Raw genomic sequence first — 121,896 nt, forward strand, 5'->3', positions numbered from 1 at the left:
GCAGCAGCAGCAAACTTGCAGTTGGTCCTAAAATAAAATCTATCCCCTTTACCACAGCACTTAAAAGCTGTATCTGGAACTTCCCTGGTGGTCCAGTGGTTAAGATACGAGTTTGATCCCTAGTCTGGGAAGATTCCACATGCTGTGGAGCATCTAAGTCTACATGCCCCAACTACTGAGCCGAAGCTGTAGAGCCCATGTACCAAAACTACCGAAGCCCATGCACCTAGAGACCTGCTCCACAACGAGAGAAGCCTGTGCACAGCAAGGAAGAGTAGCCCCCACTCCCTGCAACTAGAGGAAGCCTGCAAGCAGCAACAAAGACCAAGCACAACCAAAAGTGAATTTTTAAAAATTCCATATATATGTTAATACACAGTATTTGCATTTCTCTTTCTGACTTACTTCACTCTGTATCAGTTCAGTTCAGTTCAGTCGCTCAGTTGTGTCCAACTCTTTGCAACCCCATGAATCACAGCACGCCAGTCCTCCCTGTCCATCACCAACTCCCGGAGTTCACTCAAACTCATGTCTGAGTTGGTGATGCCATCCAGCCATCTCATCCTCTGTCATCCCCTTCTCCTCCTGCCCTCAATCTTTCCCAGCATCAGGGTCTTTTCCAGTGAGTCAACTCTTCGCATGAAGTGGCCAAAGTATTGGAGCTTCAGCTTTAGCATCAGTCTTTCCAATGAACACCCAGGACTGAACTCCTTTAGAATGGACTGGTTGGACCTCCTTGCAGTCCAAGGGACTCTCAAGAGTCTTCTCCAACACCACAGTTCAAAAGCATCAATTCTTCGGCGATCAGCTTTCTTCACAGTCCAACTCTCACATCCATACATGACCACTGGAAAAACCATAGCCTTGACTAGATGTACCTTTGTTGGCAAAGTAATGTCTCTACTTTTTAATAATAGGCTCCAATTTCATCCACCTCACCAATATGCAAGGCAGCAAAATGTGGCTCAGCTGGTAAAAAATCTGCCTGCAATATGGGAGACCTGGATTCAGTCCCTGGGTTGGGAAGATCCTCTGGAGAAGGGAAAGGCTACCCACTCCAGTATTCTGGCCTGGAGAATTCCATGGACTGTATAGTCCATGGGATGGCAAAGAGTCGGATACAACTGTGTGACTTTCGCTTTCACTTCACTTTCAAAAGAGACACAGATGTAAAGAACAGACTTTTGGACTCTGTGGGAGAAGGCGAGGGTAGGATGATTTGAGAGAACAGCATCAGAACATGTATATTACCATACGTAAAACAGATGACCAGTTCAAGTTCAATGCATGAAGCAGGAAACTGAAAGCCAGTGCACTGGGACAGCCCAGAGAGATAGGGTGGGGTGGGAGGTGGGAAGGGGTTCAGGATGGGGGAACACACATATACCTGTGGCTGATTCGTGTCGATGTACGGCAAAAACCATCAAAATACTATAAAGCAATTATTCTCCAATTAAAATAAATTTTAAAAAACCCTGTATTTGTTCTAACTTCCAAGGATACTCTCTTCCTTGCTAACTCTGCCCTGTTTACACTGCCCTGCTTTCAGAACCTTTGCATAGGTTGCTTCTCTGCCTAGAATGTTCTTCCCCAGCTCAGCAAAGACTGCTCCTTTCCTTTGTCAGCTTAGCCTTCCCAACCCCTCTAGATAAAAATTCCTTTTCAGATTTGTGCTCATTCTGCTCCCTTTCCCTTGTCCCCTCTGGGATATAAGTGAACTGAGGGCAGAGAAGGCATCCATCTTGCTCACTGCCACAGTTCAACCAAGCCCAGAACCCGGCATGTAGCAGATGTCTGCTGTGCTTTTTAAAAAGTTATTTATTGATGGCTACACTGGATGTTTGTTACTGCACACGGGCTTTCTCTAGTTGCAGCGAGCAGGGGCTACTCTCTAGCTGCAGTGCACAAATTTCTCATTGAGGGGACTTCTCGTTGCAACCCAGGATTGATCTCCTTTAGAATGGACTGGTTGGATCTCCTTGCAGTACAAGGGACTCTCAAGAGTCTTCTCCAACACCATAGTTCAAAAGCATCAATTCTTCAGCGCTCAGCTTTCTTCACAGTCCAACTCTCACATCTATACATGACCACGGGAAAAACCATGGCCTTGACTAGATGGACTTGGTTGGCAAAGTAATGTCTCTGCTTTTTAATATGCTATCTAGGTTGGTCGTAACTTTCTTTCCAAGGAGTAAGCCTCTTTTAACTTCATGGCTGCAATCAGCATCTGCAGTGATTTTGGAGCCCCCCAAAATAAAGTCTGACACTGTTTCCACTGTTTTTCCATCTATTTCCCATGAAGTGATGGGACCAGATGCCATGATCTTTGTTTTCTGAATGTTGAGCTTCAAGCTAACATTTTCACTCACTGGCTTCATTGCTCCACCGCATGTGGGATCTTCCTAGACCGGGGATTGAACCATTGTCCTCTGCACTGGCTGGCAGGCTCCCAATCATTGAATCACCAGGGAAGTTCCTCTACTATGCTTTCTTCTCCAGCCCTCCCTTCTGGGTCTGCAGACTAGCCCCGAACCAGTCATGGCACCCCTGAGCCCTGCCAGCCCCTTCTCCAGACAGTTGTTTCCTTACCTCCTCCCCTCCATCCACTCTATTTCTGTTCTCAGGCCCTACTGCCCTGGCTCTACACCTCTGTCCAGCAGGCTTCAATCAGTGTCTTCCAGAACAGTACACGCCTGGTTTGTGTGAAACTCCCAGGTGGGTGGGCTCTCCTGCTCTCCCCACTTCCCCATCACTCTGAGCTGTTGAGGTCCCAGCATCCCTAAGTAGGGACACTAGGAGACACACCTTGGACAGCAAGGAGATCCAACAAGCCCATCCTAAAGGAAATTAGTCCTGAATATTCATTGGAAGGACTGATGCTGAAGTTGAAGCTCCAATACTTTGGCCACCTGACGTGAAGAACTGACTCATTTGAAAAGACCCTGATATTGGGAAAGATTGAGGGCAAGAGAAGGACGACAGATGGTTGGATGGCATCACTGATTCAAGGGACATGAGTCTGAGCAAACTCCAGGAGATAGTGAAGGACATGGAAGCCTTGTGTGCTGCAGTCCATGGAGTCGCAGAGTTGGACACAATTGAATGACGGAACAACAGCATGGGAAACCAACATCACCTTTTCCCATCAGAGTGGGTCTCCAAGTCATACGTCTACAGCAGCCAGGCAGGTACCAACCCCATGAAGTTGGTGGGAGGAACAGGACCAGGGTAGTGGAACTGACACCATCTGGGGCCGGGTGGGACTGTGGCTGACTGGAGAGTGCAGGCCCCACTCAAAGGCAAGACCTATTCAGCTTCAGCTGATTGTTGCCCAATGCTGCCAGCTCTGATTTCCTTTCTCCAGAGAATCCTAAACCCTAGACCTGGATTTTATATGAATTTTCTCAGTTTGTGAATGTTAACAACTGACTCAATTTAAAAAAAAATTATGGAGCAAATAAAACATGGATCACTGGTGTGCAACCTCTGGGAAAGGTGAAGTCACTTTTCCATCTTAGAGGCAGCCCTGTAATTGCCCATATGGGCCTCTCCCCTGCAGAATCCCATTCAGAACTAGCCCAGAGTTCCCAAATCGCCCTTCCTCTCTCCCCAGTCAAAATCCCCATTTTCCTCAGTGTAGCGAAGTCCAGCTAAGTCAGAAAGCAATCTGATTAAAATCATTTCTCCCCCCAGCCCAAACTCAGTAAACACTCTGAGGATTACCTGTATTTCAATTTACCTTTTATTATATTTATTTATTTAGGCTGTGCTGAGTCTTCGCTGCAGCTCGCAGACTTCTCCAGTTGCAACGCAACAGGCTCAGAAGTTGCAGTGCTTGGGCTTAGTTGTGGTAATGTGGGATCTTAGTTCTCCGACCAGGGATCGAACCCAGGCCCCCTGTACCAGGAGTGCAGAATCCCAACCACTGGACCACCAGGGAAGTCTCCTATTATTTTCAGTTAATGGAAGTTAAGGCAATGAGTCCAAGTGTGTAACTATGGGCCTGTTTGGATAGATGCTAAGCATTAGGCCAAGATTTCAGATGCATGAAACTCCTTCAGTCACGTGAGAAGTTACTGTCATTATCTTTTACAGAAGGAAAAAAAAACGAGGCTTAGAGACATTAAGCCACTTGTCCAAAGTCCTTCACCCTGTGGTGAAGTAGGCTTGCCCAACACTGAGGTTTGCACACTTGGAACACACAATTCAGCATTACTTTCCTAGGTGATACCATATGACCTCTGTGCAACAGTGGTCCTGGGCACAACTCCAAAGGGGCATTTCCAAGATGCGTGTGTCCCTCTCAGCACCTAAGATGGCTCATGGGCTCAGCCTTCTTTTAAGATAATCCCTTCCCTTCCCCACCGCATGCCAAGACCAAATTTTCCAGAAGGCAAAAGCAGAGGGGCCTTCAGATATCAACAGGACATAGTTGGTACCCAGTGCTGGGCATGAAGAAAGGATGCTGGCTTTTCTAGGCAATTCTCAGTTCTGTTAGGAAAACAGTGAGAAGGACGAATGTAAAAGGTCCTGAAGAATCACCCCGATAACAAACCAAGGATACTTTCCAACTAAGGCCTCATGTCATGTGTCCCAGAGACCCCACAGCCCCAAAGTACCAAAAAAACCTCTCAGATCAGTTTCTGTTATTCTCTTTATTCTCTTTATTCCATTAATAGATTAATTACAGATTTCAACTTTCAATGCAACAAGTGGGTAAGTTAGAATATTCACAGCATCTTGCTAGGGCACCATGCCAAAGAAACAGAGTATCTGGGTACCTGCTCTGTGCTGGGGATATAGAAAAACAGGTAAAAGTACAACCACAATTTTTACTTTCTTCTTTTTAAATAAAGGGGTTTTTCATTCCTCTTTTCAAACTGTGAATTGTCCTTAACTCCTTTTGTCAATATTCACTTCAGCTTTCAAAACTTCCTTCCTTTTTCTGGAACTAATGTGCTGTTCTGAAAGAAAATGGAGAGAAACACAAAATTACTGACGGTTCCAACTCACTGTTACAGCTCCTAACTTGGTGACAACAGAGAAGCCAAGGTACTCTCCCACTATGAGATCCCATTTGTAAGGGAATAACCATTCCTCTATTAGTCCTATTTATGTCCCATCTCATTTCAGGAAAAATGAAAGAAAGACAGCTCAAACCAAAGCTGATGACAAATTTGATAAACAATGAAACACACCTGATGATACCTAAGTAAGCATGATATGTGAAAACACAAGATGAGGTAATTAATTCCAGGCACACCTCTCACAGTGTAAGGCCAAAAGGACAGTGTACATTTCAACTAGATGAAGGGTTTAAAAAACGCTCCTCTTCAACTTTCCAGACTCTGGGTCCGCCAAACAACACATGGCCCTCATGTAGCTTGGACGATGACATCCCGACCTTTTGGTACAGAAATCTGCACCATACTCCTGCCATGTAGTCATGTTCTTGTCAATGATCAGACTGGATATCTAAACTTCACAGAAAAAAATTAAATCTAAATCTCACTAAATCTCTTTAGCCTCCCCAAGACTTCAAGAAGTGACAGGGAAACCCAAGAACGAAAGCGATAATTCAGATAGATACTGTGCAACCAGAGGGTGACAGCGCACAGGAGGTGATCTGGACGGGTCGGGTGAGCAGAGGCGAGGGGCTCACACACATGCTCTTCTCATAGGCAGCTGTCCCCAGTGGTGAGGGCTGATGTGATGACAAGGAGGTCTTGCAGAATGGCATGCTCCAAACCCAGTAACCAACAGCCCCAAGGGGTTGGTTACTTGGTTTGGAATATTCCATGCACAGGTGCAGAACTCATCCTGAGTGCCCCTAATTCTGTGCCAACATTTAGAGGTTCCCAGGTACATCAAAATGTGTGTGTCCCAGGAATTCCCTGGTGGTACAGTGGTTAGGACTTCTCACTTTCACTACAGGGGGCATGGGTTCAATCCCTGGTGAGGGAACTAAGATCCCACAAGCCACATGGTTCAGCCAAAAAAAAAAAAAATGTGTGCTCTGAAATATTTATGCAGAGAGGACAGTATAATTATGAAATAAGAACAGGTGAAAGGGTGGTGACCCACAAGCCTCCACTGTGGCTAAGAAGCTAGCCCTCTGTTATGCCTGATCAAATCGAAACCTGTCCTCAGATCAAAAACGCTTGGCTACCAGGGACTCTCCAATAAAAGATGAGGGCCTGACAATAGGAAGTCCCAGATGTCCAAATGATCAAGCGACTTTCCTTTTCCTCAGGCAGTACAGTTTAGGGGTAGTAGGGTGGGGGACTGACTATCTAAAAATCAAGAAAAACAAACCTAATCCAGTTAGTCTGAAAGAATTAAAGAGCTCAATATGCAGCAGAAAGGACTAGTTCTGAAAGCAAATCTCAGACAGAGCAACTATAATTCAGGACAAAACCAAATGGGTAACGTTGAGGAATGGGGCGGGAGGGGTGGGGAGGAACAGACCACAAAGGGACATGGATGGAAGCTTGCTGGAGGGTGGAAATAAGTTTGTACCTTGGTTGAGATAGTGTTTACTACAAGACTGTCTACGTTTTTCAAGATTCACAGGATTATACACTAAAAAGGGTGAATTTTACTGTATATGAATTAATACTGGAAAAAAAATCAAAACATGGGGTTGCTTTCTATGTTGCGAATGAGATGGTTCAACGTCTGTTCACACATCAGTGCAAAGGCTCTACATTCTATGCTCTTGTGAATTTCTCCTGTTTCCAGAGGAGTGAAAATTAGATGGCTCTATTGCTTTGGCAGGGAAAGCCATCTCCATGGCAAAGGACAAGGGGGAACATGACCTGAAAACTCAAATACCTCCCCTCTCTTTGTTGTTCTAGTTCAGGGGTCAACACATTGTGCCCTAGGGGCCAAATAAAGCCCACCACCCGGTTCTGTAAATAACGACTCATTGGAACATGGCCATGCTGGTTTGTTTACGTGGACTGGGCTGTCCTCACATTATGGTGGCAGAGTTCAGTAGTTGTAACAGAGACCACATGGCCTACAAAGCCTAAACTACTACCTGGCTCTTTCTAGAAAACTTCCGCCAATCCCTGGACTGCAGGAGCTGATCAGTGAAGCATCAGACATTCTTCCCTCCTTTCACCTTGCTTCCTCTTCCATCCTCATCTGAGGACTTGACAAGATGGAGTATGGGTGGTACCTCACTGGGCATTTTGGTCACACAGGGAGCACCCCTGAACCATATCCTGAGCTCTAGGAACTTGAGTTTGGATGCTGGCTTTGACCTGTGGCCATCAGTCTTCATAATTTAGTGTCTTACCAAACCCCACTGTTTGGCCCAACCAGAGGATAATACTATAAAAAGGCCTAGAACGGTGACCAGGTGTGCCGGGATTTTCCACGGGACTAGCATTTAATGAATTTAGATGTCCTGAATGGGGGTGGGAGGGGTCCCCTTTAAGAAGTCCTAAAGTTAAATCAGTCTTTTCCTAAACTCTGCTTTCCTATGAACACAGAGAGGGACTGCATCTATGAAGCACCTGTGGGACACAAGCGAGGAGGAAGCCTTACAGTCAAAGCCAGGTCCAGGCTGCTCCACTGCCAAGTTACCACCAGCCAGGCTAACTCAGGGGGCTTTGGCTTTTGCCCTGGTCCAGGAAGTGGGGAAACGGCCTCAGAATTCTGCTCTGGGGTAGGGAGGGATGGGGAGGAAGAAGTGCGCTGAAAATAGGTAAGTAACTGACATGCATGGGCGTGGGCAAGATGGAGAAGGGGCCCTGCGCCTGGGCTGAGTGCCCCTCGTCTTTACCGTAGTGTCCTATATTTTGCCAATCTACTGCTCTGCTCTGCAGCGATCCTGCCAAAGGAAAGAGGGTTCAGAGTCAAGAAAGGACAGCAAGAAGAGAAGTAAGCTGAGGAAAGAAAAGGCAAACAACCAACCAAGAGCTTCTGTTAATGTCACCACTTTCCCCAGGGGCAGAGCCTGATTCCAGAACTCATGGAAGACAGCAACAGACAGCTGTAACTTTCTATATAGGATGGAGGGGGCATGAGAACCATGGTCTTCCTCCCCAGAAAATGTACTCGATTTTATCTGTATTAGGAACTCCTGCTGAGTGGAATTGAAATCAAATGGTTTCCACTCCCGTCTCCCCTCAATCTTGTTCATCTTGTGTAAGCAACTTCCAGAAAAAAGAGAGCTCAGCAGAGGATAGTCTTTTGGCTCCCAGGGCCTAGACAGGCTGCTCTGAGAGAACAGGGCTCTGCTAAGAGCAAACAGCTGAGCCTCTGGTGCTCTCAGACACAGCATAGAGCTGCCAAGTTAAGGCTACTGGAGGGGCTGAGAAATGAGCCAGCTACCACTGCTTGTGCTCTGGGAAGCCCCAGTGGAATGCAGGCAACCCCAGGAGAGGCAGGAGCACCCTGGGCTGCTATCCCCCGGGAGGCCTGCAGAACACTCACAATGGATACCCGGGCAGGAAGGAGACACGTGGCTCTCCCACCCACATAGTCTCTGAGAAAGCTGCTCTGTTCATCTGCCCAACTTAACCAGCAGCTGCACTGAGGGTACATTGAGGGTACTAAGTTACATTCTTCTAGCAAGAGTCCTGGAGAGGAGAACGCAGAGCACGTCTGAAAATGTTAATTTCCAAAGGTGAAAGCAATTCTGACCTTTTCTTATTGACCTTTATGTGGCTGAAATCACCCAAGTTCTAATAAAGTCAAATCAATGAGAAACACCAATGTGACATTTAAATTTACTTCTAATACAGGTTTGAAAGTCAAGCTGCCAGCCAGTTGCCATCACGTCGGGCCCTGACCCTTTGTATGAACCAAAGTTGTCTGGTTCTCGAGGACATGATGTGGGCCCCTGAGCGGTGCTCCCTACCAGGGGCCTCTGCCCAATGCTGTTTCTTGGGGGGAAGAGCATGGACCTCATGCTTAGGAGGAAAGGCTCCGGGAGGCTGTTGGGGTTACAGAGGAGTCCCTCTCTGGGAGAAGCGTGGAGAAGGATTCTCTGTGGCAGCAGAGGAGAAAATGGTTACACAGCCAGCATTTTAACTGCAATCTTCTGCCACCTGTCCTGATCTACTTTAATCTTCACGAAGCAATTTTCTTCTCTCATTCTAATGTGTCAGGGCGTAAACTGTTGTGGTTTTAATATATTTAAAGCTTATCATCACAACTCGTTTCTGATTTAAAAGGCTTCTGTTTCAGGCTGGATTGAGGTGGCCCCTCAGGATATGAATCTTTCACCACGTACTGTTGGTTCAAACTCCTGGGTGGCCAGAGCTGACAAAAATATTTCTAAACCACTCTGGGCCCCTGACTTGCCCCCAACCTTACCTCTTGATTGCCTGCTGCGCCAGCATCCGATTGCCAGCCAGAAACGTCACACTGCCTAAGATGGCCAGGTACTTCAGGGTCTGGAACATGTTGAGCTGTGTCCAGTAGACATACATGAGCCCCAGCATAGCTACAAGGACAGGCGTCATGAGAACCAATTGAATCGAACAGTGACATTGCCCAGGGCAGAAGGCAATCAGAAGCCAGTAACTGCGGAGCCCGAAAAGGTTTGTATTTATAGACCAGCTGGTTTTATTCCTTTCCTCTGATGCCAGAAAATACCTAACTCAACATACTTGCTTCTCAGTCTTGGCTACCAAGAAATTCGGAGGTAAGAACCAGATCTCAGTGATCTGGTTCCATGTTTTTGCATCTCTGTTCTTAAATGACGGTTTTGTATTTGTTTTTTAAAATTGCTGTCAGGTTATATTGGGTTGGCCCAAAAGTTTGTTCGGATTTTTCTATACCATCATCTAGAAAACCTCCAATGAACCTTTTGGCCAACCTAATAATTTGGGATTCAGCTGATTTTTCAAATTCTGAATGAAAGCCCTCAGGATTAAAGAAATAAATCCTTTGCCTTTTTACTAAAAGTAAGAAATAGAAAAAAAAAAAATTAAGGCTGATTTGCCATTGAGACTAGGAAGGAAGCAAGGAGGGCAGGAGAAGGATTTAGTCCAAAGGGCTCAGGTCCAGAGACTTCCCTGGTGGTCCAGTGGTTAAGACGTCACCTCCCAATGCAGGTGGAGCGGGTTCGATTCCTGATTCAGGAGCTAGGATCCCACATGGCTCATGGCCGAAAGACCAGTACATAAACAACGCAAGCAGTGTTGTAACACATTCAGTAAAGACTTTTAAAATGGTCTATATTAAAAAAAAAAAACAAACATTACAAAAAAACCCCAGCTCAGGTCTGGGCACTGAGAACCCTGGGTTCTGACCCAGCCTCTGCCCTTCACAGCCATTTAATTTGTCTGAGCCGAAATTCTCTCACCCATCAAACCAGGATCATAACTCTTGCCCTGGTCACCCCCATCAGGGTTGTGATGAGTCAAATGAGGGAATGTGCACAAAAAGCACTCTGGCACAAAAAGTCATGGCTCTAAACAAATTTATATTCAGGTTTTGTTCTCCCTGACCCAGGAGGGCTATCACTCAAATTCAGTAACCGGGCTGGAGAGAAAGGTCATCCTGTCAATTTTGCCCAGAAGGATGACGGATGAACTACAGCAGGGGTTCTTAGCCATTTCTGAGGTCACGGACCATTGTTAGAATTTTGATCAAAGAGACAGACTCTCTCTTTCCCCAGGAAAACAGAGACACACCTTTGCCTAGAGTTTCAAGGGGTTCATCTGTGGACCCCTATGGAATCTGAACATTACAGAAATTTAGAGGAGGGCGCCTACAAAAGTCAAAGGAACCAGAAAAGAATACTGAGGTCTTGGTGAAATGCAGGGGCCACCAATCCAATAGTGTCAAAAAAGTTCTGAAATGCTTAACTAATCTGTGAATTTACTGTCTTGTAATGTTTAGGTCCTAAGTTCTCCAGAGGACAATGCAGGACGGCATGTTTGATTATGGAAGGGATTGTTTTCTATTACTGTCCGGACACAGCCACCAGCAAATGTGAAGATCGATATGGTGGGGGAAAATAACCTTTGGAAACTGCATTAATGCTCTCCATCCAGGAAGACGGCTCAACGTAAAGATGCGATAAATGAGTAATCTCTGGAAATGAACAGAGCTATTAACTGAGGGTAAAATGGTCTGCCAATGGCAGCCTCGTACAATGAAACCCGATATAATGACAGCTGTTCTAAGCTGATGGGCCAAACAGGTTTATCATCATATTAACTGTCATAAAAGGCCAGGAGGAAGAGGGAAATGTTATGCTATTAAGTCATTATAGTTAATAGGTTGTGGGTCTACTTAACAGGGCTTTTGCGTGGGCAGGAGAAATGTCAAAGGAGGTTAAATGGAATCAGCAGCTTGGGGCACTTACCAGCATGTCCCAGGTGAAAGACAATCGTGCTGGGAGCAAAAGTGAAGTTGGAGACATTGGCACCAATCCGGATCCACTGAAAGATGGGGAGAAATAAAGAACACATTAGAATTTGAAAGGGAGGCAACCCACGCTGTGACATGCTAATCCAAAAAACAGCCCTAAGGGCTTCAAAATTCATACATACTTGAAGAACAGGGAATTTCTCCAAGTGACAACCACCTTATTGTGAGTCCTAAGGAAAAATCGTTCCCTTTTTTCTTTAGAAAGGCATTCCAACACCTGTTCACAAATGTACTTGAAAATCATTTTTAATGACAGCAAACTTTTCTATTTTAAAACAGGCGAAGCCATGAAACTGAAAGGTCCAAAACTGTATTGATGATGAAGTAACTGGCACCCCTGCTAATGTCTCTAAGTTTTGGTACGATAAACCCACTGGCATCTGGGAGGAGGTGCGCTCACTATGGGTTCTTTGCCTTTTGAAATTCTGATTACTCAAAATAACAGGTGCCTAGGATTGGTTTCTGAAAGTTTGTGGCATGCCTTTCAGATTTTGAACGAGCAATAATTCTTTTATTAAAATCAGAGGATTAGGAACATCAACAATTTTCCAAAAGGAAGATCTAATGAGTTTTCCATATGGTTCTCAAAATTCTCTGAACTTGGAGGATCTACATCTATGTTTATAGTTTTTAAAGAGACAAGAGGAAAAAGACAGTCAAAAAAAAAATTCAAATAGCATGTTAAAATGGTAAAAATGTCCTTCCTCTATACTCCCTAAAAGGCCTTCTCCTTAGAGGTGACCAACACCAAGAGTTAACGCCTTTTTAAGGTTTTTAAACATACAAGATGACACTAAACACCCTAACCTACCACTTGCCTTCTTCACTCAATAGGACATGTTTAACAACCTTGTTATATCAGCTGACAAGTACATAAACTTATCCATTGTTTTAATGAGCTGCGTATTATTCCATTGTGTGGATGTACCATAATTTATTTAACACTTGCTTTTATGAGGACTTTAGGTTGTTTACAGTTTTGTGCTGTGTTGAAATGCACAGCCTCTGTCCTCATTTTTTCTACAGCTATCAGCATCAGGTCTTGCTTTTTTCACACTTGGCTTCATCTGAACATTTGTATGGAGCATCCATGTCCATATTTTGACCATTTGTAATGGCTACCAGGTACTTTATCATGCCCCTTGTTAAGGGATCTTTGGCAGGTCCCCTATAGTAGGTAATTTTATTTATTCTAAAATTTTTGGACCATCAGTTCAGGTCACAGCTGCTGGACCCCTTTGGAGCTGTGCTGAGGCCAGAGCACAAAGTATCCTTTGGAACGGCTATATCTGTGGAGTCTGGCGCCAGACACATGCTACCCATGCTAATTACAGCAACTCACCAGAGCAAAGAGCAGGAGCAGGGGCGAGAGGATCAGGGCGGTGAATGTATTGGACACCACTGTGGGGGGCCTCTTCTCAGGCTCACGGAACAGGTGCTGCCAAAAGAAGACACACCAGGAATATTCTACCATGTGTTCTTCCCAGCGGGGGCTGCCATGTTTACTAGGAGCCAAAACCCCAATGACAGTCAGGAGGAGGAAATGCCTCCCAGAGGCTGAGACTTCCTGGCCATGAGCACCCAGTTAGCCTTCTCCCTCTTCCCAACACTGGCTTCTGCTCCCACTGGTCTCCTTCCAGGGACATTACACCAGTCCCAGCTCACGACTGCCCAAGTCTCTTTTCCCCTCCAAAACGCACTGCCATTTAGAGGCTAGAGGATGAAATCTATCAAGCGGCATCTGCCTGGTAACAAAGATGGTATCCAAGCATCTGGATGACTGGGGTGACACATCCCAGGCAGGATGCTGGATTTCACAATGTTTCTGGGTTCCCAGGGTGGTGTCATCATATTTTGCTAACTGACTTAAGTTAGCTAACTGGTGTATTAACAATTTTAAATTTTGAAAGTTTCTTGCTTGCCAATGTCCAGTCAACCCAGCTCCATGACAAGGCAGCTCTATGTGAGACTCCTATTCCCAAATTTTTAACTTCAGCTCCTCTTTGCTGTCACCGCCACGAAGGGACTTCTAACATGGCCTGTGGCAGCTGCTGCTGCCTTACCCCACCCTACAAAATCAGTCAGCACCCTTTGTCATCATGGTTATACCTTCCAGTGTTTAACTGCATTCTACATTCTTAAATGATGCTACAGCAACATCAGGAGGCATTTTAAAAAGAATCCTACTACTCTACCTTTTGGGCCCTTGGCCTTTTTCTAACAGTGGAGTAAGAGTCAGTAGTCTGCTTGGAACACTTCAACATTATTTCAGATGTGAGTTTCCCTGTTACTGCAGTATAATAATTTCTGAGGACTCCAAAACAGTCCACAGAGTGGATCCACTCAGTTTCCTTAACCAGATCTCTAACTGTTTAACAATTATTGTGTTCATTTTGTACACTGCTTTAGAAACTTTTCAAAGCTATTCTTTCCTTGTCTGGGAACTATTCTGAGCCTCACAACAGTCCCATGGACTGGATTGGGCAGGGATTTCTAATATTTATGTGTGCAAGGAAGGTGAATCCCGGGAAAGAGGAAGGGCTGGCCTAAGGGATGAAGGCCCTATGCTCCAGTTGAGTTGCCCACCTGTGGGCCCCATCGGCCCTGGTCTATGCAGGAACACAGAGGAGCAAAGCCAGACCCATCTGTGCTGTGGCATCAAGCAGTGATCTGAGGGCTGAACCTCCTGCATGTTTAGGAAAAACAGACTCAGGTTCTGATTTTGTCTCTAGTTATCTGCTTTTTGGGAACTGGCCGGCAGGCAATCTGAGCCTGTTTTTTTAAGCTCCAGGATGGGGCTGATATTTGCCCTGCCTGATCCACAGGGTGGCAAAGACCAAGCTACAAGATATCATATAAAAAGGTTAAAAAGGGGACCACAGCCTGTGTCTGGGGCTCTGCTGCCCTCTCTCATGTGTCCATTTCTCCTCTGTGTTTAGCGAAGAAGCCCTTTGGGATGTACCTGAATTTCCTGTTTGGGGGTGAAAATGTTCTTGGACAGGACAGTTGACGGAACATCATCCTCAGGGAACCTGATGACCACATCAGCCTAAAACAATAAAAGCAGCAATGAAAGGTCCAGGGGCAGAGAAGGAGGTGAAACTCATCAGCAGGACAGTATCTCCCAACTCCCATCCAGGACTGTGACTGAAAGGAGCTCCAAGCAGTCCAATCACTTCTGAGCCATTAGCCAACAAATTGAGGCAGTAAAAATTTCAAGAACAAAATAAGTATTTGTTGAAAATGCTTTTTAGAGCAAGAGTTCCAATTTTCTACTGGTCTGGTGAGCCCCACAGAGCTGCTTAATACAAAAATCCCAATTGGCACCCAGGCTGTTACAGTAGCAATCAGGAACTGTTCCTGGGGAAGTATAATTTAGTCTCAGACAAAGAAAAAAAAGAAAAAGAAATGAAAACGTGCTCTCATACAAAATGCAGCCCAAAATGTGAGAAGAAAAGGAGCTTTGAATACAACGTAAGAAAATGCAGCTGCCCCTTTGTCTTGCACAGGGAGCCACCCACCATTCAAGGCCTGGAATCTCGCCTCTGCTACCTTTCCCACCTCACCGCCTCCTGCTCTTGACCAGATTCAGGTGCTCCAGCAAAGCGGACCCACTCATATCTCACTGAAAGCACCTCAAACTTTCCTTGAGGCTGTCCCCCAGTGATCATCTGACAGCCCCTCGGATATAATCTTGAAAAATCCCTGCAATTCTTCAACCCTTGGCTCAAATGTCATGTCTTTTAAGGAGCCTCCTCTCATCCCACCAGCCCAAAGTGAGTTATGCAAGTGAAATGCAATGCACTATGCAAACTATGAAAACACCATGCAGATGAAGGGTATTAGTTTATCCTGGTTATCCTAGATCTAGAATATCCTGCAATTCATTAGTCCACACCATAATGAATTGGAACTGGATTTCAAATTTCAGGCCCCTCCCCACCCTACCCTGCAAGGGCACACTGTACCTCAAAAGCTAGAGCCTTTCTCTCTTATATGTGTGTCCCCTGCAGTGTTTTGCCTGTAATATGAAAACCTTCTTCAAGTACAACAACTTTTAAAGAAATGTGCTAGAACCCATTAGGGCAAATCTATATACTTCATTCATTCGCTCAATCACTGTTTATGAAGCCCCTATGACATGCCAGCCAGGCCATGTGCACGCCCCTAAGACTACTAATGGGACCAGCATGATGTGTACTTATTTATGGCCTTCTGGGTGGTGTGGGAGAGGCCTGGGTAGAGAGCCCACGCCCTGCAGAGGGGCCATCTTTGTCTGACTGCGGCATAGCCACTTTTGTCTGGGTGAAGATACAAGGAGGCACATACCACATCCCACAGGATTGGGTTCTTCAAAGTTGCATCTCCGATGATCAAGTAGAGCGTGTAGGTGCCAGATGCAGAGTCAAATTCGAGCTTTCTCTCAGAGGTGTCCAGTTCAAACTTATACACATTCTTGCTGTCTGGCTCTGCGACAAACACCACTTCCTGACCAGTCTTCTGGTTGTGGAGTCGGACAAATGTCTGGATGGAATAATAATGCAACTTTTCATCTGATGATTTCAAAATTCCCTCCAGGCCCAAATCCCTGAGGCAGTAGGCTGTCAGCTCTTCTGTCCCAGTGGGCGTTCTGGGGTCAGCCAGGCCTGTCTGAGAAAGCAGGAGGAACGGCCATCCCACCCCGCTTATAGCTCCAAGATCAGAGAGTACTTTTTGCAAGTACAAGAAATTTAACTTAGGGGTCCAGCCAAATCTCAACGACTCGTAGGCCGAATGCCCAGTTTGTGAATGATTTAAGCCCTCTGCTGAGGCTGTAATTTCCTCTTCCTGCCAGCCTTTTGCTGCCCAATTAACTTCTTCACTAGAGGGTGAAAAGAAGGGAAATGAGGTGAAGCTGTAAGAAGCTCATTTTCAATTTCCTAGTGCCTCCAGCTAAAGATTTAGGAGAGGAGGCATGGGGATGGATAGCAAGGCAGAGTTCTCATCATGCAGGGCAGCCCAGTGTCAGAGAGAACCCAGGCTTGAAGACAGTCAGATCTGATTTCACTACTTAAGAGCTGAGCAAGTTATTTAACCTCCTTGAGCCTTGGTTTCTTCATCTTTAAGACAGATTTAACTTCTACACGTGTTGTATCCATATGAAGAGTCACAACAAAGTGCGTAACGCATTTAACATAGGACCTGCTATACACTATCTAGTCAACAAACATTTATCAATATGATAATACAAGTCTAATCACGTTATCCCCCCAATGGCATAAGAAACTAGGGTTTCTGCACATAAGATGCAGCAAAACTTAATATTCACTCAGCTTTGCTTTCAGAAGTTTCCAAATAAAGAATTCAACAAAGCCGGTAGACTGGTTCCACTTTACAGATCATAAGGCATGGAGGATTAAATGAGTTGCCGTGGTCACAGAGGTAGTGCTGGATCCATAGGAAAAAAATCTAAATCTCATTCGTTACTCTACACCTGGGCAACAGACAACAACCATCAAAGTATTTAAGGAAAGAGACCCAGAGTTGTGTAGCCTCCTGGCTCCTGCAATTGTGGCCAAGAATGGGATTTAGGAGCCTGGATGCATGATCTTCCTCCTGTCACAGCCAAGCACAGGCAAGCAGCCAGGCTCACCTGCAAAATGCCATCTCTACCTAGGAGGTCTGTAAGCCAGGCTTTCTAGGATCTTGGATGAGACAAGTCTTCAGTTAAAAGTTTTACTTCCTCACTAGCTCTTCCTGCACTAATCCTAATCCCACCAATTTTGTCTTGTATAATAATGACTTCTCTTCATTTTCCTTCTTCTCTTGGGCTTTCATTGGCAAATGTCATTTTGAGAAGGACCTGGGAGATGCTACAGCGTTGAAGCAATAGTCATGGCTAAGTGGGGCTCATCCAGCTCTCTGGAAACTGGGGGTGGAGGGGAGAGAAGCTGAGAAGGGTAGGGACAGTGGTGCCAGGGGCAACCACTCTGGGCCTGGGCATGAGTGCAGCAGCTGCAGCAACGAGAAACAGAAAGCAAAAAGGTTTCCAAGTAAATCCACTCACCTCCATGGTCTCTTTTGATGCTGCCTCTCTGCGTGGATTTAAGTCTGTTAGCTCCAACTAAAGGACTACTACAAAGTACCTAAGCCAAGGCCACTAGGGTCCAGCTTCTTTCCTATTTTTCCACACTCAAAGTATTTCTGGGATTTCCCTTTACAATACAACCGTGGATGAGGCAGTGCACCAAATAGCTATTCTCAATCAAGTGTGAAGACAAGAGGCAGGAAAGGAGGGAGTCTGAGAGGACAAAAGCCATATCGGATTCTCCGGGAAAAAGATACGGTTTGAGAATCTTTTCAATAATAATCATTATTTTACATATGGAAGACAAAAATGAAGCCTATTGCTTTCCTCATACCTAGTAGGCACAAGTTAAAAAGTGCTGTTTTTGGACTTCCTGTTGGTCTAGTGGTTAAGACTCTGAACTTCCAACTTGGGGGGCTCCAAAAAAAAAAAAAAGTGCTAGTCTTCGAATTCTTACAAAATAGAAAATCTGCTTTGGCCAGAGCAAAACATACTTTGGGTACACTGCCAAAGTTTTCCTTTTTTCAAAATTATTTCAATATATGTTTTTATTATAGTCAGAAAGAAAAAAGCTTCAATGAAATGCTAATCTGCCTTAAATATATCTTTCCTACACCAGCTAATCTCTCTAAAAGAAAAGTGCATTCCAGGTTCAGGGTTACAAGCAGTATGAAAGGGGCAGAGTGTCACAGGGGAGAACCTGATGGACTGTGAGGGTTCAGAGTGAAGACCTGAAAGCAGGAATTCAGAATTTTCTCGACTCGGTGTTAAATACCATGTCCACACAACTATCATGTACAGCAAGGTTTCAGGCCAAGAGAACTGTCTGGGCTTTTTCCTGACCTGGTGAGGGGTGAGTTCAGCGCCAGTGTTCACATCTACCAGCTGGAAGAATAAGGCAAAGTTCTGGTGGCTGTCCGCAATGAATGTGCCCTTGGCTTTGGCTGGGAAGGTCACCCTGAAAGAGACATTTATAATGGTAAGTCTTCAGAGAGGATCTGCAGATCTCTGAGAACAGAGGGAAGGAGACCAACTTAGCTTCACTGCCTAACCCTCTCTCTCCCAACTCTGTCTCTCAGTTGTACACTTCTGTGGTCGATAGAGTGGAGAACTGTCTATGGCCTGAGGACAAACGGGACTGATAAAGCTAAGATGGAGAAAAGCACAGAATCAACTTCCATCAGGGTCCAGGGAAAACACTAGGTATAAGTCTCCAGGCTTTCACTTCAAGGATCTAAGGATTCAACCAAGCCAGGCACCAGAGAGACTCACACGCCCTGCTGGAGGCTGCTGGGTGAACTGGAAAGCTGGGCTAGCAGAACCACAAAGATTAAAAACAAAAATTAACAGGATGGACATTAGCAGCGTATGTGAGCATGGTTGGGAGACCAGGAGGTGGGAGATGCAAAAGAATGAGGGCTACTGACAGCTTTTTCTTTTTTTAATGCGGCATTTTTTTTTCCTTTCACACTGTTTCAATTTATTTTTCTGCCTGAAATTGAACTTTAAAAAGTCATTTTCTCCAAAGGCAGGAGTGATGAGAAAACTTTTTTCTCAGCTATCCCCTGGGATTTTAGGTTAGGATGGCTGGGGGATAAAAAAACAATCCAAATGGTTATAGAGCTCACAACTGGCCATTTTTCCTGCTTATTTACTTATGAGTAATACCAACTCTTCATCTATATAGAGCATTAAACTCTGGAAAGCACTCTTACAGACACCATTTCAGTGGGTTCTCAACAGTGCTCTCATTTCTAATGTCACTATAAAAATATCCAAGTCAGAGACAGAAAGCCTAGCCCTTTCACATGCCTTAAAAGGAGTGAATGCCTGGCTTCTAGTCTCTGGCTAACATCCCATTTTCAAAATGACCTTGAGGGTCCCCCTCCTTTTTGTGGTATCTACAGCCACCCCAGTTGAGTAAACTTGGGGTTTGAACTCTACCCAGAGGTCTAGATGGGCCTTCTACCAAGGATCTGGAAGAGGAATAAGAAGTGGGCTTCATCCGATGTTCCGGACCAACTCTGATCAATTACTAATGGTGACCTAGAAGTGTGTGCTAAAAAAGATGCTGAGTTCCACAATCACCAATGCCGTGACTGATCAGTGATCTCCATGGACTGGAGGAAAGGAATCCCAGCCCTGGCGCTGGGTACCTTCCATCTCATCTCTAAGGACCTATGAGACATACAACTGATTTCAGACCCACTGTGCACCACAGAGTGTGGCCATGAGGACCCTAAAAGCAAGTTCAAGACTGTGAGGAAAAACAGATAACACCAGAAAATAAATTAATACACTGCTTCCTCCATCAGTAGTTTTTTTTAAAATTATCATCTGAACTAAATAGTGTGCTTAGGAATAAGTCTGCTGCAGACTTACATTCTGAGGTGAGCTCCTTCCCAAATTGTGGACTGTTAATAGTTTGTTAAGGGACTGATTGCCAATATAGACAAACCCCAAGTTTGTCTGGATGCCAAGCAGCACCCCTGGTGCAATCCCAGAAGAATAACAGCCTCTTTAACTTGGAGTACAAGCTGGGTCACTGCTGACACGGAAAAGACGGCTAGAGGGCTTCAGGGTCTTGGCGTGGTCCTCCCAGCTCAAGCCTGGGTTCTCCCTGGACCAGGAGGCATCCCACCTACCGCGTTGTTTTGGGGGCGATGCTCTGATCCTTATCCACAGTGGAGAGATCGACATTTGTGATGCCAACTTCAGTGGAAATCTTGACTCTGAGCTAAGGTGAAACACAGAAGAAAATCGCCAAGTCAACTGGGGAATATGCCAGTAATCAACATACATATCCAGCGTTTTCTCTTACTGGTGAGTCAAGGCATGAAAAAAATCCTAGGACAGGAAGCTCCAATAATTTTAGTAAAACTGACCCAGCTAGGTAGTATTTCCATCTCTTCAATCCTAATTTTAGTAAAACTGACCCAGCTAGGTAGTATTTCCATCTCTTCAATCCAGAGGCCTAAAAGTAACTCCCTGATTCTTATCCCATCTTCCGTTCTTTGGCTTTGGATGAATGGTATATATTAAAAAAGAAATGAAAAGAAACAAAGTAGATCTTTCACAGGTACTTTAAAAAAAAATAAGGGGGTAAAAAGTCCTTAAGTAGTAACCTTCAAATAATTTAAATTAACAAGTACTCAATTCTGAGCCACTGAGATTTGGAATTTGTTACAAGCATAACCAATCCCTCTCCACTCTTTCAGTGTTTAAATTCTATACATTCCTTATAAACATTTTCACAAAAAGGAGCTAGCCAATGCTATTAAACAAGAAATTCTTTTAATTTCCAAAAGAGAAAACATGCTAAAAGTCTACTCAGGGGAACTTTTTTATTTAAAATTTTTATTTAAAATCAAAGTTAGAATGTGCAAATTATGCAATCCCAAAGCACTTCTAATCTGTAAACGTATCTGTGAGGCTTTCAAATACTTGAAAAACTTCAATGTAATGCTTAAAGTAATCCTTGCCAAATCCACTGGTTTACAGCCTAAGTCGGGATGAAGGAACAGAGAGAGAAGTCTGGGCAAATAACTGAAGCAAAGCTTTGGTATTTTTCTCAAACACACTATGAAGGTGTGACAGCTTCAAATCAAGGGCAAAGAAGAAAAATTAAAAAGGGATAAAGATAGCTATCAAGTAATTCTTTTTAACAGCCTCTCTCCTGCCTCCATAATAACTATTTTGTGACAATAACCTCAATTATCAGGTTGAATGGGGGGTGTTCTGTTTTGCTTAAAAAGAAAAAAAAGAAAACCCTAATAAAAGATTTATTACCAAAGGCCATAAGGATATTATTATCTCCTACTTTTGACTACAAAGCCACCTATTGGCAGAACTATATTTAGCATCATAGTTTGTCACTGAATCTAGGCAACAGGGTGAATTATGGTAGGGGGAGGGAAACCGCTGGACTTCAAGTTGAATAAACCACCAAGGAGAGAGCTAGAATCCTCTACTTTGGCTCTTGGGTGCTCTGCTGAGCAAACAGCTTCACAATTCATACAGGGCTCGGAACCAGAGCCAACTTTGCTATTACAAAGCTCAATCCAGAGAGGCACTGACAGCACTTCCATTTGGAGAAAACCTGGAGTGGAAGGTTCAAACAAAGTAGTCAACGAGCTTTGATGAGCAAGACACCCCATTGAGATCACTTCCCCACAACCCCCAAGAGCATCTGGAGCACCCAGGGACAGACAGAGACAACGAGATGCACTGCCTGTCCTAGAGGGAAGCATATATAGGCATACAGACAAAGCTCAATTACAACAGAGCAGGCTGCTGTTTTGGTGTAGGGAGGGACAAAGTGCTACAGAAGCACAGCAGGAGGATCAGTGACCCAAGTCGGCAGGCCTTGGATGGGGAGGGAAACAGGTAGCAGGAGGGCTTAGGCAGGCCTCCAGTTTAGGGAAAGGTAGGACCTGAGCAACCACTCCATGCTATAAAGATAATCTGTTTTCACAGGTAATTACTTTGCAATCTTCATCAACATTAACTAGATAATTCCCTCTTCACTTCTCACTCTCTTACGGACTCATTTAATCTGTAAATGTGCTTTTAAAATCATCATCCCACCTAAATGTCCATAAACAGGAGACTAGTTAAATAAATAATGGGATATTCACGTACACTTTGAATTACTCTGGAGCAATTAAAAAGAACACGGTAGGTATCTATGGACAGAATACACAGCCACTGATTGGCAGAATTATATTTAACATCACCTGTCACTGAGTTCTGGCCACTGGGTGAATTATGGCAGGGAAACGTGGGGGTGGGGAGTACTGGGAGGCCATGAAGCTGAAGAGACCCTAAGGGGTAAGCTGGGAGCCTCTACTTTGTAACAAAGAATATAACTGTTTATAGAATGATTGCTTTTGTGTAAATAAGAAAGAATGTGCATACATTCAATGATATGGGCATTCTTCTTTTTCAAAGTAAATACAGTTAACTGTTACTAAAGGAGAGGGACTGGATCAAAGGGATGAGAGAAGGCTTTTCTATTTCATTACATACTTTCTTACACTTTGAATTTTTAAACTACATGCATGTTCCACTATTCTTTTTTTAAATAGGGCTTACCTGAGCAATGACACTGTGTGACAAATACTTTCTTCTTTATAAACAGTTTTGTGTTAAAAAGTACCACCAAATAAATATAATTTAAGAAAACAATCGCTCTCCCTTTCAAAGAGATGGATAAACACAAACAGATGTTTAAAGATTTGTATAAGGTTCCTCAATGTATCCTAACTATAGTGATAAGGAAGCTATCAACTTGTGGGTTTTTACTCGGAATCCTGACTATAAGCTTTCAATAATAACATGGTCTAAGGCCTGCTAATCAAGATTCAACTGTGTGTTCGTTCGGAAGACTTAAAAGCATTCACAACACAGACATGGAATAATGAAAGGGCAAACTGCAGTGAACTCCAGTCCTTCTGGGTTTGCTCTCAGCCCTAATTTTAAAAGGCCCCCCAAATTACAGCTTCCTGTGTTGCACAGAAACCACAGGGCTGCTCTTAAATAGGGAACAATTTAAAACAAGTCCTTCTGCCCCTAAAGTCTTACTGCAAATGGGTCTCTGGAAACATTTAAAAGAAAAGCTTTTTTTATGCTACTCTTTTAGAGCAAACTGAGAAATAAAAATCACTGTAACTTTTTTCAAAGTCCTGTTGTAAAGAGTTCAGAGGAGGATCCCTGTCGGTTAGCTGCTCCTTCTCCTTCCTTCAAACTAACACTGCAGGATTCGTTTTTTTATAATAGGAAAGGGACTTGTTTAGCCACTTTAAATGCCACTAAGCCTGTTTTACAGTGAATCAACCAGTCCTTCCTTTGCCTGTGCTGCACGCCACATACACCTCAAAAAGTTTTAACGCCAGGAAATGCAGTCTTTCTGCTAAGAGTAATAGCCTCCCTGTTTAGCTCATTACTGTCAAAAATAATGGTGCATTAGGGGCAATTAATGCTAATGACAGCTTCTAAAACCCATGCTTCCCCTGACAGCAAGTCCAATGTCCATGAGTGCTATTACAGGCCTTCCACACCAAACCACTGTTAATGCACTCTGACCAATGTTAAGCATCTCTAAGGAGAGTAAACAGGACCTGCTGACCCGCTCTGAAGTTCTAAGTGTGACTACTACTGAAATTACAAAGTAAAGTTGCATATGTGACAGAGGTCAGAGCATGCATGCGCGCATGTGCACACACACACGCATAAAGCTTAATAAAATGAAGAGGAAGAGAGATTTGTAACACTTACTCCATCACTGAGAAGAAAAAGGACAGCAGTGGCCTCAATGGGAGCTTATTATCACTGCACAAGTAACAGAGCTATAAGGCATTTCTGCTATTCTGTACTTATTTAATTTTTCCAGCAACCACAGAAATACTTGCACAAACACCAAATTTGATGTTACAAAAAGTCAAGCTGTTACAACAATCAAGACAGCATAGTACTGGTATAAGGTTAAAAGTATAGATTAATGGAATAGAACCGCAAGTCTAGAAATTAACTTTATATTTACAGTCAATTGGTTTTTGACAAGGGTGCCAAGACAAATCAATAGAGAAAGAACAGTCTTTTCAACAAATGGTGCTGCAACAACTGCTCATCTACATGTAAAAGAAGGATGCTGGATCCCTACCTCACACCACATAGAAAAATTAATTCAAAATGGATCAGAAACTTAAATGTAAGAGCTAAAATTATAAAATTCTTATAAGAAAACACAGGAGTAAATCTTCATGATCTTGGATAATGCAACAGTTGATTAGATATGGCACTTAAGTCAGTGTTTTTCTCAGTGAAAAAACAATTAAAAATATTGGGACTATTGAAATTAAAACCTTTTGTGCATCAGAAGACAACATTAAGAAAGGGAAAAGACAACCTACAGATGGTGAGAAGATATCTGCGAATCATATGTCTGACAAAGAACTTGTATTAAGAATAAACACAGAACTCATTAACTCAGGAATATAAAAAGACAGTGGAGTAAGAAAAGGATATGAGGAAGGAAGAAATAAAACCACACATTTTTAATGGGGAAAAGATCTGAATAGACATTTCTCCAAAAAAGATATACAAATAACCAATTAGCACATAAAAAGATATTCAACATCATTAGATACCAGAAAAATGCAAATCAAATCACAAGATACCACTTCAAACCCACCCAGGAGGGTCAAAATGAAAAAAACAGAAAACAAATAACAAGAGTTGGTAAGGATGCAGAGAAATTGGAATGTTTATACATTGTTGGTGGGAATGTAAAGTGGTGCAGCTTCCTTGAGAAACAGTGTCAGTTCCTCAAGAAGTTAAATGTACAATTATCACATGACTCAGTACTTCTATTTCTAGGCATAAACCTAGAAGAATTGAAAACAGGTGTTCAAACAAAAACCTGTACATGAATGTTAACAGCAGCATCATTTATAATATCCAAAATGTGGAAACATCCCCACACGTCCATCAACTGATGAACGGATTAAAAAATGCAGTATATCCACACAAGGGACTAGTCAATTATTTAGCGATAAAAAGGAATGTAGCATGTATCGATACAGGTATCGATACATGCTACAACATGAATGAACCTTAAAAATATTATGCTAAGTTAAAAACACAAAAAGCAAGATATTGTATTATTCCAGTTATATGAAATGTCCCAGATAGGCAAACCATAGAGATACAAACTAGATCAGTAACTGCCAGGACAGAGAGGAGGATATATTCTTACAGAACAAGGATTGTCTACAAACAGACACAGGGTTGCTTTTTGGGGTGATAAAAATGCTGTGGAATTAGATGGTAGTGATGGCCACACAACTCTAGATATTCTAAAGATGCTGAATTACGACAGAGAATGAGATGGCTGGATGGCATCACCAACTCGATGGACATGAGTTTGAGTGATCTCCGGGAGTTGGTGTTGGACAGGGAGGCCTGGCGTGCTGTGATTTATGGGGTTGCAAAGAGTCGGACACGACTGAGTGACTGAACTGAACTGAACTGAAAGGGTAATTTTCTGGTATATCCTCAATAAAACTTGTTTGAAAGAAAAAAGAAAGCTTCTTTGTACAGAATAAAAGGCTCACCCCTAAAAGATGAATTACCACAGTTCTAAGGACCTTGGAATGCAGGAAAACATCTTTAATCTTCAGACCACTCCATCCTTTTCTTCTCTTAAGTGGGCTGAGATGGAAGCTAAGCACTGAAAAAACAAGAGTTGGTCTCTGCCCATAGGGAGCACCCAGCTCAATGAAAAAGCAATACTTACAAGCAAACAATGGTAATACAATGCAGTAAAAACAATTATGGACACAGTATAAAATATTGTAGCAACAAAAATAAGCCAAGTAGACTGAAGCCCTAAATATAAGGGGAAAATAACTTAAAAACTCTTGGAAGAAAATACAAGAGAATACTTTTTGGATTTTGGAGCAATGTAGAATTTTTTAAAGACACAAAAAAAAACAAACAATCTAGGGGGAAAAAAAAGACTTTTAAATTAGGCTTCATTGAAATTAATTTCTGGGCATCAAAAGATGCCATAAAAGATGTATACCCTATGATCCCACAACTTCACTCCAGATAAATAAAATGTGCACGAAAAAATGTACTATGATGTTCACAGCAGCACTGTCTGTACCAGTGAAAGTCTAAGCATCCAACAACAGAAAATGAATTAATAAATCTAATACATTCATAAAAGGAAGACAATTTTATGAAAATTATTTATATTTATGCATATAGCTCTGTTTGACATGCATAAATATGGCTAATTGTCATAAAACTGAGTGAAAACAAGCAAATTGCAAAAGGATGTATATAATGAAGCATATAAATTTGGGGAAGATGCAAATCAATGCACTACACTGTTTAAAAATACTTATGCAGCAGAAATGTAAAAACTGGCGTTGGAATATACACTTCAAATGTGGGGAAAGAGGAAAGAAACAGTGAATATACAGAGAGCTTAAGTTCAATCTATAGGGTTTTATTTCTTACCAAAATAAAACAAAATGAAGGAGAGGGGTTTCCCTGGTGGTCCAGTGGTAAACAATCCTCCTGCCAATGCAGGAAACACAGGTTCGATCCCTGCTCCAGGAAGATCCCACATGCCAGGGAGCAACCAAGCTGTGCGCTACAGCTACTGAGCCTGTGCTCTCGAGCCCAGAAGCTACAACTAGTGAGCCCATGTGCTGCAACTACTGAGACCCATGTGCCCTAGAGCCCGTGCCCCACAACAAGAGAAGCCACTGCAACGAGAAGCTTGTCTACAACAACTCAACAGTATCTCCACTCTCCACAACTAGAGAAAGCCTATGCGCAGCAATAAAGACCCAGCATGGTCCAAAATAAAATAAAACAAAGGAGAAAACACAGCAAAATGTTTGGGTTTGAGGGAGACAAATAGCTGGTGGGTATATAACAATGATACTATTCTCTGTTGTTCTCTGTATTTTTGAAATAGTCTAAACTGAAAAAATAAAATTCTAAGGGAGCACTGAAGGAGCAACATTTGAATTAGATCTTACAGGATGAGTACTTCAGCAAGGGATGGGAAGAATATTCCCCATGGAGGAAACAACATATGCCCAAAGGCATGTGCACGTAGAGTACAGATGAGGACCAGTATGCAGTCAAGAGCAGCTGGAGCTGAGTGGATGAGGATGCAACCACAATGAAGGATGCCCATGTGCCTTGCGTGGAGGGCCTTCAAAAGCCACACTGAGGAGTCTAGACCTTACTCATACACAATAGGGAACCAAAGAAATGTTTAACCACAGGAACACTGTGATTTTTATCATTCTAGTGGTGTTTATGGCGCTTATGAAGTGGAAGGGGCAGAGATGGAAGACAATGAAACTTGCTGGCAACTACCTACTTATTTACTTGGGATCTATCAAAGTGGGACCAAAAAACAAAGGAATCACGGAAAAGCCATTTAAAGGTGGACTCAACGGGACTTGGTGACTGACTGAAGTGAGAAGTGGAAAGGAAGAGAGAGATTAAAAATGGCTGTGATGCATGGGTATGGCACTTAAATTGGGGATGTCAGTATCAAGACTGTACAGGTAGAAGGAAGAGGTTTCAGGCAAAAAAAAAAAGTTTGCCTTTCAATGAGTTCAGCTGCAAATAACAAAAATAAGGCCCCTTACAGAAGGAAACTAAAAGTGAAAGAATCTGAATTTTAAAGGTTCAAGGCACACACTACAATAATTTCTATCCAAATCTGTGTTAGTGAATGGACTAGGATCAGATGTCTTCTGGCTAAAAGGTCAGACAAGAGGTAGAGAAAAGGCAGACAGATCAGAGTTCCAGAAAACATCCTCCTTTCTGCCAAACTTTCAATCTAAATGTTGAATCTATGTTAAGTAATGGCCCACTTTTGAAAAGGTCAAATTTTCTAGCTGTGTGTCCTTTCATTAAAGAAAAGTGACACAAGGCCAACCTGAGGAGCTCTCCAAAGGCCGAATCTGGGATAAAATGAGATAAAAAATAAATGATGACAGTAATGGATTATAAAATATAGAGTTAACTCTTACAGCCAAAATCGTCAGGGTATCTACAGTTTCAAAATATCACTTCAGCAGACACTTAATTACAAAGCAGAAAAAACAGCAACTTTACAATAGAGAAACCTAGCAGATGCCACCTTAACCAGGAGATCAAGGTTAACATCACCAGCAATGAGACATACCAACAGCATATACTTCCTAACAGGACACACTGAGAAGAAACATTGCTTTTAGAGTATTTTTGCATGACCTGAATTTAATTATGAGGAAACAGCAGACAAACCCTGTACAAACTAACTGGCCAGTACTTTTCAAAAGTGTCAAGGTCACAAAAGACAAAATACCCTAATTGGAGGAGGGTAAAGGGTCATGGTTTTTCCAGTGGTCATGTATGGATATGAGAGTTGGACTGTGAAGAAAGCTGATCGCCGAAGAATTGATGCTTTTGAACTGTGGAGCTGGAGAAGACTCTTGAGAGTCCCTTGGACTCCAAGGAGATCCAACCAGTCCATTCTAAAGGAGATCAATCCTGGGTGTTCATTGGAAGGACTGATGCTAAAACTGAAACTCCAATACTTTGGCCACCTCATGCGACAAGTTGACTCACTGGAAAAGACTCTGATGCTGGGAAGGATTGGGGGAGGGAGGAGACAGGGATGACAGAGAATGAGATGGCTGGATGGCATCACCGACTCGATGGACATGAGTTTGAGTGAACTCCAGGAGTTGGTGATGGACAGGGAGGCCTGGCGTGCTGTGATTCATGGGGTCGCAAACAGTCGGACACGACTGAGCGACTGAACTGAACTGAAATGAAGTGAAAGGGTCATGGCAACTGAAGGAATATGTGATCACAGATTGAATCTGGGACCAGAAAAGGGACATTAGTAAGATACCTAGTGGAATCTGAATTAAGTCTATACAGATCAGTTAATAGTATTGTATCGAGTGTTAATTTTGACATATTGAAATTATATTAGTTATATAAGGTACACATTTGGGGCAGTTGGATAAGGGGTATACGGGAATTCTTCATACCATTTTTGCAATTTAAGATTGAAATGATTTCAAAATGAAAAAGTTTAATTAACAAAGAAAAGTCAGTGGAAAATGACATTTGAATAGTGAAGAAAACAGCTGTTGCAAATAGCATAGATGTAACTATTGAAAAGGCACTGTAACACCTCAAGTTCCCCTGACGCAATAGAATGTGGGACAATGTGGCCAAGAAGATGCAACAAAGACAGTGGCAGAAACATGAAGAAATGACAGCTCTAAGGACAAAGTAATATTATGAATAGGCTGGCAACTAGCGCTGCACACAGGTCTCAGCCTCTAAGCTAGCTCAATATTCACCAAGGCACGTAACTAAACCAGCATTGTGGAGGGGATTCACCCAAGCACAGACAGGCTAGAGGTTTTGGACAAATTACTTTACCCCTCTGAGCCTCATCAGTGAAAAGAAAAGGACTCCATGCATCTGTTAAGACTAATACAAGGAAAAGTAAGAATAATACAAGCAAAAGCACAGAGAACTGTACTGTGTACATCACATGCTTTTGTGCTGATAACCCTAAGCCAGAATAAGAAAGGTTAAACCATATCTCATAGTTCAAGAAAGTAGGAAAATGTGTAATTCATCTTCAGTAAACTTTTATCCAAAAAGATTAAAATGAAAGCCACAGTGCCTGGAGGGGCAAACGACAATTAGCTGAGAAAACCACTAATGTGAAATAACTCATTCTCACAAAGCTTCAGATAAATGAGGCAGAGCTTTCCACCCTTAAAACCACTTGGATCTTCAACACAACTCGAGACAGCTAAACATCTGAAACACAGTTCATTAGGAAGGATTACCGATTTTCTTTTGTACTTCACCCAGACAGCCTCGCTATGCTGCTACAGGTCACTTGATGCTTTTGGTCCCCTTAATTAGCAACAAGCCCATTTCTAAATCTATCAAGACCAACCGCAGAAAACATCTTAAGAATATTCATATCTCAGGGGAATTAGGGATGATTTTAATTTTTTCTACTTCCTAAATTTTATGTTAAGAGAGTAATGCTAAGTTACAACGCAAAATGAATAACTGACAAATCCAACTGCCTGTGATCAAGTTCTTGGCTGAGTCTGTCGAACAGCATAGTTCAAACCTACCTCTCTCTTAACATATTCATTTTAACTGGGTCATAAGTGAGGTCAACACATGTAAATGGTTAATGCCATATGCCTGTATGGTCATTTCCTTGGGTATATTAACATGGCAATGGGGATGACAAGAAAGCACTTACCTCTACAGTATTTGCAATGTAACGGTTGTCACCTTCAACTTTGACAGAGAAGTCATAATAACCACTGGAAAATTTGACGTTCATGAAGTTTAGCTCAAAAACATCCCTGTTAAGAATGACAGTGGGGTCAGCAACAACTCACATAGAAAAATCACAAATGGACACAACAAACGGGCTGCAAAGTGCAGCATTCCAGGGATGCACCATTTTTTCATTTTTCCACTTCCCACCCATCTGGGGCCACCTCCTGCTCAATCACATATTATTATGAGGGGCAAACTTCAAAACCACCTAAAATGACCTTCTCTTTCAAGCCTCCAAAGTCTTCTTTTTCTATTCCCTACCCACCCCTCCTCCCAGCTCCTAAAAATCCAGCCTTCTTTGAGTAAGTCTTCCACAATTAAATGCAAAATAGTTAAGTCTATAGTAGGATACCAATTACATTTTTTTTTTAAAGTGGAAATGTTCAAAGAGGTTGGCATAGGGTAGTATAATTGTAGGTAATTTTCTGTATTATTTCTACTCTTCTGTGCTTTTTGAATTTCCTAAAAAGGGCATATCTTACTTTAACTTACTAATTCAAAACTTAAAAGTTTCCTATAAAAACCCTTAATTTTTTTTAATTACTTAACAATAACACCCAGCCACTGAAGATAAGACTATGGAAGTATATTAAGTCTATGAGGGAAATATTCCTGACACACTGTTATTAATAAAGCATAATCCTAAATGTAGGTAACTTTGGTTTTATGGTCTGGGTTATATCAGCTGCAGGCTAACTTTCTAAAACAAGTATGTCGGCACTCTGCAGAGATGTCCTCAGGACCTACCCGACGGGGGTGAACGATGTCTTCTGGAGGACTGTAGCTCTGGAAGCAACAGATTTCGCATGTTCTAGTTTAACAGTGGCCTGAGTCAAAGGCTGGGACAGAACGTTGGTGACCTGCAACTGGAAATACATTTCAAAATTATCTGTAGCCACAGAAGCTGAAGGAGTGCATATTTTTGCTTCTAGGAGTAGGAGCTTTATCCACAGGGATCGAGCTCTGCTGGGGGAGAACCATTTCATTTCAGGAACCATCTCTGACCTACGGCCTACTATCTCTGGGGGATCAAACAGAGGAAAACACAATTAGTTCGGAATGACATAGATTATAGAATGTTAGGGGTGGGGGAGATCTTAAAGATGATTTTACCCAATGATCTCATTTTTCAGGTAAGGAAACCAAAGTCTAGGAAAAGACAATGACTAGCTTCAGATCACACAGTTAACATTTCCTTCTGATCCCCTGATCTCCCCACTCTACAGCTCTACTATAGTACTTAAAAAAAAAAAAATTATTAGCCAGAAAAATACTTTATGACAGTATGGACAATGAGAAAACCGAAGAAATACGGATAATGTTAACAACAGTCATTTGTTGAAAGTCGACTATTTGCCAGATACCAGGCTAAGCGCCTGTATCTATCCTACCACCAATCGTCTGAGACAGCTGGTATAATCTTCATCTTATAGATGAAGAAACCAAGGCCACAAGAGGATATGGGGCAACTGAAGGCCACACGGCTGAGGACCAAAACCCCAGGCTATCTAGCTTCAAAAGCCAGTAGTGTTTCTGCTTTGCTTTCTTAGCTCCCCTGATTCATGGTAAACTCTATTACCCAGGTGAGTTCCCACCCCAGTCTTTGCTGAGGGGACATGACATATAAGTAAGGGAACAAGAGGCAACTCTGGAGTCTGGGGCACTTCTCCTGGAGAGTATCTGAAGGGCCCTGCAAAGCACAAGAACTGATGGGACAGGTGGACAGTCCTATGTGAACTCGTGTATTTAGATATAAACAAGATGCTAATTTCCTATGCAGATTTTAGCTTCTCACTGGTTTCCAAACAATAGCAACAAATGCCTCACTGGAATGGAAAACTCTTCAGTTCAGTTCAGTTCAGTTGCTCAGTCGTGTCCAACTCTGCGACCCCATGAATCACAGCACGCCAGGCCTCCCTGTCCATCACCAACTCCCGGAGTTCACTCAAACTCATGTCCATCGAGTCGGTGATGCCATCCAGCCATCTCACTCTCTTAAGAGTGTGCATTTTGCTCTGTTCAGACAGTTAACACACACAACTGTCCTTGCTTATTGCTGAGGGGATGGAGTGCTATGTTATGAAGAAGTGGAAAGATACACTGTCGGCTCCAAGGAATAAGAGACCTGACATTGATCTTAACAATGTTAAAGAAAGCCATCTTAAAATAATGGATTTAGAAAGTCCGGGTATAGGAAAATATATTTTAGAAGTAAGACTTCTCTATATATCCGGACTTATGAATCCATAAATGCAGTTTTCTAGCACTTCATTGAAAGCTGTACTACTTCAAATACGCCAAAAAAAAAAAAAAAAGATCCTGTGACTAGCTCACCAAGTGGTCATCCCCATTTGCTCTTCATTTAAGAGATCTGTCCCCATGGGGGTTATCATTGGCTATGTAGATTTCTAGAAGCCTAACACTGGAAATGGCAATCAGAGCAGCACACTGGGGACACGGAAATCATACCCGCAGGACAGCCTGTTCCTGAGTGTAGGAAGGAGAGCCCTCGGGCACCACCACGACAGGCACATGGTAGCGATTCTTAGAAAGCGCAGCGGCCGCAGAGGCCACACTGAAGGCTTCAGAGAGTGACTCAAAGTTCTTCTTGCTGAAGATGGCATTCATGAGCTGGATGACCTGATCCTGCAAGAAAAGGCGAACACAGCTTGAGATCTTCCTCAGTCAGGCAGGGGGGACAGCCACCCCTCCCTCTACACCTGGGCTCAGTCATTCCTTCTCTGTTTCCGGGTGTTCACAGGAGAAGTCTTTCGGCCACTAACCAATTTGGTAGGGGTGGGGGAAGCAAATATTCTGCATTTAAGAGTAAAACTTGAATTTGGTTGGTTTTTTGCATCTTCTAGTACAAACTGAAAGGGATGCATTTCTTTGTCAACCATTTATGAATGCTTGCTGTACAAATGCAAGGAACTTCTAGACAACTACTGAGATATAAAAGTTACTATACCTATTACAGTACCCTTTTGTTCCATGTCTGTGTGTGCCAGGCACTGTGACAGGTGTACTAACTCAGATCACGACAAAGAGCCTGAAAAGACTGCTCTCAATCCTTTCCAAATAAGGAAACTGAGGCTGCTGCTGCTGCCGCCAAGTCGCTCCAGTCATGTCCGACTCTGTGCGACCCCATAGATGGCAGCCCACCAGGCTCCCCGGTCCCTGGGATTCTCCAGGCAAGAACACTGGAGGCTAAAGGAAGCTAATTAACTCTTACAAGTTAAGACAGGAAGAAAAAGAGAAGAAGAAGGACCAAACTTCACATGTAGGTCTGTCTGTCTCCGAAGTCCTTTCATAATAAAATATGTCCTTTCCTATTTCCCCTCACCTCCCAGCTTAGCATCCCTCCTACCCAGCCCGCCTCCACACAGGATGCTGGGACTAAGTTGGTGTTTACAAGACCAAACTGCACAGCCAAAACGTACATTAGAAAGAAACTAAAATAACTCTCCATTAAGAACTAAAGGGCTGCTTAGAGAAGAGGACTGAAAGCAATTTTTAAAAAAAGTAGAACCTAAAAGGCATTATTAAAATTCTAGAGGTTGTTTGCTTAAGAGGAAACATTTTCCATTTCAATCAGCTTTGTTTTTTAAAATCTACCATCTAACAAAAGAGCTCCCCTTGTTCCCAACAGTGTTATTCACAGTCGACATGAAATAATTTTCTTTAATTGTACCAATTACATTTTCCATCACTAAGCTGTTGACATGTTAAAATGGGGGACTGTTCACCAGAATGGTTATATCAAAAGCAGTGACAGCAAAATTATCCCAGCCAAATACCTGGTTGGTAGAAGCCTGGGAATAAAGCAAGAGAAAGTTTAAGTTGTTTTATGCAGAATATTGCCAATTCATCAACTGTACTGTGTACAGGAAAATCTCTAAATGATCTGTACCATAAGACCCATGCTCTTGCACTTTCACCCATAATGGAAATTTAATAAGAGTGTGGTGTCTCTAGACCTCTAAAAACTTAGGATGAAGGGGAAGACAACATAAAAATGTTAACACATGAATAAATTATTAGATCATAGCCTCCAGAGAAAATAAAAAATTAACTCAAATTACTCGAGAAAGGTAATTATTTACTGTTTAGTTGAAACTTGGCACACAACTCACAATGCATTCCTAACACACAAAAGAAGTGGAAGTTCTAACTGGGGACCCAAATCTTTCCTCCTCAAATTAAAACAGCAGCAGCTTGTATTTGAAGTCCTTGAGATCAAGGGTTGGTCACCTTCTTACAAACAAGGGGTATTAAGAGGGTCCCACTCTCAAGACTTCCCACACACATTTCAACTACAGGTTCTTTCAGGTTAACAAGCTCCTCTTGAAAAAAGAAAGAAAAGAATTAACTCTTGGTGGATGTCTGGTAGACACACATGCCTCTCAGTGAACTATGTCAATCAGCACAGATTAGCTCTGACTAAGCCACCGCCGAGGGTTGGAGGAAGAACAGGCAAATTTGATGTATAGTGTGCTTCTCAAGAGAAACAGGATGTGCACGGGCCACCAACATGGAAAGAATTCATGAGATAAGCAGTTAGGAGCATTAGAGAGGAAAGGGAGGTGGACAGAGAATAATGCACTTGGCCTTTGCGCCACTATCTCATGATAAAACCATATTCCATTTAAAACAAGTGTAGCAATTTGCTTTCATGCCTGTCCCACTGACAACCAGTTTCTCAAGAACAGGCTTCACATTTTTCTTTCTCATTTCCATGCCGAACCCAAGATAGCCCAAATAGCTAACCAAATAGCCCTCTCTGAAAAGCTATCGTTAGGAGATAATGTCAAGAACGCCTTTGAGTTTCACATCAGAGAACTGTGATGTAGGCAGGCACCTCCTTTATGGATGGCTCCGTTCCCACATGGTCCATAAGCTTGTAGGTGGCAGCCACAAACAATGCTGTCGTTTCCAGTCCTTCTTCAAACTGGAGATACACACCTCCCAATTCATCCAGGCGAGCAACAAGGTCCTGTCATGACAAAAACAGAAGCTGGTTGGAAGTCACGGATAAAACATAGGTGAGACGTACAAACCCCAGTGCAGACAGGGTTTTGGGAAATGTCAGTCTGCAGACCACTTCAGTCATTCAGTGCTTTCTTAACAAAGGTGCTTAGGCGGAAAGTGAAGTACAGCATATAGGCATCTGAAGTGAACAGTATCTTCTGCGGCTCTGAGAGTGCTCCTTCCCTGACCCCTTCAACTTACGCCCAAGCCCAGGAGTCAGGGGACTGCAAGGCACCAACTGCTCTGGGCAGAAGGCCGGTGGGCCAGGCTATAATGTAGCCGGGAAGCATTGTGACATGGATGGATTCGATGGCCATCCGTTTGGATACAACCTCTAGAGCTAAGCCTTTCTCCTCCTTAATCAATGCTCTAAAGGATGGAGAGAGACATACTGCTCTCCTGGGGAACATGATGAGGCAGTTAACGTGACTGTGGGGCAACCCAGTGACAACACTGTCAGACTGCCTGTCATCGCTGGCTATGTGGTCCATGAGAGCAGGCTCTGAGCAGCGGGAGGGCCTGGGCAAAGGATGGAAGAAGAGCAAAAACCACAGTGACCACTTGCCGAGTGTCAATTCTGTACCAGGCACTTTAGAACTCCACTTGTTCCTAACTACCACCGTGTAGGGAAATTGAGGCTCAGTCGTTAATAATTTGCCCGAGATTACAAAGTAGTAAGTAGAAAAAAAAATTGAATTTCAGGTTTGTTATGTTCTAAAATCTGTGGACTATGAGACCATACTTACAAAAGTAGGATGAAGTAGTTTGTTGTCTCATTGATGGTGTAACTATACTTGCCTAACCCATATTCCCTATGAAATACTGCTCTGACACAAAGAACAGAAGTGTGCCGTGGTTATGAAAAGAAAGGTAACTGGCCATAACAAATGAATGATTCATGCTTCTCTGCAAGACTCTTCTAACGAGTTTCAAACACAGGAACTGGGAGATTCACTTAGCAAAATAAATTTGTACCTCAATCTCCTCCACGATGCTTCTCAGGTCAGCCTGCTGGGACAGGTAGGAGGCCGTCTGCAGAGCCTGGACTGTTCTGGAATGTAAAGAGTAGAACCCCAATGAGTGGCAAATCTCTGCGTACCCCTTCCTGTATCGGGATATCCGCAAAAATATCCCACTCTTGTTCTTTAGAAACATAAGACAGTCTCGGGTCTGAAGGAGCTGGTTTACAATGTATACGGGAAAGAGGCAACAAAGACCATCATATTACAAGGAGTTCCCTGGTGGTCTAGTGGTTAGGACTAGCACTCTCATCGCCAGGATCCCAGGTTCAATCACTGGTTGGGAAACTAAATCCCATAAGCCACATAGTACAGCCAAAAAAAAAAAGACCATTACATCACAAAGTTCACTACCGCTATAGGAAAGGCAATCTGGGCAACAGGATCCACAAAAGTACTGAAGGCAGAGAGAAGAGATGGAGCACCAGTGAACCCCCTTCTGAACTGCCATTTGGTTCCTAATGGCACTGCACAGAGAACACTAGACTAAGACTTCATTAGCTCTGTAAGAGATGTACTCTGAGAGAGAATGGGAGTCAATCCAACCAAGGTATATTGGGCACCCCCATGTCATATGAGGTACTGTGCCAGGCAGAGGCTAGCTACCTGTTAACTTTCTACTTTGCTTACTCCAAGACCAAAGAAACTTTGTGGAATGTACATATATAGGTTGCTGGAAGAATTTGGAGCAACTTTTCTGAAACCAGATGAATGCAATAGAAACAGGAAGCATTCGGTAAACACACAGCTAACACTTCTGCTGTCACCATCCTGCTCGGAGACCTGAAAGCTGTTTGTCCTTTAGGCATTAAATAAGGTGCAAGGAATAAAGGATTTGGTTCTCAAACCAGAGTCTATTCTTTTTTTTCTTTTCCATTTCTATTACCATTTATTTCTGACTATAAAAGTACATATTTGTCAAAAATTCAAATAGATTACTAAAGAAAGGTAAATTTCTTTAGGTTATTTAAGAAAGTTAAAATTCTTGTAATGCCTACCCCTAAAAGATAATTGCTCTCCAATTTATCTTTAATAGACTGTACACACTTTTCCATGAGTACACATTTCATGCTTATTAACAATGACAAAGTATTATATTGCTTAGATGAACCATAATTTACTCACTTAATCTTCAACTGATGAACATTTATGTTTTACTAGGTCGAACAGTGCTGTAACTGTTAACCCTTATCCATGGTTGTATATGTATATGTATATTTTAATTCACTGAAGTGAAATTCACATGAAAATAGCCATTTGAAAGTGAACAATTCAGAGACTTTTAGTATGTTTCACAATGTTGTGTAATCACCACCTCTATACACTCCTAAAGCATTCCCATCAGTCCAAAATATTAATAAAACTCCATATCCATTAAACAGTTTCATTACATTTCCCATCCCCCACTCTCTCCCTACTCCCTGGCCCCTGGCAATCTGTGTTCTATCTCTATGGATTTACCTATTCTGGATATTTCATATAAATGGAGTCATACAAATGTGACCTTCTGTGTTTAGCTTCTTTCATTTAGCATAATGCTTTCAAGGCTTGTCCACTCTGTAACACAATCAGTACTTCATTCTTAAGGTGCGATGTAGTATGTATGTCCAACAAAGGTTTGCATAGTCAAAAGCTTACGGTTTTTCCAGTGACTACTGGAAAACTATTGTATGGATGTGAGAGCTGAGTGCCAAAGAATTGATGCTTTCAAATTGGGGTGCTGGAGAAGACTCTTGAGAGTCCACGGGGATGCAAGGAAATCAACCCTGAATATTCATTGGAAGGACTGATGCTGAAGTTAACGCTCCAACACTTTGGCTACTTGATGTGAAGAGCCAACTCATTGGAAAAGACTCTGATGCTGGGAAAGACTGAGGGTAGAAGGAGAAGGGGGTGACAGAAGAGATGTTTGGATGGCATCACTGACTCGGTGGACATGAGTTTGAGCAAACTCCAGGAGTTGGTGACGGACAGAGAAGCCTGGTGTGCTGGGGTCACAAAGAGTTGGGCACGATTTAGTGACCAAGCAACAATCACAAAGAGTTGGGCACGACTTAGTGACCAAGCAACAAACAACAAGTAAGTATGTCCATGTAAGATATTTTATTAGGTTCTATTCTCTTAATGTGGATAACTTGGAATGGAAATCGTGCTTTTAGAAGTGGAATGGAGAGAGCTGAGGACCCCTGGTGGTTAAGCTGATGCTGCTCAACCCTAGAAAGGTTCTCTAATTCTCAACAGATGACCAGGCCTTTGTGTAGAAACACCATTTATCAAGTCAGTATTTTGGGGGACGTAGAGAGAGAATTTGTCTGCTCTCGTTGCAATTATAACAATTTAGATTCCCTCCATGGAAAACAAATTCCATTAAGGTGGCAAGTTGGAAAACAGAGGAGTCAGAATTCATGGAAAGGGAAGCGTTCAATGACCCTTCTGGGATGCTTGTTAGAATGCACTTGAGAAAATGAAACCTGAATTTCCAAACAAGATAGAAATCCCACATCTGCCTGCAATAAACGCTGAGACCAGAAAAGACTGCTAGGAGAGCCTAGAAAGAACTTCTCAATTAAGATATCATTTTTCTCTTCTTCAGAACAAGTGAGTGTCATGTTGGTAACAACCTCAGAAGTTTTCAGAATGAAATTAATCCACTTAGCTTTTGAAAAAAATTATCATTGGCTTTATTTATTCCCCAGTCAGCAACTTCTCTCCCTCTGGAGCACTATAAGTTCAGTTCAGTTCAGTCGCTCAGTCGTGTCTGACTCTTTGCAACCCCATGAATCACAGCACGCCAGGCCTCCCTGTCCATCACTAACTCCCGGAGTTCACTCAAACTCATGTCCATTGAGCTGGTGATGCCATCCAGCCATCTCATTCTCTGTCGTCCCCGTCTCCTGTTCCATCGAGCTGGTGATGCCATCCAGCCATCTCATTCTCTGTCGTCCCCGTCTCCTGTTCCATCGAGCTGGTGATGCCATCCAGCCATCTCATTCTGTCGTCCCCGTCTCCTCCCACCCCCAATCCCTCCCAGCATCAGTCTTTTCCAGTGAGTCAACTCGTTGCATGAGGTGGCCAAAGTATTGGAGTTTCAGTTTTAGCATCCGTCCTTCCAATGAACACCCAGGATTGATCTCCTCTAGAATGGACTGGTTGGATCTCCGTGCAGTCCAAGGGACTCTGAAGAGTCCTCACCAGCACCACAGTTCAAAAGCATCAATTCTTCGGCAATCAGCTTTCTTCACAGTCCAACTTTCACATCCTTACATGACCATGGGAAAACTATAGGCAAACACTAAGAAAGCAGATCCTGTCTTACTAATACATTGTCAGTGATTCAAAGACACTGGGTTATGAGACGACAACAGCATCTTTTTAGATTGTTCACACAAGCTTACAAACTTTCTAGACACTCTGAGCACTTTTCCTGTTCTAGACAAGTTTATGAACATTCACTTCCTAGAATAAGTCCAATTAAATGTAGAAGACACATTTAGAAAAGTCCTAATTTATATCAGATCTCCTAAAACAGAGCAATTGAGCAGTAATATTACATAAGGCATTCTGCCAGTCTGATCTTCACAATAACGCTATGAGACAGGTATCATTCTCCCTGTTTAACATACGAAAACACTGAGGTTTAGGGAGGTTAAACAGCCTGCTCATGGTCACAAAGACATTAAGTAGAAGAGGCTGGACTTGAACATTTCTCTCACATTCCAAGCGTTTGGTCTTCCTACCTGAAGTTTTTTTACAAGAGGAGAGAATAGAAATACAAAAGTATAGTTTTGAACTTAACTCTTTCTTGGGCACCTACTATGTACCAGGCTCTCTGAGCACTACAAATAAAGCTTACAATCTAATCTAGAAAAAATTACAATACAATCAAGGAAGTAACCAGTTCCCTAAGAAACGGACCTGAGAAGGAAATGCTCTAGCGAGCACGAACTCCGTGTGGCCCATGCCCACTAAGACCAGGCACTGCACTAAGCTCTTCACAAGAACCATCTTATTGAACCTTGATATTTGTTCTATGATGTAAGGATTACTGATCTCATTTACACATGAGGCTCAGAGAGGTGAGTAACTTGCCCAAAGTCACACAACAAGAAACAGAGCTAGTATTCAAACTCAAGTCTAACAGACCCCAAAATGGATGTACTTTTTTTGTACTTCTTTCTGCTCTGGAGTTTAGAGGAGAGAGATTTCCCTTTTGCTCAGAGGGCAATGGAAAGATTTTTCTGTAGAAGGTGGCATCCGAGTGAGGCACCGACAATGAATTCATGACAGGAGACACAGTGGTGATAAGTCCTGTCCTGAAACCAGAGGACCACAAGGGCCAAGCACTGGGCAAAGTGTGCGCAAAATGTCATTCTTTAAGAAATGTCCCAGCCCCCCAGTCTCTGATTACTGACCACGTGAAAATGAGTAGGATGTGAGAGTGACAAAGAGAAAGGCAACTGACTGTGAAGCTGCTCTTAACAAAGCTTCAAGTTTAGAAACATTTCAGTTCTTAGCAAAAACAAAAAACAAACCAAACAAAACACTGGGAGACAACTGAAGTATTCTGCAGTAGGGCATTGTCACTAATGTCTTGCTGACGATAAACAGGAGTCCAGATACTCCAATCCCTCTCACGGTTGCAATTAAGTGGGGGACACACAGAAAATGAAATATACATATACTGTGTTTAATGAGGAGTTTCAGGATCAAAGGGGGAAAAAAACTACGTATAACTTTTAAGCTTAGTCTGGTCCCATCACTTCATGGGAAATAGATGGAAAAACAGTAGAAACAGTGGCTGAGTTTATTTTTTTGGGCTCCAAAATCACTGCAGATGCTGATTGCAGCCATGAAATTAAAAGACACTTGCTCCTTGGAAGGAAAGTTATGACCAACCTTGATAGTATATTAAAAAGCAGAGACATTACTTTGCCAACCAAGGTCCGTCTAGTCAAGGCAATGGTTTTTCCCGTGGTCATGTATGGATGTGAGAGTTGGACTGTGAAGAAGGCTGATCGCCGAAGAATCGATGCTTTTGAACTGTGGTGTTGGAGAAGACTCTTGAGAGTCCCTTATACTGCAAGGAGATCCAACCAGTCCATTCTAAAGGAGATCATTCCTGGGTGTTCATTGGAAGGACTGATGCTAAAGCTGAAACTGCAATACTTTGGCCACCTCATGCGACAAGTTGACTCACTGGAAAAGACTCTGATGCTTGGAAAGGTTGGGGGCGGGAGGAGAAGGGGACGACAGAGAATGAGATGGCTGGATGGCATCACCGACTCTATGGACATGAGTTTGAGTGTACTCCGGGAGTTGGTGATGGATAGGGAGGCCTGGTGTGCTGTGATTCATGGGGTTGCGGAGAGTTGGACACGACTGAGCGACTGAACTGAACTGAACTGAACTGAACTGAAACATCCTCAAGTCAGTTACAATACATGTATAATAAATGTGTAACAAACTGGAAAGTTGCTCAGTGGTCCTTCCTAGCAGGTGTTTCTTCTTCACCTGAGCCTTTTGCAGACAAGCAGGGTTAGATCCCTAGGATACTCTCCCCTCTGAGCCCCTACTCCCCTGCTGGGTGCTGTCACCCACACCTCTAAGGGACCCCATGAGCCCTCCTCCATGGCAGAGTCTCCACCATCACACTGTGGCCTGGCCGAGCCTCAGCATGAGACGCACATGGCTCCCTGGCCTCCCTCTCCCTTGGTCACTCCTACCCTTGCTTCAGCCCCTAACCTCAAATGCAATCGCGTCTCTCTGTAGCAGCACGCTTATGTTCTGACTCAGTATTTGCCTTGGCTAGAGCAGCTACAGGAGACCATGTCTTGGGGAGCTGCACGAGGACATGGACCTCAGTACAATACAATGTCTGCAGTGCTGATGGAGCACCTGGAGCGCAGCAGGTGTCCAGACAACACCTGTGGAACCAGTGGATGAAGTCTCTCAGGGAAGCAGCCTGAGAAGCACTTGAGATGCAGACTTACGCTAGCACGGTCTCCTCCTTGCTGAGGCGGGCAGTAAGAGCACCGAGCACTTCCTGGGAAGCCAAGGGGAGGCCAAAGCCACTCAGGGCTGCCACTGCATGGTAGATCTGGGCCACTGAGGAGTCTTCACTCACAGCTGCCAGCAGCAGGTCTTTGGTCTCATTGGAAACAGAGATCTAAGAAAGGACGGGCGGACACAGAGTTTAGAACAGGTGAGGGCAGCCTGCAGCAGGCAGAGCAATTACCACAGTCACATGACCCATCTGGTCTTCGATCACTCTCTTCAACATCTCAGAAGCCAGAATTAAGTATCTGGGAAACCTCAGCACAACACTTTTGAAAATATTCTGGCAAGTCACTAGCCTACTGACAGGGTTCTCCTGTGTTCAAAAAAATGGATTTCTAGAAATCTGGTGTGGGGGTATTCATCTTTCACTTTAAACATTTTGAAATGTTAAACGGAGACTGCAAGAAAAAAAGTAAGACTTCCCAGAAGAGAGGCAACTCGAGGAAGAAACTACTTAAAAATTCATGAAAAGTGAACACTTGGGAAACATAAACCAAGTCCATTTCTTTTAGGAAAAAAAAAAACAAAACACAAGAATGGAATTCCAATAGTCTCCTTGCTAAAAAAAAAGTCTCACGTGATCACCCCTCTTTAAAAAATGACTTGACAGTTTAAAGTAAACACAAACGTGAAGAAGCTGGACTCACCTCACACCCTGAGAGGGCCTGGCTGGACTGGGCGGCGTAGAAAAGGGAATCCACATTGCTGGGATCAAGGTTTGATTTAATGAAGGTGCACGCTTTCTAAACAGAGGGAAAAATCAATGGTAAGTAGTGATACACATGATGACTCGGTCAAGTGTACGTTTTTTTTGAATGATGAAGAAAATTCTGAGCAATCCATGATGGCTTAAAGAACCAGCTACACAAGATTTCATTTTTTAAACAGATTTTTCACAGGAAGCTAAATTACCCCCAAATACTAACTTCATAGAAAGAGCAACTCTAGGGCTTCCCTGGTGGCTCAGATGGTAAAGAATCTGCTTGCAAAGCAGAAAACCTGGGTTTGATTCCTGGGTTGCGAAGACCCCCACCTGGAGAAGGGAATGGCTACCCACTCCAGTATTCCTGCCTAGAGAATCCCATGAACAGAGGAGCCTGATGGGCTATAGTGCATGGGGTCACCAAGAGTCGGACACGACTAAGCAACTAAACACACACACACAGTCCTTCTGAACCTGGAAGTAAGGACAGAAAAGGTGGTCACTTCCAATGACCACCTGCTCTGGCTGTAACCCGTGCAGGGTGTTTATGATGCTCTTCCTCTTAATAAGCATGAGGACCCTGTGGTAGATATTATCATCCCCATTGAACAGAATAAGAAACTGAGGTTCAGCATTGGTAAGTAACCTCATGAAGGTTACAAAGCTATTAAATGGCAATGTCTTCACTCAGATGTCCCCAAATCTAAGTCAGGTTCAACACATCTAAAAAGGATTTGAAGAAGAAAACAATCTATTTAAGAAATCCTTTCAGCAGAATGTGGGTGATTAATGTGTGCTTTGTCGCCATCTGGTGCTTTAACAATAGAACAACATCCAAAGCCCCAAACAATGATGGCCATTGTTACCACTTTTTGAGCACTTAAAATGTGGCAAGCAGTGTTGACAAGCGCTGTATAAGCATTTCTCCTTTAATAAGAGGATCTATGCGTTAGGTCCTCCTATTACCTGAATTTTACAGATAAGAAAACTGGGGCATAAGGTCACTCAGCTCTTAATGGAGGAACTGGAATTCAGATCCAGGCAGCCTAGCTTCATTCTGAGCTATACAACCTTTCTCGGGACTACAAAAACGACCTGTTCCTGTGTAAAACCAGCATCATGCCTACTATACTTGCTTTTCAGAGACAGATCTACCAGTAGTCCGTGATTTCAAAGCTCAAAATGTCAGCAGCTTGTTTTGCTTTTCTTCCTATGTGGGATGGTTGATCTTGAGCCTGCAGGAAGAAAGCTGGCCCCAGACTTCTCCAAGTCCACATTTCTTTGCCTCCAATTCTTACGTGTCTAAAGACAGGAAACCACAGACACGCCTTTGTAGGAGGGTCATGCATGCTCAGTCATGTTCCATTCTTTTCAACCCCATGAACCATAGCCCACCAGGCCCCTCTTGGGGAAAATTCCATGAATATGGAGGCAAGAATACTGGAGTGGGTTGCCATTTCCTCCTCCAGGGATCCTCCCAATTCAGGGATTGAACCTGCATCTCCTGCGTTGGCAGGCAGATTCTTTACCACAGAGTCACCTGGGAAGCCCTACATATACAGGACTTGACACCAAAATGAAAGACGTTCATTATTCATTAACACCTAAAATCAACTCTCATTCCACACTCCACTGTTTACAGAACTGTGCTCTCCTCTCATACTTATTTAACCCCATTCTTTTCAGTTTTCCTGCTGAATCTGTTATGACAAAATAACCAAAATCTCCCCTAATGATCTATCTATGAGAGCAACCAACTCAGTGGATCTAACAGAACTGAGGGAGTTCTCCCTGCTCACTGAAAGCAAGACAGCTGAGCAGGACACACCCCACTACAGAAGTGGTAGTAACAGAGACTCTTTCTCAATTGGTTTATTTAATGTGCATCTCTAATAAGGAAATCCACCAGCTCCTAAACATCCATACAACTCTGTTCCTTCCACGGCTTACAATGTATACATCACACCCTCACCACAGCATGTTTCATAAATGATTAGAAGAATGAAGTATGTGATTAAGCCATTTATTTTCCGATTAAGAGGCACATTTAGAGAGTGTTCATTTCTATTACGCTAAAGTTTACAATTCATTCATTCGACAAATATTTGTGGAACACCTTCTGTTCAGTAGGCAATAAGCAATGTGGATGGCAGTTTGATAAAAAAAATAAAACGTCAGTGTACATGAACTACCACTATTACATAATAGTACTATTAAGAGCTAATACTGATTACACACGTATTACCTGCCATCACCATGCTAACCACCCTACATCCATCACCTGTAAGCTGCGTACTATAACTATTTCCATGTTACAGATGAGAAAACAAAGATTCTGAAAGGTTCAGTCAGCAGCACACATCCCTCAGTGGTGCAGTTGTCAAATCAAGATCTTGAAGCCAACCACTGAATTAGGAACAAAAAGCCACAGTTAATCACACAGTTTGGAGAAGGAAATGGCAACCCACTCCAGTATTCTTGCCTGGAGAATTCCATGGACAGAGAAGCCTGGCAGGCTACAGTCCACAGGGTCCCAAGAGTTGGACACTACTTAGGGACTAAACCACCACCATCACTAATCACACAATTAGCTGTGGCGTTGGAGAAGACTCTCGAGAGTCCCTTGGACTGCAAGATCAAACCACTCAATCCTAAAGGAAATCAGTTCTGAATTATTCACTGGAAGGACTAATGCTAAAGCTGAAATTCCATACTTTGGCCACCTGATGGGAAGAACTGACTCATTTGAAAAGACCCTGATGCTGGGAAAGATTGAAGGCAGGAAGAGAAGGGGATGACAGAGAATGAGACGGTTGGATGGCATCACTGACTCAATGGTCATGAGTTTTAGCAAGCTCCGGCAGTTGGTGATGGACAGGGAAGCCTAGTGTGCTGTAGTCCATGAAATCACAGAGTCGGACATGACTAAGCGACTGAACTGAATCACACAATTATCCCCGAATCACAGTGCACTGCAGTTGTCTGGATGGCTTTAGCCTATACCTTCAGCCTGGGCCAACATCCACTCGAACTCGTGACATCAGCAGAGAACACCCACAGGGGCATGAGTTCAATCTAAATACACATGCAGCTCCAAATCATGAGACAGATTAAAAGGTAGCATTCTGGGCTTCCCTGGTGGTCTGGTGGTTAGGAATCTGCCTGTCCATGCAGGGGACGTGTTGGGTTCAATCCCTGGTCTGGGAGGAAGGATCCCACATGCCGCAGGCAACGGGGCCCGTGCACCACAACTACTGAGCCTGCACTCTTGAGTCCGTGAACCACAGCTACCGAAGCCCACTCGCCTACAGCCCGTGCTCCACAACAGGAGAAGCCACCGCAACAAGAAGCCTGCACACCAAACTAGAGAAAGTCCACGTGCAGCAACAAAGACCTAGAGCAGCCAAAAATACAGAAATCAATCTTTTAAAAAAAGGTATCATTCAAGTTAGAGTAAGACCACCCCACTTCTCCAGGAGGCCCCTGGACTGAATCCTATGGTCCTACAGATGTTTGAAATCCATCAGTAGAAACCACTCATCTGAGTTCAAATCCGCCAAAATTTAAAATTAACCTAATAATCCCATTTTCTCTCCTATATCTGAGATACAAAACCTCTGCTGGTCAAGACTGCTCCACCCTATGCCTCTCAACTGTTTTCTCTCTTTCCAGGCCCTTTACAGACACCACGCGCTGTCCATACAGTATCTACACTAGCACTGTCTGAATTCACATGAATAACTTATAAAAAGCAAAATTATAAAAGCAAAAGTTTTAAAATATTAATTATAACAATAGTTAACAATCAAAGGATCTTTCATGGGCTTGTTACGCATAATATGATTCCACATTATCTTTTCTGTGATCCCGAGAAAGGCATCATAACTCCCATTTTACCAAGATGGAGCCAAGATCAAAAGCTTGGGCTAACGACTCTGCTGCTTGTGCATTTTCTTTTGAGCAAAACTAACTTTATCAGGCGGTACCCTGACCTAAAGGGTTTACAACAACGTGAGGAAAGTTGGTTTCAACAGTCACACACAGAAATACAGGGCAGGAACAAATAATAGCTGTCAGGAAGATATCTGAATTTCTGACTAAGTGCAGCTCTCATATAGCAGGGATTAGCAAATTTTCTACAAAGGGTCAGAGAATAGGCTTTGGGGGCCAGATAACTCCCTTTAGTAATTACTCAACTTTATTGTTAAAGTGCAAAACTAGCCATAAGCAATATATAAATGATGGGTCTAGGTGTGTTCCAGTAAACTTTTATTTACAGAAACAGACTTCAAGCTGGATTTGACCCTGGGGGCCATTATTCAGATGATGGTTGGCAGACACAGGGCAATTTTCTTAACCTTTCTAAACTTGTGTTTCCTCCTCTATTACAGGAAAATATTTCTGACCATATGGAATTAAGAACTGTGGAAAATTCTTAAAGAAATGGGAATACCTGACCACCTGACCTGCCTCTTGAGAACTCTGTATGCAGGTCAGGAAGAAACAGAACTGTACATGGAACACCAGACTGGTTCCAAATCGGAAAAAGAGTATGTTAAGGCTGCATATTGTCACCCTGCTTATTTAACTTATATGCAGAGTACATCATGAGAAACACTGGGCTAGAAGAAGCACAAGCTGGAATCAAGATTGCCAGGAGAAACATCAATAACCTCAGAGATGCAGATGACACCACCCTTATGGCAGAAAGTGAAGAGGAACTAAAGAGCCTCTTGATGAAAATAAAAGAGAAGAGTGAAAAAGTTGGCTTAAAACTCAAACATTCAGAAAACTAAGATCACGGCATCTGGTCCAATTATTTCATGGCAAATAGATGGGGAAACAGTGGAAAGTGACAGACTTTACTTTTTTTGGCTCCAAAATCACTGCAGATGATGACTACAGCCAAGAAATTAAAAAACACGTGCTCCATGGAAGAAAAGTTATGACCAACCTAGATAGCATATTAAAAAGCAGAGACATTACTTTGCCAACAATGGTCTATCTAGTCAAAGCTATGGTTTTTCCAGTAGTCATGTATGGATGTGAGAGGTGGACTATAAAGAAAGCTGAGCACCGAAGAATTGATGCTTTTGAACTGTGTGTGATGTTGGAGAAGACTCTTGAGAGTCCCGTGGACTGGAAGGAGATCCAACCAGTCTATCCTAAAGGAGATCAGTCCTGGGTGTTCACTGGAAGGACTGATGCTGAAGCTGAAACTCTAATACTTTGGCCACGTGATGGGAAGAACTGACTCATCTGAAAGACCCTGATGCTGGGAAAGATTGAAGGTGGGAGGAGAAAGGGACGACAGAGGATGAGATGGTTGGAAGGCATCACCGACTCGATAGACATGAGTTTGAGTCAACTCCAGGATAGACATGAGTTTGAGTAAACTCCGGGAGTTGGTCGAAGAAGGCAATGGCAAGCCACTCCAGTACTCTTGCCTAGAAAATCCCATGGATGGAGGAGCCTGGAGGGCTGCAGTCCGTGGGGTCGCTAAGGGTCGGACACGACTGAGCGACTTCACTTTCACTTTTCACTTTCACACATTGGAGAAGGAAATGGCAACCCACTCCAGTGTTCTTGCCTGGAGAATCCCAGGGAAGGGGGAGCCTGGTGGGCTTCTGTCTATGGGGTCACACAGAGTCAGACACGACTGAAGCGACTTAGCAGCAGCAGCAGCAGCCGGGAGTTGGTGATGGACAGGGATGCCTAGCATGCTGCAGTCCATGGGGTCACAAAGAGTCGGACACCACTGAGCGATTGAACTGAACTGAGAATTAAGAACACTCACGATAACGTGTCCAGTGTATCTGGCGTATATCAGATATTCAATAGATAATAGCAATTACTGATTCTAGTCCCAGCCAGGAAAGATAAACCGAGGACATCAGAAATTCTCAAAGACTACCAGTTCACAAAAACACACACATACAGAAACATTCTGGCCCACTGGCAAAAATGGAACATTTTGAGCATCAAAAAAAAAAAAACAATTGCAATGGACTGCAAGACATCAACTGGGACTACCTATTCTGACCAGGATGGAATTAAAATATTAAACTGCCACATATAACGATAAAACTGAACAAAATGAGATGTTGAGACACCAGACAGCACAAGGCTGTGATCCTTTAAAAAAATTAAAAAGTATGACAGTAGTACAAACGATGGGAGTCTGAAGAGAAATATTTTGTTATAAGGTCCTTTCCTTATTCATGATGTGGCAAAATAATTCAAAATATACTGTGATAAGTTAAGATGCATATTACAGGGACTTCCCTGGTGGTCCAGTGGTTGAGAATCCACCTGCCAATGCAGGGGACATGGGTTCAATCCCTGGTCCAGAAGATTCCATATGCCACAGGACAACTAAGCCTGGGCCACAAATACTATGCTTAGAGCCCATGAACTGCAGCTACTGAAACCTGTGCTCCCTAGAGCCTATGCTCACCAGCAAGAGAAGCCTCCGCAATGAGAAGCCTGTCCACCATGGCTAGAGTAGCCCCCACACGCCACAACTAGAGAAAGCCCACACGCAGCAACCAAGACCCAGTACAGCCAATTAAATAATAAGTTTTTTTTTAAAGATGTATATTACAATCTCTAGATCAACTGCTAAAGAACTAAATAAGCAAAAAGTCAATAGAAGAGAGAAACTATTTTTAATAAAAAGATTCAAACTAAGAAAAGAAAGGAAGAGGAAAGGATAGACAAACAGAAAATAACAAAATGGTAGCCTTAAATCGAACAGTACAGCTACAAAAAATATAAATGAACTAAATCCCCAACTAAGAAACTGAGACTTTCAGAATAGATTAAAAAACAAATCCCTGCTATACACTGTGTACAAGAGATAGACTGTTGTGACAACACCTGAATCTACGGATTCAACTTTATCACAACTAAAAATGAAACAATCAGATATTATGCATCCACTAAAAGGAAGTACACAGAAATGCCTACAAACTGACCCTGAATATAAATAAGCCTCAAGAACTATCAGTTTCTAAGAATCCAAGAGGTAAGAAAATATGTTCAAAAACAACATGAGGATATAATCAATCAAAGGCAGAATGTGGAAAATTCTCCAGGACAAGTGATCTGGCTTGTTCCATAAGTAAAAGATGGGGGCGGAGGGAGACTGTTAAAGATGAAAAGGATCTGAGGGTCAGGGAGGATGCCAAGACAGGCCTTAGCAAAGGGACTGAGCAGCTAACTGGACATGTTACCACTCCCTAAAATGCACTGTCCTCTGAAGATTACATTGCCCTAATCTGTCGAACCCAGGCATGGCCACGGGACTTGCTTTAGGCAAAGAAATGAGAAAGAAAAAACAAAGTGGCAAGTATCTCTTCTGAAGAGAAGTTGTAGAAGTCACCACATCTCTACAACATTCCAGAAACAGACTACTCCATCAGGCTAAATCCTAGCCTGAAAAATATGGAGCAAAGCCCCAGCTGACCATTGATGGCCATATTATAGTACGAGTGAAAAATAAACTTTAGTCATAAACCATTTAAATGTGGGGCCATTTCCATGCTAGTATAAGAAAGGAAGCATTCTAAACATGTCATGGTCAGATTTCCATCCATTGATTATGTATTTAAACACTAACCTAAGAATTGCTATGAAGGGATTTTTCAGGTGTATTAAAGCCCCAAAACAGCAGGCCTTAAAATTCAGAGATTTTCTAGGTAGGCCTGACCTAAAAGGTAAGCCCTTTAATTGCTGAGAGTTTTCTCCAACTGGCAGCAGAAGAGGAGGTCAAGAGATTTGAAAAGTAAGAAGGACTCAACATGCCGTGGCTGACCTACGTGGGGGACAGGGCAAGATGAGAAGAAAGGAGGTGGCCGTGAGGAGTGGACAGCAGCCCTTGGCTTGACAATGAGAAAATGGGGACCTCAGACCCATGACCACAAGAAACTGGATTCTGCCAACAACCTGAAGAGCCTACAGGTTAAGAGCCAAGCCTGGCCAACACCTTCAAAGGGACCTATGAGACACTAAGCAGAAAGCCCCGCCAAGCCTGTCTGGACTTCTGACCTACAGAACTATCCATTCATAAATGAGTGTTGTTTTAAATCCCTAAGTTGACAGAAATTTGTTACACAACTATAGGAAACTGACACACAAGGCTTATGTGAGAAACCTGGCCCTAATTCCCTACCCTAGGCTGTCCATGTTGCTGTAATGAATAAAATGTAAATTCACAATTTAAGACTTTTCCTAAACCCAGGAAAGGTTTCAGTCATGATGCATTTTTCCTCATCAAAGATCCAAAAATTATATCAGAATTGCCTGATGCTGTAACCGTCAGTGTTTAATAAAAGTGAATGCTCCCCATCTTGAACTCCTTTAAGATTTATTAACCACACACACGGGGCACTTAACAAGTATAGCCTCACTGTAAGTGAAGTGAAATGAAATGGAAGTCACTCAGTTGTGTCTGACTCTTTGCCACCCCATGGACTGTTGCCCGTGAGACTCCTCTGCCCATGGGATTCTCCAGGCAAGAACACTGGAGTGGGTTGCCATTCCTTTCTCCAGGGGATCTTCCCCACCTAGAGATCAAACTGCAATCTCCAGCACGCTGGCAAATTCTTTACCATCTGAGCGACCAGGAAAGCCCAGCCTCACCGTAAAAGTTTCAATAAAAGCTATAGAAAGTTCCTAAAGGATTTATGACTTGGTCTTCTTTATACTTTACTAAAACACCCGGCATGGTACATTCGTCATTCAGGAAAAAAAAGAGGATCTGTCAGATTGATATAAATATTTATGACATTGGCTTAGCCCTGGGTATTCTCAAATAAGCAAGAGGAGTTAGGTTTGAAGTACACAAAAGGAAGACAGTGAAGGAAGAGGCCACCAAGGCAAAAGTGGTCTCACCTTTACATCTGGCACCTGGGCATCAAGGCTGCTGAGTCCCACGATGGAGTAGAAAGCAGACTCCAAACTTGTGAAAGGGCGGTCCAGCGAGGCTTTCAGTCTCTCCACGTCATGCTTGGTGAGGTAGTGAGTGGGCGTCAAAGCCTGGGCGCCGGCTATGATTGTCAGGGCCAATAGGAAGGCAGTGCTTGAACCTTGGGGGGAAATGATTGTTAAATAAACACACTCCACACTATTCAAAGTTCTATACACAGTTTCAATGATGAGGCGCACCAAGATCATGTGAAGAAGGGTGAGGGAACTGGGAGGTTCCACCTGGGGAACCGGTGGGCACAGTCTTCAACTATCTGAATGACAGTCCTCCCAGCAGCTTCTGGGCATCTAAAGCAAGGGGCTCATCATGCCATTCCCATCTCAGGTATGTTTGTAGCTCCAATGCCTCCTAGGACAAATCCAAACCCAAGTCCTCACGTGGCCTTGCCTGTTTCCCAGTGGGATCTCTTTCATCGGTGGCTCTCTGCCCTCCTCTCCATTTCTCTTAACGAGTCATGTTCTTTCCTACCCAGTTCTTTGGCATGTCTTCCCCTGTTTAATTTCAACTTTCAGATTTCGGGTCAAGTATCTCTTCCTTTGGAGAAGGCAATGGCAACCCACTCCAGTACTCTTGCCTGGAAAATCCCATGGACAGAGGAGCCTGGTAGGCTGCAGTCCATGGGGTCACTAGGAGTCGGACACAACTGAGCGATTTCATTTTCACTCTTCACTTTCATGCATTGGAGAAGGGAATGGAAACCCACTCCAGTGTTCTTGCCTGGAGAATCCCAGGGACAGGGGAGCCTGGTGGGCTGCCGTCTATGGGGTCGCACAGAGTCAGACATGACTGAAGTGACTTAGCAGCAGCAGCATATCTTCCTTAAGAAGCCCCCCAGCAGCCCTCCTCTGGATGGGGTCCCAGTTCTATGGTGAAACACAAGGTGTCTGGGGCCAGGTTCAAATCTCAGCTCTGTCACTTTTTAGCCAGGTGGCCATGGCAGTTACAGTGTGACCAGTCTGTGCCTCAGGTTCCTCAAGTGGGATAATACCAGTATCTACCTCAGGGTTGTTAGGATTACATGCATTAAGTTAGAATATCTTAGTTAGTGGCATGTATATTAAATAAGGGTTATATAAATGTTAGTTACTCCTTCTTTTACATTATTGTTGTTGTTTCTATATCCACTCAAAGCAACTTACAATTCTATGTAGTATTTTTTACAACTAAATTTAAACGTCTGATTCCTCTGCTAAACTATAAGCTCCACGAGGACAGACTGTTGCTTTTATTCATCCCAGTATTTCCAAGCCTTGCACATGGTAGTACTGAATTAATATTTGCTGAATAAATGGGGGAAAAAAATCATTCCCCATCTATTATGCCCCAGGGGACAGAGGGAAATGCCAGGAGTCGAACATTCCTACTTTTCATTGGAATAAAATCCTTTCAAATGGGCCGCTTCATGAACAGTCTGCCTTCCAAGTAACAATAATCATAAGGTTACCATTTAAAATTAATGCTCCTTTGCCTACATCGTCTACTTCAGTCTGAACTAGAACCCCTTAAGAAAGGTATTTTACAAATAAGAAAGACAACCAGAACAGCCTAGAAACAGCCAATCTTGGACTCAAACCCAGGTCCATCTAAAGAGTTCTCACTCCACTGTTTTTGGGAGAATGTTGACGAAGGGATGCCTACATTAGGGATGTGAGCGTTCGTGCTACTTAAGCCCTTGTGTGTATTAAATAACCTAAAGAATGTGAAAGTTCTTTAAAAAAACTAGAAAGAGATCTGTAATGTGGATCAGCATTCATCAAATGTTTCTGAATAACTACTATGTACCAAGAACTATTTTTGGTGTTAATACAACAGGAACAAAAACCCCTAACCTCATGGAACTTACACTCTAGTGGGAAAAGACATGACACAAAATAACTAAGAAACATTATTCATCATCTTAGAAGGTGAAAAGTGCTGAGGAGAAAAATAAAGAACATAAGGGATATCTGGGAAGAGATGCAACTTAAAACATGGCAGCCTCTGAAGGCCCATCTAAGAAATAGAGATATTATGTATAAACCTGAGCGAAAAGGAGCAAGTCATGAAGATATCCGGAGGGAAACTATCCCAAGAAGAAAAGCAAGTACAAAGACCCTGAATCTGGAGTGCAGACGGGACTTTCTGCACTAGCAAGGAGGACATGGCTGGAGAGGATTAAGCAACGGGTGAGAAGTAGGACAAGGTGACAGACGCAGCAGAGGTCAAACCTGGACGACCCTATGGGCACTTTGGCTTTTATTTAGTGAGAAAATTTTGAGCAGAGGAGTGATCTGACTTACATTTTAACGGGAACTTTGGGTTGAGAATAAACAATACTGTGCTGAGATAACAGAGGAGCAAGGATAGAAAGAGACACCAGTCAGGAGACCACAGCCATACAGCAAGAAAAAAGATGGTGGTGGTCTAGACCAGGGGACCAACTGGTTGGAGTCTGGCTAGAACTCAATTAGAATTGCTGATACATGTAAAGATGTAAAAGAGGGATCCAGATACTAATGCTGACCCAGTGCCTTGAATACATGTATGTACTCAGTACATTAAGATCTAGTAACTATGACCAGCATTTTCCCAGCTAGACTGCAAGTTCCTCTAACATAGCACCTGTGCCAGTATCCTGATCTTCCCACCTCATATCAACGATATTAACAACTCAACTTTGGGGGCTGTAATCTGAGCACTTAACACGTGCCTGATATGCCCACACAATACTAAAGTACTCTGTGTGCATTTAGTCCTTAAATCCTCACAATACCCAAGTCTGTGCACTTTACAGACCAAGAAACTGAGTTTCAGAAATAGTTACCTGCCCTAAGACAGGCTAACTAGTTGAGAATCAAACTGCAGGAACTCTGTTATCCTCAACCTGTCAAATAATGGAGCAGTGAGCCCACAGATCTATTCATTGTTACGTGGGCAAGTTACCTGTCTTCTCTGAGATTCCGTCTGTCAAGTGGAAATAATAAAATAGTACACATTTCCCAAGTTGCTGTGAGACTACACGAGGTTGCATCCTGCAGTGTCCTCTCAATACCTGGCAATATAGTTCAGTTTACTGAGTGCTTACTGATTGCCGCGCACTGTTCTACACTATGCAGGGAGATGGTCTCATTTAACTCCCATCGTAATTTAAGAGACTAACCTATTTAACAGATGAGAAACTGAGGTGCAGAGGAGTTAAGTAACTTGCACAGGGTCACTTTACGAAAACGTGGCAGACTGCAAGTTTGTACCCGGAGACATCTTAACTTCAGAACTCACGCTCGTAAGCTCTCAAAGAGGTGTGATTTTCTCACCCCTTTCACTGAAGAGGAAACTATGGTCCAAAGAAGGACGATTTAGCCAAAAGCTCACTCTTAGGCCACCTGGCCCGGAAGCCCGCGCGAGTCAAATGAATGGGTGAAGCCAGACCGCGGGTTCTCCGCGGCTGCGGTCCCCGACTGGGTCTCGGGGGGACCCGTAGCCCAGGCCGCACCCACCTCCACCCTGTCCTCCACTCGCCCGCAGTCCCAATCGCTGGCCAGCCCCCCGTCAGACGCCGGACCCCTAGAGAGCCCGAGCTCAGGCCCCTGCCCCGCAGGGGAAGAGGACCCCTCCTGGCCGGCCCCCGAATGGCGAGCACTAGCCTCCCGCGGGCGACCGCCCACTCGCCAAAGCGTGTGGGCCGCGGGACCCAGTCGTCGAGCCCTGCGCGACGCCTCACCCGGCAGCGCCATTCCTCCGAGCAGGTCCCACCAGGGCCCGAGCCGCAGGCGGACTTCCGCTCGGGAAGGTGGCTCCAAGAGGACTCCGGAGGGGACGCCAGGGACTCGCGGCAGGCCCCGTGTGCTGGGATGGGCTCCAGGCACAGGTCAGTCCCCGCCGTTCCGCTGGGCCGAGCGGCGCTCACCAGCCGCACAGAGTTGAGCGCGCAGTGCGCCACGGCCCCCGCGTACAGGTCCGCTTTCTCCCCCGCGCCCCGGCCCACTTGGAACCGACCTCCTCGCAACGGTCCCATTCCGGAAGCCACCGGCAGGCGGTTGGACGAGGCCTCGGGGTGGGCCCGAGACGGGGCCTCCTGTGATTGGCCGATCGCACTGTCACTCAGTCGTCTCTCTCTGAAACCCGGACGATTTTAAAGGAATGGAAAGGGTCCGGTGGAAAAGGGCCAGCAACATTTGAGCGGTTTGCAGGTTTGTTTTCTTTTTACAAGAAAATTATGGCAGCTTGCCCTGAAGATTGTTTCGGTTGTTAGTAACTGACTTATAAGTGACTTTTTAACTGATCTGCATACGTTTGTGTGAGGAGGATATAAATCCCAATGGAAGTGGCTGGTCTAAGAATTTTTTAATGAGGTAACTCAGATTATTGAGCGTTTACGGGATAGCCAGACAGGGTACTAAGCGCTCCGTGTACCTTGTGTCATTCACTTCTCATCCCCAGTCTGTGAGATATGTACTATTAATATTTCCATTTTATAGAGAAGAAAATTTTATTTTATTTTATTTTATTTTTAGGTTTGGAAATCTGTTTATTTATTTATTTTTTTTTAATTAATTAATTTATTTTTTTGCATTACAATAGTTTAATATGAACAATCAGAACTAATTAACAGTATAACAATATTTTACAACTGAAATAATTAAAATAAACTATAAAATTACTACATAAAACAGGTCTGATCTAGCTTATTTACTTTCTATAATCTCTTCAGTGCTGCAAAACCATTTATTTCTTTTTTTTTTCATGTTTTAATAAACACTTCGTCTTTTTGTATTGCTTTTTTTTTCATCACAATAATAGATATATAACATCATATATCACTGTAAAACACATTTCCACATAAATGCTGATAAGCACAAAATATTTTTCATCATTTACATTTTAACTGTAATAATATATGGCAGAATTAAAGCTGCATCCATCATGTGTCTAACTCACCTTGCTGTAATGAATTTTTAAATGTAATGGTTTCTGTCGCAAAGTAAAATCGTACATAATGTCTAGTGACACAGTACGCTGGTGGATGGGTGGATTGGGAAAATGGAAATGCAACTTCATTTTTAATTAGATTTATAAACTTCACCACCTCCACCTCCAGCCAGCTTCCCAACCCTCCCTCCCACCACCATTATTTATTTATTTATTTATTTAAAATGAGGCTTTTAATTAATGTTTGACAGAGCTGATTCAGGTTGAATAGACTAAATTTCTTTAAACAAACTTACTTATACTCCAGAGTCCTTTAAAAACTTAATAGCATTTATACATTGAAGGTATTTGATTTTCTTGTAACTAGCACTTCAAATGCAACAAGCATTTGAAGCAACAAGCATTTGACCCAACAAGTAAAGCTTTCTACAGTTCATAACTTTTATAAATAAAATAAATTAAATGTACAGTGAATAAGTTCTCTGAAATATTTCAATATTTCTGCAGGTTTAGTAACATCGTAAAATACATTTCAACTAAAATTCACAAATCTAAAAACCTGTTAGGCATTTTTAGGCGTTTTAAGTTGGAAATGAAGACCAATGTTACATCGTAATATGCCAATTACAAATAGTACTTTAAATAGCAAATACTACAGTTTGTCCCAAACTTTAAAAACTATTCATGAACTCAACACTGAACTATTGATGGCTATGAGAATTGTTTCCTAGCCTTTTTGAAAATTTCAACCCATTTACGTTTAAGGTCATTATTGATAAGTACGATCCCGTAGCCATTTTCTTTATTACTTTGGGTTCAAGTTTATACACTCTTTCTGTGTTTCCTGTCTAGAGAAGATCCTTTAGCATTTGTTGGAGAGCTGGTTTGGTGATGCTGAATTCCCTCAGCTTTTGCTTGTCTGTAAAGCTTTTGATTTCTCCTTCATATTTGAATGAGATCCTTGCTGGGTATAATAATCTGGGCTGTAGGGTATTTTCTTTCATCACTTTAAGTATGTCTTGCCACTCCCTTCTGGCCTGAAGAGTTTCTGTTGAAAGATCAGCTGTTATCCTTATGGGAATCCCCTTATGTGTTATTTGCTGCTTTTCCCTTGCTGCTTTTAATATTTGTTCTTTGTGTTTGATCTTTGTTAATTTGATTAATATGTGTCTTGGAGTATTTCGCCTTGGGTTTATCCTGTTGGGGACTCTCTGGGTTTCTTGGACTTGGGTGATTATTTCTTTCCCTATTTTAGGGAAGTTTTCAACTATTATCTCCTCAAGTATTCTCTCATGGTCTTTCTTTTTGTCTTCTTCTTCTGGGACTCCTATGATTCGAATGTTGGAGCGTTTAACATTGTCCCAGAGGTCTCTAATATTGTCCTCATTTCTTTTAACTGGTTTTTCTTTTTTCCTCTCTGTTTCATTTATTTCTACAATTTTATCTTCTAGTTCGCTAATCCTGTCTTCTGCCTCTGTTAATCTATTGTTTGTTCCCTCCAGAGTGTTTCTGATCTCATCAATTGCATTATTCATTGTATATTGACTCTTTTTTATCTCTTCTAAGTCCTTATTAAATCTTTCTTCCATCTTCTCAATCCTTTTCTCCAGGTTATTTATCTGTAACTCCATTTTGCTTTCAAGATTTTGAATCATTTTCACCATCAAAATTTGAAATTCTTTATCAGGTAGATTCCCTATATCTTCTTCTTTTGTTTGTGTTGGTGGGCAATTATCTTGTTCCTTTACTTGCTGGGTATTTCTCTGCCTCTTCATCTTGCTTATATTGCTTTGCTTGGGGTGGCCTTTCCCTCTTCTTGCAGTTTGTGGAGTTCTCTTTATTATGTAGTTTCTTCGCTGTGTGTGGGGTTGGACGGGTGACTTGTCCGGGTTCCCTGGTTAGGGAGGCATGTGTCAGTGTTCTGGTGGGTGGAGCTTGATTTCTTCTCTTTCCTTTAGAAGACAATGGCTGCTTTTCTGGGAGCCTGATGTCCTCTGCCAGTATTCAGATGTTGTTTTGTGGACTTTACTCCGCATTCAAATGTTCTTTTGATGAATTTGTGGGGAAGAAAGTGGTCTCGCCGTCTTATCCCTCCGCCATCTTGTTCTTCCTCCCCAGAACACTGGATTCTTATATTCCACTTGATCGTGGAGTACCTCTTCCCAGCTGCTCCAGCAAGGCGCAGCCGCTGTACCTTACCTTGGACGAGGGGTATCTCCTCAAGGCCGCCCCTCCTGCTTTGAATGTGGATCAGCTCCTCTCGGCCCTCCAGTGCCCAAGCAGCCACCGCCTCCTGGACGTGGTACAGCTCCTCTCTGCCACCGCCCTAACCCTGGGTGCGGGGCAGCTCCTCTCAGCCACGATTCTGCACGTGGTCGGTTGCGCTGGGAGCCGGGCGTCTCTCGCGTCTGCGCCGCCGGGAGCCGGGCGTCTCTCGCGTCTGTGCCGCCGGGAGCCGGGCGTCTCTCGCGTCTATAGAGAAGAAAATTTTAAAATGTGAACCGGGACAGTCTGACTATATTCTACTTTTGACTGTTACGAACCCAAAGTATTCACAATGCGATATAACTTTTACAATAATTAGTGTCCTGGATGTTACCGTCTATTACTGTCCCAAACAAGGAAAAGTCAGTTCTTTCTCTGTTTGGTAGTGTGCTCTTGTATGGTATACTAGCCATTAAATATGTGGATATTTTAATTTGAATTTAATTAAAATTAAAAATTCAGTTTGTCATTTGTATTAACCATATTTCAAACATTCAGTGGCCCCGTGTGACTGGTGGAGATGAGACTGAACTGCACACAATTATAGAACATAAAAAAAAAAAAAAAACATATAGAACATTTCCGTTGTCACAGAATATTCTATTGGACAGCACTGATCTAGAATATATAAAGAACTCCTCCAACTCAATACTAAGACAACCAGTGGTGTGCTGAAGCCTCATACTGGCTTGTGAGAGTCAACTGTTAAATTTCTCAGGGATTTTGATAAACCACAAAGTCCTACTGGGATGCTGGCAATTTGGTCTCTGGTGCCTTTTTTTAAATTGCCAAATTTGAAATAGTCAAATTGTCTAGTCAAAGCTATGGTTTTTCCAGTAGCCATGTGTGGATGTGAGAGCTGGACTATAAAGAAAGCTGAGCACTGAAGAATTGATGTTTTTGAACTATGGTGTTGGAGAAGACTCTTGAAAGTCCCTGGATTGACTGCAAGGAGATCAAATCAGTCAATCCTAAAGGAAATCAGTCCTGAATATTCATTCAAAGGACTGATGCTGAAGCTGAAACTCCAATACTCTGGCCACCTGATACCAAGAATTGACTCATTGGAGAAGATCCTGATGCTGGGAAGGATTGAAACAGGAGGAGAAGGGGACAGCAGAGGATGAGATGGTTAGATGGCATCACTGCCTTGATGGACATGAGTTTGAGCAAGCTCCAGGAGTTGGTGATGAACAGGAAAACCTGGTGTGCTGCAGTCCATGGGGATGCAAAGAGTAGGACACGACTGAGCGACTGAACTGAAGAGTCCTACTGTATAGCACAGGGAACTGTGTTCAGTATCCTATAATAAACCAATGAAAAAAAATAAGAAAAAGGATATATATGTATTTTCTGTATATATCTATATATTCTCTCACGTTGGTGTACACCAGAAACTAACGCAGCATTGTAAATCAACTATGTGTGCATACATTCTAAGTGTCTTCAGTCATGTCCAACTCTTTGTGACCCCATCGACTGTAACCCTCCAGGCTCTTCATGGGCTTCTCCAGGATAGAATACTGGAGTGGGTTGCCGTGCCCTCCTCCAGGGGATCTTCCTGACCCAGGGATGGAACCTGAGGTTCTTATGCCTCCTACATTGTCAAGACGGGTTCTTTACCACTAGTGCCACCTGGGAAGCCCATAAATCAACTATACCTAAGTAAAAAATATATAAGTGAAAGGAATTTTGCAAATTGGTTGTTAAATACAGCTATTAGAAAAATTATACTTAAAATGAAATAAAGTATATTAAAAACAAAATTCATCATTTCCTAATTATTTTTCTTTATTTTACCATTGTCTGTGCTTTTGTGGTAGCTTGTATCTACTGTACCTGAATGGTGGAAATATTATATCTTGCTATGCTACTACACATCTCTTCCCAGTAACATTGGTAGCTTGATTTGGCTGCAAATGGAATATTTATACCATAGAGTAAGCAAATGCTACAAACCAGGGCTTGACTTATTGCTTTGTTATTGTGTAAATTTAATGTTGGAGATAATGTTAATCGAGATTAAACTTAAAAATATATTGCATCTGTAGATTTTACATTGTAAATAGCACAGAAACTTGAAATATTTGTGTTGTGCTTGAAAATTATTATCTAATTCAGAAAAGAAGTCACTTTTAAAGTTTCAGTTACATGTTTATTGTTGTTGTTTTTCAGTCCCTAAGTCATGTCCCACTCTTTTCGACCCCATGGACTGCAGCACACCAGACTCCTCTATCCTCTGTTATCTCCTGGAGTTTGCTTAAATTCATTTCCATTGAGTCAGTGATGCTATCTAACCATCTCACCCTCTTCCACCTCCTCCTCCTTTTGCCTTTACTCTTTCCCAGCATCAGGGTCTTTTCCAGTGAGTTGTTCTTCGCATCAGGTGGCCAAAGTATTGGAGCTTCAGCTTCCACATCGGTCCTTCCAATGAATATTCAAGACATTTTAGTAGAAGGATAATGATGATAAACAATATCATTAATAAGTGAATGATAGATGGTACTGTGTGATAAGAAGAAAGAAAAAGTAAGAAAGGGTAAAGGGGTTTGAGAGAGGGGCAGTGTTCTGTTGCAGTCTCTTGTATCAGTGGAGTAGTATCTTTTACCTATCCATTCACTTCTCATGAGGTTGACAATATGTTAGGTACTGAGGATGAAACCACAGAAATATGTTTCGGGGGCTCCAAAAAGCCCCAGTTCTTTATGTCTCAGCATAGAAAGAATTGACTGAGAGGCAATGTTATAGATAAGAAGTGATTTATTAGAATCGGATGCTTGTGAGATTTACAAGCAGATGGGCAGGAGGGTGCAGGGCTCAGAACTTACTGCCCTACAAGGAAATGTGGGGAGGGGGAGAAGACCACCTTCTCCCTCGTTCTTTAGTGGACATCAGGCTTCCATCATCAGCTCCTCCTTCTCTGTATCAGGTGGGGGAGTTTTCTCATCTCTACGTGTTCAAACTGGGGCTGTCATGGTACAGTGAAAATGAGCAAAAAGATGGTAACGAACACCATAAATGGTAAATCATCTCAGGTTTCAGTATAATGTCACCTTATCCCTTTTTTAGTTGTGCAGAGGAGCATGAAATAGGCATCATTAACTTACCGGCCTCATTGGACAGGATGAGGGTCTCATTCCACTATTGTTTTATTGTGCATGGGTATACCTCATGCTTCTATTGCACAGGTTTCTGGGGGTGTTTTGTTTTTTTTTTTTTGGCTGTGCTGCATCTTCGCAGCAGGGTGTGAACTTTCTTTAGTTGCTATACATGGGGGCTCCTCTAGCTGCAGTAAGTGGGCTTCTCATGCTGTGATGCAAGGGCTTCTGTAGTTGCAACACATGTGCTTAGTTGCCCCGCAGTATGTAGGAACTTAGTTCCCAGACCAGGGATGGAACCCGCATCCCCTGCATTGGAAGGTGGATTCTTAACCACTGGACCACCAGGAAATTTCCCTGCTGCACAGTTTTGTGGCTCAGCTTTGTTCTTGGTTTTGTGGTAAGTAAACCTGCTTTCTTGAGTGACTGTTAACTTAGGGGTCTCCCATACTTTTTCCATTACTTATATGATTCCGTAGTGGGATTACCTATTTAATCACCTACTTTGTTCCTTTACTCTATCCATATCAAATATACAACTGTGACCACGTCAACAAGATTTCTTCCCTCGTGGAGTTTATAGTCTGATGGGAGATGGTCAGTAAACAAACATATACACACAGAAACTTGATAATCATAGGTAATAATTAAATACTACGCAAGAAATGAACAAATAAATATGAGACTGGGTAGGGAGAAGCTACTTAATCTAGATTGGTGATCAATAAATGCCTCTCTGAGAAGGGGACATTTAAACTTTCACTTGAGTGATGAGACAGAAATAGTCCTGAAAAACTAATTTTTCCAATCCCTTCTTCATTCCTAGGATCTGTAGTCAAGAAGAAGCAGTGATGCCTTTTGCTTCTGACAGTGATTCAGGAAGTGTGGATTTGCAGCTGGGCAACTTAGAGGATATTAAAAAGCAACCAAGTAGCCTTGAACTTACAGGTGAAATGGGGGAAAGATAAAGGAGTGGGGCTGGGAACAGGAAATCTCTTGTCAAGTGAAGTTTTAGGGTGACCAGCTGTCAACTAGATTTTGACAACGAGTTTGGTCCCTGGCTTTAAGACCTTGGAATGTTATTGGCAAAATGAGATGATATATTATTCTAGGTATATAGAAATCTAAATTTGGTCCTGAAACAGATCATCCTAAAGGCTTATACAGAGTCTAAGTGCTGGAGGGATTCTGAGAAGGGAGAGGTAGATGTGGATGGTTGCTGGATTGGGTTACAGCATAACTATCTTTCATTTATTCTCCAAACATTGATTGAGGACCAGTTGCTGGGCATACAACAATGAACAGGGCCAATGTGATCCCTGCCCTCATAGGATTTAGATTATAGTGCTGAAAATGACCCCAAAAAAGTAAACAGACAACAAACGAAGTAATTACAAGTTGTAGTAAGCACTGTGAAAAAGTTGAACAGCTACAGTGTGTTTGAGGAACTACATTCATTCACTTGTACTTTCATTCAACAAGTATTTGTTGAAGCCCTATTGTTCTCTCTAGAGCTACTTATAAACAGTAATCTTCACTTATAAACAAATGATTGGAGCTCAGGATAATGTGTGTGATTAAGGGTTGGGGAGGAAGTAATGAGCAGACAGAAAACGGTTTATTAGTATCAGAGGATACTTAGCCAGAATGGGCAAAGAGGGGATTCAGGAAAGGGATCCTGGAGTCGAGCTCTGATGGATGAGTAGGGGTTAGCTAGGCAAAGAGAGGAAGGGAAGGTAGGGAGAGGAAGAAGAAACAGGAGGCAGAAGGAAAGCCTGTGCAAAGATCATAGGTGAACAGGAACATGGGCTTCCAGTGGACGACAGACATGTGGCAGGAAGTGGGAGAAATGTACAGAAGACAGTAGACAGGAAACCACTAAGCGAACAAAAGTAGAGAAACCCTCAGCTGATAGGTGTGTTAGGGAGGAACTAGGAAGGCTGTTTGCCCAATAGGAATAAGGAATTTGGCATCAGAAATGGAGGAAGCAAGGATATGAAACGACCTGAATCTAGGAAGGCCCAAAGGGAAACGCTGTGTTCCTCACTGGCAATAAAATTACTGTATTTCCTCAATTATGAGATACACATCTTCACATTGTATCATTTCTAACCATGATATATGTATCATAGTGTTCTTTTTTTCCTGAAAATTTGTTTATTAAACAGAATTGGTGTATTTTATAATCTTAAAAACTACATGCAGAGGAAAATGATGCCAGCATAATCCTTGTCACTCGATAAAGAAGGTTGTTATCATCCCCATTTTGGAAATGTAGAAATAGGCCCAGAGAAACTAAGGTTGCATAAAGTCAGAAAGCTAGAAAGAGGCAGAACCGGGATGTGAGCCTAGGCAAACTCTGGAGCCTGTGCTCTTAAAGTACTAGGTTGGCCCCAAAGTTCTTTTTGGCCAACCCACTGTATCTCAGGTCAAGAAGGAGACACCTCAAACACTTACTCAGCTACCTGCTCCATTTGGAAAGAGATCATGGGCACAAGAGGCCACTATATTTTAAGCTCTAGTCACTGCAAGGTCAAATACTTTTGGATTTACATAAGAATATCTACCATTTAAGTGCTTACTGTGAGCTACAAACTGGTAAAGCCTTCTGTATGTACTACCTCACTCAGTCCCCAGCAATAACCCTGTTTTATTGGTGAGGAATCTAAGCTTCTAAGAGACAGACTAATTCAATAAATGTCATATAGCTAGTAAGTATAGAGCCAGGATTCAAACTAGTCTCAGACTGAGAAAAATCCATGCTCTTATAACCCACCTGCCTCAGCTCAGCCTTAAAGGTGTTTGTAGTTTAGGAGGCCCTTGGAGAACACTGGAGGTCATTGGCCCTTGGAGGCCGTTGAGGAAGGAAATGGCAACCCACTCCAGTACTCTTGCCTGGAGAATCCCATGGACGGAGGAACCTGGTAGGCTACAGTCTATGGGGTCACAAAGTCGGACATGACTGAGTAACTTCACTCATTCACTGGAGAACATTGGATTTGTAATTGAGAAAACGGAGACTCAGGAGGGGAAGAGACTTGTCCCGGGTTGCAGAGGAAATAGGAAAGGTGAGAACAGAACCTGTCTATCTTGATGTCCAGGGGTTCTCCCGAGGCATCATCCAATGTCTTTCTTTTGGTGTTAGACTCGGACATCTCGGAAATCCCCAGACTCCACAGGGAATCCCTCACAGACACCTCCAGACACCTGACCCACCAAGGCCCCCTTGATGAAGTCGGTGTTGAGCAGCTGATCCAATCCATCCAGGAGTTTTTTAATGGTGAACTAAAGGTACGCGCAAGCAATTTTCCAAGTCATTCCAATTATTCATCTACCAAATATCTTAAAATTTTTTATATAAAACATTTATAGGATATAAAATTGATTTATATGTATACTGTCAACTGGAAAAAAAAAAAGCATAACCTGCAAATGAAGAGTTATGCTTTTTCAGAGATGTTACTAAGGACTAAAGGGCTTCCCTGGTGGCTCAGACTGTAAAGAGTCTGGCTACTATGCAAGAGACCCAGGTTAGATCCCTGGGTTGGGAAGATGCCCTAGAGAAGAGAATGGCAACCCACTCTAGTATTCTTACCTGGAGAATTCCATGGACAAAGGAGCCTGGAGGGCTACAGTCCCTGGGCCCACAAAGAGTCGGATAGGACTGGTGACGAACACTAAGGACTGGAATGTCAGTCTTTCAGATAGCTCTGAGGGACTGTTGGTAAGGGAGGAGTCAGGATAACAAGGAGTTTTTGATGGGGGGGGATAAAGCTATGTAGTGAAAGCTCCAAAAGATGGACTGCTAATCACAAAAGCAGACATTTCAAATTAATCATTTTAGTGTGTGTGAGAAGGTGCGGAGCAGCTCCAGTGGCTGATGGCTTGATGGGCGCAGCACCGTTTGTTCACTGAAATGGCAGGTGGCATTCTTTATCCACAATACCTTTATGTTTATTTTTTGTATTTATAATAAATATATTTACATATTCTTCTAAATTATTTTTATGTTTATAATCATGTTTATAAAAATTTTAAATTTCCTATAAAAACAGAGAAAACTGTGATAAAAGGTACAGGTTACTCTTCCCTAATCCCCCCAAGATTTAAGTTATCTTAGTTTTCCTCCTAAGATAACTTCTGTTAACATTTGGTGTATGTATTTTCAGACTTTTTCTCGTGCATACAAATGCATGTAATTATAGAAAAGCACACATCAGAGATAGTGGGAGAAAAAAGAAATTTCTTGGTCAGTAACTATAAATCTGTATTATCCTACTTAATAATGCAGTATTCATTATATAAGTGAAACATTCATTCATTCTGTGGGAGCATATAACAAAAGAATTTGTCTTGACCTGGGGGTAAAGGGAGGCATTCCTGAGGAAGTAACCTTTCAGCTCAAGTCTAAGGAATGAATAGGAGAAAGTAGAAGTTAAAATTGGAGGTTTGATCTCTGAGTTGGGAGGATCCGCTGGAGGAGGACTTGGCAACCCACTCCAGAATCCTTGCCTGGAGAATCCCATGGACAGAGGAGGCTGCCGGGCTACAGTCCATAGGGTTGCAGAGAATCAGACACAACTGAAGTGACAGCACACAGGCATGCACTTTCCAGAAATAGGAAATGAAACATTTTACAACTTTGTGGCAGAAAGGGTCAGAGAATGTCTGATGAACTCAGAGAAGCCTGGCACGTCTAAATCAGTGTCCAAGGTCTCTGTCATTTGTCAACAGACACTTGGGTTATTTCCATGTTCATGTGTGCTCAGTTGTGTCTGACTCCTTTCGACCCTGTGGTCTGCAGCCCACCAAGTTCCTCTGTCCATGGAATTCTCTAGGCAAGAGTCCTGGGTGGGTTGCCATTTCCTACTCCAAGGGAGCTTTTTGGCCCATGGATTGAACTCATGTCTCTTGTGTCTCCTGCATTGGCAGGCAGATTCTTTACCACTGTGCCATCTCTCTGTGAATAATGCTGCCATGAATATGGGAGTACAGATACCTCTCTGAGATCCAGTTTTCATTTCCCTTGAATATATGTACACAGATGTTTGGGGTTTATGAAAAGTCAACAAGTTTTATATTTTCTCTATGTAATGCCAGTAAAAAATTTTTTTAAAGACTTAAAGCCAGAGTGTTGGTCTTCACTTTTGACTTGGACTTTTTTTTATACTTCATGTCAGTAGGGCTTTCTAAAGGATTTCTTTGTAATTAATAAAGGGCTTGGATTGCTGCAGTGAATTGAAAAAAAAAAAAAAAAGCCCATTCCCTGCCCTGACCTAAATCCACAGCCGTCAGGGTAATAGATGAGTAAGAAGGCAACTTTATCACAGTATCACAAATATCACGTTAGCAATATATACATTCCAAGATGTCTGGTTCCAGGTGAGTGATCACGCCATCGTGATTATCTTCGTCGTGAAGGTCTTTTTTGTACAGTTCTTCTGTGTATTCTTGCCACCTTTTCTTAATATCTGCTGCTTCTTTAGGTCCATACCATTTCTGTCCTTTATCGAGCCCATCTTTGCATGAAATGTTCCCTTGATATCTCTAATTTTCTTGAAAAGATCTCTTGTTTTTTCTATTCTGTTGTTTTCCTCTATTTCTTTGCATTGATCGCTGAGGAAGGCTTTCTTATCTCTCCTTGCTATTCTTTGGAACTCTGCATTCAGATGCTTATATCTTTCCTTTTCTCCTTTGCTTTTCGCTTCTCTTCTTTTCACAGCTATTTGTAAGGCCTCCCCAGACAGCCATTTTGCTTTTTTGCATTTCTTTTCCATGGGGATGGTCTTGGTACCTGTGTCCTGTACAATGTCACAAACTTCTGTCCAGAGTTCATCAGGCACTCTATCAATCAGATCTAGTCCCTTAAATCTATTTCTCACTTCCACTGTATAATCATAAGGGATTTGATTTAGGTCATATCTGAATGGTCTAGTGGTTTGCCCTACTTTCTTCAATTTAAGTCTGAATTTGGCAATAAGGAGTTCATGATCTGAGCCACAATCAGCTCCTGGTCTTGTTTTTGCTAACTGTATACAGTTTCTCCATCTTTGGCTGCAAAGAATATAATCAATCTGATTTCGGTGTTGACCATCTGGTGATGTCCATGTGTAGAGTCTTCTCTTGTGTTGTTGGAAGAGGGTGTTTGCTATGACCAGTGCGTTCTCTTGGCAAAACTCTATTAGCCTTTGCCCTACTTCATTTCGTGCTCCAAGGCCAAATTTGCCTGTTACTCCAGGTGTTTCTTGACATCCTACTTTTGCATTCCAGTCCCCTATAATAAAAAGGACATCTTTTTTGGGTGTTAGTTCTAAAAGGTCTTGTAGGTCTTCATATAACCGTTCAACTTCGGCTTCTTCAGCATTACTCGTTGGGGCATAGACTTGGATTACTGTATTATTGAATGGTTTGCCTTAGAAACGAACAGAAATCATTCTGTCATTTTTAAGATTGCATCCAAGTACTGCATTTCGGACTCTTTTGTTGACCATGATGGCTACTCCATTTCTTCTAAGGGATTCCTGCCCACAGTAGTAGATATAATGGTCATCTGAGTTAAATTCACCCATTCCAGTCCATTTTAGTTCACTGATTCCTAGAATGTCAATGTTCACTCTTGTCATCTCCTGTTTGACCACTTCCAATTTGCCTTGATTCATGGACCTAACATTCCAGGTTCCCATGCAATATTGTTCTTTACAGCATCAGACCTTGCTTCTATCACCAGTCACATCCACAACTGGGTATTTGTTTCGCTTTGGCTCCATCCCTTCGTTCTTTCTGGAGTTATTTCTCCACTGATCTCTAGTAGCATACTGGGCACCTACTGACCTGGGGAATTCCTCATTCAGTATCCTATCATTTTGCCTTTTGATACTGTTCATGGGGTTCTCAAGGCAAGCATACTGAAGTGGTTTGCCATTCCCTTCTCCAGTGGACCACATTTTGTCAGACCTCTCCACCATGATCCGTCCATCTTGGGTGGCCCCACGATGCGTGGTCACTCACCTGGAACCAGACATCTTGGAATGTGAAGTCAAGTGGGCCTTAGAGAGCATCACTACGAACAAAGCTAGTGGAGGTGATGGAATTCCAATTGAGCTATTTCAAATCTTGAAAGATGATGCTGTGAAAGTGCTGCACTAAATATGCCAGCAAATTTGGAAAACTCAGCAATGGCCACAGGACTGGAAAAGGTCAGTCTTCATTCCAATCCCAAAGAAAGGCAATGTCAAAGAATGCTCAAACTACCGCACAATTGCACTCATCTCACACGCTAGTAAAGTCATGCTCAAAATTCTCCAAGCCAGGCTTCAGCAATATGTGAACCGTGAACTTCCAGATGTTCAAGCAGGTTTTAGAAAAGGCAGAGGCACCAGAGATCAAATTGCCAACATCCGCTGGATCATGGAGAAAGCAAGAGAGTTCCAGAAAACCATCTATTTCTGCTTCATTGACTATGCCAAAGCCTTTGACTGTGTGGATCACAATAAACTGTGGAACATTCTGAAAGAGGTGGGAATACCAGACCACCTGACCTGCCTCTTGAGAAACCTGTATGCAAGTCAGGAAGCAACAGTTAGAACTGGCCATGGAACAACAGACTGGTTCCAAATAGGAAAAGGAGTACGTCAAGGTTGTATATTGTCACCCTGCTTATTTAACTTATATGCAGTGTACATCATGAGGAACGCTGGGCTGGAAGAAGCACAAGCTGGAATCAAGATTGCCGGGAGAAATATCAATAACCTCAGATATGCAGATGACACTACCCTTATGGCAGAAAGTGAAGAGGAACTCAAAGGCCTCTTGATGAAAGTGAAAGAGGAGAGTGAAAAGGTTGGCTTGAGGCTCAACATTCAGAAAACTAAGATCATGGCATCTGGTCCCATCACTTCATGGGAAATAGATGGGGAAACAGTGGAAACAGTGTCAAACTTTATTTTTGGGGGCTCCAAAATCACTGCAGATGCTGATTGTAGCCAGGAAATTAAAAGACGCTTACTCCTTGAAAGGAAAGTTATGACCAACCTAGATAGCATATTAAAAAGCAGAGACATTACTTTGCCAACAAAGGTCTGTCTAGTCAAGGCTATGGTTTTTCCCGTGGTCATGTATGGATGTGAGTATTGGACTGTGAAGAAAGCTGATCACCGAAGAATTGATGCTTTTGAACTGTGGTGTTGGAGAAGACTCTTGAGAGTCCCTTGGACTGCAAGGAGATCCAACCAGTCCATTCTAAAGGAGATCAATCCTGGGTGTTCATTGGAAGGACTGATGCTAAAGCTGAAACTGCAATACTTCGGCCACCTCATGCGACGAGTTGACTCACTGGAAAAGAGTCTGATCTTGGGAGGGATTGGGGGTGGGAGGAGACGGGGACGACAGAGAATGAGATGGCTGGATGGCATCACCGACTGGATGGACATGAGTTTGAGTGAACTCCGGGAGTTGGTGATGGACAGGGAGGCCTGGCGTGCTGTGATTCATGGGGTCGCAAAGAGTTGGACACGACTGAGCGACTGAACTGAACTGAACTGAATATATACATGTGGTTTATGGATACACTTAGAAGGGTACTTGACCCAACTTTAGGAGAGAATGCATGATCTAAGTCTTAAAGCATATATAGATTTCAGTCAGTAAACAAAAAATGTAGACGATTGAGAAGGCGGAAAGGTCCCAAAGCAAGAAAGGGCAGCTTGAAACTTAACTGGGCTAAAACTCAGTATGCTACCAGGCAAGGCGGAAAATGAAATGGCAGAGGTTAGCTGCGGTCACTTTGAGAAGGGCCTTGACTTTAATGGGTGCTGTTGAAAAGAGTTTCAGTAGAGAGTGAGTTACCTGATCAAATTTGCATTTTATGACATGAAACTGGTAATAGCTGGGTGAATAGATTAGAAGGGGACAAAACTGGAGCAGAGTAACCCAATGTAGGCTTGTTCTACTAATCCAGGTGATAGAAAATCAGGCCATTGCTATATATTGCTACTATTGCCACTTGCTATCCAGAGGGCTTATACCAATTTATACCATCTACATGTAGGGGAGAAAAGACTGGAGAAATTTTCTCATGATATGTAGAATTATTGGTGTCTTTTGCTTTCTTCTTAGTACCTTATTTTTTCAAAGTTTGTGTGATAGATATTGCTTTTATAATCAGAAAAGGAAATAATACAAAAGATTTTATTCTTCAAATCAGAACTTGTGTTTTAATAGAAAACAAAGACTCAAAATAATGAATTTTTAATGACATTAGGAGAGCTGGAAGTAACAGTATCAGAGGTCACCTTTCAGAAACTTAATCAGATAGCAGTAAACAGGGAGGGCTTCCCTGGTGGCTCAGACAGTAAAGAATCTTCCTGCAATGTGGGAGACCTGGGTTCGATTCCTGGGTTGGGAGGATCCCCTGGAGGAGGGCATGGCAACCCATTCCAGTATTCTTGCTTGGAGAATCCCCACGGACAGAGGAACCTGGCAGGTCTGTCCATGGGGTTGCAAAGAGTCGGACACGACTGAGTGACTAAGCACACAGCACGCAAACAGGGAAGGTAGGTGGAGATGCAGACTAAAGGTGGATGGAGCCATCATGGAGTACTTAGTAAAATCTAGCTGAGAGGGAAAATGAAGACCCAAACTCAGACAGGGCCACTGGACAAGGAATTTTATTCCTCTGGAACTTCTTTATTCCTTGTAATAAAATACTAATCTTGGGTTGAATGAGATGTCAGTCGTTTAAAACATTCCAAGAAGCTTTTCAAAAGCCTTTTACAATTATCAAATGAGATTATAATGTAGAATTGTGTTTTTATCATTTTCCCACAACCTCAGAGTGAACTTGAGAAGCTGACAGCCCTGAGATCTTTGTCTTCTCTCAGCCGAACTTTACCTTCTGATGAAACCGCAGAATCATTCATTCACAGCCACGTAGCAGACATTGTGCATCTGCTAAGTGTAAGTATTATGACCTTATCCCAGATTATCTGACCATGCAAATTCTGTGACAACAAAATTTTTAGTGGCTTCATCTATGTTATCAATTCCTTCAACATCTTTTTCATATCAGTATTTCTGCATAGAGGAGAAACACCTAGGGCACTCCACTAAGATAATCAGCCTTGAAAACCAATTAAAAGAGCAGCAGAAAAGGAAGGAACAACATTTAAATAAAGAAGCAGTAGTTCTGAGGTAGATTCTATAATCAAATGCCTAGGTTCAGTGCCTCTTTCTAGCTGCGTGACTTTGGGAAAGTACTGCACTTCTCCGTGCCTTAGCATTCTCATCTGTAAAATGAGAATAGCTGTATCTATTGGAGTGGCCAAAAATTTTGTTTGGATTTTTCCATACGATGTTATGAAGTTTTTGGCCAACCCAGTACTTTACATAGCTACTGAGATCATTAAATAAATAAATGCCAGCCACAGAACACAGTACCTAACATGTATTTTGCATTTGAGAAACATGATGATATCCTTTTTATTGTTGTATTTTGTCCTGTTTATATTTAACTCTAGCCACACTCTGCCACTAACTCATTCATCCATTGCCTTATTAAGTACTTCACAGTTCCAGACGGTGTCCTAGGAACTGAGTCCACAAAGATATAATCTCTGTTCCTGCAGCCAATCAGGTGTCACAGAGACTATAACAAAAGTTTAAATAAGTCTAGTAAGGGCACAGAGGAGTAAGTGAGTGGTCTGTTCCATGTCAAAGGATCCAGATGCACTTAGACAAGCACTTAACTTTAAAAAAATTTTTTAAATTGCTTTACAGAATTTTGTGGTTTTCTGTCATACATCAGTAAGAATCAGCCGTAGGTACACCCGTAGGTACACAGATTTGTAAGGCTGATTAGATTGATGATTAGTTTCCAGAACTGAAGGCTAACCTGCTAACGGGTTTGTTAAGTGGTAGGCGTGTTAATGGCAACCCACTCCAGTAATCTTGCCTGGAGAATCCCAGGGACAGAGGAGCCTAGTGGGGTGCCATCTATGGGGTCGCACAGAGTCGGACACGACTGAAGCGACTTAGCAGCAGTAGCAGCAGGTGTGTTAAAGAATCCACCTTTCAGTGCAGGAGACACGGGAGACATGGGTTCAATCCCTGGGTTGAGAAGGTCCCCTGGAGGAGGAGATGGCAACCCACTCCAGTGTTCTTGCTTGAGAAATCCCATGTACAGAGGATCCTGGCAGGCTACAGTGCATGGGGAACCAAAGGGCCAGACACAACGAAGTGAGTGAGGCCATAGGCACGCCAGACTATATCAAAGATCTTCTGTACCCAGAACATTGTGATGCTTTGAAAAGAATACAAATTTCCTGGAAGGGTTATTCCTTGCCCTTCAAGAGTTTACAGTTAGTTTGGAAGTGACTACACCTCACAAGTACCCACTCTGGTGTTCTTGCCTGGAGAATCCCAGGGACGGGGGAGCCTGGTGGGCTTCTGTCTATGGGGTCACACAGAGTCGGACACGACTGAAGTGACTTAGCAGCAGCAGCAGCAACACCTCACAAGTAGGTTGAGAAAAATTCCAAGTAATACATCAAGTAGAACAGAATGATATGATGCAGATTTAAGAGTGAGTGAAGCTTTTTACTTGGCTCTACTCCATGGAAAGAGTGTTATATGCAGCCATAGGACTCAGCCAAAATGGCATGATTCCACAGTCCCACCTCTACCAAAATTGGCAGCAGTGGGTTGACACATAGTTCAACCAGTCAGCTCAGAAGATCCACGAGCAAAAGCACGCTGAGTTTCCCCATGCTTTGCACCTGAATCTGTCCAGCCAGTAGCAAAATCAACCCAAGTTTGGGCTGGCAAGGGGTTCAGCCTCGAAGAGTTAAGGAGAGTCAGTGTCCACCAGAAAACTCCAGGGGTCAGTACATCATTGTTCAAGACCATGTGCAGGAGCTAAAAGAGAGTTGCTTCCAACAACCAAGAGGAAAGGCAGTTCTGAGGAGAAAACCAGGGTCATTCTAAAGAAAGAAGTTTATGGGATTTGCCAGTCTTCTCTTGATCCGTGACAAAGCATGGCTTTTCAGTATCCAAATTAAAAGAGCAAAGGAAGCTGAGAGCAGAGTATGGAAAAGAAGGCGGAAAAGAGTCTGTATTACAGTACTTCACCAGAGAATATCTACAAATAAGCACGTGAAAACATGCTCCATCACTGTGATTAGGAAAAAGCAAATTAAAACCACAAGAGGGACTTCCCTGGTGGTCCAGTGGCTAAGATGCCACATTCCTAATGTAGGGTGCTTGGGTTCAATCCCTGTTCAGGGAACTAGATCCCACATGTTGCAACTAAGAGTCTACATGCCGCAACTAAGACCCAGCACAGCCAAATAAAGGAATAGTACATATTTTTTAAAAAACACAATGAGATTCAACTGTACATCAACTAGACTGCCTAAAATAAAAAGGAAGATGATACCAGATGTTAGTGAGGAGGATGTGGCACATCTAAGACTCCCATGTACCACTGGTGGGACTTTAAATAGCACTGCCGTTTTGGAAAACTGGCAGTTTCTTAAAAAGTTAAATATATACTTACCACATGACCCAGCAATTCCATTCCTAGGTAAAATGAAGCACATGTTCATACAATGACTTGTACGCCTGTGTTTTATAGCAGCTCTATTTGTAAAAACTAAACACTGGAAACAACCCAAAGACCCATCAATGGATGAGTGGATCAACCAATTTTGGTATATTCATACAATGGAATACTACTCAGCAATGAAAATGGATGAACTGTTAATACATTGTACAACTTGGATGAATCTCAAAATAATTATACTAAGTGAAGGAAGCCAGATAGAAAGATAATATACTCTGATTCCATTCACATGAAATTCTGGAAAATTAAGACTTATCTATAGTGATATCCGGAGAAGGCAATGGCAAGCCACTCCAGTACTCTTGCCTAGAAAATCCCATGGATGGAGGAGCCTGGTAGGCTGCAGTCTGTGGGGTCGCTAAGGGTCGGACACGACTGAGCGACTTCACTTTCACTTTCACTTTCACACATTGGAGAAGGAAATGGCAACCCACTCCAGTGTTCTTGCCTGGAGAATCCCAGGGAAGGGGGAGCCTGGTGGGCTTCCGTCTATGGGGTCACACAGAGTCGGACACGACTGAAGTGACTTAGCAGCAGCAGCAGCATAGTGATATCTGGGAAGGTTTGGGGGCGGGAGAAGAAGGGGACGACAGAGAATGACATGGCTGGATGGCATCACCGACTCGATGGACATGAGTTTGAGTGAACTCCAGGAGTTGGTGATGGACAGGGAGGCCTGGCGTGCTGTGATTCATGGGGTTGCAAAGAGTCAGACACAACTGAGCCACTGAACTGAACTAAATAGTGGTATCACATCAGTGCTTTCCTGGAGGTGGGAGTAGAGTGGGGACAGGCAGGAGGGAGAATTTACAAAGTAGCACAAGAGAACTTTTGGGAGTGATCCATATCTTGATTGTGGTGATGATTTCATGCATACATGCCTATGTTCAAAATCATTAAACTGTACACTTTAAATATGTACAGTTTATTGTATGTCTGTTACTTCAAAGTCAAAAAAGATGTAAACAGTATGTGGAGAACTTTAATAGAAAAGAGAAGAACTACAGTGACAATCGGGATATAAAGTAATGACAAGATTTGAGTGAAATTAATCCAGATAGATCTCCTGATCTAATCTTAAAAGGAAGTGATAAATAGGGTTGAAAGAAAGAACCAGTGATTAGGGGCTTTGAGGGGTAAATTAGGATCTGGCTATGCGAAGTACTAATCCTGAGTTATGGCAGAATTATTCATAACCCTGGGGGCTTCTCTTCTTGTGGGATGTAGGCTAACTTGCCTCATAGGCATTTGGGATCTCAGTTCTCCAACCCATGTCCCCTGCATTGCAAGGTGGATTCCTAACCAGGGATAACCAGAAACGTCCTCCTGTTGCAGAATTTTAATGTAGCTGAACTTGTATGTAATGCCTCTTAGTTTTCCTCTGGCACCTTGAGACTCCACCCTAATTCTGCCTTGAGGTCCTCCACAAAACCCTACTACTATGTCATCTGGTAAAGAGTATACTCAACACTGAAGAAGCACTGTGTTACTTGAGCAGCAAGGTAAGAAATGGATGAGAATGATGTTTTAAGAAGACTCTTCTATGATATGAATAATGCATGCTGAAGGAGTACGGAGGACAGGCAGTTCACAGTAGACTGAACTAATAAGAAAATAATCTGTCCTGTTGTCCAAGTGAGAGTTTGAGCTCCCTGAAGCAGAAGGATGGAGAGGAAAGGGACCTGTTTTAGGAATCAAAGGACACAGTTTCTAGTTCTAGTTCTGTCAAGCACAACCTTTGTGATTTTAGACAAACCACTTTGCTTCTCTGAACCTCTAGCTCCACCTGGAAAATGGAGATAGTAATATCTGTATGGCTTTCATTAAGACCTTTGAAACAAATGTCTCATTTTTTTAAGACTGGTTAAGTCCCATCACTTCATGGGAAATAGATGGAAAAACAGTGGAAACAGTGTCAGACTTTGTTTTTTTGGGCTCCAAAATCACTGCAGATGCTGATTGCAGCCATGAAATTAAAAGACGCTTGCTCCTTGGAAGGAAAGTTATGACCAACCTTGATAGTATATTAAAAAGCAGAGACATTACTTTGCCGACCAAGGTCCGTCTAGTCAAGGCAATGGTTTTTCCCGTGGTCATGTATGGATGTGAGAGTTGGACTGTGAAGAAAGCTGATCGCCGAAGAATCGATGCTTTTGAACTGTGGTGTTGGAGAAGACTCTTGAGAGTCCCTTATACTGCAAGGAGATCCAACCAGTCCATTCTAAAGGAGATCAATCCTGGATGTTCATTGGAGGGACTGATGCTAAAGCTGAAACTCCAATACTTTGGCCACCTCATGAGACGAGTTGACTCACTGGAAAAGACTCTGATACTGGGAAAGGTTGGGGGCGGGAGGAGAAGGGGACGACGGAGAATGAGATGGCTGGATGGCATCACCGACTCTGTGGACATGAGTTTGAGTGTACTCCGGGAGTTGGTGATGGACAGGGAGGCCTGGCGTGCTGTGATTCATGGGGTCGCGGAGAGTCGGACACGACTGAGCGACTGAACTGAACTGAACTGAACTGAACTGAAGATTCTTCTTGAGGCAAGCAATGAAGATCAACTCTGGCTCACTCACGTTAAAAACAAAGGGATGGGGACTTCGCTGGTGGTCCAGTGACCTCCCCCTCCCAATGCAAGGGGCCAAGGTTCAACCTGGTCCGGGAACTGGATCCCACATTCCACAACTCAGAGTTCTCATGCCACAACAAAGGCCTGGCACAGCCGAACAATTACATATAAAATTGAAACCCACAAAGGACACTGGAGTATCTCACTTAGAGTCTAAGGAAGATGTTTACCTATCAAGCCTCCAAAAGAGCCCATTCCAGGACACCTCCAGGAGTCTCAAAGGCAGGGACTGCTCTGCCATCACTATGACCCTAACCTCTCGCAGCTCCCAATCTGTCCGTGTCTGTCAGTCCTTAATTCCACATTCTGGGGGAGAGAGTCTTCTTGGCCCAGGCTGGGTCTCTTCTCCACTGCTGCATCGATCGGGTGTGTCAGGGGGCAGCATGGTATCATGATGCCATGACTTCTGGGCATCCCTGCCTCCCTGTGTATTAGAGACAGCTCCCAGAGAAAAGGTGAGTGCTGTGATTTGGATAGTCACCCAAGGAGGTCCCTGCTACACAAATACTTTACAATCAAAAAGCCTCTCAGCTTCTGATTCCGCGTAGTGGTTAGCATAATTGTGAATCTATAATAAGCCATTCATACCTTACTGATTTAAAAAAAGAAAAGATATACTGGGTGAAGTAAGTTAGAGAAAGACAAAAGATACAATATCACTTATATATGAAATCCATAAAAGAATACAAATTAACTTATTTAAAAAACAGAAGTAGAATCACAGATATAGAAAACAGACTTATGGTATCAGAGGGTAAAAGGGAAGAGGGATAAATTGGAAAATTGGGGTTGACATATATACACTCTATAAAATAGATAACTATTAAGAACCTACTGAGGAATTCTACTCAATACCCTGTAATGACCTTTACGGGAAAAAAAGTGGAGATATATATGTGTGTGTGTGTGTGTGTGTGTGTGTAACTGATTCACTTTACTGTATACCTGAAACTAACACAATAAATCAACTATTCTCCAATAAAAAAATTTTTTTTAAAGATTATTCTGACAGAAGTGGTCAGGTAGATTGAAATCAGAACTGCAGGCCTGGTGTTTTAGCTGAAAAGCACTGCCTTCATCAACGTGGGAGTGGCTACAGGAATATGTAGGAATATGGCTACAGGGATGGAGACTAAGAATCTGCAAAGCAGGAAGGGGCCACTGTGATAGACTGGACGTGGGAAGTAAATACAGGAGAGAAACCATAAATCATCTCTCTTACGAGCCTGGGAAAGGATGCCGTCCTCAGTAATTGCAGGCAGAGGAGTCCTGTCCTTTGCATGGGACGATGATGAGCTCACCTTTTAACACCCAAATGCCAGGTTGTCCCTGTGACCTTAGTGATGATGCTCCTGAGAGAAGTAGATCTGAGTGAGTAGAGGCCGACTGTCAGCCTGAAGGCCAAGTCTGATGCTTTGTCCCTTCCAGACTGTGAACCATACAAATAAGTAAGCTCCATGAGGAAATCAGAAAGAAGAACAAGTAGTCCATCTGCAAGATCTGACCAGAGTTGAAAAGTGAGATGAGACAAGAGAAAGGGAAAACTCAGAGAAGGGCACAGAAGAGAGCCCAGGCATGTTTGTTGAGCACTGCCTCCTGGGCACCGTCCTAAGTTCTAAATGAGATCCTTTGGGTGGCAGGCAAGAGAAACCTAGAAGGGGAGATCTGTTCTTAGGATCGCTGCCTGTTCCCTAGAATCCTGTGATAGGAAGAACATCTTGCTCCAGAAAGGAAATGAAACCACACACACACACACACACACACAAAATATTTCCTCATGCCCAGTGAGAACATTCCACCTCTTTTCTCCTTCGTGTGCATTTCCATCTCCCTCCCTCTCCCTCCTCCTCCCCTTTCCTCTTCCCGCTCCCACCTCTGTCCTGCCAAAATTTGCTCTTTTGGTTACCCCGTCCATAGGGCAGTGCTCCCAAGTTTTAAGCTTTCTCCTTTTCATAGACCAGCCAGACAGAGATTGAGGTTCCTTGTCTCAGTTCAGCACTCCTAAGAGAGAGAATTTAGTCAGTTGACTTAGTGGTGTGTACTCCTGGACAGATGAGTTGTGGTTAGTGGAACAAAATGTCTTAGCAGAAACATGGCTGTGTGCGGACTTCCCTGGTGGTCCAGTGGCTAAGACTCCACACTCCCAATGCAAGGGACACAGTTTGATCCCTGGTCAGGGAACTAGATCCCACATGTTGCAACTAAGGATCCTGCCTGTGGCAACTAAAGATCTTGCATGACACAATGAAGATTGAAAATCATGCTTGTGGCAGCTAAGACCTGGCACAGCCGAATAATAAATATTAAAGAAACGTGGCTGTGGAACACCCATTGTTGATGGCCGAAGGCAGTTGCCAGAGAGGCTGGGTAGACCGTCCTGTAAGGAGGCCCCTACAACTGTTTACATCTGCTCTTCAGCTCAACTCCCTGATATAGAGCTCATCTTCTCCATCTGGATAAGGAAACTCAGGCACAGGGACTTTCAGTAAGACACACAGGGTCACAGAGAGCGAGGGTCAGAACCAGTGCTCACACCCAGGCATATCCAGCGCCAGAGCCTCTTTTTTCCTGCCACTCTGCAGGTTTATTCAGTAGTGCAAAGCTGCTTTCCCTCTGCCAGTTTGGAATCCATGAAGTTATTTGTTTTCCAGGACAAGCAACTTAGAATAAGATTAGGCACTAGAGAAGAGATGGCTGGTTTAGTAGCAAGAAGAGTTAGGAAGTCTAATAATCACTAGTCATGAAAATAATGACTAACAGACACTATCTCACAGTTAACTGAGGGCTACTAAGTATTATGGGCTTCCCAGTTGGCTCAGTGGGTAAAGAATCCACCTGCAACGCAGGAGATGTGGGTTTGATCCCAGGGTTGGGAAGATCCCCTGGAGGAGGACATGGCAACCCACTCCAGTATTCTTGCTTGGAAAATCCCATGGACAGAGAACCCTGATGGGCTCCAGTCCATACGGTTGCAGAGAGTTGGACACGACTGAAGCGACTGAGCACACACACACTGAGTATTATGAATTAGCTCATTTAATTCTCACAACCAACTTATGAAGGTAAATAGTACTGTTATCTTGTTTTACAGATAAGGAAACTGAGGTACAGGCAGGTATCCACTCAAACAGCTAGTAAGAGGCAGAGCCAGGCCTCAGAGACTAAACTCCTAGCCTGGCCACAGTCCTGCTGCCAGCCCAGTGGAACCCAGGAGCAGGCCCACCAGAGGACCTGCCGTGGTTATTCCAGGCCGTTCACGTCTCCTGCCATCTGGCCTAATGGCTCGGCCCATTCTCAACTCTCTAAAGTTCTTTCCCTCTCACTGCAGGCGCTGGTGGAGAAGGAGCCCCTGAAGTCTGTCTTCAGCCCTGTGCTCCAGGAGGTCTTTATCACCATCGCTGACTTCAGGTGAGGCCCGCATCCCCCTGTGCATGCATCCTGCTTCCTCATTCAGGGCCAGCACCAGAGCCCACAGACGTGCTTCCTATTTTTAACTACTGAAAACTGTTTAGAAAGAGAAGGGGAAGTCAGATCCACGTTTCTGTGTAAGAAGTCGACTTTCACGTGTGCTCCCATCTGTATCTCAAAGACCTCTTAGAACCTCTGTGGAGCTCAGTTGTGTCCAGAGTGTATTCATTGTCAAGGTATTCCCATGTATGCTTCATGACAGCAGAAGTCCATGGCCTGAGAAATTTGGAAGGGCTGTCTGCTATTTACCTCTCTTAGAGATTAGTACGGCACATTAACTGATTGAAGGTCTCAAGAAGTCCTGTAGTTAAAAGGTTTTTAAACTTGGGTCTGCCCACCAGTCCCCAAACTCAAAACCAAAAACTAACAAGCATTCAGCACAACACACTTTGGAAAATTGTGGTTTGCTGTATCAGACTTTAGCTGGCTTCCTTCTGTGGTTGGACTGGAGGAAAGCCTGAGGAGTCACTCTTATGGGTTGGAGAGGGAAAGGAAGGGACCAGGTTGGAGGCTCTGAGCCTGAAACTCATCCTCTTAACCTTTGTAGGGTTTGTCCAGACAGACTGACAAACGTGCCATTGGTTTCCTCCATTAGAATGATATACCAAGCAGTCTCTCCTTCTCTTTGGGGTCACTTGGATTCCTACTTATTAACATCAAATCAGATTCTTCCCAGCTGGCTATTTTTCCCAAACTGTCTTTTTTTTTTAGTTACCAAGATGTCTACTTGCTGTTTGGTTCTGAAGATCGAGCTGACCTGTTCAGTCTTGTCACCAAAAGTGTAATCGCTCTGCCCTCTATCAAGACCCTTACCCATCCGCAGGAAATCATTCCAGGTGGATCCTGCAATTCAGAGGTAACTCACACCTTGCCAGAGTAACTCGCCAGCCACAGGGTCAGCTGATCTTGGCTTTTTGAAAGTACATTTGATTTTTTGGAACTCACCAAAAACTATTTAAGCAAAGTCTGGTGAATAAAATAGGTGGCGTAGCCAGGTGGTGAAATTGGCAAAGAATCTGCTTGCCACTGCAGAAGACAATAAAATAGGTTGTTAAATAGTTGTTTTTTTTATCCCACTTTATTTTGTCTTCTTCCCTTCATTCCTTCTTTTCCTGCTTTTGGCTTTACAATAAGACAGGAACGTTCATATGCCAAGTTTTTCAATAACATCTTATGGGAAAACCAAATGAACTTGTTAGCCAGCCCTATGCATCAGGTGGCCAGAGAGAGGCTTCCTGATGAGGTGACAGTTGCAGAGAGGGCGTGTGAACATCTCTGGAAGAAAAGCTTTCAAGCAGAGAAAAGAGGAAGGGAAGGGCCAAGACTGGATTTCTTTCTACAGCTGGTGAACTGGAAGGTGAAGCAGTTGCCAAAGGGGACTTTGTTCTCCTGGGTTTCAAGGTATCGGAAAGATTCACAAGTCAAGCTTTAAAAGTATGTTGATAACCCATAAGTAATTCTCACATGTAGTGAGAATCAGTTAACTGGATTCCCAGTAAGGCTGAGATGTCTATTTGAAATGAAGATTTAGTTTCACCTCGAGTCACATACTGCCTGCTAGTGCTTTACCCAAAGGTCCTTCACCTTTGAGTAAGGTCTAAGATAACCAGGAGAGCCTTAAAGTGTACAGTGTGGGAGAACTTCCCGTGGGGTCCTCACTAACCCTGTGCCTTTGCAGTGTCTTTACAGGCAGACATTTCAGGCGTTCGCTGAGATGCTCCAGAGTTTGGTGATAAAAGACCGACATTTGGAAAATCTTGACATCATTTTTAAGGTAAACAGGATATCATAAGAGAATGGGTGACTATTCCTATTAACTGGTGAAAGTGGAAGAAAAAAATATGGAAGGGTTAAGTTTTAGGAGGCAACATAGTAGGCGAGTATGGGCTTCCCTGGTGGCTCAGACGGTGAAAAATCTGCCTGCAATTCAAGAGACGCGGGTTTGATCTCTGGGTCAGGAAGATCCCCTGGAGTAGAAAATGGCAACCCACTCCAGTATTCTTACCTGGAAAATTCCATGGACAGAAGAGTCTGGTGGGCTACAGTCCATGGGTCGCAAAGAGTCAGACGTGACTGAGGAGCTAACACTTTCACTTTCACTTTATGTAATAGGTGAGTAACAGCTCTGCGTGTTGAGTCAGACTTGGGTTCAAATTCTGACTCTCTGCCATTCATTGGTTAAATACATTCAGCAAGGAATTTAATCTCGCAGTCTTCGCCTTTTTAAAATACTTATCTATTTATTTATGGCTGCACTGGGTCTTTGTTCTTCAAAGGCACAGGCTTTTTCCAGTTGTGGTGAGCGGGCCTACTCTGCGGTGCATTGAGGTGGCTTCTCTTGTTGCGAAGCACAGGCTCTAGGAACATGGACTCAAATAGTTGTGCCTCATGGGCCTAGTTGCCTCAAGGCATGTCAGATCTTCCAGGAGCAAAGATCAAACCTGTGTCCCCTGTTTTGGCAAGCAGGTTCTTAACCACTGAACAACCAAGGAAGTCTGTCTTCTCACCTTTAAATGGAGATAATAATTACTATGAGTATTGAATAAATGGCCTTCAAAAATGGTTTAAATGCTTGCTATAATTATTCCTTAAATTATTTTTGCTCATTTCTATAGAAGGGCTTCAATCAGTGATCAAGAGAACAGAGTCAGCCTCGTGAAGGAGTAAATAGGCAGCTGCCTACCAGGCAAGGTTGTTCATAGCCACCTGCCATCACCTGTACCCGTTCCAGTAGCTGCCATTTCACCAATAGGGTGTTATTCATTGGAGTGCATTCACTGCAGTTCAAGCGTCTTACTCTCTTTCTCCTTTTTAAGATGCAGCTATTCTAGAAAGGGATAACCCTTTAAACTATTATTAATTATTTGCACCTTTATACAGATGGATACTAATCTTTGCCACAAGAGACATTAACGTTATTTTTCATGCTTGTGCTCAGTTGCATCCAACTCTTTGTGACTCTGTGGACCGTGGCCTGCCAGGCTCCTCTGTCCATGGGATTTTTCCAGCAAGAATACTGGAGTGAGTTGCCATCTTCTCCTCCAGGTGATCTTCCCAACCCAGGGCTTGACCCAGTCCCCTACATCTCCAGCATTGGCAGGCGGGTTCTTTAGCACTGAGCCACCTGGGAAGCCATATGTTATTTCTCATCCCTCTTCTATTTTTACATCAACACTCCAGCCACGTTGGGTTTCTCTCGTTTACCTGGTTGTGCCTTGTACCTTCCTGCCTTCCTAGCTTAATTCAAGCCATTTCTTCTATCTGAAATGCCACCCTTTTTGTGAAGTTCCTCCTCCATGAATCCTTCCCTACTGTTTAAGGCAGATACAATTTCCCATTCTCAGTTCAGTTCAGTTCAGATGCTCAGTCGTGTCAGACTCTGCGACCCCACGGACTGCAGCATGCCAGACCTCCCTGTCCATTGCCAGTTTCTGGAGTTTACTCAAACTCATGTCCATTGAGTCCGTGATGCCATCCAACCATCTTATCCTCTGTCGTCTCCTTCTCCTCCTGCCTTCAATCTTTCCCAGCATCAGGGTCTTTTCAAATGAGTCAGTTCTTCCAGTCAGGTGGCCAAAGTATTGGAGTTTCACCTTTAGCATCAGTCCTTCCAATGAATGCTCAGGACTGATCTCCTTTAGGATTGACTGGTCGGATCTCCTTGCAGTCCAAGGGACTCTCAAGAGTCTTCTCCAGCACCACAGTTCAAAAGCATCAATTCATCAGTGCTCAGCCTTCTTTATAGTCCAACTCTCACATCCATACGTGACCACTGGAAAAACCATAGCTTTGACTAGACAGACCTTTGTTGGCAAAGTAATGTCTCTGCTTTTTAATTTGCTGTCTAGGTTGGTCATAACTTTTCTTCCAAGGAGCAAGCTTCTTTTAATTTCATGGCTGCAGTCATCATCTGCAGTGATTTTGGAGCCGAAAAAAGTAAAGCCTGTCACTGTTTCCCTCGTTTCCCCATCTATTTGCCATGAACTGATGGCACCAGATGCCATAATTTTCATTTTCTGAATGTTGAGCTTTAAGCCAACTTTTTCACTCTCCTCTTCCACTTTCATCAAGAGGTTCTTTAGTTCCTCTTTGCTTTCTGCCATAAGGGTGGTGTCATCTGCATATCTGAGGTTATTGATATTTCTGTCGGCAATCTTGATTCCAGCTTGTGCTTCATTCAACCCAGCATTTCTCATGATGTACTCTGGAGAAGGAAATGGCAACCCACTCCAGTGTTCTTGCCGGGAGAATCCCAGGGATGGGGGAGCCTGGTGGGCTGCCGTCTATGGGGTCGCACAGAGTCGGACACGACTGAAGCGACTTAGCAGCAGCACTCTGCATATAAGTTAAATAAGCAGGGTGACAATATACAGCCTTGACGTACTCCTTTCTCTATTTGGAACCAGTCTGTTTTTCCATGTCCAGTTCTAACTGTTACTTCCTGACCTGCATACAGATTTCTCAAGAGTCAGATCAGGTGGTCTGGTATTCCCATCTCCTGAAGAATTTTCCAGTTTGTTGTGATCCACACAGTCAAAGGCTTTGGCATAGTCAGTAAAGCAGAAGTAGATGTTTTTCTGGAACTCTCTTGCTTTTTCCATGATCCAGCAGATGTTGGCAATTTGATCTCTGGTTCCTCTGCCTTTTCTAAATCCAACTTGAACATCTGGAATTTCTCAGTTCACATACTGTTGAAGCCTGGTTTGGAGAATTTTGAGCATGACTTTACTAGCATGTGAAATGAGTGCAATTGTGCAGTAGTTTGAGCATTCTTTGGCATTGCCTTTCTTTGGGGTTGGAAAGAAAACTGACCTTTTCCAGTCCTGTGGCCATTGCTGAGTTTTCCAAATTTGCTGGCATATTGAGGGCAGCACTTTCACAGCATCATCTTTTAGGATTTGAAATAGCTCAACTGGAATTCCTTCACCTCCACTAGTTTTGTTCATAGTGATACTTTCTAATGCCCACTTGACTTCGCATTTCAGCATGTCTGGCTCTAGGTTGGTGATTCAGGCAGATGCAATTTCCTGTCCTCAAAGCTCCTTAATAGCACATTATTTTCTTTCTTTCCTAAATAGATTTCATAAGGCTAAAAACACACAGAAGTAGAGAATAAATAATTGAAGAAAGTTGGGTGAAGAAAAAATAAAGTCTAGAATATAAGCACCAATAGAAGCTGGACCACCTGACTCCCTAGATCTTTGTGGTTGTTTGTCTTCCCACTACTTTCATTTGCAACTAGAGCTGTTTTGTCATTTAAGAATATGTTTTCAGACGTTGTAGTGACATGTGGCAGACTTCCCAGAAGGCACAGTGACAGGCCAGTGCAAGAGAGACAGGAGATGCAGGTTCAGTCCGTGGACTGGGACGATGTCCTATAGCAGGAAATGGCAATCCACTCAGTATTCTTGTCTGGAAATTCCATGACCAGAGGAGTCTGGCAGGCCACAGTCCATGGAGTCGCACAGAGCTGAACATGACTTAGCGACTGAGCGTGCATGCACAAAGTTACATGTGGGACTTTTCCCTCCACACTTCTTCCAAAAGAATATGGTATTATTGCAGATCTTCCTGATAAACCATTTTTTTTAATGTAAAAAGTTAGTTTCAGGTTTTCCATTTATACTCTGTAAAAGCAAATTGAATGCCTCCTGTTATGCATAAATATCTTAAGTGCTAAGATTTTCTAGGATTATAATAGAAAACCAGTTCTATCAGAAAGTCTTTGGGTACCTATTAGAGAAATTAAACAATGTTAGTAAAATATGAGCTCATGACTTTTGGATTATTTTCCTAGATCAAGCTGCTTAACTATTTATTTTTCACAGCACATGGATCCCTGGTTACAGTCAGACAAAGGCCATGAACGGGAACGGGGCGCAGCCAGCATGACTCAAGTTCTGAAGTGTTTATTCAAACATCTCAGCCTGCAAGTAAGTTGACCTCCAGTTGAAGATGGAGGATCCAGAGCTATCCTTTTAACTGCCCAGTTACCCTCCTATTTATGGCTCCCCAGACTGGTGACTTCTTGGTGCTCATGTAATAACATTTGGCATTATTCACTTACCTGCTCCTCTCCCCTAAGTGAGCAGCTTGAGGCCAGGTACTGTGTTTAGTAATCTTGCATACCCAAGGGGATGCACAAGAGTTTGAAGCAGTAAAGTGTTCAGTTCAGTGTAGCAGGCAAATATAAGTATGTAAGTCAATTTAAATATCTCCCGGGATCTCAGAGAAAATGGTTCTACAATACCTCTTTTTAAATCCTCTCATTTCCCTTTTGCACTCTCACTTTCTACTTGTTTTGAATTCTCTCCCATAATTCCTGAAAAGAATTCCCCAAATTCAGATCCTCTTTCCTAACCTGTTCCTTTCTGTCATCTACAAAATCTCTTTCTTCTTTCCTCAGTGGATCTTCTCCACACTGGAGTCTCTTCTGTTCTCCACCCACCATTTCTCCAGTCTGCATAGTAAGGCCCAGGAATCGGAAGAGAAGTGGGGGAAGAGTAGGAATAGTAGGTCTTTATGAGAATTCCCCAGAGAATTTACCATTGATGTGAATATTCTAACAATCAAAAGAACAGCATGCCACTACCTTTCTTATTTCTCCCTTTGAAAACACATCCAAACTTGCCACCTCCTTACTGAAGCTCAGCCCCTCAAACGAAGCTTCTCCCTTTGTTCTCTGTTTAGTCAAAGAGAGCACATGACTTCTGGCCATCACTGACTACCTTATTATTCTGTGCTCACTGGCTACCCTATTGTTGACCACAATGCATGCTTCTCCCTCAAACTCTAATTTTAGCTGCAGACTAAAGACAAGAGTTTCAAATGACTTCTTCCTATACATAATCTCCCCCTAGGCTCGGCAGAACCTCCTCAGCATTTTCTTCCTGGCAAGAAATGCCAATGTCAGGGTGCTTAACTTAGGTGCCCGAGGGGTCTGTGAACATCTGGGAAGTTCTATGCAGAATTTTGTGTGGTGCAGTCTTCTGGATTTTTCTGAGGAAGGTTCACTGTTTGTGTCCCCAGTGCCAGTCCAAGTGCCTTATCCGTAAGTGCTATAGTCATAACCAGTACCTGGCACATAATGGATATGAATGAATCAAGAGTTTGTTGATTGAATGAATGAACATATTATCAGAGAATGAAAGATCTTACACAGTTTGCATATGTATTTCTCTGTTTAGTGTACATAGGTTGTAGAAGCTGTTGTTTCCACTATCTCAGTATATTTTTCTGAAAAGCCACAGTGGGAATTTCTTTCTGCCTCAATCCTAGGAACAGTCGTGCTGCCTCTGTATGGCTATTTGCTTCTCGCATCATGGACAGTGTGAATCGTAGTAGGTGCATTCCTCTGCGTGAACCCTGAGAAAGTTTGAAGCCTAGCTCTGTGGCCTAGTTTGAGCAAAAGATGATTATGCATTCTGCATGCTAACAAAATCCTTAACTTCATTTATCTTTTCTGCCTTCATTTTTTTTTTATTGGTCCCACTTGCTTCACTATTTATTTTAAATTGTATTTCTTTTTCTGATAGGTTTTGACCAGCTACTTGACTTTTTTTCCATAATATGGTAAAATATCTATAAATAAAAATTTTAAATATTGTCAATTGGTGTATCTCAACTTTGTATCTGACTTTTTCACTTAGCAAATTGCACATATTCCTGAAAAAAGGGAACAGTGAAAGTCAGTCACTCAGTTGTGTCTGACTGTGATCCCATGGAGTGCAGACTGCCATGCTTCTCTGTCCGTGGAATTCTCCAAGCAAGAGTGCTGGAGAGGGGTGCCATTTCCTTCTCCAGAGGATCTGCCTGATCCAGGGATTGAACCCAGGGATTGAATCTTCACTGAATCTTCATTGCAGGAGGATTCTTTACCATTTGAACCACCAATGCTAATTTATTCCCCACTTACTTTAAATTCTTGGGATACTTGTTTCCTAATGGTTGTATTCATAGTTGCTGTTCAGTCACTCTGTTGTGTCTACTCTTTGTGACCCCATGAACTACAGCACGCCAGGCTTCCCTGTCCTTCTCCCTCTCCCAGAGCTTGATCAAACTCATGTCCAATGAGTAGGTGATGCCATCCAACCATCTCGTCCTCTGTCACCCCCTTCTTCTGCCTTCAGTCTTTCCTAGCATCAGAGTCTTTTGTAATAAGTCGGCTCTTCACATCAGGTAGCCAAAGTATTAGAGTTTCAGCTTCAGCATCAGGCCTTCCAATGCATATTCAGAACTGATTTCCTTTAGTATTGACTGGTTTCATCTCCTTGCTGTCCAGGGGACTCTCAAGAGTCTTCCCCAATACCACAGTGCAAAAGCATCAATCTTTCAGTGCTCAGCCTTCTTTATGGTCCAACTCTTACATCCATACTTGACTACCAGAAAAACGATAGCTTTGACTAGACAGACCTTTGTCGGCACAGTAATGTCTGCTTTTTAATATGCTGTCTAGGTTGGTCATAACTTTTCTTCCAAGGAGCAAGCTTCTTTTAATTTCACAGCTGCAGTCACCATCTGCAGTGATTTTGGAGCCGAAGAAAGTAAAGCCTATCACTGTTTCCATTGTTTCCCCATCTATTTGCCATGAAATGATGGCACCAGATGCCATGATTTTCGTTTTTTGAATCTTAAGTTTCAAGTCAGCTTTTTCACTCTCCTCTTTCACTTTCATCAAGAGGCTCTTTAGTTCCTCTTTGCTTTCTGCCATAAGGATGGTGTCATCTGCATATCTGAGGTTATTGATATTTCTCCCGGAAATCTTGATTCTAGCTTGTGCTTCATCGAGCCAAGCATTTCACATGATGTACTCTGCATATAAGTTAAATAAGCAGGGTGACAGTATACAGCCTTGATGTACTCCTTTCCCTATTTGGAACCAGTCTGTTGTTCCCTGTCCAGTTCTAACTGTTGCTTCCTGACCTGCATATAGGTTTCTCAAGAGGCAGGTCAGGTGGTCTGGTATTCCCATCTCTTGAAGAATTTTCCAGTTTGTTGTGGTCCACACAGTCAAAGGCTTTGGCATAGTCAGTAAAGCAGAAGTAGATGTTTTTCTGGAACTCTCTTGCTTTTTTGATGATCCGACAGATGTTGGCAATTTGATTTCTGGTTCCTCTGCCTTTTCTAAATCCAGCTTGAACATCTGGAATTTCTCAGTTCACATACTGTCGAAGCCTGGCTTGGAGAATTTTGAACATTAATCTTTGCTAGCATGTGAGATGAGTGCAACTGTATGGTAGTTTGAGCATTCTTTGGCATTGCCTTTCTTTGGGATTGGAATGAAAACTGACCTTTTCCAGTCCTGTGGCCACTGCTGAGTTTCCAAATTTGCTGGCATATTGTGGGCAGCACTTTCACAGCATCATTTTTTAGGATTTGAAATAGCTCAACTGGAATTCCTTCACCTGCACTAGTTTTGTTCATAGTGATACTTCCTAAGGCCCACTTGACTTCGCATTCTAGGATGTCTGGCTCTTGATGAGTGATCACACTGAGATTATCTGATTTGTGAAGATCTTTTTTGTATGGTTCTTCTGTATATTCTTGTCAACTCCTTTATTCTTTATTCTTGTCCTTTATTGTGCCCATCCTTGCTAGAAATGTTCCCTTGGTATCTCTAATTTTCTTGAAGAGATCGCTGGTCTTTCCCATTCTGTTGTTTTCCTCTGTTTCTTTGCATTGATCACTGAGGAAGGCTTTCTTATCTCTCCTTGCTATTCTTTGGAATTCTGCATTCAGATGAGTATATCTTTCCTTTTTTCCTTTGCCTTTTCACAGTTATTTGTCAGGCCTCCTCAGACAACCGTGTTGCCTTTTTGCTTTTCTTTTTCTTGGGGGTGGTTTTGATCACCGCCTCCTGTACAGTGTTATAAATCTCCATCCATATTTCTTCATGCACTCTGCCTATCAGATCTAATCCCTTGAATCTATTTGTCACTTCCACTGTATAATTGTAAGGGATTTGATTTAGGTCATACCTGAATGGCCTAGTCATAGTTTCTTCAATTTAAGTCTGAATTTGGCAATAAGGAGTTCCTAATCTGGGCCACAGTCAGCTCTTGGTCTTGTCTTTACTGACCAGATGAGCTTCTCCATCTTTGGCTGCAGAGAATATAATCAGTCTGATTGCAGTGTTCACCATCTGGTGATGTCCATGTGTGGAGTCGTCTCTTGTGTTTTTGGAAGAGGGTGTTTGCTATGACCAGTGCGTTCCCTCTGACAAAACATGGTCCACCGGAGAAGGGAATGGCAAACCACTTCAGCATTCTTGTCTTGAGAACCCCATGAACAGTATAGTTCATATTGCTATTGGCAATTATTTTGAATATGTGGTCTTTAAAAACCATGCTAGAGGGACTTCTCTGGTGGTCCAGTGATTGAGGCCACCTTCAAGAGCAGGGGACACTGATTCCCTCTCCAGTTGGGGAACTGTGATACCACATGCCCCAGGGCAACTAAGCCTGTAAGCCGCAAGTACTGACCCGGAGAGCCGCAACTAGAGAGAAGCCTGTGCACAACAGAAGATCCCGCATGCCGCAGCTAAGACCCAAGGCAGCCCAAAACAAACAAATATTTAAAAAGAAAAAAGTAATGAAATCAGTGCTAGAATGAACATCTTTATACACGAAGCATTTTTCAGGTTGCTTACTTAAATTAGAATTTGTCCTATGTAATAGCATCTGCTGGATGTATTGTATCTATACATGTTAAATGTTATCCCAGAAGATCCAAGGGCTGGATATAACACTGGCCCTTCTCTTGAGCAGGAGGTTCCAGGAGAATTACTTCTACAGTTGAAGTCTGAGGCACCAAATGCACATGCAGTCTAATGGTATTTTTCTTTTGCTTCCTAATCAGCTTCCAGTGCAATTCCAAAGACTTGGACACCTGGTGGCTCAGATGGCTCTACTGTGTGGGGACCCGCTGAAAGAGGTGGCCGAGGAGGCTGCAGAGGGCATGCACTACCTGCTGCACATCACCCTGAGGCTGAAGTGTAAGGCACTGCTGGAGGCAGTGAGGCCCTGAGTCAGTTCTCCAGCTTAGCACAAAAAGCACCAGGCCTCCTTGTGCCCTCACTGCCCACATTCTAGAAAGACTTTTACCCTGGTTCATAGAGAGAAGGGTACCCCGTCCCTCGGCAAAGATAGAGCCACACTGACTTAATAATTAGAAGGATAACACTGGATCAGACCCATCAGCATCAGCCATGTGCATGACCGTGGAGTTGGAGTAGAAAACATGTGGCCCTGTGGACAAGCTGGAGTAATTAGTTTAGTTGGAAGTAGAGGAAGTTCTTGCCATCCTTTGGGCCTGCCTTTATGTGTTTATCCCAGAAACGTTTACTGAGTCCTTACTCAGGTCTAACCATAACCAGAAAATACGTGGTCCAATCCTTATGTGGGCTCCACAGGTAGCACAGTGGTAAAGAATCTGCCTGCCAATGTAGGAGATGCAAGAGACATGGATTTGATCTCTGGGTCAGGAAGATCCCTTGGAGCAGAAAATGGCAACCCACTCCAATATTTTTGCCTAGAAAATGCCATGGACAGAGGAGCCTGGTGGGCTATAGTCCGTGGGGTTGCAAAGAGTTGGATACAACTAAGCACACACACACAATCCTTAGATGTAACACACGATCTAGTGGGGGCATCAGAGAATCAGAGGGTCAACAAATAACTGTTTTATAAACATTTGACTGCTATGAAGGGAAATTACAGAGGCTATGAGTAAGGATCAAATCTAGTTGTGGGGTTCAGAAACAGCCTCTGAAGATAACCTAAAAAATAACATTTAGTCAGGTGAAGTGATAAGAAGAGTGTATTAGGCAGAAGGAACAATGTGAGCAAGGACACCCAGCAGGTATGAGCTTGGGGAGTTTGAATAACAAAGAGAGGGCCATGGTGGTCAAGGAGTGAATCACCGATCCCCACAGTTGGAAGAAACTTCACAAGATATCTAACCCAGACTTCCCCCAGTGTTGAGTCTGAGTCTATTCTATCCCTGCCAAGCAGTTGCCCTGCCTGGGCTTGCTTATACCAAGGACAACATAGTGCGCTACTTACCAAAGCAGCAGTCTCATTTCTGGGCAGCTCTGAGTATGAGCTTTGTCTGCCGAGACATAGAGCCACGGGAACACAGCTGGTTGTTCATTCAGCAAATATTATGAAGCACTTCTTGTTCGAGGGATGCGTTGGTGAGTAAGACAGGCAAGGTCCAATCCTGCAAAGAGCTTATAGTTGGAGAAACAGTATCCTCAACCATGGGTTCAAATACTTCCTATAGATCAACCATGGGCTCAGATACTTCCTGTAGATCAACCATAGGCTTCGATACTTCCTAGAGATCAACCATGAGCTCAGATACTTCCTAGAGATAAATTTCCAGTGAAGATGAGTCACAGTAAAACAGGAGGAAAACAAAACACTGTTAGGGCATCTTGGCAGACTCAGTATCAGCAAAACTAGACACATAGACAGTTCTGATTGCATAACTATCAAACTCAGTACAAAACTGTGTAAATTTTTGTGGAGATCTAAGCTTCATAGGGGAGAAGGCAATGGCACCCCACTCCAGTACTCTTGCCTGGAAAATCCCATGGATGGAGGAGCCTGGTAGTCTGCAGTCCATGGGGTCACTAAGAGTCGGACACGACTGAGCGACTTCACTTTCACTTTTCACTTTCATGCATTGGAGAATGAAATGGCAGCCCACTCCAGTGTTCTTGCCTGGAGAATCCCAAGGACAGTGGAGCCTGGTGGGCTGCCGTCTGTGGAGTCGCACAGAGTCGGACACGACTGAAGCGACTTAGCAGCAACAGCAAGCTTCATAGGAAGACCCCTCAAAAGTCCTCACCAATGGGTAAATAAATGGTTTAACTTGCCTCGTTTGTATTCCCAAATCACTCAAAAGCTCTTACAAAGAGTTCTTCTCTTTTCTTTCAGCTCTTTTTATATATTGCTCCTCCACAAAAGAGAAGCAAATCAGATTAACACACATTCCTTCCCCCATTTTTTTGGGAGGGAGTGTAAAAAGTAAAAATGAGCATTTTTACTCAAGTGAAATAGACAAAAATAAGACTGGGGATCCACTTCAACCTGAAGATCAACCAGACTTGCAAAATCAAGAAAAAGGAAATAAGTCAGAAAGTATTAAAATGTTATATTATTTTCTCAGGTATCACTTACGACAGGAAAAATCACCAGAGCTTGAAAAGAGCAGTGAAAAAATGTCGAGAACTCCTAGAACTCTACAATATTAAGCAGTTCTATAGTTGTCCCTTCAGAATTGCCCAGGTAATCAGAAAGGCTAAAATTTTAAAGACAGCTTGAAATGTTGGAGAGGATGGGAAACAACCAGAAGTCTTATACATTTATTCATGGGAATGTGAAATGATAAAACCACTTTGGGAAAAGATCTGTTAAGTTCAGTTCAGTTCAGTCACTCAGTTGTGTCTGACTCTTTGCGACTGCATGAATCACAGCACGCCAGTAGTCATGTATGGATGTGAGAGTTGGGACTATAAAGAAAACTGAGCACTGAAGAATTGATGCTTTTGAACTATGGTGTCGGAGAAGACTCTTGAGAGTCCCTTGGACTGCCAGGAGATCCAACCAGTTCATCCTAAAGGAAATCAGTCCTGAATATTCATTGGAAGGACTGATGCTGAAGCTGAAACTCCAATACTTTGGCCACCTAATGTGAAGAACTGACTCATTGGAAAAGACCCTGATGCTGGGAAAGATTGAAGACAGGAGGAGAAGGGGACGACAGAGGATGAGATGGTTGGATGGCATCGCTGACTCAATGGACATGAGTTTGAGTGAGTAAGCTCCGGAAGTTGATGTACCCTGGCATGCTACATGGGATTGCAAAGAGTCAGACACAACTAAGCAACTGAATTGAACTGAAAGTACAATGAGAAGCAGAATGGCACATTATTTTAATAAATCATCTCCAAATTATTCTAGCTAGGCTTGGGTCCCTGTCAGCCATAGAGCATTAGGGCCTTTCCTTAATTCCTATTTCTATAAAAGTATCATGTGTCACTGTTTCTGAGGATCTCAGTAATCAAGCATTTTTACCTTTGGCCATGATCCACAGCTTGCAGGATCTTGGTTCCTCAACCAGGAATCAAACATGTGCTCCCTGCAGTGGAAGCACAGAGTCCTAACCACCCGACTGTCAGGGAAGTCAGTACAAGCTTCTTTCCAAAAGTCAGAGTTATAAGAAACCATGCGAAGTCCCTTGGGACACTGGGTTGCTTCCAATTTTTCACTTCTGTAAACAGTATAGAACTAAAGAGCCCTGAACGTCTTTGTATGCTTTTCTGATTGTTGACTTAGAATTGTTCCTTGTTCAGGACTCTTCCTGTTAAACCATCCATCTTGAAAGTTCATTTTCCCTAAATCATCTCAGGTCTTCGAAGTTTTTCTCAATTCCAACGAGCTCTACCAGTTTGTAATGGCTACACTGGATGGCCTGAAAAAGCTGAAACATCCCCACATGCAGTGGTCAGCTGGGGAATTGCTGATAGCATTGGTGAAGAATGCACAGTCCCGGTTTGAGAAGGTAAACCACTCAGTTTGGACATTTCCCAAGTTTAAAATGCAGGCAGAGACCTGTCCCCACCTACAGATGCTAAGGTCTCTCCTGCTGTTCCTATTCAGCAGAATACAACTGAGAACAACCACTGAAGGGACCATGGTCAAAGCCTTAGCTGTTTAGTTAGTTCTGAAAAAGCATGCATCCAACAAGCATATACAACCACTGTGTATGCAACTAGGGATGGCAGTTTGTTTGTTTTTTAATCTGAGGTATGGCCCCCATTTTCCAAAAGATTGTAGTTTATTTGGGAAAATATAACATACACGAGAATGGTAACTCCAGTTTAGATCCTCATTCAGGTTAGTTAAAGGTACCAAAATTTTAAAAATCAAGCCATCAGTGATCCTAGAAGGAGGCTAACTTAGTAAATTTAAAATCAAGAGAATTTATTTTAATGAAATTGATACATGAAGAAATAACAGTATGGTTATATCATCTATAAATGTGGAAGGACATACTGGAAGAGATAAAATGGATGAAAGTAGTTGTCTCTGGAGTGTGTACCTGGGAAATAGGCCAGAGAGAGCCTTGAATACCACTGGACTTTTAAAACTGTGTGCATGTTGCACTTTGATAAAAATAAAAATAATTTAAAAATTATGAAAACCCATTTTTTAATCTACTAAAATAGCAAAGATATAAAAAATCAGTACTATTTTGGAAGATGGTAAAATGGGCATTTGCATCTTTTGGGTGCTTTCAGCTGTTAAAAAAAAAATTTGTGAGAAACTTATACAAAGGGTTTATCACATCATATATTAAGAAGTCTGGAAGTAGGGTATATTTTCTAGGATCGATCCAGCAACTCAACAGCTTTGTAAGAGATATAGCAGTTTTTCCATCATTCCCACTTAATCGGTTCATATATTCATAAGTAAGACAGCCACCATAATTTCCAACTCTCTAAGTAGATAAGACTACCCAGCAAAGAAGAGCGAGGTTGCCTTCCTTTAATCAGAGAGAAAAGTCTTTTCTAGAAGCCCGCAGCTGATTTTCATTGGCCAGAATGCCATCATATGCCCATCCTCAAACCGTTTCTGGCAGCTGGTGGTAAGAATGGCTATTTTATATAAGGCTACTGAGAACTGCCTTTTGAAAAGCTGACATTTTCATGGTGACCTTAAGCCACAAGTCTAGGAGCAGGAAGAGCAGTCCAAGCAGAGAAATGGATCAAGCCCACTGGCTCTTGTTTACTTTACCTGAATATGATAAACTTCTGCAGGAGGAAGGCAGCTATGACTCCCCTACCATTCTCAGAGCCAGAGGGGGGAAAAACCAGCCTCCTTCCAGTTTTTATTAGTTTGTCTTATTATGAAACCAATACATAATCTTTAAGGAAAAATTAGAAAAAAATATATAAGCAAAAATGTAAATATCCCATCACTCAAAGACACATTAATATGTTTGGATATATGTTTTTCCAAATCCTTTTATGTGCATATACATTCATACAGGTATACTTTAAGTTTGATAATATTAAACTTTTTGAAAAATAATAAACATTCTGTTAAGAGTTACCCCCAGGACCTCTTAAAAATAACCACAGTATCCTCAGTAACTATCAATGTCCCACAGCAGTAAGGTCTTAAGCAATTTCTTTTCCTTCTTCAGGTGCCAGAAATTATGGGAGTTATCTGTGCCCTGCTGTCCACAATCAGCCAGCCTAAAGTTCACCAACAAATCACAAAAATTGTGAGTTTGTTTATGTCCAGGCCCAAGTACACAGATACAGTGATCGACCACCTTCTGTGTCACCCAGTACCATATGAGAGGTAACGGAATCTGGTCCAGCCTCTGGATTAAGTAGGGGTGTATGCTACACCCCTGAGTACTGTGGAGCAGGGTTGCCCTAAAAAATCTAAGGATGTTCTTGTTGAGATATGATATAGACAGATGTCTCCAGGGTAAATCAGAACATAATGCCTAAAATAAGGAAACAATCCAGAATGAAGAACATTTTACAAGATAGTTGGACTGAACTCTTCAAAAAATTATCGTGAAAGAAAATAATTGTGCTGAAGGCACTGTTCAAGATAAAAAGACACTAAAGTGACATAACCAAATGCAATAAATGACATTGATTGGATACTGAAAGAAAAGCAAAAGCTATAAAAGAAAATTTTTCAAGAGATTTAAATATATATATACTAATTGTGAAATAATAATATGTAGAAAACTTCCTTATTCTTAAGAGACAGATAATTTAAGGGAGATTTAGGGATGAATGTCATGATATCTACAATACATTTGAGAAAAATTTAGCTAAAAAAATCAATATATATGTAAAAAATAAAGTATCAGTTCAGTTCAGTTCAGTCGCTCAGTCGTGTCCGACTCTCCGCGACCCCATGAATCACAGCACGCCAGGCCTCCCTGTCCATCACCAACTCCCGGAGTACACTCAAACTCATGTCCACAGAGTCGGTGATGCCATCCAGCCATCTCATTCTCCGTCGTCCCCTTCTCCTCCCGCCCCCAACCTTTCCCAGCATCAGAGTCTTTTCCAGTGAGTCAACTCGTCGCATGAGGTGGCCAAAGTATTGCAGTTTCAGCTTTAGCATCAGTCCCTCCAATGAACACCCAGGATTGATCTCCTTTAGAATGGACTGGTTGGATCTCCTTGCAGTATAAGGGACTCTCAAGAGTCTTCTCCAACACCACAGTTCAAAAGCATTGATTCTTCCGCGATCAGCTTTCTTCACATATATAATAAAGTATAAATATATACATAAATAAGAGCAGAATCACAGAGAAGAACAAAGAAGCAGCTTTTTATGACTAGTGGTTTTGAGTTGGAGGCAAGGCACCCTGGAAGTTCCAGGAAATGCTTTATGGGGAAGGCAATGAGGCATCCAGGCCCCATCCCACTTTAACCAGAGCAGCCCTTCTGTTTATCTGCTTTATATACTGTGATTCTGGGTAATTACTATCTTGAAAGAAAGATTTCTTAGCTTTTTTTAAATTGAAGTATAATTGATTTACAGTATTACGTTAGTTTCAGGTATACAGCAAAGTGATTCAGTGTTTGTATTCACATTTTTTGCCAGATTCTTTTCCATTATAGGTCATCACAAGATACTGAATAAATTAATAGTTCCTTGTGCTAGACAGCCAGTCCTTGTTGTTTAACTATTTTATATATGGTGGTGTGTAACTGCTAATTCCAAACTCCTGATTTATCCCTCACCCCCCACTTTTCCCTTTGGTAACCATAAGTTGCTTTCTATGTCTGTGAGTCTATTTTATTAAAAAGTTCATTTGTATCATTTTTTTAGAGTCCATATGTAAGTGATACTATATAATGTTTGTCTTTGTCTGGCTTACTTCACATAATATGATAATTTCTAGGTCCATCCATGTTGCTGCAAATGGCAATATTTTATTCGTTTTTATGGCTGACTAATATTCCATTGTGTATATATACCACATCTTTATCAGTTCATTTGTAGATAGACACTTAAGTTGCTTCCATGTCTTGGCTATTGTAAATAGTGCCACTATAAACATTGGTATGCATATGTTTCCAAATTAGAGTTTTTATCTTTTTCAGATATACACTCAGGAGTAAAACTGCTGGATCATATGGCAACTCTGTTTGTAGCTTTTAAAGGAACTCCATACTGTTTTCCATAGTAACTGCACTAGTTTACATTCCCACCAACAGTGAAGAAGAGTTCACTTTTCTCTGTACCCTCTCCAACATTTATTATTTGTAAACTTTTGATGATTGCCATTCTGACTAGTAGGTGTGAGATAATATCTCATTGTAGTTTTGATTTGCATTTCTCTAATAATTAGCAGTACTGAGCATCTTTTCATGTGCCTGTTGGCCATCTGTATGTCTTCTTCGAAATGTCTATTTATTCTTCTGCCCATCTTTTGATTGGATTGTTTGTTTCTATGCTGAGCTGTATGAGCTGTTCACATAATAAGTTTTGGAAATTAAGCCCTTATCAGTTGCATTGTTTGTAAATGTATTCTCCTAGTCTATAGGTTGTCTTTTTGTTTTATTTATGGTTTCCTTTGCTGTGCAAAAGTTTTAGGTTTGATTAGGTCTCATTCATGTATTTTTGCTTTTATTTCTTTTGCCTTGGGAGACTGATCTAAGAGAATATTGCTACAATTTCTGTCAGAAAATGTTTTGTCTATGTTCTCTTCTAGGAATTTATGGTCTAGGAGTTTAATGTCTTATATTTAAGTCTTTAAGCCATTTAGAGTTTATTTTTGTGTATGATATGAGGGAGTGTTCTAATTTCATTGATTTACATGCAGGTTTCCCAGCACCACTTGCTAAAGATTTCTCAGCTTTAAACTGTTTGAAAATTGTTTCAAAACTGGTTTCAGTGAATGGGTTTCATATAATGTTTTGGTGCAGTGCTAATGTTTTCTGTAAACTGAAAGAAAGTTTAGTCGCTCAGTCATGTCCGACTCTTTGCGACCCCGTGGACTGTAGCCTCCCAGGCTCCTCTGTCCATGGGATTTTCCAGGCAAGAGTACTGGAGTCCGTTGCCATTTCCTTCTCCAGAGGATCTTCCTGACCCAGGGATCGAACCCGGGTCTCCCACACTGTAGGCAGACACTTTACCATCTGGGCCACCAGGGAAGCAGAACTTGGATGTTTAACCCCACTGTATCAAATTAAGGAGAACTTTTTTTTTTTTTTTACTTTTTTTGCATTTATTTTTTGTGGCATTTATTCCCAGGCCATAAGTTTTTGTTTCTTGTTTCTTCTGGGATATCTTTTTCTTCTGTGCAACCTCCTCTTACTAGTTTAGGAACAATCTGTTCTTTTTCAGTAAGGATCATCTCAATGTGACAGGGAGAGCTCATGTTGGGGTTGATCCAACTGTGAGCTCTGTTAAGTCCTGTACCACATTTTGCGGACTTTGTTCATCTGGATGTGCTCAATGACCAGAGAATCTACATCTAAGCCCGTAAGTTCAGCATTACTCTCTGCATTTTTGAGCATGTACAGTAAAAATTCAGCACTCTTTTTGCGCCACCGACCCTGCGTTCAGCCCCACTGTTTGGTCTGCGCATACCTATCAACTCAGCCGTTGTAACAATGGAATGGCACACATTGCTTCTTTAAAGTGATATCCTTCAGATATTTGGTGGCTTTTTGGATATGCATATCCTTTATAGGATATAAAGTATATAGGGCAGTTTCACGAGTGTTCTTAAAGTGAACACAAAGATTTGAACCTCTTGATTTGCATGATTTTGTGGAGTTTTCTGGGTCGAGTGAATAGCACACCATGTTTAGAGGTCACCTCAGGCCACTTGCCGGAAAAGGAATAAAGGAGAACTTTTACTCATCCAGAAGAAAAATGAATCAATACAGATTGTTTAATGGTCTTCAGTTCCATTCAGTTCAGTCGCTCAGTCATGTCTGACTCTTTGCAACCCCATGAATCACAGCATGCCAGGCCTCCCTGTCCATCACCAACTCCCGGAGTTGACCTAAACTCATGTGCATCGAGTCGGTGATGCCATCCAGCCATCTCATCCTCTATCGTCCCCTTCTTCTCCTGCACCCAATTCCTCCCAGCATCAGTGTCTTTTCCAATGAGTCAACTCTTTGCATGAGGTGGCCAAAATATTGGAGTTTCAGCCTCAGCATCAGTCATTCCAATGAACACCCAGGACTGGTCTCCTTTAGGATGGACTGGTTGGATGTCCTTGCAGTCCAAGGGACTCGCAAGAGTATTCTCCAGCACCACAGTTCAAAAGCATCAATTCTTCAGTGCTCAGCTTTCTTCACAGTCCAACTCTCACATCCATACGTGACCACTGGAAAAACCATAGCCTTGACTAGATGGACCTTTGTTGGCAAAGTAATATCTCTGCTTTTTAATATGCTATCTAGGTTGATCATAACTTTAATTTTGTGTGTTTCTCTGGAACATTGTTTTTAAATCTTTGCTACTTGCTTCAGCTTACCTATTAATACACTAGTTCTTATGTAAAATATATGATTTGGTATAAAGTATTAACTGTATTCAGTTGATTTAAATGTAATTTTAGCATTATTTATTTTTTGTGTTTGTTCTTGTTCTTGGAAAACTGCTTTAATTCAGGTGAGAACTGTAGACTCTGTTAGAAATGAAAATGATGTAGGAAACTTAGAGTACAGAGTATGTGATAGGGAAGTTGTGAGATTGAAAAGATATGTTAGGACCAGTTTGTGAATGGTCTTAACGTCCATGCTGAGGTTGTGGGAACTTGAGTCTATGAAACCTTGGGAGTTACTGTTGTGAAATCAGGTAGCAATTCTGAAGAACTGAGCCTTAGAGAGGAAGACCTCTTATAGATTGGATTCCAGATGGATTCTGGGAAGTTCGTGGTCATGGTTGGCCTAGGATAAGCCGTTCTCCTGAACCCTCTTCCTCTGGGATTTCTAGGCATCTGGCTGAGATGTGGAGAACTCTGGAGGTGGAGCTGCCCAAAATGACCTGGATTCTCTGGAGACTCCTGAGGAAGCTGCAGAAATGCCATGATTCTGGCACCCATGAGAAGATGGCCTATGTGGCTGTTGCTGTAAGCCCTTGAGCTTTGCCCCTCCAACTTTAGCCCACCATGGCCCTCCTGGATAATTGGCCCAGCACCATCTGGAGAGTGTTCCTTTTCGTTCCTCTCAAAGTTTGTTTCCCTCATCCATTTATAAATCCACCAGTGTCGCCACCAAGGGATGGATGTGGAGGAGGCTGAGATGAGTGAAGGAGTCAGTATGGTTTCATCTGTTTTAAACATTCTTTTCCTCATCTTTTAAAAAATGCGTATCATCATAGTCAAGAGAGTACAAACATTTCAAAGAATATAGAAGAATATAAAATAGAAATCAAGGGTCCTCCTTTGAAAAATTGTTATTATTTTTTATTTAATTTTTTGGCCACACCTCGCAGCATGCAGGATCTTAGTTCTCTGACCAGAGATCGAACACACACCTCCTGCATGAAAGGGCAGAGTCTTAACCACTGGACCACCAGGGATATCTCCCAAAGCCCACCTTGAGCAAAGGTTGGCAAACTTTTTTCCATAAAGGACCAGATGGTAAATATTTTAGGTTTTTCAGGTCACGTGTAGTCTCCAGTCTCCACCGTGTATTTTTGGATATATTTAAAAATAATCCTTTAAAAATCAAGAAACTATTCTTAGCTCATAGCTATACCATGTCCCTAAAAATGAACTTTCTACAAGTGCTTATAATGTATAAACTTCTTGTATATGTACTTGGCATACTTTTTCCCTCTATATTTTTCCTTTTATTTTTTTTAGAGCAGTTTTAGGCTCACAGCAGAACTGAGCAGGAAAGTACAGAGAGTTCCTATATATTCCCCCCCCACTCTGCATGCACAGCCTCCCCCATATCCATGTCTATTTTATTTCATTTTATTAACAATGTATTAATTTCTACTATACAGGAAGGTGATTCAATTATTCACATATATATATATGTATATTCTTTTTCATATTCTTTTCCATTCTGGTTTATCGCAGGATATCAAATATAGTTCCCTATGCTATACAGTAGGACACTGTTGTTTATCCATCCTATATATAATAGTTTATATACTCCAAACTAATTAAACTTTTAATCCACTCCTCTTCCACCCCACTTCACTACTTTTTATATTATTTTATTCCCTACCAGTTTATAGTTCTGTTTTCTCTGACCTAAGTTATTATCATACTTTTTTTTTTAACTTTCAGAATTACTTTGAAGTCTCTAATCTGCTATTGTCTTCTCTCTTATGCTTTCTGCTCTTGTGGGTTTATGCCTTTTAAAAAATCCCTAAAATGTCCGTTTAGTGCAGTTTTAGGTTTTAGGGCAGATAAAGGTATATATTTAACCTGATTAGTCTATAAAATTCTGTATGTGTATTAACAACATCACAGTACATACCATTTGGTGACCTGCTGTTTTTCATTTAACCATACACAAACTACTTTCTATATCAATATGTAGGGCTCTCTGTTATCCTTTTCATAGCTTCATAGTAATTGGTTTTAATTACCTTTTAAAAAATAGGTAATACATGATGCAGAACCATTTATTTCATTATTGTTTCCTATTAATGAACATTTGACACTTTTCAAACTTTTGTCATGAAAACAGTGCTGTAGCAAACTTAATCATGCTTGCATCAATTTTGTTATACATATCCAATTATTTTCTTAGGATAAAGTCCATTGAAGGGGAATTTCTGGGCCAAATGGTGGGCTCATTTAAACTTTTGATAATGTTCCCAAATGACTCTCTAGAACACTGCCTTTCTGTCATCATGTGTGAGCATGGCCTTGCCACACCGAGTATTGTTGTCTAGCTGCTAGGTGAAAAAGGAACATATTCTAATTACAGTTCCATCATTGGCAAGGTTCAACATTTACGTATGTTTTTCAGTTGGTCATTTATGTTTCTTCTTTCTTCATGTCCTACACACCAGTGCTTCTCACTTTTAATACACACGCAAACCACCATCATCTAAGGATCTAATTGAAATACACACTCTGATGCAGATATTCTGGGGTGAGAAGGGGTGCTTTCGATTCTCCATTTCTAATCAGCTCCAGGTGATGCCAGTGCTCCTGGTAGGTGGCCTACACTTCCCACACTTTGAGTAGCAGGCTTTTTCATTTGTTCCTCCTGACATATAAGGGCATTGTATATACTAAAACTATTGCATTTCTGCAAATTATCTGTCATCCGAATTTGTTTATGAACAATTTTCTTTTTGCCCAGGCTTTAAATTTGTATGTGGTCAAATATGGTTTTCTTATAGTTTCCTTTTGGATTTCAGGATGCCCCTCACAGTGGCAACTTTTAGTGACAACTTCACTCCTGTCCCATTATCCTGTCACTTTCATGTCCCTGCGTTGCTTACCACTGCTGTTCTGCCTGTAATTTAGTAGAACTAGAAACCATGTTCTGGAACAAGCAGAAGTAAAACAAAAGTAAGACTTAGGACTAGCGGGTGTTCAGCTCTGCTGTGTGCTTTTCTCCACAGGTGACAGATGCCCTTTATGAAGTGTTTGTGGGGAACAGACTCCGAGCAGCTACGTTCCGGCTCTTTCCTCAGCTTCTCATGACACTGCTCGTCCAGGTTCACCACACCATCGGCCTCACCATGTCTGATGTTGCCATCCCCAGTGGTCTGTACCCAGAACAGGAAGTGTCTTCAGAGGTCACCCCCTTGTGGTACTGTTCATTGTGATTTTGCTGACCAGGAATCATTCTGTGCTCTCACTGGCTTTCTTTGGTCTTACTGGTGAAAGTCGCTCAGTCATGTCCGACTCATTGAGACCCCGTGGACTGAAGCCCATGAGGCTCCTCTGTCCATGAAATTTTCCAGGCCAGAATACTGGAATGGGTAGCTGTACCCTTCACCAGGGGATCTTCCCAACCCAGGGATCAAACCTAGGTCTCCTGCATTGCAGGCAAATTCTTTACAATCTGAGCCAAGGAATATTGGGAAGCCCAAGAATACTGGAGTGGGTAGCATATCCCTTCTCCAACGGATCTTCCCCTACCTAGGAATTGGACTGGGGTCTCCTACATTGCAGGCAGATTCTTTACCAGCTGAGCTACCACAGAAGCCCAGTCTTACTGGTGTCAAGGCAAATTTGGCCGAGTTCAGATGCCCTGAAAAATAATGGATGATAGCATGCCAGCCCTTCCTTGATAAATCAGGTAGTGATAGAGACAAGCAAGACAGCCTTAAACCTACCTCCAAGACCATACTGATCCAAAGCTGAGCATTTTCTCATTTCTGCTTCATGTATAGGGAGGTATTTAAAAATTCTCCTTTAGGGTCTCAATAGAAATTTCTCACTATTTCTGGGGCACATGGATTTCTTTCTGAGGAAGTGCTCTAATGTGGAATATTTAAGAATGCCTGACTGAGAGGCAGAAGAACTTGAGTTCTGATTCTCATTAATTGTTTGTTTAAGTATTTATTTTAGGTTCTGCTGGGTCTTTGTTGCTGCACTCTGGCTTTCTTTTGTTGTAGTGAGTTGGGGGCTACTCTCTAGTTGCTTCTCATTGCCATGGCTTCTCACTGTGGAGCATGGGCTCTAGGTGCACAGGCTCAGTAGCTGTGGTGGCTCGAGTGCAAGGCTCCATAGATGTGATGCACAGGCTTGCCCTGCTGCATGTGAAAGCTTCCTGGAGCAGAGATCAAACCTGTGTCCTCTGCATTGGCAGGCGGATTCTTAACCACTGGACCATGAGGGAAGTCCTGATTCTCATTCCTTTAAATAGCTCTGTACTTTGGGCAAATCTTTTGTTGTTCTGTGCCTGTTTTCTTATCTGTAAGTGAGCTCAGGCTAGGTATTCTCCAAGAACCTTTCCAGCTTCAAGATTCTCTGATATTATGTCCAAAATACTAGTTCGATAAGTAGTTTTCAAAAGCAATGGAGTAAATTTTAGGGGAGTATAAATTCTATCTAAATAAAGCTGTAAAGAAAAAAGCAGTGAATCTCAGTTTGGCATCCTACATCACTTGTTTTATCATAAACTTCTTTCCATTCTCCCAGGGAAACACAATTTTATTGGATTTCTTTATGCTTAGAGTTTGTGTGAAGGGCCTTTCAAGTATTAGAGCACTGAGAATCTTTAGGAAAATCTAGAAAGAAAAGAATTACAGTCCAGCAGCTATCAATACATGGCCCTCCTTGGTGAGAGCAGGTGATTTTATGCTCTTCAGTTGGAGGGATCTGTACTATATTCACTTGTACTATTTTTGTTGGACTAGCTTCGCCATACAGGCTACCAAGACTCTCCTCCTCAGAACATTCTGCTGGCAGGAATTCAACATCATGGAAAAGAATAAAGGATGGACCCTTCTGGAAGGAAAAGATTGCCATCTTCAGGGAGTATCCCTCCTTGCCAAGTAAGACTTCCTTGCCATGCATCCCTGCTCTAAATCAGCTGTGTTTTAAGGTAGTTTTTCCCCCTTTTAGTTATTGCAGCCACCAAGGTTGAATAACCTTCTCATCCCAGAATGGGCAAATGCCCATAATTCCAGCCAAATTTTTCAGCCCTGCCTTACCTTCGGGAGGAGTAGGGGATGACAGAGGATGATGGATGGCATCACGGACTCAATGGACATGAGTTTGAGTAAACTCTGGGAGTTGGTAATGGACAGGGAAGCCTTGCATGCTGGAGTCCATGGGGTTGCAAAGAGTCGGACACAACTGAGTGACTGAACTGAACTGAACTTACCCTCCCGTGCACCTGAAGCTGAGGAAAAACTTGAGAGCCCCCTCACCCCTCACCCCTGCCCTGGGAACATTGCTCTCTGAATAAGAGCATTTCTGAGAGTTGTTCTGTGTTCTGTTTTGCAGTGCATTGCTGGAGAGAAATCACCTCCTTGCACATAAGGTCATGTACCTGCTAGTGCCTTTTCTTAACCGAGGGAACGATAAACATAAGCTCACATCGGCTGGCTTTTTTGTGGAGGTAGGACTTCTTCAGAGGCTGTATGTATTCAGGAAGCCTGTAAGGCAGCTGTGCCAGCCTTCCTAGGCCATGTCCAACTGAGTGACCAACTAGGGTCCGATTCAGACATAGGATAGAAATGATCCAAATTTAACCTTGTTGAAGTTTTCCTATCCACATATTCAGTGTTTCTTAGGTCCCTGCAGTGGAAGCATCATCCTGTAATGCATGTGCTGTAGAGTAGAAATTTCAAAGGAAAATAGGTGTTTCGGAGTTGGTGGGAAGCTGCCTCCCCTCATGAAAAAGGGCTAAAAGGTAACTTCTTTGGCTACTTTCTGGGTTCTTTCAGCTTCTTCAGAGTCCAGTGGCTCAGAGATTTCCCAGCATATACTGTGTTGCCCGCTTGAAAGACTGGCTACTTCTTGAAAATGATCCCTTTAAACTTCTTGCCCTGAGGGGACTGTGCTATCTTACTAGACAGAAGGAAATGGTAAGACCACTGATTCTATTTTTTAATTAATTAATTTTAAAAATTATTTCTTTTTAGTGGAAGGATAATTGCTATACAATATTGTGTTGGTTTCTGCCATACATCAACATGAATCAGCCACATACGTACATAAGTTCTTTTGCCTTCTCTACATATCAGTCCTGCCAATACTGAGAGATGGCATCAGGCCCTCTTTAATTCTGTGTTCTGGGCTGGCCAAGACAACCGAAAACTCAACAAGCACCAGGGACAAAGCACAGGCGGGAAGCCCTACTCTGGTACCAAAGGAAGTGCCATCAGGAGGGGTGGTGATTTGCTGTTTTGGGCACAGAGGGAAGACATCAAGAGCCTGCTGCCGTGCATCCTAGACCTTTTATGTGAATCCGACGAGAAGATTGTTTTGTTGGCCATTCAGATACTCCTGCAATTCGTCAGGACGATGGATTTCACCACCCTGACTGCCATGATGAGGACCCTCTTCTCCTTGTTTGGTGATGTAAGATAAGGGGAGAGGAGAGACTTTCCTAGGGGGAAGGTAATTGGCATAACAGCAAAGTTATGAAGTTGGGATAGTAATAACTCTATTTTAGATCGTACTTTTTTGTTAAGAGCACTTTCAAATCTCTTAAGACCCTTCTAGGTAACCCGTGATGTTGGTAGGGCTGGTGTTACTGTTTTTCAGATTAAAAAAACTGAGGCCTAGAGACTTGCCAAGGTACTCCCCTGCTTCCTGGGGTGAAGGAGTTTCTATAAGAAAAGACATTGTCTTTTCTTTCAAGGAACAATCAGGACTGGGTCAGGATAGTGGACTATACTTATGTCTCCATCCCAGATCCCAAAGATTTGTCAAAAAATGTTCACCGGGCAGATTTGGCTGTCCAGTGGTTAAGACTCTATGCTTCCACTGCAGGAGGCATGGGTTTCATCTCTGGTCAGGGAACTAAGATCCTGCATGCTAAGTGGCCCAGCCAAAAATAAAAGAGAAATATATGTGGCACAATGAACCACATTCTGAAAAGTCAAATATGCCAAGGCTGGAATTTTTAACTTCAGCAAAACAGCATGTGATGTGTATGTGCTAAGTCACTTCAGTCGTGTCCAACTCTTTGTGACCCCATGGACTGTAGCCCGCCAGGCTCCTCTGCCCGTAGGATTCTCCAGGCAAGAATACTAGAGTGGGTTGCCATGCCCTCCTCTGGGGGATCTTCCCAACCCTGAGATCAAAGCAGCGTCTCTTACGTCTCCTGCATTGGCAGGCGGATCCTTTACCAATAGCACCAGCTGGGAAGCCCAGCTTGAGTGGATGGTTAATACTAGGAGCAGATACAAGCGGTGATGACTCATTCTTAGAGTGAGAGAATGATCCATGCAAAGCAGCAAGTGTGACTGTCTCCACATATATTTGGTTTCTTGCCCTCAGCTACCAACATCTAAATAACCTATTAGGACTAGTATTTCAGCCGACCTAGAGCTCTTATAAGTTAAGCATGAACACATTCAATGAGTTGCTTCCCTTTGAACATCCTTCATAGGTAAGACCGGATGTTCATCGTTCCTCCATGACCCTCTTTGGAGCCTCCATAAAGTCTGTGAAATACAGAGATAAGAAGGGTGTAGAGAGCCAAGTCCTGGACAGCTTGGTCCCACTTCTTCTGTATTCTCAGGATGACAATGATGCAATCGCTGCGGTAATGCCTACTGTTAACTTCTTTCAGCCCTGAATAAATTCAAATCCAGAGCCAACTCTGCAAACAGGCACTCATTTCTCCGCGGGCAGGGACTCTGTGGTACCATCTTTATTCTTCATTTCCTCTGGCACGGGCTTCCTTTCAATTATTTTACCTAAGTGAATTGTGTGAAAAATCTTACTGCTTGTTTCTGTGTAGCAAATCATGATCCTATGTGGATGAGAATCATGTATTGTTATAGCTTTCTGTAGCCCCTCCAATATTCAGCCTAGCCCAGAATTCTCAACACACTGCCCAATTCAACAAACTCTTTCTGTTAATGATGATCACAGTCTGTTGTCTTTTCTCTTTAATTCAAGAACAGCTTTGTAGCCTTGAGACAAGTAGACTAGTGTTGAGGCTAAATCAGGAAGAGAAGCTTCTTTGAAACCTCCTTAATCTTCCAGGGGTTCCTCCATAAGAACTGTGGGAGGGATGGCATCATCTTTAGTACTGTCCCATACCTCAGAAACTGGTCTTTTTCAAGGTCCTGTGAACACCAGTTACAGACAACCAGAGAGGTGGGTTTAGGCTGCGAGGAGTCTGGGAAAATGCTGGAGCTCCTACCCACCTATACTGTTCCTTACAGAAAGATTCAGAAACAGGACCAAAGATTACGGTGGACCTTGGCATCTTGTTATGGGGGAAGTGTTATGGCCTTGTAGCCATAAATATAAAATATTTCAGACCTCAATGAAGTATAGGTCAGAGCTTCCCAACCAAGTGATGGGATAGTGTGCCCCACAGAGGTCACAGACGTGGGACAGACAGTACTGATCCCTAACCCCCACCATGCGCCCCAGCCAGCTTTTGGCGAACAGGCACAGCCTAGAGCAGTCAACACTCTAGGCTTATTTTCCTTCAGCCTTTGAACACCTTCTAGCCAGCTCATCAAGGCTCCTCAGAAGGTGGCCTAAGCAAAGGGGAGGGATCTAGCATAAGGTTAGGGATCACTGGCACTGCCAACGTAATTTAAAACATCGATACGCCCACCACCTAGGCTGGGAAATAAAACCGGGAAAAGTCATGCGAAATCTCTAAGCTTGTTATCGTTTCTGAGGTATTATTTTTCATGTTTTAAAACTTCATCTGAAAAAATTTTACATATTAAAAAACTTTGTTCATATCATTTGTAAATCCTTTCGGCAACTTGCTTTTCTTTGTTTAACATATTTAGAAGATTTATTCATGTTATATAGCCCTAGTTCACTTATCACTGCTCTACAGAATTCTGTCTTGTAACTGCAACTTATCCCATTCTTTTATTCCTGGACATTTAGACTACTTTTATTTTTTCCTTATTACAATGCTGCAGTGAACATGTTGGTAGATTTCTTTGTGCACATGTGAGAGTTTCTTGAGGGCATCAACCCAGAAGTGAAATATCCAGATATCTTTAACTTTACTAGACACTTACAATTCATAACAAAGTATCTGAACTAATGTGCATTCCCATCTGTCCCCAGAGGAATTTTAATGGCCCAGATGTCTAGTGGAACTGGGACCAAACACTTGCTTGGAGACTTACCAGGGGTGTTATACAGTACATGGGAGCCTTCTGAGGGCAGTGTGTAAAGAAGAAGACCACTTGCTAATTTTACTCAAGTATCAGGATCAAGAGAGGATCAATACTTTCCAAAGTTTCTTCCAAGCTAGAGATCTGCAAGGACTGTGAGAAGGGGAGCTACTTTCCTGTGTGGAGTGAAAGGAGAATAACCTAGGATCAGCGAGTAGGCATGGGAGCCCTCTCTCTAGAAGCATGGGTAGTGGGACTCCTGCCCAAATCTCTGATCTGGGTATTACACTTGATGTTAGTAGCTCTCACTTATGCCCTCGACCAGTGGTTTCTCCATTTTCCCCAGAACCCTGCAGATTTTATGGGTTCTCTGTAGAGACTGTTTGAGAAAGTTGAAGGAAGGCACCTTGCCCTCACTTCAACCAAGATAATTCTGAGTTTATCATATTAGACTTTAGCATTTTATTTGAAGAAAGGTAATCTCAGCTAAACATGTTTGAAAATGCTGATTTCTGATCATCCTTTTCACAGGAGAGCAGGCAAGTACTAACTATATGTGCCCGGTTCCTGAAGTGGAAGCTTCCCCAAGCAGTGTACTGCAAAGATCCCTGGTTCATCAACCCTAGTGACGTTACAACAATCTGCAAGTTCTTTGTATGTGAGCAATAATGGCTTTGTTAACTCCTTAATATGCTGACATGCTTATTTTTTTTCAGACATAGTTTTTAATGACGGAATATGACATAAAGGAAACATTTCCCATCCTTCTCACATCAGCACTTGATATCTATGACCGGTGTTGTTCTATGAATCCATTTTTCTGTAGTTTCCTCCCAAATGAATCAAAATTCACTTTCTCTTACCACCCTTGCTCACCGAAAAAGCCTGGTGAACTCTTGGGAACTCCACTAACCTGACTTAGGGGCTGCAGAGTCAGGGTGATAGTACTCAAAAACTACTTATGGAGTGAATGGAAATGGGATTATGTTTGGCCTTTAATCCTTTCTTTGGATATAGTGGATTATTTTACCCTCCGTCAGAGCATGAGCCCCCAGCAAGGGCTGCCGTGATGTTGTAAGCCTTGCAACACAATGGCGGCATGCCACTGGCTCTGAGAGGCCCCAGATGGCATCCTTTCTCTTTATAAACTTGAGACAGGCTACTGTGACTCAACCCCGGCGGCAGGCTTGAGCCAGAGCAGTCCGAGGAGGCCCATGCATGGTTTTCTAGACAACTGAGTCTAGAACCACTGGGATCTTACTATGAAGACCCCATGACTGACTCTTCCCAGGGATCTTCCATATGCGTAGCCATTGAGGACCCAGCAGGGCCTCCTCTGATCAGACTTACCAGCCTAGGAAGTCCCATAGTGCCCTCGTGAGAGGCTTTCCATGCAGGATTATCTCTCTGACCTGAGATCAAACCTATCACAGATGCACTAATGACAGTATTTTTGCAGCAAGAAATTCGGTGCTGTCGGTTGATGAGACTACATATTGTCCATGTTAAATCATTAGTTCTATAAAGAACAAAATCCTGTCCTCTTCCTGTCCCCGAGGTGCCTGGTAAGAGATCCACTGAGGAGTGAATTCATTCATCCAGTAAGCATAACACGCTCAATGTGCAACAGGCCGTGGAGAACCCAGAAACATGCCCAAGATGAAAACTTCTAAGGGGAGCTTACAAGCTAGTGAGGGAGATTAAACCTCTGTGAAACACTGAATGGAAACACAAGGTGGAGAATGATGTGTTGCCAAGACAGAAGGACCTGCAAAACACTCAAGAGTACGGGGTTAGGTCAGGAAGGGAAGCGCTGTCAGGGAAGAGCTATTAGGAAGGCAGAGCTCAAGACTGAGCTTAGAGATCCGAGAAGACTTCTATACAGAAAAGAAACGACAAGATTATAGGCACTGCAGGCACAGTGTGCGGGTGTGAGTGAGGTATATTCAGAGGACTTAACATCGCCAAGGGCCTCTTATTGTGGCATAATTCACTGAGCAACTGAAGTTATTTCAACCACTCTACTGCTGCTGCTAAGTCACTTCAGTCGTGTCCAACTCTGTGTGACCCCATAGACGGAAGCCCACCAGGCTCCCCCGTCCCTGGGATTCTCCAGGCAAGAACACCGGAGTGGGTTGCCATTTCCTTCTCCAATGTGTGAAAGTGAAAGTGAAGTCGCTCAGTCGTGTCCGACCCTTAGCGACCCCACAGACTGCAGCCCACCAGGCTCCTCCATCCATGGGATTTTCTAGGCAAGAGTACTGGAGTGGCTTGCCATTGCCTTCTCCGTCAACCACTATACTCTGTAGTATATCTGACATAGTCCCTATATAGTGAGGCTGATAAAAGTAGTGCTGCTACTTCACTCCTTCATACTCTTTTTCTCTCCCCCCACCCCACTTAGGGAAAAAAATGCAAGGGGAAGGTCAACATCTTAGCCCAAACATTGATGTTCTTCAAGAATGCAAAACTTCCTATCAGAAGAGCAGCAGTCTTATTTGTAGGTACAGAGAAAATCCTTTCGTTTCTACCGTCACTTTTATCCTGTGCTTTCCCAAATTGCGTTTTTGGGTGTCCCCATTCTTTATGAAGATGACCTTGAAAATACTTCTTTGGAGGAGGAGGCTATGTTATCTGTAGGTAACTATCAGGCACTTGGAGGAATTCAGTTTTTAGAAAATCTAATTATCAGAAGGTCAGTTGTGCCAGCTTTGTAAAGCCAAATCCAGATCACAGACTCATGGACTTTATCCTGCATTTAGGGCTCTTATCAAGGTATGTGGATCACAGCGAACTTGGGACGAAGGGTACTGACCGGATAAAGGATGGTAAGTGGTAAACATTTGGACTTGGGGTACCCCGTGTTTGGAAGGTACCTGAGGCAGGCTCTGTGGTAGAGATGAGACTGGGAACCAGAGAGCCTGACTTTTGTTATTTAAAAAAAAGTCCTTGGAGGCTTCAACCAAATGACAGTCTCCTTCCAGGTCAGTTCCTTCTTCAGGAAAAGACATGAACCTATTTGTCTTGGAAACTAGCTTTGATGAATGTCTCAGGGGCAATTTCTGAATTTCATCTGTCAGAAAATAAATTATGTAGAAATATTATCTTAGTAAATTATGATGACACCTCATGAGTACTACACATATTGACTGCAGCCCTCTTTTCTGTAAGTGGCTGTTGTCCTGTAAGGTGGGGGGACTTGCTAGTAGGGAAGGTTTATAGTCTTGTAAGGCAGCTGTCATGTAAGTGGTTTTCTACAGTTGTACAGCTTTGGGGATTTGTCACTCAGAGAATATTTATTTTCATTTAATAAGTAGTCCTACAATCAGAAAATGCCACAAAATGCTAAGTATCACTATTCAAAAGCATGTACTTTGAGAACCAAATTAAAGTCCTGAACAATTCATTGCTTTTAAAATAAAAATATGTAACTGGTAGTAGAGCCAGAAGCTGAACCTTATTTAAGAAAGATCATGCCACTTTTCTCTATGGTGCTCTACTTTCCCATAGATATCAAAAGTGAAAAAGAAAAAGAAAAGAAAAGTCATGCAGTTATTCTATGAGATGAGATTTCACATGGTCAATTCTGGTCAATTAAAAGGAAATTATTTTCTAATCTAAAACACTGGGGAACCAAAGTTCTTTTTCCATTTCAAATGTATCTATATTTATATAAAATTTATCTGTACAGATGATTTAGGATATGTGTGTGTGTGTGTATGTGTGCACGTGCTTAGTTGCTCAGTCGTTTCTGACTCTTTGCAACCCGGTGGACTGTAGCCCACCAGGCTCCTGTGTCCATGGAATTTTCTAGCCAAGAATACTGGAGTGGGTTGCCATTCCTACTCCAAGGAATCTTTCTGATCTAGGGATCAAACCCACGTCTCCTGTATCTCCTGCATTGACTGATGGATTCTTTACCAATGAGTCACCTGGGAAGCCCAAAGATATGTATGCTGCTGCTGCTGCTGCTAAGTCACTTCAGTCGTGTCCGACTCTGTGTGACCCCACAGACGGAAGCCCACCAGGCTCCCCCGTCCCTGGGATTCTCCAGGCAAGAACACTGGAGTGGGTTGCCATTTCCTTCTCCAATGTGTGAAGTGAAAAGTGAAAGTGAAGTCGCTCAGTTGTGTCTGACCCTTAGTGACCCCACGGACTGCAGGCTACCAGGCTCCTCCATCCATGGGATTTTCTAGGCAAGAGTACTGGAGTGGCTTGCCATTGCCTTCTCCGAAAGATATGTATAGGGTTGGCCAAAAAGTTCATTGAAGATTTCCTATTTCATATGGAAAAACCCAAATGAACTTTTTGGCCAACCCAATGTGTAAATTATATACATATTCATCAGAAAGAACCTTATTAAATTGCCATTTTGTAAGGCAAAAACAGTCACATATCCTCAGTCTCCCATGGTTAAATCTAATGGAATAATCCTACCCTCTTTCTTCCCTTACAGTGGCTTATCTGTCTTAGAAACAGGGTAGAACATCCTAGCACTGTTTTTTGGACAAGTTTATGTCATTTATCACAGTTAATTTTAAGCTAAATTTGAACCAAAAAATAACAAAAATTTAAATATGAATTGAGATGAATTTCATGACAAAAATAAGTTTCAGTTCCTTTGGATTCCAAAATTGATGTCTGCTCTTTCATATGTTCTGTGGAACACATAGATCTTCATGCAAGAACTGTAAAAAACTAAAGACTAGTCAAATATTCCATTTTTTAAATAAGCATGATGAATTTAAAGACCAAACTACTTCTCACCTGGAGACAGAAATGGCAACCCACTCCAGTATTCTTGCCTGGAGAATCCCATGGATGGAGGAACCTGGTGTGACTGAGCGATTTCACTTTCACTACTTAAATAAAAGCTCCAAACTATGAAAAGGTCCTGAGTATTTTTGAAGTCTTGGAGAATTAGAAATTAAAAAGAGACCTTGTTTCTTTTTTTTTTTTTGGCTTTGCCATGCAGTAAGTGGGATCTTAGTTGCCTGACCAGGGATTGAACCTGTGTGCCCTGCAGTAGAAGCATGGAATCCTAACCACTGGACCACCAGGAAGTCCTGACCTTTTTTTAATATGATTCAAACACAGATCCATAAAGTAAAATGATAGATATTTCTACATAAAATTTTTTAAAACCAACTTTGAAAAATAAAGAAGCAGACAAAACTGAAAAATAGGAAATAATATGGGAGGAGTATATTTACATTATGATAAATGGTTAATATCCTTAAAACACATCACTACTTCTGCCAAAGAAAAGTGGCAAACAATATGAATAAGTATTTCGTAGAAAACCAATAGTCAATAAGTATATGAAAAATATTACTCGTGATCAAAAGTTTGTGAAATAAAACAATGATGAGATGACAGTATGTGTTTTTCTTTCAAAATGGCAAAGATTACTCGTTAATACTCAATGTCGATGTGTTAAGAGAAAACTGACATTATCATACACTGGTATAAGCATAACTTTTTATGACATAACTCTTTAAAAAATTTTGTTTGGCTGTGCTGAGTCTCAGTTGAGGCATGCAGGATCTTCGGTTGTAGAATGTGAGCTCTCAGTTGCAGGATGTGGGATCTAGTTCCCTGACCAGGGATCGAACCCAGGCATCTTGCATTGGGAGCATGGAGTCTTAGCCACTGGACCATAAAGGAAGTTCCTGAGCATAATTTGATACAACTTTTTTATAGGGAAGTTTGGCAGTATGTATCAAAACCCTTTATTTTTATTTATTTAAAAAATTTTTTTATTTACATGGCTGTGCTGGGTCTTAGTTGTGGCATTCAGGATCTTTAGCTATGACATGCGAACTCTTAGCTACAGCATGTGGAATCTTTAGTTGTGGCATGTGGGATCTAGTTCCCTGACCAGGGATTGAACCCCGGGCCCCCTGCACTGGCAGCATGGAGTCTTAGCCACTGGACCACCAGGGAAGTCCCTATCAAAACCTTTTAAATAAACATACACACTGACTTGTTGATCCCACTTCTAGGAAATTAAACTATGAAAGTTAGCAAAAATTGTTACAGGAATGTTCATTTAAGTGCTATTTAAAATGGCAAAAATAGGAAGCATATAAGATTAAAAAAAATAGGAAATTAGTTAAATAAAGTTTATCCATATTGTAGAATCATATGTAGCCATGAAAAATATTGTAGGAAAATGTTTAAATAACTTAAATGATGATGTAATATTATTAAATAAAATAAGCAATGATTAGATAATATGTATATTATGGTTCCATCTGGACAAAAAATAGAAACGTACCAGTGTAAATGAATGAATGGAAATAGACCAAAAAAGTTAATGGTGATTTTCTCTCACAGGAGGATTTTAAGTGACTTTGATTTTCTTCCAGTGCTTACATACATGTATTGTCTAAATTTTCCACACAATGCACATGTATTTCCTTTGCAATAAGAAAACATACATGAAAAATTTTAAAGAAAAATTAAAAGGGAGTAATGATTTATTAAAAGACGCTTGCTCCTTGGGAAAAAAGCTATGATCAACCTAGACAGCATATTAAAAAGCAGAGACATTACTTTGCCAACAAAGGTTCATCTAGTTAAACCTTTGGTTTTTCCAGTAGTCATGTATGGATGTGAGAGTTGGACCATAAAACTGAGCGCCGAAGAATTGATGGTTTTGAACTGTGGTGTTGGAGAAGACTCTTGAGAGTCCCTTGGACTGCAAGGAGATCTAACCAGTCCGTCCTAAAGCAAATCAGTCCTGAATATTCATTGGAAGGACTGATGCTGAAGCTGAAACTCCAATACTTTGGCCACCTGATGTGAAGAACTGACTCACTGGAAAAGACCCTGATGCCGGAAAGATTGAAGGCAGGAAGAGAAGGGGTTGACAGAGGATAAGATAGTTGGGTGGCATCACCAACTCAATGGACATGAGTTTGAGCAAGCTCTGGGAGTTGGTGATGGACAGGGAAGCCTGGCATGCTGCAGTCCATGGGGTTGCAAAGAGTCGGACATGACTGAGCGACCAAAGTGAACTGAATGATTTAAGAGTAACCTCAAAGACCAATGGGGCTTCCCTGGTGGCTCAGCGGGTAAAGAATCCGCCTGGGATGCAGGAGACCCAGGTTCGATCCCTGGGTTGGGAAGATCCCCTAGGAGAAGGGAATGGCTACCCACTCCAGTATTCTGGCCTGGAGAATTCCATGGGCTGTATAGTCCATGAGGTTGCAGAGTGGGGCACGATTGAGCAGCTTTCACTTTCCAGGACCACCACAGGAACTCAGAAATTAACAGTGTTATTATATATTGTCTGCCAGGTCCATATAATTTGAACTTGGACTACTTTGCAGTTTGATTATTTTAAAGGAGTGAAATATTTGGCAACTCAGAAACAAGTAAGTTTTGTAAGTGAAAACTGGATTGATCCACAAGTATACAGACTTTCACACAGAGGCTTGGAAAATGTTAGGTCTCCGTCTCAGCTGTTCTGGGCATACTGGGTCCTTTGTGTCTGACCAGTGATCGTTTCCGTAGATCTTCACTTGCAATTTGTCTTCTTACCACTTAGATCTGAAAAAACTGCTACATGACCCTGAACCATCTCTGCGCATCATCACCTCCCAGGCTCTATTCCGAATCCAGAAGGCGGGGTCTGAACCACATTCCAGGCAGACACTGTATGGGCTGAGGAAGCTCATAGGTTGTTTGCCTATCTAGAAGCCCAAGGCAAGCAACACTAGGTAAAAAAAAAAAAAAAACTTATCCCTTCAGAAGCCCCAGAAGCACCTGGTGCTCCATTAGCAAGAAACTTCCTCCACCCACTTAATCATCTCACAACATATTTTTTGCTGTCAAAACCTTTAAGGAATGGCAATATAGAAGAGAGAGCAGCTTCTGGTGTACCTTTGTAGAAACAGTGATAATCTACTGAGATTCTGAGGCATGCCAGAACATCCATAAAGTTCTAGTCTTGATAAATAGGTCAAGGAAAGCTTTGAGAGATTCTCAGTGTTCATATTGCAGTGTTGGTAGTGTTGGCTCTTTTATCAGAGCTCAGTCTGCTTGTCAACCATCTTAAGAGTAAGGTAACGACCAGTTCTTATAATTTGATGCTAGTGATGTATTTTTTATAAAACTCCTTATGGCCTTTCTCCTTCCTCTTTCTCTTAAAAACAAGCAAGAGGCAGTTTCTGAAGTGGTGTAATACTAAAGTATCTGATGCATGTAAAGTTTCCACTCCTTACCTTCCCTCTCTTAGTTTCCAGATTCCCCTCCTACAACGGCTATCAGATCCTCAAATGTTTCTAGGATGGGAACTGTTATTTGTTGAGGAGCACTGTCTGTTTTAACCTTTAACCACAGATGGAGAAAATTTTCTTACAAGTAGACATTTTCTGAGAAAGAGATTTGTTTTACTGAGTAAATACTTTGATAAGCTGCATGTGGAAGGTTGGGGCTAGATTAATTAGAGATGGTCTCTCATGGGCTAATTCCCAGGCTCTTGTTTGAGGAACCTAAGTGGAGAGCAGAGCTCAGTTATTTAAGGCAACGGAGAGGCATCTTTGAGGTGGGATGGGAAAAGAGAAAGGAAATGAGGCAACTGGCATACGAAGAAGAGACACATCCAATGGTGGATTGCATAAAGTTGTATGAATCCCTACCCCATCCCACATTTACCCCACCCCTCTGCCAAGACATCTTTAGGAACACATTTCTCCATGATTCATGGTAAGTTGGATATATTTTGAGGGATGTGACAGCCAAGGGTGGCTTTAAGAGCAAGATTCCTACTCAAGAGAAGTCTTCATATTTGGGGCTAGCAGACAGGAGTTTTGAGCTAAAAGGCAGGCTCCAGCTGCCCATGGACTAACTCTTCACTCTCAAGCAGAGCTAAGAGTACACCTTGAGGGTGGCCACTGGATGCCAGCTTCAGTGCTTTGAGCACACTGGAGTTAACGTTTCTCTTTGGTCTCACTACGTGCCACCAATTCCACTCTCCCCTTTTGAACTATCCATTTTGTCAATCACGCAATGAAGATTAATGCATATTGAGTGCTTACAGTGAACCAGATTCTAAGCACATTGTATGGTTAAAATCCTCATTACCACTCCATGTATTATGATCTCCATTTTGCAGATGGGGAAACTAAGGGACCGAACATGAAGGTGACTTGCCTAAGGTCACACAGCTCGGAAATTCACAAACTCAAGTTCTGGCTTGAAACCCACATCCTTGGCTGGTCTGCTCTGCTCCTCTCCAGTGTGCTCTTTCCCTTCACTGTGAATGAAGATTTCCTCTACAGTTCATCTCAGTTGTTGAATTCATGCCTGAAATTCATGTAACCAAACAAATGTGAAATGTTGAGCCTCAGATTACAAAGTTTGAACACTTCTTACCTGAAAGTTAGTGCATCTTATTTTTTTTCCCCAATGGGATAGAATGCACATGCTACAGTGTAAAGAGTGGAGTTAGAGCAAAAAGTGGTGATTATTCTTGAGGAATATTTTCTGAGTCCTTGGTTTAATCTCATGAGCTATCCATGTCTCACTGCAGGAAACAGATCTTTTAGATTTAGGAAGCAGTTTAGACATCCAGTGACACATGGGAGGTTGAGTGGGTCCTTCCTCTTTGCTCATATTTATCCTCAAGTTGCCCTCCAGGTGGTATTTTATTGTCTGAGTAATACAGATAACAGGGAGTAGCAAGCACAACAATGCTTATTCTATTTGTGTTTATTGTGTTAAAATCCACAGAGAGAAGCATCCATTAAGAGAGGACTGCGCTTCACTCGACTACCTCAGTGGTTTGGGAACGGCTGAAGAAGCACTTAATAGTGATTGTATGGACAAGTCTATTTATTCTAAATATCTCCATTACTTTTACATAAGGCTCTCTTCATAGATAGGTTTATGTTTTTATGGAATTTTAAAAATATACAAAACAAATATTTCTGGACACTTAATTTGTTGTAATATGTTGAAATAAAAGTTCCATATAATTAAATTTTATCATTTTGACTTTATTTTCATAATATACTTTTCAAATGTACTGTTTGTTATCCATTACTGGCCCAACCATGTCTTTATTATTTTATATTCTCCCTTTTTTAAAACTCTGAGTATCACTTTTCCTCCTTATACTGAGACATGTATTCTTTCTTCTTATTGAAGTCTTTCAACCAACTAAACCAAACCTACTAAATGCTGAATTTAAGCTTAGAACATGTATTAGTTGCTCTTAGGAAATCACTTTTGTGGCAAGAAGGGCACAACAGTAAGAAGGAAAAGAATTTCTAGGCAGAGTTCATATATTGTGACCTTAAAACTAAAGAAGTTGGTATTTCCAAGGATGTTTCCACTGCAATAGTCTTGGTGATTTTTTTTTAATACTTATTTTTGTATATTTATTTTTCTAAATTTGTTTTTCTATATTTATTTGGCTGCACTGGATCCCACAATGTTGCAGCATGTGGTTTTTTAGTTGCAGCCTGCAAGATCTAATTCCCTGACCAGGGATTGAACCTGGGCTCACTGCACTGCAGGGGAGAGTCTTAGCCCCTGGACCACCAGGGAAGTGCTGTCTTAGTGATTTCTAAAGAGTTTTTGTGTTGTATTACTGCCCAGATTATCATTTTAGGTCAAGACCCCTTAGAATTTATAAGTCTGGCCAACCAATTCCATTGCATTTTAGTATTTTATATGAAAAATTTTTTTCAAACAGGTTTTAGGCCAAACACATTTCTACAACTTCCTTTGTGGTAACCTATTTTAGAGCTTTAAATAGTCTTGTCACATTTTTTTTTTTTTAAGATTTCTAAGCCAAAATTTCTGGCATTCCATCTCCTGCATTATTAAGATAATAAAAATAATAGAAATTGTTTTTAAATAATTGAAAATCTTTTAAAAATTATAAATGGATTTTCTAACTCAGACCTTCAAAGCTTTTCTTATTTGACAGTTAATGAAAC

The 121,896-nt window shown here is 42.4% G+C and overlaps 3 protein-coding genes and 1 non-coding gene across 5 annotated transcripts; 2 read left to right on the top strand and 2 right to left on the bottom strand.

The window, feature by feature from the left end:
* Positions 1-4,640: 4,640 nt before the first annotated feature.
* On the bottom strand, positions 4,641-56,168 carry RPN2 (ribophorin II). Of its 2 annotated transcripts, none has more exons than XM_055437047.2 (17): positions 55,876-56,167; positions 52,082-52,275; positions 43,131-43,226; positions 42,417-42,592; positions 36,383-36,458; positions 35,238-35,372; positions 32,849-33,025; positions 31,127-31,245; positions 30,297-30,402; positions 20,110-20,201; positions 18,308-18,422; positions 15,727-15,921; positions 14,360-14,446; positions 12,740-12,835; positions 11,333-11,408; positions 9,331-9,460; positions 4,641-4,964 (listed from the first exon to the last, which is right to left on the bottom strand). In XM_055437047.2, exons 1-17 carry the CDS (start codon positions 55,886-55,888, stop codon positions 4,952-4,954), a joined length of 1,896 nt encoding a protein of 631 aa, XP_055293022.2. In that variant the 5' UTR covers positions 55,889-56,167; the 3' UTR covers positions 4,641-4,951. The 2 variants fall into 2 exon arrangements, with proteins under 2 accessions (XP_055293022.2, XP_088699931.1); XM_088843805.1 differs by lacking the exon at positions 4,641-4,964 and adding an exon at positions 7,730-7,840 and having other exon boundaries at positions 55,876-56,168.
* Positions 44,397-44,527, bottom strand: LOC129535663 (small nucleolar RNA SNORA38). Its single transcript, XR_008681703.1, has one exon. It is a non-coding gene; the product is annotated as a small nucleolar RNA SNORA38 (small nucleolar RNA).
* Positions 56,169-63,272: 7,104 nt separating the features above from the next.
* MROH8 (maestro heat like repeat family member 8) lies at positions 63,273-102,320 on the top strand. The gene is made up of 12 exons (XM_055437056.2): positions 63,273-63,394; positions 65,592-65,737; positions 72,278-72,400; positions 81,025-81,104; positions 81,876-82,020; positions 82,843-82,938; positions 86,993-87,097; positions 92,022-92,157; positions 94,338-94,456; positions 95,580-95,732; positions 97,380-97,540; positions 102,173-102,320. Exons 1-12 carry the CDS (start codon positions 63,298-63,300, stop codon positions 102,318-102,320), a joined length of 1,509 nt encoding a protein of 502 aa, XP_055293031.2. The 5' UTR covers positions 63,273-63,297.
* Positions 102,321-102,347: 27 nt separating this feature from the next.
* Positions 102,348-111,610, top strand: LOC129554874 (maestro heat-like repeat-containing protein family member 7). The gene is made up of 7 exons (XM_055424183.2): positions 102,348-102,410; positions 104,777-104,967; positions 107,115-107,229; positions 107,558-107,698; positions 108,030-108,194; positions 109,231-109,386; positions 111,473-111,610. Exons 1-7 carry the CDS (start codon positions 102,348-102,350, stop codon positions 111,608-111,610), a joined length of 969 nt encoding a protein of 322 aa, XP_055280158.2.
* Positions 111,611-121,896: the final 10,286 nt, after the last annotated feature.

Source organism: Moschus berezovskii, chromosome 15 (genome assembly GCF_049115385.1).
Source record: "Moschus berezovskii isolate FMDL1 chromosome 15, NW_MosBer_1.0, whole genome shotgun sequence".
Lineage (NCBI taxonomy): Eukaryota > Metazoa > Chordata > Mammalia > Artiodactyla > Moschidae > Moschus > Moschus berezovskii.

Coding starts and splice junctions, on each gene's coding strand:
- LOC129554874 (XM_055424183.2), top strand. CDS start 102,348: ATGGCCCTCCTGGATAATTGGCCCAGCACCATCTGGAGAGTGTTCCTT. Junction 107,230..107,557: donor CGGCTGGCTTTTTTGTGGAG/GTAGGACTTCTT, acceptor GGGTTCTTTCAG/CTTCTTCAGAGTCCAGTGGC. Junction 109,387..111,472: donor ACAATGATGCAATCGCTGCG/GTAATGCCTACT, acceptor TCCTTTTCACAG/GAGAGCAGGCAAGTACTAAC.
- MROH8 (XM_055437056.2), top strand. CDS start 63,298: ATGCCTTTTGCTTCTGACAGTGATTCAGGAAGTGTGGATTTGCAGCTG. Junction 63,395..65,591: donor AAGTAGCCTTGAACTTACAG/GTGAAATGGGGG, acceptor TTTTGGTGTTAG/ACTCGGACATCTCGGAAATC. Junction 81,105..81,875: donor ATCACCATCGCTGACTTCAG/GTGAGGCCCGCA, acceptor TTTTTTTTTTAG/TTACCAAGATGTCTACTTGC.
- RPN2 (XM_088843805.1), bottom strand. Junction 30,403..31,126: donor ACATCGTTCACCCCCGTCGG/GTAGGTCCTGAG, acceptor CATTCTTAACAG/GGATGTTTTTGAGCTAAACT. Junction 18,423..20,109: donor ATCGCCCCCAAAACAACGCG/GTAGGTGGGATG, acceptor TGTCTCTTTCAG/GGTGACCTTCCCAGCCAAAG.